The sequence below is a fragment of the Carassius carassius genome, chromosome 8, assembly GCF_963082965.1.
Source record: "Carassius carassius chromosome 8, fCarCar2.1, whole genome shotgun sequence".
NCBI classification, from domain to species: Eukaryota; Metazoa; Chordata; class Actinopteri; order Cypriniformes; family Cyprinidae; genus Carassius; species Carassius carassius.
In genome coordinates, this window is record NC_081762.1 from 11,439,954 (window position 1) to 11,557,760 (window position 117,807).

Below are 117,807 nucleotides of genomic sequence, written 5' to 3' on the forward strand. Positions count from 1 at the left end.
TACACAGTGTTCGTTTATGTTTGGACGGGCGTCTATGGGTGACCCAATTTCAGACGCTTTGTTCTGGGGAGCCGCCTGCATCAGTTTTGTACCTTAAAGGGACAGTTCACCCAAAAATGAAAATTCTGTCATCATTTACTCTCCTTCATGTCGTTCCAAACCTGCATGAGTTGCTTGTTTATGTTGAACATAAAAGAAGATATTTTAAAGATTGCTGGTAATCAAACAGTTGGTGGTTCCCATTGACTTCCATAGTAGGGAAATAAATAATCTTCAAAATATATTGTTATGTTCAACATAAGAAAGCAACTCATACAGGTTTGGAACAACATGAGGGTGAGAAAATGATGACAGAACTTAAATTTTTGGGTGAACTATCCATTTAATTCAAAGGGCACAGTTACATTTTTTTATTTTATTTTATTTATTTTTTTTACAATGAAACCATTTCTATGTCAATATTTTATATTTAAGTGTCTTAAGAGGCCGTAAATGTTAAATATTTACTCCTGAGCTGATTGACTTTTTTTAGTGGTTCTGTCACATATGACAGAAATTGTGTCTGTAAAGACGCGCATGCGCAGATGACTTAACATCAACCGTGAGTTTGGCTTATAAAAACTCCGCGCTGGCGGAGTCCGCTGGAATTAGCCTAATGTAGTCTGTGGCACCGACACTCTCCGCTTCCTCAGTGGACGCCTGATACTGGCTCTAATTACTAATGAGACGCATTTAACTGTCTTGGCATCTTGTTGGAGTTGGATAAGAGATGACGGGTCCACGCTGAAGGGTGGCCTGAATCTCAACCAACATCCGAAGTTGGCATGAAGCAGCGCGCTTCGTAACACATTCAGTCTAAGCAGATTTATGTCCAGGATTATTGATCGGATTCTCTCAAATTTCTTCCGTGTGACTATATCTTAAATAGAAGATCCACCTGGTTCATCTGAAGTGTTTTGGAAGACAGTTCGTGTCATGATGAGCTCCATGCGCACGTTGTTTCCAGCAGGCTGGGAGTCAGTGGTGTTGTCCAGCGTCCTGCTTCTTCACATCGCTCCATTGTGTGTTAATAGTGGTGAGTAATATTATACAATCTTTCTAAATGCCTGCCTTTCCTTCATTTAACAGACTTTAGTAGTAGTTCTTTCCCCACGTTTTTTTCTGTGACCTGTTGGAGCTTTTTAGGGTAGACTATAAATTGTGAAAATTTGATACAACAATGTATTAAAACTTTATAGATTCACTATCGGATCTAACGGTAAATAAGTGTTTACATGTGAATTAACTTCAAGTTATATTATAAATCGTTAGCATAGTTACTTGAGGAAGCTCGAGTCGTTTCAGTTTGAGACGTATTGAAGGTTTAAAAATGTACGTTACTGATAGAAAATGTCTTTGACTTTTTTTCTTCACCCTATTGTTTTATATATATATATATATATATATATATATATATATATATATATATATATATATATATATATATATATATATATATATATTAAAAATGTATGTAGTAATTCATGGCTGATCATGGACCAAATAATTTACTCGATTTTATACTTTGTATAAAACATGTATTATGTATTTTAGGCTAGATAATAGAAAACTTACTTTTGGCTTGCAAAAAATGTTCACGACTTTTTCAAGTGCATCTTTTAATCGCAGCTGTATTTGATGCTTCATTTTTAAATCTAAGTTTAAGTTTACCAGGTAATCCACATTTTTATGTGTCAGTGACATGCATCTTTCATCAACACAGGACGTTAAGCAAGCAGGCTCTGCTGAGAAAACTGACCCAAGCACTCATTAAAGGCAAACTCCACCCCAAAATGAAAATTTGTCATTAATCACTTACCCCCATGTCGTTCCAAACCCGTAAAAGTTTTGTTCGTCTTCAGAACACAATTAAAGATATTTTTGGAGAAAAGCGGTAGGCTTGTGTCTGTCCCAAATACTGCCAAGTAAGTTACACTGTCAAGGTCCAGAAAAGTGTGAAAAGCATAGATCGAATGATGATACAGACAGACACAGAGGAGACGAATCGTTGAATAAAGTCTTTATTTTAGTTTTATTCACGTACAAAAAGTATTCTCGTCGCTTCATAACATTACGGTTGAATCACTAATGGCAGATGGACTATTCTGATGATGTCTTTCATACTTTTCTTGACCTTGACACTGTAGCCTAACTTGGCAGTCACAAGCCTCCCAGTTTTCGTCCAAAATATGTTAAATTGTGTTCCAAAGATGAACAAAGCTTTTATGGGTTTGGAATGAGTTATTAATGATGAATGACAAAATTCTCATTTTGGTGAGGAGTATCCCTTTAACAGCCTTATAATAGCTTTTATTTAGCTTTTTAAAATAATTAACAATTAAAAAAATCCAGTGCTCTTGTTTTTTTTTTTGTGGAGTTGGGAACATAAATGGTGCAGTTGCTCTGACATGTTGCTGGAATTATTGATTAACACACTTTCTGGTAAATTATGATTGACAGTATTGATTAGTCATAGCCTGCAGAAGGTGGGCTTTAACTCTAGAAGACCCACATATAGAAAAAACCTGTGAAAAAATTATTTCATCTTTTAAATGTTGTTGTAGGAAGCTTCTAATACAGAATGTCCGTTTTTTGTGTAAATTGCAATGTTGGGCTCTTTGGGTAGCAGAATTTAAGTGATTTTACTTACTGTCTGAACAAATGTAGAGAACATCTGAAAGGTTTAAATGCTGGGTGAAATGCTCCTGTAACGCCATTACAAGAAAAGTGACGTGACATTCAGCCAAGTATGGTGACCCATACTCAGAATTCGTGCTCTGCATTTTAACCCATCCAAAGTGCACACACACAGCAGTGAACACACACACACACACACACACACACCGTGAGCAGCCATTTATGCTGCAGCGCCCGGGGAGCAGTTGGGGGTTCGGTGCCTTGCTCAAGGGCACTTCAGTCGTGGTATTGCCGGTCCGAGACTCGAACCCACAACCCTAGGAGTCAAACTCTCTAACCACTAGGCCACGACTCCCCAATAGTCTATATATGTATACCCACTAATAACAACACAATAATGATAAAATAATATTTTTATGAAGAAAAAACATTTATTATAAAAAATATATGTTCTGATTTTAATTATAAAACCTGATGAACTGAATGAAAGCTTTCAAATATTCTTCATGACTTGACTTTAAAAATCAAATCAAAGTCCATTTCAAAGTCACTGTTCTCATTTTGGACAGCATCAGTTATATATCATACACATATGATGAGACGGGTTTTCTTGGCTGGTAGCATTCTGAAATGGAAAAACACAATGATTATTTTCCAGGCTAAAAATATCAGTGCAAATTGATTCCAAGCATACAGTACTTACATTATAAAGAATTCACATATTCCACAGAATTCACACAATACTGTCTGATAGCTTATTGTGCCCTTTACTTATCATGCTAATAGCACTTACAGTACTGTATACCCCTCACATTCCAGAACATTATCACCTGTCCCTCATGCAGCAATCAGATATTTGGGCAAATTTTAACTTGCTTAAGTGTAGATCTGTTTATTTTACAGATTCATTTTTTTTTTCAACTTGATTCTGTAACCCTATTACAGTACTTCTCACAAATAAAGTATTTTAAACATTAATAAAAAATGTACTGTGTATTGTTGCCAGTTGCTATTATTCCCTCTTATACTTAACTTATAATTTTTGTTTCTTTTGTTGTTATGTTAAACTAAGGACAATCATTAGTATAATTGAACATGCGTTGCTGGTGCCTAGCTGAAATTTGTGGGCATGCTGTTACTCTTCTTTGTTGTTTTTGCCAAGACCTGGCACTCACATCCCCAACCTTAGGAGAGCGAGAGAGAGAAATAAAAAGCTACAAGCAGGATGCATTCACAAAAATGTGCACAGATTCTTTGAACCATGTCGGTCTTGATGTTTATTTTAAAACGTCTAAAACCAGCCTCAGATCATTTCTTTAGTGCCCTTTCTTGATCATTTCTTTAGTGCACTTTCTTGCTAAACTTGCTTAGATCCTTTCCATGCATGGCACAAGAGAGCCATCTGCCACTGCGATCTCATAACAGCAGAGACTGTCAATGAGCATTAGCATCAACGAGCTAGTGTTAGCGCTCGCCTAGCCTGCCCGTATGGAGCTCCCAGTGAGGGCCAACAGTATTTATCCTGCCAGACGCTGACACTTGAGCTGTCTACACTGTTGGAAACTTATGGAACTACACAACCTGTTGGATACTTGCTGGTTTTCAGCGTCTGTGCAGTAAAACATCACGGTTGAATTAATCATATTGCCGTTGATCCAGTTTTGTACTTGTTAAACTCAATGGCGTTTCTAGACACACTGACCCTGTGTACATGCACTAAAAAATATTTGCATCAATTGGAATTTGGACATTCTGATTATAAACCAGTAATGCAAAAGCATTAACCTGATTAAGACAAAATTATGATTTTGAGAAATCCACATATGACAGCTTGCATACACCAATATTAATCAGAATGTTTTTGTCTCTTCAAGCACTATTTGAAAATCGGTCATTAAAATGTGCATGTCCACATGAAAGTGATTCTATATTTGTTGAATATTTTACATGTAAAATATTTTATAATTTTATAGTTTAATAAAATGTAAAATGTTGTAAATTATAAATTATTTATTATGTTAATGTGAATAGCTAAAATTATTATATATTAAAAGCTATTTATTTATTAAGTGGTTCACTGATTAAACTACTTAATCAGTAAAGGTTGTGTAAAATGTGGGCTGCATATTATGTCATCTGATGCTTTAAATGCTCAAGCTTTAATGTCGGGTGGATTCTGACTAGCTCTGAAAGTGTTTTCAACGTTGTTTTCATTATAGTTGTGGTGTGGTGTGACTCATAGATTTAGAAAAATGAAAACTTTATAGTTCTAGTTATCATTCTTTAACTTTTGCATTCATTGAATAACATTAATAAAAAAAAGCCATGCTGTTTATGAATGGAGAAACAAACAATTGGTTTTCCCTCTTAAATCGAGATTAGAGTGAACTGGAATTGTTTTAACTGATCATCTGTAATCTGCTCAAACGCTCATTACTGGCTCATGCATGTTACCAAAGTAACATTTCATTTATCTTATACATTCTCAACACATTGAGTGCAATTTTTAGCCTGAATATTTAATTTAGGTGGCATAACTATTAATGGGTCATGCTGTACAACAGTAGCATGATTTGGGGTGGGGCAACTGAGTTGGCACTGTTAATCCATCAGGTCTGGCATCTCTATATGTCTGTTCGGCTTTGCACTGATACTGCTGTGAAGCTACACCCCATCCCTGATGCCAAGGATGTCCATGCCAGCTCCCCTGCCAAGCAGCATCACAGTACTATTTATAACTAAACACATGGGTGCCGTGTGGATTTTGTTCAGCAGAGCTTAGAATGACACTTGTCTTTAGGATACCAAGTCATCATATTTGAAATTAAGGTGAGGTGAGTTCAATGTTAAGTTGTCTGATGCATTGGCTGCATAGTAGAAGAAATTACCAGGCCTACATGGCATCTGCGCTCACAGAAATTGGAAATGCCCGTCATTCAAAAAGTTCTGCAGCCTCTGCCCCATGCATTTTAAAATTGCAGTGAAATGGAAAAAGTGACAGATCCTTTCTTCTGTATGGTGATGTACATCTACAATGGATTATCAAAAATATAGATCAGGATTTTTATCCATTGGTTTTTGATTAGATGGAGTCGGATCTGATTGCAAGCCTGCAGTCAACTGAAGAAAAGTTTCAAGGGATAGTTCACCCAAAAATGAAATTTCTGTTATTAATTCCTCATCCTCATGTCGTTCCAAACCTGTAAGACCTTCGTTCATCTTCAGAACACAAATTAAGATATTTTTAATGAAATCCGAAAGCTTTCTGACCATGCATAGACAGCAATGCAACTACCACCTTCAAGGCCAAGAAAGGTAGTAAGGACATCGTTAAGATAGTCCATGTGACATCAGTGGTTCAACCCTAATTTTATGAAGCTTAGACAATACTTTTGTTTACAAAGAAAACAAGAATAATGACTTAATTGAACAATTTCTTCTCTTCAGCTCTCAGATTTCATCAAAAGTATCTTTATTTGTGTTCTGAAGATGAACGAAGGTCTTATGGGTTTGTAACGACATGAGAGTGAGGAATTAATAACAGAATTTTCATTTTTGGGTGAACTCCCTTTAAGGAGGTTAAATGACTGGTCATTCCAGAAGTCTGGCGAAAATCGATTTAAGACATGAAAATTTATGAGGTAAAAAAATAACAGTAAATTGAAACTGTGATGGATGAATTGTTTACACAAAGATCAACAACATGCGTTTTGAAAATCAATGATTTGTCTTTTTGTGCTGACTTTAAATACTTTGGCTAATTTAATTACGGTTTTAACTACCAATAAGAATGCACTAAATCAGCTCTGTTTAACACATTTTGAAGATTGAGTGAAAAGGAGTTGTTCACCTAGAAATTTCCCGTTTTACACAAAATAATATATTTTAAAATTCCTTTAATGCACTCAAAGAAAGGCAATGGGATCCAGTGTTGTTTTGGACTTGTATTTTATAGACAAACATTCTTCTAAATATTTACTTTTGTTCTCTATACATAATTCCATATAACCCTTTCTGCCATTGTAATTCTATTGTTAATGCATTTTCCGTGTACATGGACATTGTGGAGCATCTTGACATGTAACCTCAAATACTCCCTCAGATTACAGGTCTGTTTGGGTCATCAGTGATCGAGGGAGAGAAGGATAGTACGAGGGATGAGAGAAGACGGGAAGAGTTGACATTTGCAATTTTCCATGCTCTGCAACAAGTCATGTTTTCTCCCCTCAAGAGTGTTACATAAGCAAATAATGTCAACCAGAGACAGATGAAGAGTGTGTGCTGTTTTTTTTAATGAAGGTGAAGACAGAATATTAAGATATTCAACAGTACAGTGTTGCTTTACAGTACTATAGCACTTAAGTTTGATGTTTAGATTGGTCTTCCTTGACCATCATTTATTTGTATTCTGATTAGATTCAGATTTTGTGTGGTATTGATTGTAAATAGAGGCCATGAGCACAGTGAGAGAATAAAGACGGCATACTTTCACACACTTACAAATTTAAATGTCTCACTGGTGAGATCATGAGAAAATACTTCTCTTCCCTATGTCTTTCTCACTCTCAATCATCTTACCCCCTTTTTTTTCTCACTATCCCCCTCTCTCTAGCAGTCTTGACTTGCTTACTAAATAGGTGACAGAAATCATTCTCAAAGGCTTTGGCACTGGTCTTCAAATAGGCGGAAGGAGAAACACACTCTCACTGTCACATTTTCTCATCTTCACTCCATTATAGCATGTGTTTTGTGTTATTTTTCTTTCAACAAGACTTTCCCCCAACCTCTCTTTTCTGTCAGCTGACCCCTTCGCAAGGAGTTATGCAAATCAAAACAACTATTTTCCTCTCGTAGCCTCTCTCTTGCTCTGTCTTGGAGGGGTGACTGTGTTTTATTCTCATCTTTTAGCTTTTAAAAATGTCAAAATAAACGTAAAAGGAGCCAACTGTTGGTTTGAAATTAAACTTTAGTTGGTGGAAAACTACATAAGAATGTAATAGAATACTTGAACATCACGTGAAGTATGTGAGAAATAATTTATGCACCCACTGCCAAACCCTCTCACGGGGGATTGTGTGAATAAATGAATGGGAGAAAGCGAGGAAGTGAATCAAGTGGCGAGGACAGAAGGGTCTCTGTTTTACATGGCTTTTGAGATGTTCCAAAATGGCAGCCCCTTTACATTGCTTCTTGGCAACTGTGTGCATGTGTGTGTGTGTGTGTGTGTGTGTGTGTGAGAGAGAGATGTGTGACTTGGAATTAATTTACAATAAAGAGGAATTAAACCAAGGATGAATGCCCATGGAAACAGATTTTTACACTCTCAGTCAAATACTTCAAGTAGATTGCTAAAAGCCAATCTGTAAAATTGACTGTAAATGTTCCTCATATTTTTGAGTTAGATTGCATTAGAATGGTTAACAGTATCAGTAAATGATAATCAGTTAGGTCAGTGAGATTTTACAGAGCTAAAGAGGAATTCTTCATTGTGTGTTTATCTTTGTGCATTAAAGCTTACCCATCCAGACTGACCAATGCAAGTCTCAACCTACAGCCCTTAATCCTAATCTGAATCCCAATCCTAGCCGGGCTCAGTGGGGTACATTAGTAAATCAGAGCTGCTAATCCAGCTACCACAAGCCGCTTTGGAAAGAAATCTGGGGCCTTGCGTACAGCAGTGTATAATTAAGCAGATTTGTCTGGGTGTGTGATACAGACATATTATGTCTTTTGTTCTCTCTCTGCATGAGTTGCTGAGTTTTCAGTATAGCAGAGAGTGCCTTTGAAGAGGTTCTTATACAAATAAGAAAATAAATAAATAAAAGAGTTTGTGACAAACTTTTATTATTATTTTTTTGTTTTCCAGGCAGTTCATTTATCTCCAATTCTACTGGCACTAATTCCTCAGACCTGTATGGGGTGGGGCTTAAGCCTGTACTTCCTGGTGAATCCACACCTATTGCCCAGGCCCAAGTTCACTCTCGAAAACCACGAGCTGGAGAAGAGTCAGGCAGCAGTGGGGAAACCTCAACCAGTACTGTTGATTCATCCGAAATGGAACGCCTCATTGATCTGACGATAGATGGCACAGCTGCCCGGCTGCCCACGCTGGCTGAACCCCGGACACGTGGCCTGTCCCAGCTGGATTTTAGCGAGGAGAGAATCAAGGACAGCGCCCCGCACTGGAAGAGTGAGAGACTACAAGCAGATGGGACGTTGTTAGATCCTGCCACGAGTCCTCCTCCTGAGTCCACCTCTTCCCAACCAGAAGAAGTTATCACAGTGAATTTTCACTATCCTTCTCACCAACAGCATGTTCTTGATCCTCCTGGTTGGGTTCAGGAACTCCAGGGTGGAGATCCAACTTCCTGGACCCTTTCTGATTTTTATGATTATCTTTCACCTGACTATTCACCCACAGAAGTTTACATAGAGGAAAGCCAACCAACGCCACCTGACATGGAAGATGAAAACATTCCTCTCATAGCCAGCGCAGTTCCCTCCAACACTAGAGTTATTACCTCTGATGATGGATCTGGAGAAGCTTCACCTGGAGCATCAGATGTGCTCAACTCTGGTTGTCTCTATGGATTTGTGCGTTATAATGGCACATGTATCTCGTCATGTGACATCTACCCCAGTTACTGCTTCAATGGAGGACAGTGCTATGTGGTTGACGGTATTGGAGCTTTTTGCCGGTAAGATGCACACAATGTGTAAGGAATGTGCAAAGCATCAGTGGCATCTGATCAAACGTTTATAATGAGTTTAAAGATGAAGCTCAATTCCTCTGTCATGTTCTTGCATCTGTTCATGGTGCGGGATTATGATTTACATCAAATGTTGAGATTGAAGAGGGATTGAGTCTTAAATTGAAGCCATCTCTTGGGAATAGTAGTGAACGGCCTACCCTCAATGATCTTGAAACTGGGCCAAGCTCATGCTAACCAGGTCACACACATAATTTTACACTGTGTGGCAGCTGCCATTGGCTTTATAGGAAAGCTTTTTGGCCTTTATTTAAATACCTAATGTAACAACACTCTTCCATAAATAAAACAAATAAGATATATAATATATAAATCATTGTATAAGTGGTCCCACTTTATATTAGGTGGTCTTAACTGCTATGTACTTACATAAAAAATAAGTACAATGTGCTAACTGTGTTCGTGTTATATTGCAAAACACTTGCTGCTATTGAGGTGGGACACGGGTACTGTTAGGGACAGGTTTGGTGGTATGGGTAGGTTTAAGGGGTTGGTTAAAGTGTAAGGGATGGGTCAACAGTTTAACAATAAATGTAATTACAGAAATTAATTACAGATGTAATTACATGCAGGTATTTTTACAAACAAAAGTACAATGTAAAAACATGTATGTACACAATTAGTGCATTGTAAATGATTAATTAAAATGTAAGTACATCGAAATTAAGGCCACCTAATATAAAGTGGGACCATGTAAGTCTTCAGCCATTATGTTAGTTGCTGCTAAAAGAACATGAAGACATCTTGCTTTAAGAAATGTTTGGTGACAAAACTATGCCAACAGTGCACTTACTAAATGTATTATTTTCCCTCCATCTGCTAGAAATATCAATGATCATTAGCTGTTGACTTCAATATGCTCGATCCAGTATGTGTTGTGCAGTTGGGTAGAACAGAACGAGCCCATTTTTTTTTGTCAGTGTCCTTCATTAACACTTGCCTGGCGCCTTCAAAAGCCTATTTCAAAAAGCAATTTCATAGCTACAAGGTTTTTAAAAAAAAAAAAAATGCCATAACTTAATAATATAAGGCAGAATTTTAAGTTCCTAATAGTTATCCAGCACGCAATGCCAGAACCATGAACAGTTTCTCACATTGTTTAAACGTTAAACTATTTGTGAAGCAGCTTTAGAATATAAAATGTAAGAAATATGAGGCACATATACTGTACATAAACCATTATTAAATACAAATGCTTTTACAAAACACCAAAGAACTGTAAATGCCTTTCACATTTGTAACTAATTTCAGTAATGGAGATTGACAAACACAATCAGGTTTTTTTTTTTTTTATATAGAAATGTATGAAGTTTTACACATGGTGATAATCAGAAGATTGCATCAGTAATATGATAAAGATGATGGACTGAATTCCTGTGTGCATATTAAGAATGTTTAGCATTTGTCTCACAAACAAGTGCTATAATTTCAGTTCCACACTTCAAGCCTGTCCTCATGGCTTGGCATCATATCACTACTAAACCAGCATCCACTACTGCTGCAGCTCTTCTCAGTCCAGTGCAGAACTTTATTAATCATTTGCTCAAAGGGATGTGGGTCAGTGGGTGCATTGTTTGATAGTGAATGTGTTTCTGTGTAGCGCAGCCAATGGTTTACACTAAATGGATGGGTAGTTAGTAATAGACCATAAAACTAAGTTTCAGATTGATCTTTTTAGGCTGTATATAGTAAACTTGGCCTACATACACACTGAGCAATGATTTCCTGCATGTGCACTATTGATTGGCCTTTCACTCACTACAGAATGAACCCATAGGGTGCAGAGTGTAAGTATAGATTTGTGGTTTGTGCTTGCCCAGCATCATATGGCATGTCTGTTAGATTAATGGTATTTGCTTTGGCTTCATTTGAAACTACTGTTTTTGCTCTGCCAACAAAAATGTAACTTGCAATATTTTGTCTAAAATATAAGTTACTCATTAGTAACTTCTTGTTTATTAAACTGTTGTATAAAAGCAATATCAGCACAGCTGTAATTTAACCAACCATATGGGCTGAAATACATTACATATAGAAAAATAACAGATCCAGCATCTTCAATAAGATATCGAGCACAGAGAATTTGTAAATCTATTTATAAGCTGTGAACTGTGCACAGTTCGGGTGCTTTATTCTCTCTGGGACCGGCACTAATAGAGGAGCACATGGACGTCCTTGACAGGGCCATCTGTCCAGTCATGCAGCTGTAAGCTCTGCTGTAACCTTGCAGTAGAATCATAGTAATGATAAATGGGTCAACAGGCCACACAACACACTTATACTGTACAACACACTGTAGTGTTTCTCACTTTCTTAAATATTTTTATTCCAAACTAATTCAAGTTTTTTTACTTAAGCCCAAGATTTTATGAACTTTGCTATATACACTTACACGACTTTTAATGACTAATAATAGTACTTATGTCTCCTGATCAATGAAAAAAATCAAGATTTGGATAATACTATTATCTAAACCAGTCTAGTTCCTAATCTATTGCATTTCCATTCAATTTATTTTAGAATTTGAAAGTTCTTTGGTTACTTCAGAAATATTTCCTTCTGTGTTCATATAGACTGCATTGTTCAAAATCCTGCTTATACAAAATTATTTTATACAACGAATGCTTATAGAATGAATTATTATATATTCTAGTTTGGAATGTTGCTCAACTGCCACTTTTCTAACGCCCCTCTCTTTGTTGTTTGTAGATGTAACATTCAGGAGTATATTTGGAACAAAGGCTCCAGGTGCGAGTCGGTCATTTCAGATTTCCAAGTGATGTGTATAGCAGTGGGCGGAGTTGCCATCATGTTGCTCCTTCTCTTCATGATTGTAGTCTTTTTCTCCAAGAGAATGCATGTGCTTAAGACTGAAAACAGACGACTTTCCAAGCACAGGTGACACTTGCATGTATACACACTTCTTAGTCTAAGATCTGATTGTTTAAATTTCAGTTGAATACACTGTTGCACATTCATGCTGGAGTACAATAAAATGTACAGTGTTAACATGAGCTTTGACCACAATGATGTCAACCTTCTTTGCTAAAAGTAGGCCAATCTGACAGTGCTACACGAGAGAGTGACCTATATACCGTGCAGCCAAAGGCATTTAAACACCAAGAGAGGGGTGTGATGGAGAGCAGAGGAGTGGAAGAGAAAGGAAAACATGAGGGGAGCATAGGGTGCCAATTTATATTAGGTGGCCTTAACTACTATGTACTTACATTAAAAATAAGTACAATTTACTTATAATGTTCATATTCAATTACAAAAGGTTTAGGTATAGGTCAGGTGGTATGGGTTGGTTTAAGGTTTAAGGGATGGGTCAACAGTGAAATTATAAATGTAATTACAGAAATTAATTACAGATGTGATTACATGCAGGTGTTTTAAAAAGTTCAATGTAAACATGTATGTACACAATAAATGCATTGTATCAAATTATTTATTTAAATGTAAGTACATAGACATTAAGGCCACCTAATATAAAGTGGGACCGAGCATAGTAATGAAGACAAGATGAAAAGTGATTAAGGTTTAGTTTTAACTGCCCATCAGGGCCATCTGCTGCAGGTAACATCTGTGTGCATGTGTTTACTTGTAGAAGAAACAACTTGAGCTTTTAATCCACTGCATCAAATAGAGTAATAATGTCCAAGCCACTTTCTAGTGCAATTCATATTGAAACAGTTTTGTCTAAATAATGTTCATTATTATGGACAAGAAAACAACATTTTTCAAATTCAGATTATGTTTTTTTTATTATTTTGTTTTATTTAAATGATTTTCTGTTGGTCTTTCTCTCTATCTTTCAGTAAGTCCCGCCCAAAGTCTGAGCAGCACACCGATAACTTCTCGCTGTCCACCGTTGCAGAGGGCTCTCAGGCAAATGTAAGGAAACTGTGTGACACCCCGACTAACCTCCCCCATCCCCGTGCTTTGGCTTACTATGATAACATTATGTGTCAGGTAACTTCTCTCCTCTCTTCCCCTCTGTTTTCCTGTGCATGAGTACTGAAGGTATAGAGTGCTCCCTCTCTCTTTTGGTTTAGGTGGCATGCTTATTGTCTTGGAATTCTCTCTTTTCCACTCTTTTTTTTATCATTAAGATGAGAAATAGAAACACCATCGTCTTCATCTCTCACTCTTTGCCTTAACGCCTGTCATTGACTCGCATGTGCCACCTAAGGTCATGTGAAGTACCACAGGCTGCATGAAGCACTGGAGAAACTGGATTATTTTATGCGTTTCCAAACATACTGATCATATTAGCAGTTGTGTAGAGCAGTTGGGCAGTCAATACACTCAGACCAAATTTTACAAGGTACAAAGAATATCAATGTCTGCTGAGGTGTCAATTAATTAAGAGGACATGATATAACGATGTACCAGAAGTGTGTCAGCAGAGTAATCCTCTCTCGCCACCCCACTCCTTAGAAAACCATGAGCAGATACACGTGGGAATATAAACCTAAAGAAGATCCCTGCAGCGAGGTAAGAGGACTCAATCTGACCTCCTTCCAGCGAGCTTTGATTAATCCTGTAGCTTGATTATTACTCACCTTAAAAGTCTGCTGTCATGGTTAAAACATATCTTGAGCATTTACTTCCTATGAAAGAACATAGACAAGCAATAATAGATTTAGCGGATTAAAACAGATGCTTCCTCGCCATAGTTGCTATTGTGACTTTTTACTGTGATTCATGCAATTTAACATTTATGCTAGTGAACACAGTGTGTCACTGTCAGCTCTCGCATCATTCAAAGCACTAACAACACAGTGACCTTGTAGAAATTTGTGTTTAACATATTCTATTCATAAATCTAAGATACATGAAATATCGATACTATATAATTTATTGGTGGTAGTATTTTTATTATTGAGTAATATATTATTTATTTGCATTGTCTGATATCAAATATCTTATTGTGCATCTCCTCGGTTACATTTAGATTAACTTTGCCATCATCTAAACACAGTTAATCTTAATAAAGTTAATCTTTAAAAACACAAATATTTTAATAATATGAATAGGTAAATATACTCTTTAAAAAGTCTCTAATCTGTAATATATACCTTTTTTATACTGTAAATTTTTAGATAAATATTCAAAATGATCATATGTATCATATGAGAGACTGATATATATATTATATATAAATTGAAATTATTAAATAAGTCCTGTGTGATGCCTGAATTCATTTGTAGTTTTTTTAAATGATTTATGTCTGTAGAAGGCTATTTAAAATGTTATTTAGAATAAATATTAAACTTTATATTAAAAAATATTAAAATATTAAAAATTTAAGGTCACTGTATTTTAAGGTCTAATTCTCGCTATTAACAAACCATTAACTATGACTTCTGCCTCAAACTCCTAATTTGCTGCTTATTAATAGTTAGTAAGGTAGTTGTTGAGTTTTGGGTAGGATTAGCGATGTAGATTATGGACATGCAGAATAAATAGATTGTAAGTACTAGTAAACAGCCAATATGTTATGACAGGCATGCTAATAAGCAACTAGTTAAAAGTGAGAATTGGTCCCTATACTTACGTGTTACCAAATGAATGTTAATCTTAATATTGAAGCATCCCTAATTAATCTCAATAGCGATTTACGAAAATAACTGCATTTTGATATCATGACATTGACAGTATATAAACAGATGGATGAAAAAAAGAGAGAGAAACATTTAAACTTTGTGTGAAAAAAAAGAGTTTCTCTGTGCTCCCATTTGGAGGTCATCTTTCAGAGTAGATTATCATGAATGAATGATCCATTCAGACAGACTCCAACCTATTCCTTCAGTTGTGCGTGTAACATTTGATCTTTCAAAGAGGACTAAACAGCGGTCTTACTGCTATTTTCACCTGTTACCTTGAACTTGTCAGATCCTGTTCTCCTGCACTTTGATTTAGGCCAGTTGTTTATTCTGAGGTGAAACTCAAACCTAGTTTCAACTCCGCCGGTCCATTCCCCCAGTGAGTTCATAGTGGAAGGGTCTCTTTTATGATTAAAAGAGTTTGACAGCTTGACTGAGATGAGGCAAGAAATGAGGGATGATTGATGACATAACATAGACGAAAGAGCTATGAAAATATCCCTAGGTGACTTTGTTTACTTGTGAGTGAGTTGTTTACTGGTCTTACTGCCTCCGGGGAGAATTTATTTGACATTTTTCATCTTCTCTCACTTGAGAATGAGTATTTACACATATCTGATTTCAGCAGCATGAATAGTCTTCTTTTTATTCTTCCCCATGGTGTGTCATTGCCTTTGTGGTTCCAAAAAAGGATATCACGGGTAGCAAGTTGTACAGTAAAAAAGCTTTGCTTTTAAGCAACTTGTTGTAATGACTTCTGAATAAGCATGGTTTACTGTTAGTTATGAGTCAAATTAGTCAAATGTGTCTACAGCCAAAACTGACATACTGTACTATCTCATAATTTGAATGTCAATTTTTACTTTTTTTTAATTGACAGTCAAAACTGAGATGGTCAATTATGACTTATCTCATAATTGGCTTGTTACAAAGTCATAATTACAAAATATGTCATCTTCAAGTCATAAGTTGAAACTGAACCACAGTTATCATAATTTTGAATTGTCATAATTGTCTTATTTTGACTTTTCTTAATTGATTATTATTATTATTTTTTTTAATGGACTTCCAAACAGACAATTTAAGTCACAGACTGGCATAATTGCACTAAAAACAGAGGCTCACCTAAATATTTAATCATTTATTCTCCCTCATCCAGTTCCATTCAGTCATTAGGGGGCTGTCAAGCTCCAAAATGAACCACAACTTTCAGAAATAATTCATATGACTGTTATGCAATGATAGCTTTATGTGTGTGATTGCAGTGGAAGTGGTCACCGGAGACACATTTGAGATGTTAATGCCAGGTATAAGGGTGGAGTGGAACATTTTGTTATTTTTTCCCCTCATTTTCATCTTGTGTGTATGTGTGTTCCTCTGCAGGATTGCACTTGCAAAGAAGATCCATGCAAATGTCACCCTAAAGAGGACGAGTCTTTGAACAACCAGAACTCGCTCACCCCAAAACTGGAAAATGATAAGGCTGCCACAGAAGATAATGCGGAGGAGGTAAACTCAATGCAGAACATGAACAACGTGTAGTAACACCCTTTTGCCACTAGCTGGCGCTATGACTATAGCAAGATACACATTTGACACCTTGAAATTGATAAAATATACCCTAATTAGTGGACTAAACATTGATATGGCACTCTTCCTTGCATTCACCTCAAGATGGCTCAATGTGGGCTTCAAAACACAAACAAAGCACTGAACTAGCATGCTAACTTATGTTTGTACTCTGTCATCACACGGTGGAGTTTCTACCGCAAGAGAACCTTACCAGCACTTTGGTGTTGCCACATTCACCTTGTCCTTGCTTGCTGTCCCTGCTGATGTCACGCTGCATCGTGTTATGTCAAGCTTTGTTATACTGTGTTCCGCTAAGACACGCTACGCTATGAAACACTTCACCCCACAACCCAAAGGTTTAGCCGCCAGGTTTTTAACCTTTGACCTTCAGTCTTCACCGCTGTCACCTTTTGAACTCCTGTCTGTCCTGCCTTACTCAAGTCAGCATGCATTGGTGTTCTTTAAAAAAAAAAAAAAAAACCGTCTGTGGGAAATAACGTAGCTATTTAGACTGTGTAAAAATAATTCTGAGATTTGTCAGTTTGTTTAATTATTCAGTGCATATGTCTGAATATATATACAAATACTGCTTGGATTAATATTTATATGCAGTATCACACAGTTTTAATGCTCATTGTGTCTTGAAACTAATTGATTTCTAATTATTTTGGTGTATTGAAATTTTTTTTTTTACTTTTTTTTTTTGAGAAAGCAAATGAAAGTAAATAAAGCCAGTTTGTTTGGAATAAAACATTTTACCAGTACCAAACTGAGTGCCAGTGTATTCCTGAACTCCAGCGCTCCTGTTTTGACTCCTTTTCACTTTCTCTGCTCCTCCTCACTCTTTTGCTTTGCATCTGTGCATGGCTTTAGCGTTCCTCAGGTACTGCTAACCACACTGGACATTTCACCTTCATGTCAATGCTTAATTGCAAGACTGTCTTTACATATTTGGGTTTGTATAAAAAAACGTGATTACTTTTCATATCATTTGCAATTTGCTGCCCAGTCTGGCTGTGAGTTAGCAAAGATTAAGCTATTACCAATTTTGAGCTATTACCTGAAGTTTAAAAAGCTGCTTTCCTCTGAAAGTTAGATCTAAGAATTGAATCACTGATACAACAATTAGACATTTAAATTTAATTTGGTGAATAATGCCAGATTTTTGTATAGCAATTATATGCACACTAAGTAGAAACAAGCACGCACCCAGTCATAGTATTCCAATTTGACAGTTGGAAATGAGCCACAAAATAAGGTATTACAAAAATTCTGAAAAGATTAAGCACCCCTCTGCTTACTACAGAGCCCTAGTGAAGTACAATCCTTTGTTTAATTCGGCTTGATAATACGAGATCAATTCCTGCAAGCTGATTACTTGTTCATGTCTACTTCATTCACCGCTTATAGTTAGTGCCAGGTTGGTGTCAACACTCAAATCACTCGATAATGCTCACAAAACAATGACCTAATAGTTTCCTCTATTCACTTTGACTTTTTGTGCTGGGAGGGAGTTATCAATTTATGCACTGTATTTGTTAAAATTCTTTATGCTTTTTCTTTATGTATGGGTTTACCATGTGTTTGTCTGTGTAACTGTGTTATATGTGATTTTTTTTTTCATTCCTGTTTGTGTTTTTATGCTTGTGTACTTGTACCTGTGCCTTTGTATGTGTGTATGTGTCCAGGGTGGTGTGACCATCGACTTAGAGTTGCTTCTTCCCAAAGAGGCAAAAATGCTCCCCGAGACAAGCCCCCCACTGCACTACAACGTCTTTCTCTACAAGCTCCCCAAATCGCCTAAAAAGTCCCCTGTGCTGCGCCGGCCTCCTGGCAGATCTGTACAGGGGAGGCCTCTGTCCCAGCTCTGCCCCAGACGCAGCTCTGAACCCAGCTACAGCCCCATTAGCACACGTTCCCTTCCGGGAGTGCTTTCCGGCTCATCCAGCCCTCATCTGGGAACGGCCTACACACCTTAACACCAGTGCAAGCTTCAACACTGACTGATGTACAACTAAACAAGTTTACACATGCGACTTGACAAATTTAAGAGAAACTGATTGGTAAAGAGTGAGAGTCTTGTGGATGAACAAGACATAAATTGGGAGGCAGGTTAAAGGCTTTTGCCTCGACAGAAACAAAAACACACAGCAGCACAGTAAAGGTTAGTAGATGATAAATGGTGAGATGAAGTAGATTTGTTGTGCAGGTGGAATATAAAGGGAAAACAAGTCAACAAACTGTTCATTTGATATTACAGACAAACATTGATGTCAGATGTGTTATGGTGCCAAGTTTTATGTTTTACATTTTGTCAAACAGTACATTCATATTCATGCACACACATTCACCGAAATGATGGAACCTGTCAACATTCAGGGCAAACAAACAGCTTGATAACTATTATTATTAACAAGGTGTTTTTTGTGTTTTTAATGTTAGATTAATACTTACACTAAGAATAATAAATTTAATTGTTTAGATCTGATATTGTTGTTATTGGTTCCTTGGACAAAATGGGGTTATTTTTGAAAAGGCAAAAAAAAAAAAAAAACACTTGAGGAAAAAAATGCAAACTGTGGTTGCTATCCTCCATGGAAGCCTAGAACCACATTGTAAAAGGAAATTCGGGGTGGAAAAAATGTCTAGAATTTTCCCTAAGTCTAAGCAATAATAAAAAAATTCACAGCGAGAGAACATTTCTATATTTCCTTTATATAGAAAAACATAGCCCTGACCTTCAACATGAAAAACAGTGTTAGTTCCTTGCTCGCCCTACATCCTAAGAATTTGTTCTTTCTCCCGACAAATGTTTTTCTCTCTCCCAAGGGATGTAAACCATTTTGCTGTCAAAAGGGATGTTTACATTGACCAACAATTAAAAAACAACAACAACATAATGCATATATGTAACCTGATTTAACAATTTGTAAAATCTTCTTGTATTATTCAAGAAGAAAGCAACAAATCAGTGTAGGCATTAGATTTTATGCTCATTAAATTAGTACCACTTGTGGCATGTTAAATGTTAGCTAGCCATCTTTTTATCCCCTCGTGTTTCATCTTTTAAAAAAAAAAGGGCAGAGACTTTTTTTGGCAAACAAAATAAATAAATAAATAAATAAATAAAAGCATTCGTTTTTGGGAGAGAAATATGCATTTGAAAAAAAAAATGATTTGGACTCAAGGATCAAACACGCATTTTGAAAACATGTCCAAAAATGTTGATGTTAACAAACTTGATCAGTTTAAGTTCAGAGTTGTATTGCTCGTGCAGGAGGCATGTGAAGACTGACGGATGTATTCTAATAATCTAAACTAATACCATGTTCTCTACAAAACACTTCAATGCCAAGAGTGTTGTTATGCTCAAGCCGGAACCACCTTACAAAGAAAAACTGGGTCAGCTGCTCTCCCAGCGTTCACTCCATCAAAGCAAGTCAAAAGCGATGGATGGCATGCACACTGCTTAAATAAAAGACCATTTTAGAGGAGTAAAGGGCTCTTGAGCTCACTACTAAGACAAAAAGATTTCTGACTAGCAACAAACATGTATTGTGTTATCCATTTTCATGTTTACATGCAACAAGATGCATCAATACTTTTCAATACTACATTCCAGTCACTACCCATTACACAGGGTGCACTTCCTGACCTCTTCTCCTAATCATCATCTCTCTGACCTGTTTGAGAGAGAGGAAAAATGTGTAACGACTTGAAGTCTCTCCAAAAGTCCTCACTCAGCATGAGCATCCGTTTTATTATTTGCAGACATTTACTGCAAGATGTGTAGTAATTCTGTGGTTCTTTGTGCCTGAAACAAATGAAGCATATAAGCATAAGCACACTCATATTAGACAACCCTCAAATAGAACACAACCAGACACTGCCATCATATGGCCATATTAGGGCAGTGGTGCTTTTAACGGCATGTTTATTGTATGATACACTATAATCTGTTATATTGGTTATATTTTGTATGCAATATTAATACGAATTCATAAGGCAAAACTTGCATAGGGAATCTGCTGGAGAGAACACTTAGACTCAGACTAGTAAAAATTTACTTATCATAGTAGGGACTTAAAAAAAAAGAACACTGATGTGACTTAGGGAAGAAACCCCAAGTACACTATATACCTGAATGTTCCCAGATATTCCATATACAGTTTGACCAAGCTTTATGTGAACAACTGCATATCCAGGTGTGTAGTGCTGATAACAAAACTCTTTATAAAGGTAGACATGTAAACACACTTTGAATTTTCAACTAGTTTAATTGGGAAATTTAAGCAGCTTTTTTATTATTAAAATTGTGTTACAGTGTATACAGCGTTAAAAGATGTAAGAACTAGAATAGCTTTTGTGTCATAATATTTCTGAAATAGTAGAAAATACATCCTAACAAAGAAACAACCATAGGCAACTCTTCCTCGTCATCATAATCATCATCGTTGTCACCATCATTCTCATTACAGTGCAAACTAAAGTGCTATTTAGGAATAGAAATTTAGAGTGAAAATAGACAATATAAGAGGATTGCATAGAATTACAGTGCAAAAGTAGTTTTCTATTTGCTTATGGTACATTTGCTAAGTCATAGGGTGTAATTACAGGTACAGAGAGTAAAGCACAATTTTGTGTTAGTACTGGCCATGTAGAAAAGGCAAGTATTAGTGTGTATTCAGGCATTAGATTTTGTGTTGTGACCATAAAGGATCCAAATCACCAAGATCATCATTTTTTGTCACCCCCTGTGGAAGGTCATCATTTTTGTTTGTAATCTGCATGGTATCCTGACTACCATTGACTGCATATGCACAGTTGTTTAACTTGTTTTCATGGGAATTAGTTTAGGACTGAATGCTGAGATTATCAACCTTGTTCTGGAGAGAACCCAGAATTGCAGTGGAGTCAGAACTTGGTGGTGCAGCATTTGATGTGGAAACCTGAACAGGTGATGGAGTTGGTATGAGGGTGCTGCCAAGGGAAGGTGGAACAGGAATGTCCATCACTGGGGCAACTGCCTGTCCTGATGATGAGTGAGCCACATTTTGAGGGCCAAGTATTTGGCTTTGACCAGGCATGCACATGGGCTGTCCCCCAGGTCTATTAAACATGGTGTTAAATTGAGATTGAATGGTCTGTTGGCCGGTAGGTTGGCCCATGTGTGTTTGTGCAAGTGAATACACATTACTTTGTGGAGGAATAGCTCCTGGTTGCATTTGGAGTTGACTGAGTGGACGGGGGACATTTTGGCTGAAGGGTGCCTGTGGTAAGACTTGAGACCCTGGATGTACTTGGTGGGGTGCAGGAATTTGTTGTGGTTGTGAAGATGGGAAAGATGTGGGAGCATAACCCATATAAGGCTGAGGCCTGTTTTGTGGAAGTTGTCCAGGGTGGAACTGATTGGAAAGAGTGGACTGAGGCTGAACTTGCCCTGGAATGAGGGCTCCCTGAGGATGGGACACTGTCAGTTGGCCTGGTGGACCAAGCTGGGGTTGGGTATGTGGAAGAAATGCTGGCCGGTAACCTGAGGGAAGGCCAGACTGTTGCTGTGCTTGGCCAGGCATTGGAGGCTGGACTTGACCTGGTGGAAAGGGTGGAAAGATTTGCCCAGGAAATGCACTTCTTGGTGTGGTTGAGGGGATGCTTTGTCTAGGCTGGGTGGTAAAGTTTTGGCATGGTGCTCCCTGTATGATCTGCTGGACAGAGGAAGACTGATGCATGCCAGTCGGCATCTGCTGCCCTAGAGAGTTTGGCAAGGATATTTGCGGTTGTCCTGGTAAACCAGGCCTAATGTTATTTTGGGGAATCTGTCCCATTTGTGGAGGCACAGAATAACCCCCTGTAACAGCAGTAGGCCCACCTTGCTGCCAGAGAGCTGGATTGTACCCATGAGCAGGGACCTGTGGGGTGGTCGACTGGTTAACCTGTGGATGGACAGGTGTGATGCCTCCAGCTGGTCTTACCTGGAACTGCTGTGGCGACCCAGGGATTTGCTGGGGTGCAGAGGGCTGGCCATAAGGAACCTGTGGGAGATGGTGGGCCAACTGTTGCATGAGCTTTGGATCTGTAGTAGGAAACTGCATGTTAGGAAACTGAGTTGGTGGAAAAGGGTTTGCCCCTTGTGGCCAGCTAACAGGAGTTGCACCATGAGGAATAGGATTGGAAACTACTGGAAATCGTGGCAAATTCTGATTTGGAGGGAGACTTCGTAATTCTTGTGGGAGATCTTTAAAAACAACAGAAGGACCTACAGACTCAAGACTGGAAGGGACAGATCTATGACCAACAAATTTCTGGCCGGCCACAGGCTTTTGGGCGGCAGGTCTAGGAGGCGGCCCTTTTCCAATCTCCCTGCAGATAGTACATCAGACAAGCATGTGGTGAGAAAAATGAATAGAAATCTGACATCAATACCTTGAGTATAGAGTTGTAATAGTCTACTAGTTAATGATTTGAGCTGATAAAAAGGTTACAGACTCAATACAAACAGAGACTACCTACAATGATGATTTACTCACATATTCGCATACAAAATTTATTCAAAATATTATATCCTTCCACCCGAGATAACTTACTTTTCCAGCAAGGCAACTCGCTCTCCCTCTCTGGTTTGGCAATAGGACTTTGTTTTGTCCAACAGGGCAGAGGTCTTCTTGTCCATATCCTGGTAAAAGTCTTTTCCCTCCTCAGCCTTCTTCATCAAGTCCTCATATGCCTCAAATGAGGCAATCAAGGCCTGCACAGTGCTGTTCCATCTTCAGGACAAAATGAGGATTAAATACAATGCCACAGAAACAGATACTAACATTTGAAATCCAATTCAGAGACAAAAACATACTGTTGCTCTGTGAGGGTGAGTGTCTTGCGGACAGGGGCGTACTGTACATTGGCTTCTGTTAGGGCTTTCAGGATGTTATCCTGGGCAACCAAGTTTTGTTCTATATATCCCTTCAACTGATCATATTTCTTCAACTGCTCCACAAACAAAGTCTGAAACAGGAGAAGGAAAGAGATTTATCAAACTTTTAAATTGTTGCATGTCATTTGTACTTCTTTTTATTTATCTCTTTGTGCTACTCTGCTTTCAAATCATTTTGAACTGTTTCAGTTGGACATTAACCTTGAACTCGGCACGATCTGTGGTTACAAGGACTCCAGTGATGTCATCTTTATGAATAAGGTCACGAAGCTGGCTCTCCAATGAGATCCTCTGTTTTCGCATTTCATCAACTTTGCCAAGAATACTCTTCATCTTTTGCAGGGATGACATTTCATCTTAGAGGAAAGTAAAGAATTTTTACAACTTTTGAATGAATTCAAACAGATAACTACTACAGATAACTATTTATCTTTCCTTCTTCAAAATGCATAAGTGCACATGTGCATAACACAGGAAACACTTCTACCTTGACTAAGTTCTGGATGGGGCAGGCTCTTTCTGAGTTCCTCGATAGATCCCTGTAACAGACGAAGGTTTGGTATGTGCTGGTTCATGGCTTTGTGGAGCTCGGTGTTAGTGTTGCTGGCTGTCTGATGAGCATCTTCATATTTCTTCAACTCTTTTTGAATATCCTGAAAGACTGTAGGCCTTGTCGGCAATCCCTTCTGCCCCACTACCTCCATCAAACTCTTCTCCCCAGCCTCATCTTCCTCAAGTGCACTACGGACCTCATCCAGAGATGAACCCACATCGGTGTATACATTAGATAGTGCTGCAACACACACATAATTGGATATGATCAAATCCATCAAAAATAAAATCAAACAACAATAGTAGATTATAGGAATTTGTTGGGTATTTGTTCAGATGTTGTTTTAATGTTGAACTGACTGATTAAAAAAAAGAAACATACTGCAAAATGTCAGAATGTACATTTATCACAAAATTCATGTGTTTGTACTAATTTTAAGTTTGCGTGCGTGTGTTCACTCTCACCTTGCATGGCCTGAACGAGGTTCTTGACAGTGTCTGGTCGTACACTGAGAAATGCACATTTTTCCAACAGAGCATCAGGCAGAGATTTGAATATGTCTATTTTATACACAGAGTCACTGCTTAGAGACTCCATAAATTTCCTGCACAGAGCACGATAGAAGAGAGGAAAACATTTCAGCTAGTGTACAAGCCAATAGATACACATGGTAGATTTGCTTAGGGGTTAGTTCACCAAAAATAGGAAATTCTATCATTATTTGCTTATCATTCCTGGAAACCTGAAAGACTTTGTTTTAAGGGTGAGTATTTGTTTTTGAGTAACTTACTCAAGGATTTGGTTTTTATCCTCTATTTTAGCCACAATGTCCCTAAGTAACCTTGCCTTCTCCTCACTAAGAGAGAGAAAAAGGGAAGAAAAAGACATAACAGTTATACACACTTTCCACATTGACTTTAAACATTTAAATAGCTTAAGTAAAGCATGTTACTGATGCACCAGCTGACCTGTACAGAGACGAAGCCTCATGAGTTGCCATGGGTACAAGTTTTGAGAAGAGGTCAGGACCAGTGACACTTTGATCAGTTAGGTTTATAGGCAGGGGTTTCACCAATGACGCACCTGCATGGCAGATGACATAAGAGTAACAAAACAGTGCAAAATAATGATTTTTATATTTATTATCATTTAGCCTAATAATAATTTGTTATAGTTTTAAAAGAAATATGAGAGCCGTTAGTATACCTTTTACTGCAGCCAATGTGTCCAGACCAGGCACAGACTCATGGTAAATAAAGTCATTGTCTTTCTTAGCTGAGTTATATCTGAAAAAGACAGAAAGTACAGTGAAAATGATCTCCAGATGAAAACACATAACAACAACAATAATATTACATTCAAAGTCTTACTTTCCACCAATCACATCCATTGTGAATTTCAAAGCTTCCTGTACGGATTCCGGTTGGCCCTGAAAAGTTCAATGAATAAACATGTAAACATGCTCAAACAAATGGGTTGTGTGTGTCCGTGTACACGTGTTTGAGAATCTTTACCTTACTCTGCTTAATTGCCTCATTAAGTTTGTCCAGGGATGACTGAAAGTAAGCGACCTATGGAGAAACAACAGGTGGCCTCACAATGTCATCAGAGAATATCACCCTAATATTTCTGCAGAGATGATGCTGAAGACCTCTTTTTAAAAGTACACCAAGTAATGATTGTATAAAGTCATATATCGCCCCAGTGAAACTATTACTTGGTGCACATTCAATTATGTCAAAAACAATGTATAAGTAAAACATGTTAACACACACAAGCATGTACTTACTGCTTCTCCATGTTTCTGCTGTTCCTCTGACTGCTTTCCCATATGTAACTAATGAAAATAAAATGATATATGGTTTATGAAAATAACCAACATGTTTATGAAAATGCTTTGATATATGGTGAGTGTAGAGGTCTCACATGTGTGATGGCACTGAAGTAGCTGATCTTCATGTTGACGAGCTTTCTCCACTCTTTCTGAATCCTTCCTGGCACACATTCAGAATTATCCAACACCCTCAGACAATCCTTATAATAATCACACACCTGCAGGCAGACATTACATTAGTGTTGAATGTTGATAGTGGCGAGTGAGTGACAAGAGCTCTATAAAGCAAAGACCTGCTGTTAAGTTTATGTAAAGAACTTCTTACCTGAGCACAAATCTTAGCTATTAAATGACTCTTTCTGTTGTCTAGTAAAGTTTTCTCCAGGAGACACTCTTGAGCTTGTGCCTTAAGAGAGAAGGATTTAAAGGTTAAAGAGGTTGTCCAAATCAAGTAAGTTGGAAATTAAAATGCTGAATTTGTGTGGAAGACTTTGCATTTACCAGCATGAGGCTGATGTTGACCGAGAGTGCCTGTTTGCTCATGTCAGAGCTGTAGCTGTGATTAAATTGGTCTCTGAGGTGAGTAAAAGCCCCAGCAGAACACTGGAAATGTGTACAGGACACTTTCATGCCCTATACAGAAGGAATAAAAGGTTAGATTGAGAAATATCTATTACGTATATTTAGTTTTTTCAATGTTTCCTAATTGTTGATTTATTGATCTGTCAATTATTTTATGACATATCAGCATTAAAAGTTTATATTAAAAGTTATATTCATGGCCAAATAATTTAATTATTAATATACAATACATTTGCAATATATATATATATTATATATATTTATATATATATATTTTTTTTATATATATATACACAAAGAAACAAAAAAGTAAATAAAGAAAAAACTATGTATAGATTTAGATTATATACAATCATTCAATTGATATTTGAGAACAATTCTAATATTTTCCCAGGAGAAACTTTTTAAAAGTAACCATTAATGTAATTCAAGTAAAAACATTTTATAGAATAATTTAAAGCAGGACATTCTAATAATATTTGTTTTACCATCAAGGGAGACTTAGTATAATCACAAAGGCAATGTTTCTCTTTTCAGTAAATATAACAAACCAATGTATAGATCTTACATTGTAATTGACTGAATTCATATAACTTGTTTTGGATACATTTATTCCACTCCATTCACCAATTTTGACAAAAATATAATTCAGTATTGGTTTAACATTAGATGCTGATATTTGAAATTTTGTAATTTTCAACTTAAGCGCTTTAGCAGCTCTATCTGCCTGTTCATTTTCTAATTGCAAATGTGGCAGTGTAAATGTGTATGTTCACCTCTTCAGATAGGCGGTTATCCACAGTTCCCAGCAGCGAGTGCAATGCACCTAAAAATGCAGTAGAGGGGATTGTTTATGAGATAATGTAAAAAAAAAAAAAAAGTACAGTAATGATTATCCGTGCTAATAATGCTTTGGTTGCATTTAACTCACCCAGGTTATAAAGAACACAAGCCTGTTCATAATTAATATCCTCATGTGTGACATTCCTCCCTGAAAAGCCATCAATCCTGCAAGCAGAATGAAAGCAGGAAAGCTATAATGACATGTCCACCAGAGATCTAGCATATTGACAGTACCAAGTATGGTCTCAATTCAAAACAAGCAACGTTTTACCATGTCACAGGCACGGCAGCCTCCTGGCCGTTAGCCATTGGAACACGACTCTGCAGAAAGTGCAGCTGACCGCAGTATTTTCTAAGAGTGTTGCAACCCTCAAAATCCCTCGGGATGTTTACCACGCTCTGAGAATGAGAGATATTTTCAAATCTTCAGCAACCTTTTTAAATTGCTTGGTAAATGCAATGATATGCCACAGTGTGCAACTACATTTCCCACAATCCAACTGAACACGCCACTAACAGACCTGCCTGAGCTGCTCCAGCCTCTTGAGTGCCTCACTGTAGTTCTCTGGGTTCTCACCATAGTTTATTTGAATGTACTGGGACAAAAGAGAGTGAAAAGTACGCTTAATATACAGTATAAAACATCAGTAACATCCTAGTGTTGGCTCAATGCAAATGTGTAAAAATAAGGCTAGCAAATGTGAGGGAGGTCATTTGGTTTTGGTTTTCAAATGACCAGGTTGCACAAGCCATAAGCTTACAAGCACAAATACCATCAGAAAAAAATATATCTATTTCGAAATAACTGTAACTGAAAGGTCCTTTAAGAAAAAATCCATTTGAAAGCACTTGTTAAAAATGTCAGCTATTTGCAAAAGACGTCACGACAGATCTGAGTCATTCTTGTTATGCAGTATTATACAGGAAAGATTAACTGACCTCTTTCAAGATAAATAATTTTAAACACTTAAAACGCGGACAGTTATTGCGCAATATTCCATAAGTTTCCTTATGTTTTACTTTAGTCAAGATATTTAAAACCAAACATATTTTTTTGAGAATTCTGTCTTAACTGCTAAACGTTTTAGATTTGTTGTTTTTAAATCTCTTTCCACCCTGTTCACCTTTTGTAAACTTGTACGTTACAGAAACACTTCATTAAATCACAACAAAGACAAACTACCAATGTTGAAGTTTTCAGAGCTCAAGGTGTAGTACATAACAGGAAGTGTAACATATATCAGTGTTGTGTAACAGGCTGGATCTCACCTGTCTGACAGTGGGACTGAACTGAAACTCTCCCGCTTCCTTCAGCTCCAGCCAAATCATTGGCATCCTGGGAACGGCCTCCATTTTGCCACCACGGAGTAAGTAAGTTAACGTTACTACTATTTCAACTTAACACACGTTTTCAATGTTTTCATACAAACTGTTTTTAAATCTCTGAAAAGGCGAAGCTATTTATGTCTCGATTTGCTCAGAAAACTTGATGTCCCGATATGCCTGACTCTACCTTTGACTCTTCCTCACAACAAATACGCAACCGGAAATACGTCACCATAGGTACGTCGTCATCATCATACGTAAGCGATTTAAAGATTAGCTTTATTACTTTGTTTGTTTCCAAATATGTTGATAACACTTGCTATATCACTACAGACTTTCGCCTCTTGGGCTTGTATACTCTTCAGTAGAGAGCGAACCGCGCCCCGCACACACTCCCGCAGAGAGTCAATCGCAAACACATATTTTTGTCTGCTGATATTTCGTATAAGAGGCTTGTGTTTAAATAAGGTACAATTTCCAATCTCTTCCTGAAGATCCCGAAGAAGTCCGTTGGCGCCTCAGTTCGCTCAGAGAAGCTGTCAATTTCAGCTGTCAATCATCATGACGTCATACTCAAGCATCACATGACTAAATAAAACCAAACTTACTTTAAAAACGAACACACTAACTTACATCAGCGTGATAGAATCTACATCAAATGATATAAACAATGTTTGAAAACAAAATATTTAAAGTGAAATTGAAATAGATAGTTTGTCTCGGGGTTTATGACCACTTGTGATTTGTGTCCACTAGGAGTCAGCAGTTCGTCAGTTTTCTTCAGGTTTGTTTGTTTGTTTATCTGTCGATTAACTGTACTCTTCCAAATACTGATCTTTCGATAAAAGCTGGTAGAAAGAGATTTAAAATTGTTAGCTTTAAAATGCTTTAAGTGTCAAATTTAAAAGGTAGACCATAGGAAATGTTCCTTTCCTTTCCTCTATAGGTCTCTCATAAGCAATATTTTCGTCTCTCCTGTAGATAAACACGTTGTGATCAGAGCTCCATAGCTCAAGATACACATACATAATGCAGCAGTACACAGAGAAAGCAAGGCCATAGGGAATCATGACTCTCTATTCAACACATACTTTTAATAGCTTCCTTACACATGGCTGGTCCTGGGCCTTTGTTGCTCAGATCTTTTGTCCTGAGTCTTTCCCCTTACAGCTGCTAAAAGACTTATTTTCAGAGCAGAGAATTGTCACATGTGGGTACATGTGAGTGTACCTTATATTTAAGCTTGTGTGACAGATGGTTTATATAGCAGATATACTTTACCACATGGGGACTTTATTGGGGATGTCAATGGTTAGGCAATAAAAGAAGAAGAGATATAACCTTAAAGCAAGTTGCACATATTTTTTATTTGTTTTTTAAACATACTTTTTAATTTTTATAAAATATCTTTCATTTATATTTCATTTTGTACATTTACTAAAATTATTTTCTTTATTTGTTTATTTGCTACTGGAGAATTTGGAGCTTGCAGTAATTGTTGACATGTTAAAAAACTGATCTTCTTTGAAGTTTACTGATGCTTGGAACTGAAAATGAATCGTGTAGCAAAGTCACACATGATGCATCTGGAAGATCTGGTTGGAGAACAACATGTCTCACTCTTCAAGTCCTTGTTTCTCCAGAGGTGTATAGAGCACTGGCACTCTGTATCGATTGTTTAACATCCCACAGTCTTTCCTGAGTGTGAAGTCTCCTTTCCTCCCTCTTCTGCGGGGTGGGGTGCTAATCTGTCTGCATGCGGCGCCATGACATTTACCCAGGAATTATGGGAACATAATAAACGCTTAATCAAAGAGGCAATGACATCTGCACAGAATGGAGAGGGATGCATCCGAGTGTAAGTAAATGTAAGAGAGATATATAACAAGTCAGAGCTGGTTAAATATACTTTCACTTTAGAGTGTAACTATTTGTGATACATTCATAATTACAGTAATTTACATCTCCTATCTATGAGTCATTACTAGTCCATCAGCACTTCTTTCTGTTCTACATTTATGATGATAAATTTATTTTATTTTGATTGCTTAGACTTTTTGTTCCAGCATTATTATCATTAAGTAAAACTAAAACTATTATTATTATTTATTTGTTACATATTTATTAAGACAGAAAGCTGAAATAACATCTAAATGTAAGATTAATATCTTAAGTTAGTTAACATTTCTACAATTACTAAATGGAAATAAAATAAAGAAAAAACAAAATCTGAAAAAGAAAAAAACTAAATAGTAATATTTAATAAACTAGATCTAATTAAAAAAATGACATTACTAAAATCTTACTAAAATTAAAACAAAGTATAAAAGACTAGTTCAAAATATTCATAAAAACTATAATAGTAAATATAATATTACTAATATAATATCTTGTTTCATGTCTACCTTGGGTTGTATTTTTAGTTTTTGTAAAGGCAAGAATGACATCCATTTGTAAAGCAAAACTAATATAAAGACAATTTAAATGATGCAAGCCTCTTGAATTCAGACTTTTAATACAAATGACAAGCGAAAAAAGATCACTTCACAAATAGAAATATCAAGGGATATTTAATGTAAAATATTCAGACGCTAAGAGGTGGCAGTCCAAAAAAAAGTGTATCTATTTTAATGAGTTGAAATCATTTGCCAATAATTAATAAGATGTTAATATTTTATATCTCATCACTCATAAATCCAGCTGGGTCCTGCCTCTGACTAACCAATGACTGACAGCCAGCAGTCTCTCTGCCGTAACCATGGTGACACCTGGTCTCTCATGGACTCAACACTTGGAGACTTTAATTGGAGTTTACTGAACTGAATCAGAGTTCGTAGAATTAGAGTGGCTTGTATGATAAATTTAAAGAGAGAATGAGAGAGGAAAATAAAAGATTTGAATGGGTTTACAAGGCGAGAAAGTTTGAGTGTGTTTAATGTCCACAGAAGAGGATAATGGAAAACCTTGGGTCATCAGTGTTGTCATGGCGATAATGATGGAGGGAAAATATCAAAAGATATCTGGCATGGTGGTGTGGCATTCTGCGCTCGTGATGATTGGTTGATTGTGCATTGTAATATCTGCTGGTTTGTCAAGGCAAACACATTCGTTAATATTAATAGATGATAATGTGCCAAAGCAGCGAGCAGTGCATGCTGGGTAACACAGAAAGCGTTGCCCACAGGGCTTCTCCTGGTTTGAGGTGGCAGGCAGCGCTGGATTAAACCCCCTCCATTCCTTCCAGACCTTTCTTTCCTTTTGTAAAGTGTTGTTTAGTTATATGTGGATTTTGGTTTGCTATGCAAATTGTACAGTGGCCCAGTAGTGCACAATGAAATCTCCACAACACAACAAAATCTTCACCACACAACGAAATTAGCACAACACAATGGAAACAAGTCACAACACAATGAAATTAGCACAACACAAAGGAAACAAGCCGCAACACATTAGCCACAAAACAATGGAAACAATCCACAACACAATGGAAAAAGAAACTGTGGCTATTCTGCTATGTTGTGGATTACTGGGCCACTGTAAAACCGTAGTTTATAATCTCATGTGTTTCTTGAATGGAACAGTAGAATTATGGGGTACTGAGTTATATGGGAGTAATGACCTTAATGTATGTGTGTGTGTGTGTGTGTGTGACAGCATGGTGCCAGGATGCTTCTGAGGAAGCACTCACACTAACCCACGACCAGGTCAGCTCCAGAGAAGCTGCTTGCAAAGGTCACCTTCTTCTTCACACAATGAACATACATCAGATGAGGTTGCCAGGTAACTTAATATGTTCATCATTAGGTAACACATTTACTGGATTTTATTAAAATATATAATTTAATATGAATGAATTACCTTGAGTTATTTAGATCCAGGGACCCCTAGGAGGTCACAAGAAACATTTAAGAGTAAAATAACAGAAAATGTATTTTATTAGTAAGAAATACAACTCAAAAGGACACTTGCTGGCTGCTTTTATTTCATCGTCTACTCCAAACCATCCATTATAAAAATAACTTCAAGAATTTAAACATAAATATTCTGATCATGTTCATGAGAATATACATTCACTTAAGTGTTTCTGTAAATTAGTACAAAAGTAGAATTAGTGAGAAGAGTGTAAATTAAGACAATTGTTTGGGGTCAGTACAATTTTTCTGTTTTTGAAAGAAGTCTCTTTATGTTTTACAATTTAAAATATCTGTTTTCTATTTCAATATATATACAAATCTTGAATTTTCAGAATCCATTACTCCTGTCTTCAGTGTCACATGATCCTTCGGAAATAATTCTGGAGGATTTGGTGCTCAATAAACATTTCTGATTATTATCATTGTGGAAACAGTTCAGAATTCTTTGATTTATAGAAATATGACATAACATTACATAAAATTTGTTTGAAAAAGAAATATTTTGCAAGATAAATGTCTTCACTGTCTCTTTTGATCAATTTAACGCTCACAAGCTAAAAAAAAAAAAAGCATTATTATAAGATTTATTTTACCTCCAAACACTTATAACAATAATAACACACAATAATAAAATGTTTGTTGTTTTTTTATACAATGAAAGTAAATAGGATCTGATGTTGTTTTGGACCCACTGACTTTTTATTATATGGACAAAAAACAGCTGAAAATGGCCTCAAAATTCAAAATTTCTTCCAGAGAAGAAATCAACTTTTTGGACAGGTTTGGAAGAACAGGAGGGTGAGTAATTGACAGGATTTTCATTTTGGGTGAACTATCCCTTTTTAATGTGCCATCATGTGCCAATGATGAGCTCCACAGCAATCTTACTGACACACATGGACACAAGTGTGCCTCCTTGGCTTGTATGTCTCTCCATCCACATTTGGCATGTGTGTGTGTGTGTGTGTGTTTGTAGACGAGGGGTGCTGTGCTAAGCAGGTGTGGTTACAGGAGGGGGTGTGACTGCTGTGAGGTTCAGTGGAGTGATCAAGAGCAACTTGGGGGCGGAAATCTGGAGGGACAGGATGTGTGTGTGTTCAGAGGTTTAGATTGGGAGATAGGCAAGACAACGCTTTCACTGGGGTACACACACACACATGCCGCTACACACTTTGCGAGGCCATAGATGTGCCATGGTTGGGGGGCAGAGCCAGAAAATCACTGGTTAAACAATGTATTTGGTTGCACACGTGTGTGTGTGTGAGTACAAGCGAGTGTCTCTTAAGTTTGATAAGACAGTTTTTAGTGCAGTGCTGACATCAGGGAGTTCACTCATGCGACGATGGTAGCCTACTGAGATTAAAAAAACTCTTTGCATTATGCATGTGTGCAGACAGCCCAAAAACATTACTAGGTCAGGCATCTGACACGTGTTTATGTGGGTTTGTGAGGATTTATATGGGTTAAATCTTGATCTACCGCTTTGTAAGAGCAGTTTGGCATCAAGACCCTCGAAATGGTGAAGCACATATAGTCTTTCTGACTGGTTGAACAAATCAGCGTTATTATGTGTTTCACATTTTATAAAACATAAAATGTTATGAATAGATAAGATGTGCATGTTGGCCATTTAGTTGTCTTAAGAAATCCATGCCGAAAGTTGTGAATTTTGATGGGGAAAACTAACAACAGAGCAAAAGGGAAGAAATTAGGACTAAAATGTAGGCTAATGCACAGTGTGCACGGTAATGTAGTGTCTGCAAACTGTAGTGCAAACTGGCAGCAGAAGAAGGTTTTCTAACTGAATAATACATGAACACAATATGTGACAGCTCTGTTATTATGCATGAGACTTGCATAGCTTGTTAACTTTAAAAAGCACAACTGTTGCCCTCAGACACTCCAGGGCTAATGATTGTGAAACGGTTGAAATGTTGTTAGAATTACAGTGAACTGGCAGCTGAGGTTTCCACTGTTTTATTTACCACGTGAAATGCAGTGGCTGTTTCATGCATCCATCCATCCATCATCTTCCGCTTATCCGGGGCCGGGTCGCGGGGGCAACAGTCTAAGCAGAGACGCCCAGACTTCCCTCTCCCTAGCCACTTCTTCCAGCTCTTCGGGGGGGACCCCGAGGCGTTCCCAGGCCAGCCGGGAGACATAGTACCTCCAGCGTGTCCTAGGTCTTCCCCGGGGCCTCCTCCCGGTGAGACGTGCCTGGAACACCTCCCTGGGAAGGCGTCCAGGAGGCATCCGAAATAGATGCCCGAGCCACCTCAGCTGGCTCCTCTCGATGTGGAGGAGCAACGGCTCTACTCTGAGCACCTCCCGAGTGACCGAGCTTCTCACCCTATCTCTAAGGGAGCGCCCAGCCACCCGACGGAGAAAGCTCATTTCGGCTGCCTGTATCCGGGATCTTGTCCTTTCGGTCATGACCCACAGCTCATGACCATAGGTGAGAGTAGGAACGTAGATTGACCGGTAAATCGAGAGCTTTGCCTTACAGCTCAGCTCCTTCTTCACCGCGACAGACCGGTACAACGACCGCATTACTGCAGAAGCATTACTGCGATCCGTCTGTCAATCTCACGTTCCATCCTTCCCTCACTCGTGAACAAGACCCCAAGATACCTGAACTCCTCCACTTGAGGCAGGAACTCTCCAACCTGAAGTGGGCAATCCACCCTTTTCCGACTGAGAACCATGGCCTCGGACTTGGAGTTGCTGATTCTCATCCCAGCCGCTTCACACTCGGCTGCAAACCGTCCCAGTGCACGCTGAAGGTCCTGGTCTGAGGAGGCCAACATGACAACATCATCTGCAAAAAGCAGCGACGAAATCGCATGGTCCCCAAACCGGACACTCTCCGGCCCTTGGCTGCGCCTAGAAATTCTGTCCATAAAAATTATGAACAGAACCGGTGACAAAGGGCAGCCCTGCCGGAGTCCAACATGCACCGGGAACAGGTCTGACTTACTGCCGGCAATGTGAACCAAGCTCTTGCTCCGGTCGTACAGGGACCGAACAGCCCTAAGCAGGGGGCCGCCGACCCCATACTCCCAGAGCACCCTCCACAGGATGTCGCGAGGAACACAGTCGAATGCCTTCTCCAAATCCACAAAACACATGTGGACTGGTTGGGCAAACTCCCATGAACCCTCCAGCACCCTGGAAAGGGTATAGAGCTGGTCCAGTGTTCCACGACCGGGACGAAAACCACACTGTTCCTCCTGAATCCGAGGTTCCACTATCGGCCGAATTCTCCTCTCCAGTACCCTGGCATAGACTTTCCCGGGGAGTCTGAGAAGTGTGATTCCCTCTATAGTTGGAACACACTCTCCGGTCCCCCTTCTTGAAAAGAGGGACCACCACCCCGGTCTGCCAGTCCAGAGGTACTGTCCCCAACCGCCATGCGATGTTGCAGAGGCGTGTCAGCCAAGACAGCCCCACAACATCCAGAGACTTGAGGTACTCGGGGCGGATCTCATCCACCCCCGGTGCCTTGCCACCGAGGAGCTTTTTAACTACCTCGATGACTTCAGCCCGGGTGATGGACGAGTCCTCCTCTGAGTCCCCAGCCACTGCTTCCTCAATGGAACACAAGTCGGTGGGATTGAGGAAATCCTCGAAGTGTTCCTTTCACCGCCCAACGATATCCCCAGTTGAGTTCAACAGGTGCCCATCTCCACTGTAAACAGTGTTGGTAGGGCACTGCTTCCCCCTCCTGAGGCGTCGAACAGTTTGCCAGAATCTCTTCGAGGCCAACCGATAGTCTTTCTCCATGGCCTCACCAAACTCCTCCCAGGCCCGATTTTTTGCCTCCACGACTACCCGGGCTGCAGTTCGCTTGGCCTGCCGGTACCTGTCAGCTGCCTCCGGAGTCCGGTGTCCACCACCGGGTTCGGGGATTGCCGCCTCGACAGGCACCGGAGACCTTACGGCCACAGCTCCGAGCAGCCACAGCGACAATGGAGGTGAAGAACATGGTCCACTCGGACTCAATATCTCCAGACTCCCTCGGGATCCGGTCGAAGCTCTGCCGGAGGTGGGAGTTGAAGATCTCTCTGACAGGGGGCTCGGCCAAAGTTCCCAACAGACCCTCACAGTACGCTTGGGTCTGCCAAGTCTGTCCAGCTTCCTCCCCCGCCATCGGATCCAACTCACCACCAGGTGGTAATCAGTTGACAGTTCCGCCCCTCTCTTCACCCGAGTGTCCAAGACATATGGCCGAAGGTCTGATGACATGACCACAAAGTCGATTATCGACCTCCGGCCTATGGTGTCCTGGTGCCACGCCTGATGGACACCCTTATGCTTGAACATGGTGTTTGTTATGGACAAACCGTGTTAGCACAGAAATCCAATAACAGAACACCGCTCGGGTTCAGGTCAGGGGGGCCGTTCCTCCCAATCACGCCCCTCCAGGTGTCACTGTCACTGCCCACGTGAGCATTGAAGTCCCCCAGTGGAACGACGGAGTCTCCAGTCGGAGCACTTTCCAGCACCCCTCCCAGAGACTCCAAGAGGGCCGGGTAGTCCGCACTGCCGTTCGGCCCGTAGGCACAAACGACAGTGAGAGACCTATCCTCGACCCGAAGGCGCAGGGAAGCGACCTTCTCGTTCACCGGGGTGAATTTCAACACATGGCGGCTGAGCTGGGGGGCTATAAGCAAACCCACTCCAGCCCTCCGCCTCTCACCATGGGCAACTCCAGAGTGGTAGAGAGTCCAGCCTCTCTCAAGAAGTCTGGCTCCAGAGCCCAAGCTGTGCATGGAGGTGAGCCCGACTATCTCTAGTCGGTACCTCTCGACCTCCCACACAAACTCAGGCTCCTTCCCCGCCAACGAGGTGACATTCCACGTCCCTAAAGCCAGATTCCGTGTCCAGAGATCGGGTTGTCGGGGGTCTCACCTTTGACTGTCGCCCGATCCTCTATGCACCGGCCCCTTACGCTCCCTCCTGCAGGTGGTGAGCCCACAGGAGGGTGGCCCCACGTCACTCCTTCGGGCTGAGCCCGGCCGGGCCTTCCCCCCCGCATTCGAGCCCCAACCCCGGGCCTGGCTCCAGGGTGGGGCGCCGGCTGCGCCATGCCAGGCGACGTCTCGGTCCTTGATGTAAATGTTAACATGAGGGGTTTGTGAACTGTTCTTAGTCTGGCCCGTCACCAAGGACCTGTTTGCCTTGGGAGACCCTACCAGGAGCATATAGCCCCAGACAACATAGCTCCCAGGATCATTTGGGTACTCAAACCTCTCCACCACGATAAGGTGACAGTTCGAGGATTACAAAATTATTGTTATCTGTTTCATGCATTACAGTAATTTTGTTGATCGTATATTTAATATTTTATAAAACTAAGGATGATAATAATTTACCATCCTACATATAGGGTCAGGTTTCAGGTAAACTAGGGTCAGGTTTCAGGTAAACTAGGGACCTTCATGAGATGTGGCCCAATTGACCTAAAATGACCCTGCATTTAAGCGATACTTGTAATCTAATGGAAAACACACTTCACTTCAGGGAAAATTGTTATTACTAGGCAAAAGATGAATAGGAAGGAGAGAAGACGCCATACAAAGTGTTTGTGACCTTTCTTCAGTGTGGTAAGGCTGTGTGTAGAAAACAGGGCTTGAGGGCTTTGGACTCTATAATGTAGCCACTCCATCCACACACACACACTCACGTTCTTCATCAGTCAGTGAGCTTTAACTCATGCAACATTAATGCCTTGATTTATTCCCCTCACTTAGAGAGGGAGAAATGTCAACCATTGTCAGCATCTATTCATCCTTCCGTCTCCACCTCCTCCTCGCGCTCTCTTCTCTAATGCACAGAGGTCAGCAAAGTGTGTCCCATCAGGGTATCTTTACAGAGTTTTGCTGTCAGCTTGATGTATTTGCAACTTTAAATCCATCAGGCAGGTTGTCAAATAAGTCCAGAAATGCTGACACCACTTAAAACATTCAAAAATAACTTAAACTAATGAGGTTTAGCAATAAGTTGAGCAGGTGAGTTTTAGAAAAATAATACCACGAGAGTGGATTTCTCACATTTATGTTTTGGGGTCATGTCTTTTCAAGATACATAATAAAAAATTACCCTTTATTTCTTTAATTCCAAACTCTGTGCCTCTAGTTATTTTATTATTAATATTTAAGGTCATTATTATTTCATGTTAAAATGAATATTTAAACAATAAACAATAAAATTGTTACATTATTTTATAAATGTCATTTGTATACATCAAATACAATTTATTTTATAAAATTAACAACATTGTATTCAGTAATTTCAGATCTATAGACAAAATATTATATAATAAATATGTATTACTTCTACATTTATCTTAATTATAGATTTAGTTTATATTAATTGTATATGTAACAAAGTAACTACTCTCCTAATGCTTCAATGCATTGTTTTATCGCTCCAGCATATGAAAATAAACACAGAAATTATATCAAACAGGTTTTATTGTTTAAATACACAAGCTTTTGAGACTTCAAAATGATTCAGTTGTAATACAAAAAGTATGACTTTAAGTATGACTTAAGTCTTTCAGCGCAGCAATGCTGAATCCACTAGATGAAAGACCCTGATCAAGGGTCACGTCAAGCCCAATGTCTTTTACTAGCGCAAGCAAGAATCGTGGGGTCACAAGCTCATTCATCCATGGGCTTCCCGAACTGGAACATGTCCTGATCGTAGAGGTCTTCAGGGATCTCTTCATCTCCATCAGCAAAGAATGTGGGGAACGGCGGGTTCTTGTTGTTCTCCAACCGAGTGGGCAGAATCGAGTCCCTGACCTGATCGAGCAAATGTAAGCACTACATTTAAACAACTGGAGAAAAATGCACTCAACTAGATAATAAAGTCATTATAAAGTCTGTTCTTGAATGAAGTCAGTCTTTGAGAGAGTTTAACTTTCGGTTGAGTGTGTAATGTAAATAGACTTTACGAGACGAAATGCTGACCACATATGATTGATTCACTGATGCACTTTAGAGACAAACTCTGCGCATTGATAAAGATGAATCAGTCAGCATGAGTGTGCCCTAGCGTGCCAAGGTCAGTGTTTGTGCTGGCATGGACAGTACAGTACGCAACTCTTTTTTTAGCTTAACACTGCTGAAAGTGAAGACAGATGCATAAAAGATAAAAGCAGTTCCTTCCCCTTCAAAAAGACATTCTACCTGAGGACAAGTGCATTTGATTTCGCACACTTGAGAGTTTGTGTGAGGCATTTTACCTTAACAATACAGTTGCGGTGACCCGGGACAGAACCGTTGACGTAGAGGATGTTAAACTTGGTGTTGACCCTCCATACCTGCCAGAGAAAAGACCTTAGTGAAACTACAAATACTCACAAAGGATTTTTCTCACTGGGTGACTTTACAGTAGGTGTCTCCTGAGACCTAGATATACAACCCGAATTCCGGAAAAGTTGGGATGTTTTTTAAATTTTAATAAAATGAAAACTAAAAGACTTTCAAATCACATGAGCCAATATTTTATTCACAATAGAACATAGATAACATAGCAAATGTTTAAACTGAGAAAGTTTACAATTTTATGCACAAAATGAGCTCATTTCAATTTTGATTTCTGCTACAGGTCTCAAAATAGTTGGGACGGGGCATGTTTACCATGGTGTAGCATCTCCTTTTCTTTTCAAAACAGTTTGAAGACGTCTGGGCATTGAGGCTATGAGTTGCTGGAGTTTTGCTGTTGGAATTTGGTCCCATTCTTGCCTTATATAGATTTCCAGCTGCTGAAGAGTTCGTGGTCGTCTTTGACGTATTTTTCGTTTAATGATGCGCCAAATGTTCTCTATAGGTGAAAGATCTGGACTGCAGGTAGGCCAGGTTAGCACCCGGACTCTTCTACGACGAAGCCATGCTGTTGTTATAGCTGCAGTATGTGGTTTTGCATTGTCCTGCATTGTCCTGCTGAAATAAACAAGGCCTTCCCTGAAATAGACGTTGTTTGGAGGGAAGCATATGTTGCTCTAAAACCTTTATTTACCTTTCAGCATTCACAGAGCCTTCCAAAACATGCAAGCTGCCCATACCATATGCACTTATGCACCCCCATACCATCAGAGATGCTGGCTTTTGAACTGAACGCTGATAACATGCTGGAAGGTCTCCCTCCTCTTTAGCCCGGAGGACACGGCGTCCGTGATTTCCAACAAGAATGTCAAATTTGGACTCGTCTGACCATAAAACACTATTCCACTTTGAAATAGTCCATTTTAAATGAGCCTTGGCCCACAGGACACGACGGCGCTTCTGGACCATGTTCACATATGGCTTCCTTTTTGCATGATAGAGCTTTAGTTGGCATCTGCTGATGGCACGGCGGATTGGGTTTACCGACAGTGGTTTCTGAAAGTATCCCTGGGCCCATTTAGTAATGTGATTGACACAATCATGCCGATGAGTGATGCAGTGTCGTCTGAGAGCCGAAGACCACGGGCATCCAATAAAGGTCTCCGGCCTTGTCCCTTACGCACAGAGATTTCTCCAGTTTCTCTGAATCTTTTGATGATGTTATGCACTGTAGATGATGAGATTTGCAAAGCCTTTGCAATTTGACGTTGAGGAACATTGTTTTTAAAGTTTTCCACAATTTTTTTACGCAGTCTTTCACAGATTGGAGAGCCTCTGCCCATCTTTACTTCTGAGAGACTCTGCTTCTCTAAGACAAAGCTTTTATAGCGAATCATGTTACAGACCTGATATCAATTAACTTAATTAATCACTAGATGTTCTCCCAGCTGAATCTTTTCAAAACTGCTTGCTTTTTTAGCCATTTGTTGCCCCCGTGCCAACTTTTTTGAGACCTGTAGCAGGCATTAAATTTTAAATGAGCTAATTTAGTGGATAAAAGTGTAATATTTCTCAGTTTAAACATTTGCTACGTTATCTATGTTCTATTGTGAATAAAATATTGGCTCATGTGATTTGAAATTCCTTTAGTTTTCATTTTATTAAAATTTAAAAAACGTCCCAACTTTTCCGGAATTCGGGTTGTATTATGGTAGAGCTGAGCTTTGAAATTGAGCTTACCGTGTATTTTGATGTGTAATAAATTAATTCAGTTTGTTTACTTGTCAAACTACACAAAATATACAACAAAAAAATGTTTATGCCACCCAATATCTGCAATGCAGCATCATGTAAACTGCACAGTGCAATGCAGAGCAGAAGCATCAGCAGAACATGTATATATGTAAAATATGTATATAAAATATTAATTTATATACAGGTTTCATAATGATTGTGCATTTTGGTAGGTGTACCTTCAAACCATGAGTGGTGTCGTAAATGTTTCCCATCCTGCCTGGCATCTTTTTTCCTTTAAAAACTTTTGCTGGGTCCTGAGAGCAAGGAGACAAGTTACTTTACTCATTCATTAACAATTCACAGAGGATGCTGAGGTCACGCTAAACTCTCCTGACAGTCCCAGCTACCCAGAATGACTGACGTGAAACCTCTCAGAGAGGAAAGTGCTTCGATATCTGAAAATATACAGTGTGGGGAAATTCCTGTGTTCCTGAGAAGAAATGCAATCAGTTCCTAGCATCTCTGTGACAGAATTTTAAATCTGGATCGAACAGGAAATGACTACGCTACTATTCAAAAGTTTATAATCGTTTTTTTGTTTTTAAAAACTCAATTTTTAAATCAAAACAAAAACAATAATATTATAAAAACTGTGAAATATTATTACAGTTTAAAATGTTTAGTCTAGGATTTCAAATATGGACGGTCTTTAGTGACACTTGATCCATCAGAAATCATTCTAATATTCTGATAGGAGCTGTTTATATATGAACAAACATGTATCAGGCATCTCTGGAAAAAACCCACAGGAATCACACTGCAAAGCCCACTAGCATGAAGTGATACTCTATAAGTATAGAAATGACAACACTCACCCCTCCGGGCCCCAGAGAGCCTGGCCTCCTGTGTGTTTTAGTTTGTCCATGGGAAGCTGGCTGACCTTTGAACCCCCAGCGCTTCATCACTCCCTGAAAACCTTTGCCAATTCTACAATAAAAAGATCAACAGCTTTAATACAGTAAAGATGTAAACAGAACATTTAGTAATCATACACTGTGTAACAACATAAGAGTTGGATGAAGCTGCAGAAAGGCAGGATCTCGGGCATGAAACAGGGCTGATATGACTCTATGAAGTTCTATGAAGCAAGGTTCTTTTCATTAAAGGAGATGGGTCTCATTTCTTTCAATGTTAAAATACTTTCTCTTATCACCGTTTAATATGCAGAGACAAATAGTCATTTGTAAATTCACCCAAAATACTGTGTCGCCATCAAATCATTGCTCTGTTTGTTTGATACTGGATCAACCAGCGGTCTGAGTTTGACGTGGGGCAATCCATGTGTCTGACCAATTGTAGGCATTCAGCAAACCTGTTTGAAAACAATCATTATTTTTGCAATTCAATTTGGTGACACTAGTGGCACATTTATTGAAAATGCACAGATGCACACACATATTTTAGAATATGATTCCTTTTCTATTATTCTAATAGGAAAATTCCAAGGACTCACTCCATTAGATTCTAGTAGTCTAGAATCTAGTAGTCTAGTAGTAAAATCTACTAGATTTTAGTAGTCTTTGCATATTAAGCTGGAATATAAGAATTTAACATGGAGAAAAGTACAGTAATAATTTTTTTAATTATAAATTTGGATTAATTTAAAATAATTTTTTATATTTTCACTTTAAAACATGTACTTGACTCACGTTTTCGCTGTGACATCCACATATTGTCCTGGACGAAAATGAGCTGCATAGAGAGAAGTGCCTAGACAAAAAAATTACATTAAAAAAATAAAATAATAATAATACAAAAACAGAAAGAAAGCACATAAAAGAACAAAATAGAAAAAAGTAAAAAAAAAAAAGTAAAAAAAAATAAATAAATACAAATAAAAACAGGAAAAAAAAAACAATAAATTACAATAAAAAACAAAAACAGAAAAAAATAACACACACACACACACACATCAAAAAGGTTTTATTTACTGAAACATGTAATTTAAGGGATACAGCTGAAATGACTTCATTCTTTTTCTGGCGATAAGCAGAGAGTTCTGACAGTAACCTGGTTTGATGATAGCGTTGTCTGACACACAAAATGTGGTGAGTTTCTGTTTGGGAGGAACTCCTGCATTCCTGAAAACCTCTAAATATCCCTCTGGCCTCTGTAAGAAAGACAGATTTACTTTCAGTTACTTCAAGTGATTTTAATAACTTCTATAATCCTACAAAAGGAGAAAAGGAGAATACATTAAAGCCAAACTGCTCTACTGTGTTTTGGGAGTTGATTGACTGGCTCTGGAGAGACTGAAGGCTCAGACTGAAGGTCAGTACAATTGACAATTATACTTCAAGCAGCACTTTGTGGCAGCTGTTAAATATAGACCGATGACACACAAATATACGCACCAAGCTTACTGCCAAAAAGGGAAAAAAATGGGACACTGACCAAAGTTTTTTTTCACTACAAACTCAATAAAACAATTTAATTCAGCTGTTTTAAAAAAAAATCCTCCCTTCTATCATTCTCACATCTATCATTAGTCTTTTTTTCCTAGCACATATAGAGAAAGACAAGTGAGAGAGAGGAGCAAGAGAAAAATACAATGAGAAAAGTTCAAAAGTACAAAGGACAAAAATCCTGGTTTCCAAACATGTGCGCGCACACACACACACACACACACACACACACACACACACAAGTGACCTCTACATCTACTGAGTGCTCAGTAATTTCTCTCTAGGAGCTCTTCAGGTCTTATTATACTCCCTTTCCAAAGAAGCAGTAAAGCTGTAGTCTATTATCCTGTTCTACCTCAGAGAGGTCAATGACTGCCAGAAAGGTGAAGAAACAAGGGTTCGTTATGAGGGGGAAAACGTGCATTAACAAGAACAAGCCTTAATGTGAAAAAAATTAAAGCCTCACATGAAATGGAGAGACGTTTTTTCCACCCACAATCAGAGCCGCTGTGCGCCCATCATACTCTTCCCTGGAGAGATGTTTCACGACATGACAGTCCTGCACCTGAGAGAGATTTGGGTGTGTTAATGCCATATTTGACTGAGATGCCATGGGAAGACCAGCTTCCTTGAACAAGCTTGGAAAAAGTATCATGCTCAGGGACTCAATGAAGGCTGATTCTGGTGTTTCTACTCGTCTTTAACTATGTTTATCCATGTTTCCATACCTCAGCAGCACAATATAACAGACCAGATTAAATGTATTTATCACTAATGCATCAATTCAGTACAATCTGGAGACAGCGGTGAGATGTAGAGTTGTCCCAACATGTTAAACATACCCTACTGGACAATGTCATTTAAAGAATCACAATATTGTTCTTAAATTATTATTAATATTATGTGGCATTCGAAGTGACTATCAATTTATTAATTAAAATGTAAATATATAAATCACTCTGTGTGTGTGTGTGTGTGTGTGTGTGTGTATAGAGAGAAAGAGTTTTTTTTATTAATGTTTTAAAATACAGTTCAATATTAGTGATATACATCAATATTAGCATCAAATATTTTACCAAAATTAAAACTAAAATGAAATTTATTAATTACAATAAACCGAAATGTGATTATTTAATGACCAATTAATTACTCAATCAAATGTCTTAAAGGAGCATTGCGTAGGTTCTGAAATTTCTAACCGTTACTGACACCAGTGGCCGTTAGAGGAACTGCAGCCAGTCTCATGCTCGTTGTCAGTGCGCATGCTTTTTTTTTTTTTAACTTACGAGGAGTGTCCGTGGGTGTCTGAATTGTGCTGGAGGCTGGTCGCTTCTTTCCATCCGCAGAGTCCATTTGAAAACACTATTGCCGCTGCTTACTATAATGGCTGGCGTGCCGTACGGTTGTAAGCCCAAGTAGATGAGAACGCGCATGACGTCACATTTTGTGAATTTTCGCGCCAATTCGGGCCCGACTCCTCCACACACAATTGAGCCTACAGGCTGATAGAGGCAACCGTGGTGGACAGTCGATGTGTCATTCTTTTTTTTACATCATGGTTGGCTCATACATGTACAAATGAAAACTCTATCTTAAAGATTTTCTTTAAGTAAAAACCTCCACATAGCTCCTTTAATCAACACTCCAATTTTCAATTTATCACTCTTTAACAAAATAATAATAAAATCTAAAATAAAAATCTACATTTATATCTAAAAAATCTAAAAATAAACAAAAAAAATCTAAATTAAAAAATTATTTTAAATGCACTTTTTCCATTTACCAATCAAATTAAATAAAATGAAATTTGACTATTAACCTATATATATATATATATATATATATATATATATATATATATATATATATATATATCTTAAATGAAAGGGCTGTCATCTCCACCTCTGTACTAAAGTGATGATCTTATATCCTCTTTACCTGCAGCATGGTCACTACGTGTCTCTCTCCAGATTTGGTCCACACAGGCATCATTCCGAGTTTAACAGCCACAAGACCGACTCTCCGGCTCCCTGAGCAGATGCAGATTACAAATCAGTACAACCATTAAAACTGAAGTAGTTATCATGAGCACAAGCACGCTGCCTCTTGTAGATCTGGAGTGGAATGTGATGGTATGACCCACCTTCCACCCACTCGTGTCTGGGCCAGGGCTCATCCTTGAGTGGGCTGAGTTTGTCTGTGATCTGTTGTTTATATTCCTCTGTAATGGCCTTCTTCAGAAAGGAAGCATTATCTTCAGTGAGGTGCTCATCCCACCATGTGTTCGTCCGATGCTTTCTTATACACTGAATGACAGGAGCTCTGCTGAAACAGAGGAATGATAGGAACTGCCATGCTTTTTACATAAATATCACGTATAAAGAAAAAAAGTTGATAATGTGACACTACATAAAGTTGTTATACGTAACGCTACTGAATAATTCGCCTAAATAATAAGATTGGCTGTATTTATGTTAGATTTACATGATCTTGAATTAAAGATTACATTATTTTATGACGTTAATATTCCGTTTTTAACAGCAAATACCTCTGCAGCGCTGCTCCGGCTCGACAAACGGTTATTGGCGCTACTCTAAGCAAATCATCAGTAAGTTTAATGAACCTACACGCCAGTGCTGTCATCTTTGTTATTTACAATTATCATAAAACACAACTTTAGCCCGATCGCATCAATGTAACGTTACCAGACATGACAGTCTTGTATTTGTCCTGCTGTAGAATGACATTCCTTCCACTTCCGGTGTTACACGGAATACGGTCGCTGGTGTCTGTCGCTTCAATTATCAAAATAGTGTTCCTTTAAATTATTAAGCATCTCTAAGCATTTTATAGTGTGTTATAAACTATTAGCTACCTAAGAACTCAGTAATGTGTTGTTATTTTTGCTGAGTGCAAAATATTTGTCCGGGTTATCGTTGGAGACAAAATAATAAACACTAAAATAAACTGCTTCTCACAACGAAAAGTCAGTTGATATTGTTTTAAATTTTACCACTATGGAAATAAATAAATAACGTTTTTGTATAAAAAAAATCTAAATATTAACCTGTTCAGATTAATATTTTATTGAGCAGTTTTACATAGCGATTTGCACAGGTTTCTTTGTCTGGTTAACTATTTCCAAGCACTCTCAAAACTAATTATTATGTTACCCTGTGACATGTTGCAACATGTTCCTAACAAAACAATATAATCAAAATATGTTCTTTGCGGATATTCAATCTTCATGTGTGATAATATGTAGAACGCATTTGGTGAAATCTCCTCGTTTGTTTGCCAGACACTCGCAGTGCAGCAAGAACGGGTTTTCTCTCATTTAACCAGCATTATTTCTGTATAAGTCTGTCAGAATTGACAACCTCATGCACTTCAAATGATAAACCGAGATGCAGAAAAGACAGTGGAGGTGGAGGAGATGAACCGATCAGGAGGGTGAGGGATTTGAGGAGGACCTCAATTGATGCTCTGGTCTTCCATGGGTTTTCATTGAAGACCTCAGAACCGCTGCAGATTGAGCCCTAAACCCCAATTCAGCTGCTACCCTGGTCCTGCCAGCTACTACCTCCATCATGCTGCCAGCTATTTCAACCCTGCCAGCTGCTTTTTCCTGCAACCTGCCAGTTACGTTTTCCTTTGACCTGCCAGATTCCTTACTCTTCCAGCTATCTGCCTCATCCAATCTCACATGTTGTCCAGCCCGCTGCCAATGATGTCCACACTCAGGGGTCTGAGGAGCATTACATATGTACATATTTTAGCAGCAGGTGATGATCCCTTCCGGACACCAGGATAAACTGACCACACAGATTTTAGACATTTGTAAGGCTGGATGAATTTGAATCTGAGTGATGTAGTGGTACACAGCCTCAAAACAGCCTGAAAACTGAACATGCACAACACGCACACAAATGAAAATGGAGATTTAATGGGAGTCCCATAGCGATACTGCATGCTTGTGAAAGACATCCAACTTCAGATTTCATTCCACTAACAATAAATAATCTGCTGAATCTTTGACTAATGGACCTGTTGGATATAATAAAGCACATGATCTCTCTTTCTCCCGTTAACCCCTAATCTTGTCCTGGTGATTTGAGTGTTTAATTATACATGATGGAGCTAATTAAAAGGCTGTGTGCATGTGTGGAGAGAAATGTGTGCATGTTTGTGTGTTTAGACTTCAAAGATTCCTCTGACTCAAAGGTCTTCTGATGTCTGTTAAAGAGTTTTTACACTCAAGCTTGCCTCTAAATTTTTTAATTTAGTGAATTACAGTATTGTAGCGTTAAAGAACCTCTGGATCAGTATTACTGGGTGGAAGAGACCTGTGAGTGTTCAGTGCAAGTGCATCCAGTGAACAAGAGTATAAAAAAAAGAAACAAAAGTGGGAAAAAACTTTTTTATTGGCAACATGCAAAATACAGTCCTGGTTTTGGCAGTAAGCAAGCATACATACACACACACTCCAAACAGAAGGGAAGAAAGTAAAAAAGAAATGTGTAAAAAGAAATGAGAAATGTGTCTAAGACAGCAGCAGAAATACACATCTACTATTTCCAAGTATATATTTCCAAATAATCTGAAATGACTTTTAGGTTAAGATTAGGTTAAGAAATTCTGCAAAACAAATATCAAGAAACCTGCAGAAAAGAACAAAAGCAAACAATTCCTAAATACTGTAAGTACTGTATACACAGAATCCATTCCACATGCTTTTAAATAAATATGCATTTGTTTATAGAGATATATACAATACACTTAATTGTATGTAACAATTTTAAGTCATAAAGGGCTCACATTAAAAATAAGTTTTAAAATAAATACACTCCCGTTCAAAAGTTTGGGGGTGGGAAATTCTTACCAACCACAAACTTTTTGCAGGTCAATGAAATTAATAAAATGGTTGCACTTCGGATTATAAAAAACTAACAGTGTTTACTAACTGAGCATTGGTCATGCACTGGCCAATATCTGATAATCACTTGCCTCCTAAACTATTATGCATTGGAATATTATACTGTATTGGACTATATAGCCCTTTTAAAGCAGGTCCACCAAAAATAAAAGTAAATAATGTCAACAAAACAAAAAGTTAAAAAAGCCAACACTTACGAACAAATGCAACTTGGAATCAGTCTGGCATCTGAATCTAAAGGAAGAAAGTCCAGTTGAAGGTTTTATTCTTTCGGCTTTCCTTCTATTTACACAGAGTAGGTGACAGCAGTTGAAAAGGTGCTGGCAAATTGGTTTGGTTACAATGAAAGGAAACTAATGCCCTTGTTAACATAACTAATGTTATGTTAAAGGTGCATTCAGTGATTTCAACCACATTTTACATATAATTATTTATACAATGTTTAAAATCACCTGGGTCACGGCACCAACATAACCCCTCTGGTTCTACTCTCCTTGTTCTCGCTCCGAGCGAGATTCAAACCAGTGTTTTCAGCATGGGTGGTGGGCCTTCTAACGAAGACGCTAAAGGAGACTTTAAGTCCAAGACAATATTAGCCATATTAGCCAGGGAATGCAAAGCAAAAAATGACTGAGTGAACCTTTAATAAAACTAACAACTGTGTAAAAAATATGGACAGCTAAGGACATTTCTGCCCAATGCTATTGGAAACCTGAGTGAAAAAAACAACAACAAGGATGAACCTGCTTGTCGATTCTGATACTGATACAGCAAGCTCTGAAATGATCAGTGAAGTTATATTGATGTTGAGATGATTATGGCTGTGCGTAGTTCAGGGACTTATCCCTCTGGAAGACTCAAAGTTCGACAGGCATTTGGGCTTGATGCCTTTTCCATTGTAGTAATCCACCACTTGATTGGGAACCTCAGCCAGCACACTTTTAGCCAGCGCTGCAGGAGAGGCCTGAGTGGAAGAAAAGACAAGGGGAAAGATGAGAGAATGGAATATAGATGAAATCTCACACTCTCTTGTGCTTGAGTAGGTGATACAGGAAAGGTGTCACTCCTATTTCACTCCGTCTGCAAAACAGGTGGAGGCAGACCAGAGAAAACCCAGCAGGACAGAGCTAAAAATAAACACGTACACACACATACACACGCTCGGTTTCTCGCCAAAGCATTCGTATCGGACAGCCAACTTCACACCTTCAGAGCTGCGCTCTATTTATGAATTGTGTGATATTGCAGAAGTTGACCTGAGGTAGCAGGTTTCCTTACAGCCTTCTTCCAGACTGTGAAGAAAAAAGCAAAACAAAGCCTTTCTCTGGAGTTTATTGGACAAGAAACCTTGGACAAAAGGTTCAATGAATCAAATGAAAAAACTTAAATAAGCATAACTACATCAGCAGTTACATAACAACTGAGAAAAATCAAACATAACCATGAAAGAATCTGAAGAAAAGAATGCAGAGATTTGGCCAAGAAGAAATAATAATAATTATTTTAAAATGATCACAAAAATAAAACCAATAATTATTTTGTGAAAAATTTTTGCATTGTGCATTTTTTATATTTTTGCATTGTGAAAAACTAATTATTTACTCTGTATATATGTCCGGGCCATAAAAAATTATGCACTGTTAGCTGAGCTGCAATCTATTTGTTCCTACTGTATATTGAAATTAATTATGAATCATGTCTCTCCCATGTCTTACTGCCAATATGTTCTACTTTCTTCTCACTGCTGCCATTTTTACATTCACATTAAATGATTAAGAAATGACAAATTCATATATATGAAAAATACTTAATCATTAATAATATTAATAATAATAATACACCTGGGGGGTATTCCAGAAAGCAGGTTATGTGACTTACCCGGGTAAGTTTAGGAGTAAGTAAGCGGATAACCTCTGCTTTCGGTTCCAAAAACAGAGGTAACTTTCGGGTTATGTAAGTAACCATAGCAACTGAATCTCTGAGGATAACCTGCTCCGGAGCAGGTTATGTTGCAGGGTTAGTTTTTTCAGAGAGGTTTCCGAGCATGACGTGCCCTCTTGATGAGGATCCTGTGGACGTAGAGGCACAGATTATACGGGGTTTTTTTTGCCGTGAGAGGGTGATAAGACCAAGTATCGATGTATTTTCTTATTCTAACGAATATTTGCAGGAACGCTATTGTTTTTCTAGGGAGTCATTAATTTAACAAACCTACTAAAACCACACATCTCAAAACGACAAACCGCGGGTCAGCGCGGGGAGTTTTCTCTACAATGTGGCCGATGCAGTGTGTAGAGAAGCTCGTACAGTATGCATGCCACTGAAACGGTTTCTACACACTTTTGTACAGTTCCCTGGCCATAAACCTGTGCACTTTATTAAAGAAGAATTCCACAGGGTGACAGGTTTGCTCTCAGAAATTCTGGCATCTACTTCAATTAAATAACATTTAATACGTTTATTTTGACTGCACACACACGTAAAGGGTACACCGACTTCTTAAACCTGTAATTAATCTTAATTTCAGGGTTCCCAAACCTAATTGGGTGCATTGATGGCACCCACATTTCTATTAAAGCTCCATTTATCAATGAGAGAGACTGTTAATAGGAAGTCTATCATCAATGTGCAGGTAATAGCTTTATTTTGGCTCCTTAATATTGGTGTTACAAATAATAAACGTATTGCTCTCCACCGGTAATATGTGATGCAACCCACCTCATCACTAATGTTGAGGTAAAATGGACTGGGTCTGTACATGATGCCAGAATATTAAGAGAGTCATCTCTGTGCAACAAATTTCAACAGGGTACGTTTTGTTAGACAAATGGTTGTAGTCTTTATTACATTTACAAAACACCTCAAACATTACATGACACTTCTATGGTTACTTGCTGAGGGACAGAGGATACCCTTGCACCCCCTATATGATGACACCCTACCCTGATCCTGAGCCCGGACCACAGACATGCTTCAACCTGTCTCACAGCAGAACACAGGCCAAGGTGGAGAGGACAATAGGCCTTCAGAAGCAGAGTGTCTGCGTGGGCTCAGGGTCACTCCAAATAGGGCATGTGACATCACAGTTGCTTGTGTGGTACTTCACAACATTATCACAATAAGAGGAGAGGCATCCCCCTGTCCTGATGAAGATGACCTAGAACACCCATTGAATCTAGCAGACCACAGAGACCGCAGACCACAGAGATTGACCACAGAATGCTTAGAGACATAATTTGTCAAAATCACTTTAATGTGTTCCATTTATTCAAATCCTGAAATAAAAGAGACATGAAAGATTTGCATTTATTGCTTTATACACACACACACACACACACACACACAAAAAGGATTCATGTTCACATATGATTTTCACCTTAAAGGAGCATTTCACCCGTGGGAACATTGATCTTCATTGAAAGTGGGTCATATATGTAGTCGAAATCTATTAAAACTTTCGAATTTGGTGCCTTTTTGACCGAGTTATTACAGAAAGTAACTTTAGGGCTCATTTGTATGTAAAACCACAACTCCCAAAATGCAACACATTTGCACAGCTCCACAAGCCACTCCCACTAATCCAGAACACCGCTGTTAGGCTGTTAGGTGATATTGTCTACAAGACATTGAGGACACAGTTAGCGATGTATGGTATTTACGTGCCACAGTAGTAAACAATGCCACAGTAAGCTTTTTGTGCATTAAAAAAGGTACTGCACAAACAGTTTACAGTTGACGTTACGTAACTTATTAACCGGGAATCATTTTGTGATAATAATGCTTGAAGAAATTGTGTACATTTCACGAAATGAATAATAAATAAAATTGAAACACTTATTTTACAGTTAGACGTCCATTTGTGCAGGCTTCGGCTGGCGTTTCCAGTTTACCTTCGGAATTCTGAAGTATGTCTCCAGGACGCCTCTGTCCATATGCGGGGCGAAACTAGGATGGTTCACAACGCAAACATCCGTGTCCTTGTCTGCCTCAGACATTTCTTCGAGGAGAAATTGGCATCTTTCAAATTCTTGCAGCAGACGGACTCGAGCTCTGTGTCCGTAGGCGCACAACGAGAGCACAGGCACCACCAGTCCGCACCAGCTCGAGCACGCCCGGGCTCCTCGGACGCGACAGGCAGGTCTCCGGCCTCGGCTGCAGCCGCCGCCTCCTGTTCCTCCATCAGCCTCAGCTGCTCTGCGCTATATTGTGGCTCGTATAGATAGCCACGAACATCTGTTTCGAGCAACAGAAAATCCTCTTCTTCCGTATCATGAGTTGTTCCTCCAGCCATTCTCGTAAATCTGACTCCATAAGCGCTTGTTAGCTTAGCTACATAGCTTCCAAACAAGATGGCGGATTTTCATTTTCGTTTCTGTAAGTTTAGTCCCACCCACTGATCTGTAATAGGCCTGTAGGGTGAGTGGGTCCCACCCCCTGGAATAATAATAAGCTAGGCTCTGTAGTCTCTACACTTTTCAATGAATTTTGACTTCCTGCTTATTATGACGCAAAATGACGATTTTTACGTCATAATAAGCAGGAAGTAAAACACTTAAATCCTTATTTCTCCCATCTCAGGGAAAAATAAAGGGAAAATCCATGATCATTATAATATATGACTGGGTTTCTAACAATACAAAGCTAAATGCAAATGGGTGAAGTGTCCCTTTAAGGCGATGCTCCAGTAGTTCCATTTCAAGTTTGGCCTTTTTAATGGATAGCCTTTTCTCCTCTATAGATAAGATACTCAATGTGTAAATTACTAAAGTATGACAGACTCTGAATAAAGGCATTAGGAACATGCAAGAATAAAAAATAAAAAAAAGATTGAAACAATGAACAAGTGAAACAATGACTGCATTTGGGAAGCATTTAGCCTTCTTCCTAATGACAAGAGTTAATGAACGTTTTGTCCAAACGTATGACTAAATAATCATACTAATATGGTATACCTACATTGTGCCAAGTCACTTGAGTTGTTGTGGGAGGTAGCGAAGTCTGACGAAGTGCCCTCTGGAATACCATCAACCACAGGGCGACTTTTATTAAGTGATAGAGCCAACTCCTCAGATGGGGTGAGAGGAGGTGGAGGTGGACCCCCGCCAGTTAGACGGGCCTCAGCCTTCTTTCTATTAGCTATATAGGAAGAATACTGTAAAATAAACTTAAGACATTGATCTTACAACAGTTAAAATAAAATATTACCTTTTGGAGAATGTTTTTGTGTTTCATTTTGACTTGGGAAAGAGTCCTTTTGGCTCCAAAAGGATTACACCTTATAAAACAAGATGCTTAATATTTCTAGTCGATTTACACATTGCACTGTATTCTTAAGAAACTGATGTAGAGAAACGTAAATGCTTGTCGAGTCATGCCACATACTCAAAAAGGCAATTGTTCAACTTTGCAAATTGACAAAAGAAAGGCAAGCATATTTAAAATGTAATAAAATAAATGTAAAAAAAAAACGTACGCATTTACACTGTCAGTTATTTTTTTCCAAGCCAATTGTCTTTCCTCGCATATGCAGCAGTATTTTTTTTTTAGCCAACATTAAAACTTCTAACTCCGCTTCGGAGAAGTACGCGGCACGTGACTTTTCACCCTTAGTTTCCATGGTGACTCCTGAATTCGGCGTTCCATTGAATTCCATTGCGCGCACATTAACTCGAGGTTATTAGCGGTAGGTTGATTAAACTAACTCGACACTGGTGTTTTGGAACCGACATACCCTGAGTAAGCAGGTTTTGGGTTAATCAACCCAGAGTTCAGGGTTAATCAGATGATAAGTTAACCCAGCTTTCTGGAATACACCCCAGGCATTGTTTCATGAGATTATAAAAAACAAAAACAAAGGCAATTTTGTCTAATTTTAACTAAAAATGGAATAAAAACCTGAACTTTACATGAACTCAGCTTCATAGGCAGGAATATTGCCAGGTTAAAGCAGGCCAAAACATCTCTTAAAAAATGCTTTCATAATGAAGACTGTTCTACATGAATGATTTCACACTCCTCAATTAAACTAAACACAGGCCTGTAAAATCTAAGAGCTTTGATGTTTTCCTTCCCTCTGTTCCAGCACAGCGATGCTTGTTATTGGAGCTCAGAGAGACGCACTGACCTGAGAGAGGAGAGAGATGAAAAGAAACCCGGATGCCTTCAGATGTACGGCATCCTCTTGTAGTTTTGTTTCGTGAATATGTCTTGACCAGAGTTACCATACAGTTTCTTAAATCACTAAACCTGGCATGAAGCATTTCTCCTCATTAGACACATCTGTTCATTAAGCTTCAGCTTGTTAGTAATTCAGGTTTTGCTTACTTCAGATCCTGACAGGAGTCTTTTCAAATGAATTCAAATGTGAATAAAAAGAGTTGTGTCGAAACTTTTTGTTACCATTTACGTCAAGATGCTGTTTTTAACTCACATGTTTGAAGTTGCGGAAGGGCACAAATTGCACGATGTCCCTCAGGACGGGTTCTCCTTTAGGAGAGCGGAGGATTCCATCATCACCGTCCAGCATCTGCATGTCACTGAAATCTGCGCTGCCTATGCCCACAATGATGACTGACATGGGCAGGTGAGAGGCGTGGACGATGGCCTCCCGTGTATCTGCCATATCTGTGATCACTCCATCCGTCAGGATTAGCAGTATGAAGTATTCCTAATGAATGAGGAAAATTGAGGAAAGAGATGAATAAAATGTGAGAGAACATTTCAAAATCGAGACTCAAAGCCCTGCTATAAACAACAAATGGTTTCTTGCTTTATTTTCAGCATACACCACACTATATTGGCCAATGGGGTAAAAAAATAAAATTAGATTAATATTTTCAAAGTTATTGAAAGAAGTCTACTATGCTCACTAAGGTTGTACTTTATTTGGTAAAACATGCAGTAAAGTTGTAATATTAGAGAATATTATTACAATTTAAAATAACCATTTTTATTTGAATACTGTATATATTTTGAAGTGTTTTTTTTTAGTTCTGTAACAGAATTAATACTATATTCTCAACTAATAATAATGTATTTTATTATAATCAATGTTACTTAATATTTTTGTGGAAACTTGTGGATCATTGTTTTAGGTTTCTTTAATGAATTGAAAGTTTATTGAACAGTATTTAATTTAAATAGAATTATTTAAGCCTTAATATTATGAAATAGTCTGTCACTTTTCAACAAATACATTGTTGTTGAATAAAATACTATTTATTTCTTTTTTTATATTTATATATTTTTTCATTATATATAAATATATATATATATATATATATATATATATATATATATGTTTTTTTATTGATAAACATCAATAATATATTGATAAAAATAAGAAATGCTTATTTAGCACCAAAAACATATTAGACACCGAAGACTAGTTATGGCTGCTGAAAATTCAGACTTTGCATTTAAAAATAAGCTTTTTAAAATATATATAAAAATAAAAAAAAAAGTTACTTAGCAGTACATTTTTATATATTTTACAATATCACTTTTTATTGATCAAAATAGTAAATACTTTTTTTTTTTAGAACAAACTTTGATAGTAGCTTTGAAGTAAATTTGATTTACCAAATTGTTTTAAAGGTAAGCGGTTGCAATCAATTTTTTTATCTACATTTAAATAAACAAATTTATCTGACTAACTTTCTGCTGTTTTTTTTTTAATGTAGCCAAAATAAATTGTTGCAGTTTGAGTTTTCAAGTACATTCATATAGTTAAAATGATTTTTTAATATTAAATGAGAAAATGAGACAAAAATCCTGATTAAGTGATAATTTTGCTGTGCTCTTCCACAGCGAGTTTTATACACATCAGCAACTTGGGTTGTTTTTATAAAAAGGCAACAGCAGTAAAGCAGGTGGAGTCATCGTGTGGTGCTGTGCAGAAACTGAGCTCCTCAGTCTAATTAAAGGTGCTCTCTCTGTCTCTCCCTCTGACTAACCATGGCCTCTTTGGTGTGCATCTCCTCGGAGGCAGAGTCGGCAACTTTCTGGATGATGGGAGCAATATTAGTGGGACCGTACAACTGGATTTTCGGGAGGCAGTTCTGATAAGCCTCAACAACACCTTGTATACCTGCAAAACACACACAGCCGCTCAGGTCAATACACACATTTGTTTTTTAAACATCTTTAAGTTCATTTTTAACCTCAATGAATTTTTTTATTAATTTAGTTTAAAACAAAATTTGTCAATGTGGTATGATTTTGTTTTATTTTTACGTATTATCTGAAAACAAGTCTTAAAATGGTTTTATTTTATGCATTGACCACTTATCTGTTTTTATAATGTGACATTGAATGGACATCCTATTAAAAATTTATTTTCAATGGTGGTCATTTACATGTAGTGACCTGAAAATGTCAGATTAAAACATGACCTTTGACCTCAGAGATCAATAGAGGTTATATAGAGGGCTTGGTTATTCATGTATTTGTTCTTTAAAAGTAAAGCACAGGCTCTTTTAAATGCATGAGCATTCGTTAAATAGTGCATAGTTCATGCTTTGAAAACCTAACATCTTCTGTTTGCGATTGAGTGTGTGCGGGAGATGTTTGACTCATATGGTAGGAATGCATTGGATTCCATTGAACTTCCTTTAGGAAAAGGAAAAAAAAACATTTTTTTGTAAAGGCATGAAGTAATGTAGAGTCTGATGACTCACCAGCACATTCAGGGTTGTCCTCATCAAAATTGACAGCAAAATCATGAGAAACCTGTATTGAGGAGGAAAAGATCTGAAGAACTGAAAGATCAGTGGCAGCGATGGCAGTCCACCGCTTTTAGAAACAAACTTCTGTTTCAAATGGCACAGATAAACAACTCTATTGATTTAAACTTTGAACTCTGATGATATTAGATTATGATATTAAGGTTCATATAATGTACTGGAAGAACTAAAACATTTAATTTATTTATTTTATTCATAAGTTCTTATGGTTCATTTATATTCAGAGATATTGATGCCAAAATCATGCATAAAACATGGAGCTTCCCTGTGGCTCGGACTGCGGTCAACTAAAATGCATTCTAAGAGTCACATCCAATCACACTGCGGACGTGGCCTCTGATTGTAACATGGCAACCAATCAGATGACCTGATTTTCAGTGATTGGCATAGATTAGCAGGAATGATGAGGTGATTATTTTAAAAGGGCATCAACAGTTCATTAATTATTCAGAAATCTCCTGTCAGGTAACTTTGAGAGATTCAGAAAGATTCAAGAGCTGGTTTCCAATGGCAATTTATTGTACTTTATGGGAAACGTCTTGTGGTCTTAAAATCAAGCTACAAATTAATTCTGTTAAATCATAGCTAAGTCAATTAAATCAATCAATAAAAAATAAAAATTTAATTAAATTATTTTTAAAAACTTAGTGTTCTTTAAAAAAGAACATTATAGGAGATTATTTAAATATTTGATCTTAAATGTAAATTTAATTTAAAGTGATTTCAACTTTTAAGTATGCAATAGATAACAGTCAAATGAAAACTACAATCACATAAAAAAAGAAGTCATTTTCATTACTTCGACTAATTTTCATTTTTTTTAATGACTACTTTTCTTTCTCACTGCAAAATTCCATATAAATACATATAAAAAAGTATAACTAAAAACGTAAAAATAATGAACTTACTTTGAAGTCTGGTGGGATTTGGGCTCCAAAGCCAAAAGCGGGAAACATTTTGTCGCTGGAAAATGATCAGAAGCAGAAAGGATTAATGAGCGCGCACTGAGCCCCAGAGATGAGCAATGAGGTGAGCAGGGATGTGACATTGTGAGGGGTCAAATATAATTGACTTTGAGCTTAAGTGACGTCTTGGGTGAGAGAGTGATTGAAGTGTAGAAAGACAATCCTTGACATGACAGCTCTGCATCCTACAGGCCCTGGCAGTCATAAGACTGAAACCCTGATTAATTGATGCAATGTATAATTGACTGATTAATTGGTTTGAATGTTTGGTTAATGGCCTGTACTGAGAAAATATCTGGTGTAAACATTTTGTGATGGAGTAGCTCTGTTAGTAAGCCCATTCAATTTCATTTGGCAAAATTAAAGGATTGACTGTTTGCTTGACTAGGTGCATGATTGATTAACTGATTTATTGGTTGACTGGCTGACTGATTGAGAGATTGATTGGTGGGTCACCTATCATAGTCCTGGCAGATCTCCCCAACAGCGATCAGTGCTTTGAGGTACTCGTTGGGCTGGTAAGGGTGGATGTAGTGGAGGGAGCAGCTGTTTCGAGGGTCGCCGTTTGAGGCGGTGAAATCAATCGCCACCTGTTAAACGGATAGTTCACCCAAAAATTGAAATATGCCATTATTTTCTAACCCTCATTTAGTTCCAAACCTGTATAACCTTTTTAACTCTCATGGAAGACATAAGGCAAAATTTGAAAAAATTGCAATTACTAGAACTAGAAAGCTTCAGAAAGGATGTAAAAACACTGTAAAATTGTATATGTATATACAACATTTATACACCATATTTAAAGTTATATGAAAGCTTAATTTAAGACTTACATTTAAGTTATTATTCTTATAAACCTATAAACATACTGTATGGACCACTGCAACCAGATTAGTGATTGGAATTTGAACGATCCTGATTCATTCAGAATGGTTTTGTGAACTGAATAAAATGATTCATTAAAAACCCAATGATTCATTGAACCCAAATTAATAAATAATTCATGAATAGGACATTGCTACAAACTTGAAAGGGATAGTTCACCAAAAAAAATTTAATTAATCTGTCATTAATTACTCACCCTCATGTCGTTCCAAACCCCAAAGACCTTTGTTCATCTTCAGAACATAAACAAAGATATTTTTGATGAAATTCGAGAGCTTTGTGACCCTCCGTAGACAGCAACGCAACTGACACGTTCAAGGCCCAAAAAGGTAGGACATCTTTAAAATAGTCCATGTAACATCAGTGGTTCAACTTCAGTTGTGCGAAGCAATGAGAATATTTTTGGTACACATAGAAAACTAAAATAATGACTTTATTCAACAAATTATTTTCTACCGTGTCTTGGATGCACACTCATGACAGTACTGCGATATCTGCAGCATCACACACATGCATTTTTTGTACTTTCGTGAACACTCAGTTAAGACTGATGTGAAAGAGATGAAATTGTTGAATAAAGTCGTTATTTTTGCTTTCTTAAGGTTGAACCACTGATGTCACGTGGACTATTTTATCGATGTCCTTGTTACCTTTCTGGGCCTTGAACATTGCTGTTACGGGTTTGAAACGACATGAGTTGAGTAATTAATGGCAGAATTTAAATTTTTGGGTTAAGTATCCCTTTAAAGTTACAGTTAATTGTAAGTTCATGGAAAAGAACAAGCAATACTACTCTTCAAAATGTCACTTTAGTGTTCAACACAAGAAAGAAAGTCATAGGAATATGGAATAAAATGAAAATGAGTAAATCATTACAGAAATTTAATTCAAATAATACATGATGTAGAAACATTAAAGACATGCAGCAAGAAACTAAACCACCAGAACACAATTTACAAGATCAAGGCTAGATTGACTCTTGTTATCAGTGGAGTTTGGTTTATCTTATAGATTAAGATAAAAAAGCGGGGAGATGTCTTCCAAAACTACTTACTGTGAACTGAATCTGACATCCTCCCATGATGTAATCCAAGAAAGAGTGCATCTTAATGATCTGAAACAGAGATAAAATAACACTTATTAAACGGATAGTTTTGGTCCTGGATACTGACTGGTTAACAGATCATTTCAGGTGTACAAAAATACAGTAATCATCATACAACATACCTGTTCACCTACAGTAGCTACTGTAAATATCACTCCACAGCACCCATAAAAGTCAATTATGACACTTTGTTTGCATGACAGAAAGTGACCTTATCCAACCCATTTAATAGATCAGATATAGTACTAGAAAAAAACACACACACACACACATTAGACATAAAGTGTCAGGAGTCCTCACCTTGCACAGAGTAAGAATAACCATTCCAGAATTTCTGTAATTCTTCTTCTTCACTTGGTACTTAGGATTAATACACTCCCACTGGATCTGTAGGAAACATGTTAAACGTACAACGGTAAGACAACAGCTCAGCACTACGCCATTCATTCAGCTCTTTACTGAACTCCATTGAGCCACAAGATGAATTGCTTGGGCTTGCAGACTTGCAGGTATTTCATCTGAGGTTGACTTGCGATGTATGTGTATGAGAGGAAGATGCCCACAGGCTGAGAGGTACAATGACAGACAGATGTCTAAAAGACTCAGTATAACATAGTGGCTGCAGTTGAGCCTTTCAGAAAATGTGAGAGTGATTGGCTGTAAGCTGGCAGTGCAGGCGAGACTTTCACAAGCATGTCACTGTTGATAAGTCACCTTTTGGCCAAGATCAGTTTGTATTTTCTCCTGTCAGGACAAAAAAAGATATGTCTATCCAAGCCAAACAGTTCTTTATTCATTTTACAGTTCTAGTGTGAATACAATAGCTTAGTGATGCCAACAATCCAATTATCTGCCTCATATTCGTGATTTACAATGTACAGTATGCACAATTATCTCAGCTTGTTCTAAAGATCAAAAATCAGGTCTTGAAGAGCATGCAAGAAGTTTTCTTCCACCACTAGAGACTGAAAGCATCCGAGTTTCCCGCTGAAAATGAAACACCTGTTGTGAACCCCGCTATCAGTGCAATCAGCGGGAGCTGACAGACGAGGTATTCCAAATGCAATGAGAAGCGAATGTTGAAGCCTTTGCTCCTCTGAGCATTCAAGTGTTAGGTGATTGAAGGATGGTGATTATGAAGTTAATGGAATTTAAAGTAACACAATGACTACTTATCCACCCAGCCAGTAATAGATTTCAAACAAGAGAAGCGACAGAACAGAGAGAACTCCTTCAGATGCTATAGACTGATGCATAAGAGTGTATCATGCCCAGTAACATTGTGTGTGTGTGAGTGGGTGTGTATACTCAATATGGCCATGTTGAAGTATGTGGACACCTAAAAGAAACCCACTAGATGGATGTAGAAATTTGCTTCTACTGAGACAAAATGTAACTGAATTGTTTAAAATAAATGATTTACCAATTGTGTCCTTTTTGAATCTGTATAATAATTCTACAACTCTGCGATATGTAATGCTTGACTCTGCTAGTCTTACTGGTTTTGTGTGAACACACACACACACATATATGTGTGTGTGTGTGTGTGTGTGTATGTGTTTGTATGAATTAATTATTTTATTAGCAAGGATGCATTCAATTGATCAAAAGTGACATTAAAGACTTTTACTACAGTATATAATCAAATATTTTTTTACTTAAAATAAATGCAGTTCTTTTAAACCTTCTATTCACCTGAGAATGTCAAAAATATATAATTTTCACAAACATATTAAGTAGTACAAGTGGCACAAAACCATGTAGGTTTCAACAATGATTAATTATTTTATTTAATTATTTTATAAAATGATTAAATTTTAATATTAAAATAATTTCTGAAGAATCACACTGAAGACAAAATAAATTATCATTTTAAATTACAGTTTAAAATATATATATAAAAAAACTGCAATAATATTTCACAATATTATCTTTTATTGTATTTTTGAGCAAATAAATGCAGCCTTGATGGCATAAGACAATTTTACCGACCCTAACCTGTGAACAGTAGTGTATATGAGAGCATAGAAGAGTTTACTTAAAAGAAGACATCACGGTTGGTGCCTCAGTCACCCAGTTCATCACTACAGAGCCCTAAACTGTGTAGCAGAAATGACTCGGACCAGACAAATTAAAGAGTCGATCAGGGCTGTGGCTGGAACATGAGCCAAATTCCTCAGTAAGGCAACAGGAAGTCATAAAACATTCTGTGCCACAAGTCCCAAGCAAGATGACCAACCAACCCTTTCACTGAACAGCTTTCAACATTAACACCACTAGAACAATTATTGACAATTTTAATTCGCAGAAGAGATTGTCAAATTTGTTGTTTGTAAGTGAGATGCAACGTCGGACATCACATGTAAACCCATGAGAGTTAAACACTTCCTTAAACACTTCCCCCACCCAGCAGAACCAGACTGAAATTCCTAAGGGGGAAGGGGCTTTGAACCTCTGGTCTCCACAGAAGTCTTTGTCAAGAGAATGGCTAAGAAACTGTTTTTTCTACATATATATGGACCAAAATGAACTCAAAAGGACTTATAAATGAATATCAGTCCATCGCTTCACTCCATATTCATTTATGTGTAACCCACACATTTGACTATCATGTTATAATCACTTATTGTGTATGTCTTTTAATAACTATGGGATAGCTTAAGGATAAATATTCATGTCTAGTATCTAATCGAATCTGCTTGCTTGAAATAGTCCTGACCATCAGTTATCTGTCAAATGTATCATATTCTTGTTATAGGAATCATGTCCAAAATTATACCCTGCAAGAGTGGGAAAATTCGGACCACATGCTTGGTAAGATAACATATGATTTATGATACGCCCGAGCCAAGACAATATCTGATTGGTCAAGACAACATTTGAGGTGTGGCCAACAGGCCAGTTTAAATACTCAGGACACCATAAAATCTTGCTTTTTAGTTGTTAGCTTTGCTTCTGCTACTAGTCATGTTTGCTTTTAGTTTTAGCTATGCTTCTGCTATTAGTCATGCCTGCTTTTAGTTTTGCTTCTTAGCTTTAGCTTTTAGCCATGCTGTTTGTCATCACTGTTCTTTGAGCGCGGTTCCGGCGTGCTTCAGCCTGCACGCCTGCTGCTACTTAGCCACAATGAGAAGAAACACCACCTAGTCTCGTCAAACTTTACTTCTTTTCTTTTCCGTTTGAGAGTTTCGTGTTCTGAGTTAAGTTTTGTAACGCCGTGTCGGACCTCGACTGCCCGTTCAACTTCAACCAGCCCACACAACTCTGCATCTTTAGCCAACGCCCAACCACGGGCTTCCCAAGACGTCACTTCAGCGACTACTGAACTTCCAGCCAATCAGCGACATCGGGAAAAACCCTAGTGATGGGAAGTTCGGATCATTTTACCGACTCGGACTTTTGAGTCTCGTTCAGCAAAATGAACGAATCTTTTTTCGAGTCATTTCGTTCATTTTAGCAAAATGTAATGAAAATGTTATGTGTTACTTCCCCAACACATCTAGTACTTACGCAAACGTTGATCACACTAAAAAACAATTCAAAACTAAAATGCTATAAGATACAGAAAAAAAAATCATTCTTTACCTGGGTCTACCTCCAGTCTGTGATTAGCTCACCTCACCTCTCATCTGACAAGAAGTCCTCGGGTTTAAGTCATTCCTTAATCACGTGACAGCCCCATACGCAAAACTAACGCAGTCTTGAGCCGGAAAGAGAATTGATTAGTTTATCTCATGAGTCTTTCGGGTCTCGGGTCGAGTTTGACTCGTTCCTTAATCACGTGACAGCCCCATACGCATAACTAACGCAGTCTTGAGCCGGAAAGAGAATTGATTAGTTCATCTCATGAGTCTTTCGGGTCTCGGGTCGAGTTTGACTCGTTCCTTAATCACGTGACAGCCACATACGCAAAACTAACGCAGTCTTGAGTCGGAAAGAGAATTGATTAGTTCATCTCATGAGTCTTTGGGGTCTCGAGGCGAGTTTGACTCGTTCCTTAATCACGTGACAGCCCAATACGCAAAACTAACGCAGTCTTGAGCCGGAAAGAGAATTGATTAGTTCATCTCATGAGTCTTTCGGGTCTCGGGTCGAGTTTGACTCGTTCCTTAATCACGTGACAGCCCCATACGCTATTTCTGACATTTTCTGTCACTGTGTTTTTGTTACTGTTTGTTGAGGATCTGTGGTTTGTTATTATTTTATAAATAAATAAAACCCTGTTATAAATAAAATATTGATTAATTTTTCTTTTTGACTGTCTATCAGTAAATAAACACTAGGCTATATAATAAAATAATAATTCAAGTTTACAATAAAAAGTATTTATACTAGTTTGTTCATTTTTACTTCAATTTTGAGTTTGCTGGTATAATAATTGCTTTTCCTAGGCAGACTTGACATATTGGTGTAATATATGTATAAGAAGATTGCTCAAAAAAGGATATAATGACATATTAAAAGCAAATAAAATTTTGAATTTGAATTATTAATGTTAGTTTAAAACATTAAGGTTATGATAACTTCAGCTTTAACAGTTTTAACCCAGCTCAGAGTGAGGAGGATACTTCAGATCCTGGTGCGACTGCCAGTGCAGGGGCCATGTTTGGGAAGACTTTGACGAGAGGGTAGCAAACTTGAGGCCTTCTGCTACCTCTTCTAAGACCTCAGATGCTATAAAGGTGCAGGCCTACCTTGCAGAGCCACTCTTACCCCGCACATCAGACCCTCTGGCCTGGTGGAGGAGATGTTCACCAGTATACAAAAGCCTTTCTGAAGTCACAAAGACAAGACTTTGCATTGTGGCCACATCTGTGCCATCTGAAAGATTTTTTTCTAAAACTGGGCAGATTATCTCAGATAGAAGAAACAGACTCAGCCCATCCAAGGTCAGGGAGCTTGTTTTTTTTTTTTAATGCAAACATGCCTTAAAGCAAGTCCTAAAAATATAGCCACAGTGTGTTATTTATTTTAAAGCTTATTTATTTTTATTTATTTAGAAAAAGACTAGCTTGTTGTGCAATATTTCTGTTGTTGTTGTGATTTTAAAGGTAATTTGTTATTGTTATAAGGCTCCGTAGCTTTAGTATCTCTTAATTTTCATTTATTTTTATTTAAATGGTTTAAAATTATTTGGGGAAAAGTTATCCTCTTTGATATAAAGTTTTTATTTTGGCACAAAAGTGTTATTTATTTTAAAATGTATTCATTTTAAATTATTATATAAAAAAAGCAAAGCTTGTTGTGCAATATTTAGTTTTTCTTTTTTTTTCTTTTTTTTATATTGTACTTTTTAAAGTTCATTTGTTAAGGTTATTAGACCCTGTGGCTTTATTATCTTTTAATTTTAATTTTATTTTTAATTATTTACTTTGTTATTATTTTGATTTATTTTGGAATAGTTGTCCTCTTTGTTACAAAGCTTTAATGGCACAAAAATCAACAATTCAAAAGTATGTACACAGTGTTTTTTAATGTTTATAAAGTGTCATATGTTACAAAAGTATGGTTTATCTGATTTAATAATTACTCTAGCCAGTGTTGTCACATCACGGGACAAAAGAACGAACAACTCGAAGAACCGAAAGATGAACTAATCAATTCTCTCTCGGCTCAATACTGCATTCTTTTACTGTCTATGGTTTTAGCGTATGGGGCTGTCACGTGATTAAGGAATGACTCGACCCGACCCGAAGACTCATGAGATGAACTAATCAATTCTCTTTCCGGCTCATATTGCATTGGTTTTAGCGTATGTGGCTGTCACGTGATTAAGGAACGAGTCAAAAACCCGATAGACCCGAACTATGAACTAATCAATTCTCTTTCCGGCTCAGACTGCATTGGGTAAGCGTATGGGGCTGTCACGTGATTAAGGAACGAGTCAAAAACCCGATAGACCCGAACTATCAACTAATCAATTCTCTTTCCGGCTCAAGACTGCATTGACTGACAGGTGAATCACTACTACTAGAACAGAACCTATAGAATAATGCGCATGCGCGACTGAACGAATCACTCCCCGAGACGACTCGTTCTTCCCGAGTCACATTAAAGATTCGTTCAAAATGAACGAATCGTTCAAGAACGACACATCACTAAAAAACCCCCCTTTCAACGACAACTTAACACAGGAGACGCAAGTACTACCTTCAGACATTTGTACCGGTGTATCTAATATAATTCTAACCTCATTGAGGAACTCAATGCGAGGGTTAATTAAGTGATTGATGGTTGTTCATGTCTATGCAATTTAACGTATTGCTGTAAACTTGGGATTTCACATTTTCATTCTCTTAAACTCATCCTTCCCTAACTTTCGATCTTTCTGCAACTTGTGTGAATGTATGAGTGCGTGCGTTTATGTGTTAGATTAGTTTATACGTCTTAGATTTATCTAATAAAGCCTTATTCATATTGAAAGAGAAGTTTCTTGTGTTTTGTGCTTACAAGTTAATGTCTTAAACTGCCGATCTTGTTACTGTGCTAATTGATAGTGTTTATACTATACTTTGGATATTAATATCCAGCGCAGATTTGATGTTAAACGGCTCGTTCAGTGAATCACAGGGCGTCTCAGTGATCAGCCGTGAAACAGTGATTCTGTTCAAATTCCCTTTAAAATTTTAAATGATTCCCTTTGAGCTAAATTGACCTGTTTCCCTTACAACTGTCAAAACACGCCACTGCAGTCATCCATCTGACACAGCACAAATACACATCACTCTCTTTCTCACATATGCTCTCTAGTTTCTGCTTTTTCTTTCTTCTTTCTACTTTCTTCTTAGTTTATCCCTTGCTGTATCCGTTCACTCTGGCTCCGTACAGTAACACTTATTATTCTCTCTGTCTCCCTGCAGGTAATATTGTCTCCATGGTGACAATAGATCAGAATTCTCTATAAGATCAAGGATAAAAAGAAGCTCAAAAGAAACACAGAGAGAGATTCAGACAGAAAGATGACGTGATCAATTCAGTGTCTGTTATGACACAGGCAGGATGAGTAGAGAATAGTAGATGAAAACTGAGAAAGTGAGACATATAAAGATAAAAAATTAAGTGTTAGGCTTGTTTCACATCTGTATGAGCTTCACACTGACTGAGCTTCCGCTGCATAACAGACATGAGGCTCTCCACAGAAAATAAAGAGATTCATGGAGTCTACAGGAGGAGCTGGAAGGTAGAAAATATAATTGCTAAGGTATTCTGAGTGGACCACAGTGCTGCTTTGTGTAAGTCTGTATCACAGAACTGAATCATTATCTAAAATCCCTTGAAGACCCATCAGGTTGGATAGGATGTGAAAAAGGCTTCACGTGCTAAGAAATAAGACTCAAAGGTAAAATTTTGGCCTCATAAGACCACAGAATCTTCTTTGAATTTCCACAGCAGTTCATGTGCCCCAGTTGAGATGTGATATGAGTTTTTATTAATGAAGGCATTCTTCTTTGCACATATCCATAAGCTGGAGTTATGAAGTATGTATGCTATTTCTCTTACTCAGCTCCATGTGCTTCAGGGTATATTTAGCACTTCAAAAATGTTATACTGTATGTCTTTGCCCTTTTTAGATAGTATTGCTTCTTGCTAATGCAATGGGTGAACAATTACAAATGTGAACCATTGAATTTTATTAAACTGATTTATTTTTTCATTTTGACAAGAGTGCTTTGTTGGAAATCTTCATTTTGGAAGCAGACTGTGTGTGTGTGTTCACCTGCTTCCCATCCATGGCCGCCTTCATCTCCTTGAAAGTGGTTTGAAATTCTCCTATGAAGTCATGTTTGCCATTTGAATCCCAGTCCCATACTGTACACTACAACAAGAAAAAAGACATTAGAACATTATATGTTTATGATACAGCCCAATAAATGAAAACATAATAATTGCCTTTTGACACACTAAACCATCATTATCCTACATCTCTAGTATGCTGAGCCACATGCTTAATGCAGTAAATAAATCTGTGAAGTTGTTTTCTGTAGCAGTACTAAAGGTCATGTTGTCTTATACACACACACACACACACGCACACAAATACACTTTCTTACCATTTTATTTCTTACCACATTAACATTCTTGTTTTAATTTAAAATTAGTAAGACTGATACAATGAAAAATACTATTTTGGCAATATTTTGGCAATAGCATCAAAGTCTTGCTATTATTATTTATTTGATATTTATTTATTAGAAAAATATTTGTGTAGTATTGACTCATCCTCATGTCCTTCAAAACCTGTATGAATTCCTGTATTGACTTCAAAAGAAGATATTTTGAAGAATCTGGGTAACCAAACAGTTGATGGTATTCACTGCTTTCCATACCGTGGAAAAAAATACAATGGAAGTCAGTGGCTACTGTCAACTGTTTAGTTACCCACATTTTTCAGAATATCAGAAGAAACAGAAGAAATAAATGTATACCGGTTTGGAAAGACACAAGGGTGAGTAAATGCTGACAAAATTTTCATTTTTGAGTGAACTATTCCTTTAACCTCCACAACTCATACTCAAACATTTGTTTTAATCTTAGAGTTGCTTTTAAAAACAAAAGCAGTGTCTCAGAAATGACAGATTGCTCATACAGTAAAAATACACAAAGTAACCAGTGTGTCCAAAAACCAAGCACTGAAATCATTAATAACGCCACAAGAGCAGGCAAAATGAAAACGGCATCAGCTTTTTTTGCTACAGTGAGACTGAGTTCATTTAGAAGATCTTTTATCAAGTCACTGATGGATCTGGAAAAAGCTGAGGAGTCAAACATTTCAAGACGCGATAAAGGATCATGAAGGCATTATACAAATGTATAATCCAAATGTAAAGACAAACTGCAGCAGGTCATCTTGTTATCATAACACATCTTCGATTTTAATACCTAGTGTCATGTTGTTGATTTAAAGATTTAACACTCTAGTCGGTATGCTGAAGCACGTGTGTATATGTGTCACTGAGAAAGTGGGTGTGTGGCAGGAAGACAGCACACTGTAGCATTGCTGTTAATGAATCATTGATGCCGAGACATAAGCGGGTGGTAATCAAAATTTGAAGGCCATTTAAAATATTAATACAGTGATGCTGAGGTTGAGCTGTAGAAGCTGGAACCAGCAATAACTCAACATGCAAAACTCACACCTGCTTCTCTGCTCTGTATAAAGTTGGGAACATCCCCAAAAAATGGATGTGTGTATATATATATATATATATATATATACACATACACATATATTATCATTAACTGACATAAATAACAGGGCTATTTTGTGAATGTGAAGATATGATCTTTAATTATATGAACAATGAGTAAGTCATGGTCAATGTTTCCCAGTTTATTTTGTGCGGATGCACTCAAAGTTTTCCAAACTAGATTTAAAATTATAATTGCATAGTTTTTGTTGCTTTTGGGCCAGTTCCATCAATATTTGTCAAAGATCTCATATTGTGCTAACATGATAAACATCTCATATCAACATCTGCATAAACACATTGTTTACCGCTATGAGAAATAAAACATAACTTACTTAGTATAAGTTGACTCACAAATGAACGTTCCATAACTCTTTTCTATCCGTCTAGAAAAATATTATGACATAATTTGGATAAATGGGTTTATGCAATTGTATCATGCTATACAACAGATGGGGCTCAAATATGGATGAAAAAAAAAACTGAGAAATTTACCCCAACAAAACAGAAATTGTGAGCTCGCAACATAACACAAAGGTTTAACTGCCTTGTCTTATACAACTACACCTCACAACACGAACAAAACTGCATTGGCTCCATAACTTTGTGAATCTGAATTCAGTGTGCGTTTTCCTTGCAGAGACATTGCTGTCCGTGGTGCACTGAGTGTAAAGAAGTCATGAATATTAAACAAACCAGTTCATGTTTATTCAGAGACATGTCCCCCAAAATAACTGTTTTCCCATCTGTCCGACTATAGATGTCCTTGACTGTCCAACATCACCAACAAATATTTGGACTAATATTTTGAGTATTTTACATTGAAAATGTCTTTTAACCCGCTTTAAATGAACATGTTTCTCATTCAACCACTTAGTATAATTGCCAAAGTTTTATTCAAAGTGGCTTGTTTCCAAGAATTTAAAGCATTAGTTAATTTGCTGTAAGTGGTGGTTATTTTCAAGTGGAACTGAGAGCAGCAAAGTAAAGTGCCAACATGGAGCTGATCAAGCGATTAAGCTCTCAACTAAACATATTCAGACATCAGCTCTTCATCTTTTGCTCTCTTTGTCTCTTTCTTGGCCCGTATCTTTCACTTTCTCTAAAATGTCACCCGCACAGTATGTGAATGTTTTAGAAAAGGCTTTACTTCCGCACAGAATCTTAGGGTGGTGTGAATACTGAATCTCATCTTAACACTGTGCCCTTATGAGAATACAAAGAGAATAATCTTTAAAGACAGATTATTATGATACAGCTCTCCTATCCCCTCTTCTGACAATCTTGCACCTGCAGTGCTGAGATGTGAATATGTGTGTGTGTGTGTGTGTGTGTGTGTGTGTGTGTGTGTGAGAGAGTGTGTGTGTGTGTGTGTGTGTGAGAGTGTGTGTGTGTGTGTGTGTGTGTGTGTGTGTGTGTGTGTGTGAGAGAGAGAGAGACAGAGAGAAAGAATGAAAGAAAGGAGAAGGAAAGTAATACAATCTTAGGAGTGAATAAGCAAACACACACAAACATTTTGTATAAATTGAAGGAATCTTTCAATGCTGCACAGTTGCATTGAACAACTGCAATGCATCAACACCCTTTCATAAGTAATAAAGACAGGGTTTGAAAAATTGGAGTTATTTGGAAATAAAAAAGGTTTTAAAAGTGTATTAATGTAAGTCTGCTTTCAGTATGGTAATTTGTTGTTTGTTTGCTTGTTTTTATCGCCATACCAGCATATATTTCTATTTTTGTGGTAATATCAATGTATTTTAACAGAAATAAAAAGTATTAACATAGAGTAGCATTGAAAAACAGCATCTGACAACCAGCTCACATCATTATAATAAATATTATATAAGATTTTTCTTTTCTATCTTTGATAAGAATGGAAGATTGTTCCTGGTAAAATGTTTTTGAACAATTGCTCAGAATAGTTTGTGTTTTCATTTCAATAAATATACTTTGTTAAATAACTGCATTTTAACAATTGAATTTTAATATTTAATCTCACAATTATAATATTAATAATTTAAATATATTTTTAAATGAAATGTATTCCTGAGATGGCAAAAAAGCCATTATTCTTTATAATATGCCATGAAGCATTTCCTATTATTATTAATATATTAATATTGTTGTGGAAACTGTGATTCATTATTTTTAGGATTCTTTGATGAATAGAAAGTTTTGAAAGAGTAGTATTTATTTGTAATACACTATTTGTAACAATGTAAAAAAAAATGTAAATGTGATGTGTGATTAATTCAATGAATGTTTCCTTAATATAATTAATATATTGATTTCTTTCCGGAAAAAAAAAATTACTGACCCCAAACTTTGAACAGTAGTGTACATATCAACAAAAAATATTGTTGAAATATTAAGAAATATTACTATTATTTTAGACAAGATGTCCATGAATAGTTTTTTATCACCATAATCATCTAGATTTTAGGTTAGAAATAATATAAATCTATACTTTAAAGGAAATTAAAAGGCCTGTAACTTTAATCATTAGTTCATTTTATTAAGTCAAGTTAGTTAATAAAATACTGAATGCTAAATAATTCTAAAAGAACATACAGACGTATTTCATATCAACTACACAAATAACCTTGTTAAAAAGGATTCGAATGCCACAGCACATACCGTCTAATCTAATTTTCTGATCCCAAATCTGTCATGTCTTTGAAAATAACAGGATGTCTTTCTCTCTGTAAAGCTCTATAGTGTTTTCTTTTTTACAACTAGACCCAAATACAGAAAGTTCTCAAACCCACGATGACTTTGTGGGCTTGAATGCACTAAAAAGCAGTAACATCAATTTCTGTCGTTGGTTCCACCGTGTCTGTTCCTCTCAGGAAACTGTCAGGACCTTCCAAACAGCCAGGCTCCATTTACCCGCTCAGTAATTAGCTCACTATGAAAGATGTCAGGTGCAATGGTGAGGCAGAATGGATAGGACTGCCATTACATAAATCTGCCAAGATGATTCTAATCTAATGTGACCAAATGGTCACGCTGAGACCAGAATAAAGAGCAAAAAAAACCCATGCTGACATAAAAGCCTCATATGGAGCAGTATATCTTTCAAAGAGATGTTTCCTTGCTTTATGACAGAAATAACTCTCTATTTATCATAGAAGCATGCAAATGGTTAGGTTTCTGGTTCATGATCAATTTATAGCGGATATACTCAAAATATCTGTCTTACCTTTAACTCCCGCTCATTGTCTCCACTGCAGAGTGTGTTTAAAGAAACTTTGAATGATTTCCAGACAGGACTGAGATTGTTCATAATGGTCTGTAAGCAGAAAAATACCAGTTACCACATTTTTTTTCCCAAATATGTATTTCATATGCATTTGTGTGCAAATACCAATCTCACCTCTGTCCTGTGCACCAGTGATGCTGTGCCATCATCATTCACTCTGAAGATTTCCAGAAATGGATCCGACTTGCTAAAAAAGTCCTAAACAAAGAAAGCATCACACTTATTCTTTTTTGTAATGTAAATACGGCATCTATAAACATAAGTGTTCTGGAAGCTCTTGGGCCAATCAAAATCATTATTTTTGCGATTGCATTTGGTGGGGCTGGCAGTGCAGAAATGACATAGTTGAGCTTTAATACATTTTTGATTAATTCATACATTACTCCCAGGCACATTTATTGCGTAATAAATGGCCTGTCTCTCATTTACAGACTATAACTGAATGCACATAGTTTCTTGTTTTTCTAAATAATCCACCGTGTATTTAGTCTCAAAGCTGTCCTCATTTAGTAATGAAAAATTAAAAAATAGCAGTATATTTTTAATAAAATAGTAGATGATGCATTGCTCCAATCAAATTTTGGCTACTCGTAAAACAGTACTGTTATCAGATAAAAACAACTGTTATCATTTTTCTCAATATTGTTGCAAAGTGCCTGTTGAGCAATTATCGAGATGTCACACCTTGTCATCCAGTTTCTTGGCACTGAAGGCGAGCTCCACGTAATCATCATTCCCAGACAGCTCTTCAGCTGTGACCTGTGATTTCAAAGAAGTCATTGCTCAGATTATGACTAAAGAGCACACATTTGCAGTGTGAATTAATTGGGGGTGAGATGCCTGTTCTTACTGTGATAGATGATTTTCCAGCTGTGTTTCCTTGCTTCAGTAAAGCTTTGGAGAGTTTTCTCTGTGATACAATCTATGAAAAAAGAGGAGTGAACATGAAGCAAACTGATACATGTATACAGACTGCAAACCACACTTGTAAACCATAACAAACCTTAATATGAAAGACTTCTTATTGATTTTAATGTTTTATCTGTATTTTAAATTACACACTGTGTTGTGTTTGAAATTAATTTAATTAATTTAATTAAATTTAAAATTTAATTTGTATTATTTAGCATTTTTTATGAAGGAATCTTTAATGTTTTGAGGTAGTCAAAAATGGTTTTAAAGTATTAATGCCAACAAAAGATGAAAAAAAGTTAAAATAAATTATAATAATAATAATTTGGCAGCAGCAAGATATACATTGCCACAAGAAAGAAGACATATTAGAAATTATATTAAAATTTCTTCTACTTCATGAAGAGGGTGAGGGTGAGGGTGAGGGTGACGGTGGGGTGAGGGTGGGGTGGTGGTGGTGTTGGTGCAGTGGATAAGACACATGCCTGTGGTGTGAGAGACCCGGGTTCGAATCCACTGTGAGACACCAATGTGTCCCTGAGCAAGACACTTAACCCCTAGTTGCTCCAGAGGCGTGCGACCTCTGACATATATAGCAATTGTAAGTCGCTTTGGATAAAAGCGTCAGCTAAATGAGTAAAAAAATGAAGAGCATGGATAATCCAAAAGCCAGAAGGTTTTTCCACAAAGATAGATAACTTCATCGTCAGACAGACCTACATATCTCAAAAACCATGTATTAAATATGACACGTTTACAGCATCAAAATATTTTTTTCTGTTATCTCAAGTGAGTAAATAAGCTTAGCCAAAGCTAAATGTAGAAGGTAAACCACATTCACCGACAAGGCTATTTACACATCCACATATTTTAAAGGGTTTAATTCCTATTTTGACCAATTAAAGAAGAGGAAAAAAAATGATGGAAACAAAATCCTTCCAAAATGTACTTATCTAGCATTTTCAACTCACAAAAACCAACTCACAAACCACATAATATCCAATACTTGCCAAATGTAAGTGGTGAAAACTAACTACACAAATTGTTCTACAGCTTCTACTGGCTGTAGTTAGTTCTCACCACTGTCTACTTATCAGTTTAACAGCCTGAAACAAAATAAGTGTCTGTTATTAGCATCCAAATTCTCACCCTCACATGAACTCTCCTTTCCTCAAGTCCTCTTTACTCTCTTATGTTCCTTTATATACAGCTGGCTGTAGTCTTGTTTTATTATAGACTAGATAAAAAGAGTTTGGAGTAATAGTCCCTCTGCCCACCAGGCACCTTTCTGCTCCAGTGAGCTCTCTGCTACCCTTTTGAATCCACACAATCCCTCTCATGTACTCATCCTCTCTCTCACGCACTCGTTCCATTCACTAGCTTTCATCTTCCCTACTGCGCTTCCTTAAGTGTGCATTCACCTGTCCGAGTGTGCACTCCATGGCGCCAAGGAAGTCAGCCTCTTTGAGTCCATTATGGTTGCCACTGATTTCATGCAGTTCAAAACGAAGGCGCTGTACTTCCTCAAAATAGTAGTCCACGGTGAAGACTTTGGAGAAAACCGGGCTAATGCTGCTGCGAATCACCTCTGTCCGGTCCACCTGGAACCAATCAGAACACAGCAACTGTCACACGCCAGCACTGCTGTTTTGATTTTATACACATTTCAAGATTTCTTCACAAATATTCTCCCCTGAGATCAATGACATCATATCCTGTCGTATTACAGGCAGATTGTTGGAATGATGACAAGGATTTTCTCTAATCCAGTTCATATCCTACATCAATTCGGTTCACATTCAGACTCATTTCAAATCAATGAGCCTAAGCTGAACAGAGCTACAGAACAATGGGGTCATTGTACTTATAGTGCAAACTGAATTTGTGACAGGTTTTTAGTTGCATTACAACAATAGCAAACCTTTTAAAATTGTATTATACTCAATCCCAAGTATGTGGCACCAGTAATTTAGTAAATCTGATGAAGCCTGTGGAAAATACACAAAATGTGGAGTCAGTAAGATTTTTACATTAATACTTTTATTCAGCAAGAACATATTGTTTAAAAGTGATAGTAACAACTTTTAAAAAACTTTTAACTGCTATAAAAGTATTTCAAAGAAATGCTTTTCTTTTGAACTTTCTATGACAGAATCAAGCAGTACAACTGTTTTCAACACTACTACTAATAAGAATGTTTCTTAAGCACCAAATCCAAATAAGCATATTAAAATGATTTCTGAAGAATCATGCGACACTCAAGACTGAAGTAATGGCTGTTAAAAATCCTGAAAAGGCTGAAATTTGTGTATTTTTCCGAATTCTTCAGAATATATATATGATGTGATATCATATATGTGTATGCCCAAGGGATATATAATTTTGAATTGTAAAAAAATCTACATTTTGCATAAAGGCATCAAGCCTAAGATTTTTTCTAAATTATTTTCAGAATAATTAAGCACATTTATATTTCAGTTCTCTTATTACAGTAATGCACTACTCCCATGATATATAGTAAATTTTATTGTATAGCGGTAAAATAGTATTTTTATTTTAATAAAATAAGTAAATATATTAAAATCTAATAGTATCAGTAAAATAATCACATTTGGTAAAACGATCAAATTGTAGTATATCAATTTCAAGGGATAGTTTTGAATAATGTTTGTAGCAATTTTGTTTACTGTTGACATCCATTGTACTTACAAAAATGCACACAAAAAAAATCAATATTTAAAAAGAAATCTTTTATGATCCACAGAAGGAAGAAATTCATACAGGTTAGGAACAACATGACAAATTTGTCATTTCTTTGAGTGTAGTATCCCTTCTAAAAAAAATTGTTTTTTTGACATGACTAACAGAAATAGGAAAATGAGACTTTCGGTCACTTTACAATAGTCGAGGAAATACAGCAAGAACATGCTTAATTGTCTTGAGAAATCTTAATGGTTCTTAAAAACCTAAAAGTCTTCTATATATATATATATATATATATATATATATATATGTATCCTATTTAAGTGAAGTTTGAGCAGGACATTTTCTTGACAGGTTTTGTGAGATTTTCCATACTGCTGGCCTTTAACCAATTTATACGGTTTCAAACACATCACTTTGTTTTTAACTTCAGTGCTCACAGCTGGAGTTCAAATGGCACTGCCTTATTAATTATGAATCGTACCCTTAACGGTGCCAAGCAAAACCCGGGTTTGCCAGAAACACCTGCAACTGAAACCTTTCACAGATACCTAGCAAAAACAAACAGGCCACTTCACTTGAGTTTTTGCAGCAGTGCACGTTTGTCTTTGGTTTTAGTAGCGAGGCACAAGACAGTGTGACAGAGCGCTTTCTGTGATCTAACATGCTGTTTTATATTGCTTTCACATCACCACATAGATTACAGTCTCAGAACACCTACAGACATACACACAAGCATAAAAACACAGTCAAATAAAGAGAGCCAGTTCTCATGCACTATTCAAGTAGCTTCTGTTCAGTCCAGATTAGCATTTGTGAAATGATTATTATTGAAGTACAGTATGCTTGGAAACTTACAAGAACACCAGAAGTTTTCACAAAAAAAAAATCACTACATGCGTAGCATTTTTAAAGTGAGGAAAGGGAGTTTATGATCGGAGGAGATATCTAAGGGTATGACACACAAACAGTTGTTTCTTTGAAATGATGTATGAAAACATCCATTGTAAACTGTTATAAAAAGTACACGTGATAGATTCTGTTTTTGCATAGGTGAAAATAAGATGCTCCTTCATGAAAACCATCATTCTGTTTGTGCTAGACAAAACAAAACCTGAACATAAACACACCTCAAACCACTGTCCATGGGACTGCACCTTGAGGACAACACAGGGGTCAGGTTTGGACAGAGCATCTCTGTCAGATATTCCTTTGCAGGCCACACGGAGCTCCACTTTTGTCAGACATGGGCTGTTGAAGAGGCCCAGCGTGGTGGCAGCAGACTCGTAGATGTTACTCATTTTGAGTTCCCGTGTTCAAGCTGTGAAAAAAAAATATGTTTAGTTAAAACGTTAAAGCATGACATAGAACAGATATGAGATACACTACCATTCAAAAGTTCAAAATGGGTCAGAAGGATATATTTTTTTAAAGAAACTAATACTTCTAATTAGCAAGGATGCATAACATTGATCAAAAGTGACAGTAGAAACATTTACATTACTTTTACATTGCAAAAAAAATGCAGTTTCATTAAATAAATGTATCATGTTTTGCACCAAAATCAGCAGCGCAACAAAAAAATGTTTCCTGAGCACCAAAGCAATAACATTTTTGAATATCACTGTTTTACTGTATTTATATTTATATCTATAAAAAATCTGTTCATCAAAGAATCATGAAAAATAATCCATGATGGTTTCCACAAAAATCTAAATCCAGCATTAATAACATGCATTTTCCAGCAATAACACAGACCTAACTTGACAAGATCCTAACTTTTATCACTTTCAAAGACAAAATGCAATATAACAATGTTCTGTAGTTCTACATTGCAGCAAAAATACTTGCTAAACTTGCAAACAGTCCAAAAAAGTGAACTGCAGTGCTTAAATTGCACGTACAACCAGCAAACATGAATTGCATTAAACGTTATTTTAATACCTAATTATTTAAAATATTTAATATATTCTTATTTTATTTTATTTATGTTTATTTGAATATGGCATCACAAAAACCTAAAGGCTGAGACCAAGAGCGTGCTTTTTTTTTAGTCTAACAGTCATCTCCAGTCTAACAAAACTGCCCCACTTTTTGTTCGTTCACTCAACGGTTACCTTACGAAGAGGTTCCTACCTCATATGACCCTTAAAAAATGCTTTCACTAGTGCAGTCTCATGGTAGATTCAGTTATATTAAATAACACTTTTGAACTTCACCAGTTATGTTCAGATGAAGCCCGTTTTATAGGTTAGCTGACAAAACATTTTTACACTGTAGTCTCTAGAGGACGGCAGTCCTTGAAATAATTTGAATTAATTATGTTACACCTTTGAATAGACAAGTTGGAGCATGATAAGTGTGTTGATTAAACAGAAGACGGTGACTTGTTAAGTCAGGGACACCGATAACGTTGGTTTATAATGAATTTGCTCTTCAGTCAGGCACCATGTGGAATGAGCTCAGCGTCGTCCCCCGTGGGAGAGATTCCCTGGAACACGGAGCGAAGCGCTGACCCCAATACTCTAAGACCATACCACAGAGAACGTGTATCTCTGTGTGTTACTCAATTATTCATGCCCTCTGTCTCCTTTGACTGCCACGTTTTTGTTATCATTATTGTTATTTTTAGATAAAAGAGGCTGACGTGCCGTTACTGCCGGCTGAAACCCTTCAGAGCCTTCTAGCCCTGCAAGATGGACAAAACTATTGCTTGCAACCCCTAGGAGTTCTTACAGTAAGCAATCCTAAGCATCCCAATTTGGTGCAGCATTTTAATGCACCTGTCCAGATTAACTGAGGTGACTGCATGTGAAAATACTGTACATGTACTGTTGTGCTCCCATGTATTTGCATTGCATGTCCTGAAACAATCCGGGAAAGCATGGAGTTTTCTGCAGTATGATGAATAATCAAGTGCTCATGTGCAGCGCGTTGCTGGACAGCCTCATGTGGACCCATGGCCTAGTTTTCATGATGTTTATTTAAGGTATATTGTAAGTACATGGAAATAAGATGCAGATCTACCTATATTATGTTAATAAATATATATTACATCAAAACCTTTAAAAGGTCTCACCTCTTCACAGAAAATTCATTCTAGGCCACCAGAGCTAAATGAGTCCAATGAAGTAATCATCAATAATCATCAAAAGCAGTGAATCAATAGTGTATTGCCGAGGGCTGACCAAAACTTCTGACTATACTTAGAAAAAGTAAGCAAAGTGTAAAAATAAACAAAGTGTCCAATCTGTGACAAAAAAAGAAAAGAAAAAAATAAAACAGACAAAAGGTTAGAAATTATAAAGTAAACAAACATCTAGTAATTTAGTATTTATTATATATATATATATATATATATTTTTTTTTTTTTTGGTGTGGGGGTCATGAATATTCAGGATGTTTCCTTAGGGTTGCTCTCATACACATACCTAATTTAAGCATAGTGATGTCACATGATAACAAAATGCTTCCTGGACATTGGCAACAAGTTTTAAATATATTAATGATATTTTAAAACAAAATATACTTGTTTTAATGCAGGCTATATTGCTGTAAACTAGGGGATAGCGGGGTCGAAAGTAACGTGGGACGAAAGTAACAAAGCGATTTTCTCCGAGCCTCTTTCTGCATTTGCATTCCCAGCTATGACAGCATATTCAGCATGCAAACCTTGATGGAGCTGAGAAATATCACATGATTTCCTCATCGTTTCCCAAAGTTAGGTCCGTAAAACTGTTTTCGATTACAAAAAGTAAATTATTGAAGCGGTAATTTTTTTCAATTAGTCGTGTTGTTTTTCTTGTTTCATGTGTCACAGTAATGATCAATCTACAGGTTATTTAGTGCTTTAACACATCCTAAAGTTTGCATTTTCAGATTTTTTTGAGTTTAAATGTCAGGAGTTCCTGTCAGGACGAAAGTAACAATTGTTACTTTTGTCCCGCTACAGTGACAAAAAGTATTTATTTTGTTCCAGTGCATGCTATATTGTGACTTTCTGCATCTTGCATCATTTCTTACAAATGTTTAGGTCATATTATACCAAAAAAACATGTCTGAGTGAGGGTCAGAAAGACAGACAGAGGTCTGGTTTTATCCAAATGTTTTTGAGAGGGAGTTTCTGGACATAGAGGAACATCACTCTCTGGGCAGCTGCTACATCACATTTATATTTAGGTTTTAGCCATAGCTTAGCCTTTACACCTCCACCTATGAATTTGGAGTGTTTCCAGATGTTTTAATGCACATTTTCAATTTATGCATAAAAACAACTGGATGGAAACATAAATAGGCCTACTGTTACATTATGTTTAGAGTTTTTTTTATTATGCTAATGTAATAAAAATGTTATATTGTACATTCTATTGAAATTTGTTTTTTAATAAAAATACATTGAAATTGACAATAAACAAAATACAGTCAGGTTTTGAGACAATTTGATGAAACTTAAATTTAAAATGAAAATATGAAGATGTAATTTAATATTTTTTCTGCAAAGGTAAAAGACAAAATATGTTTGCAGTTACACATTAACAAGGTCACAATCGGGTATACTGAAGAAAAATAAGAGTAACAGCAAAAAATCTAGCTTATATTGTTGTGTTACTTTCGTCCAAACCGATGGGGTCGAAAGTAACAATGTGCAACTTATGTTCAAAGTGAAATTATACTGAAGTCTTTCTGCATTTCTACAAAATACCACCTGGTATTGATAGACCACACTTCTGAGTTACTGGCCACAGCAGAAATATATCTCTGTCTACAACATTATCTTTTAAAATGATGTTTTTCTGAAAAATGGTACTTTCGCCCCTGCTCTCCCCTACTTGCCATCAATTCCTTATTCAAGAATTTTTGTCATTTAGTACGGCTTCTCTTCAATGTTTTGTTTGTTTGTTTTGACACTTTTTAGCTTCATATAAAATATCAGAGTGGCTTTAATGTAGAAACTGAAGTCAATCACTGATAAGATTCATTCAGATGTTTGTACGGAACGCATTTTTGACTTTTTTATTTTAATAAGCCACACCAATTCAAATTATTAATTTTAGATTAACTATTTACGATCTTGTAATCGATTGTGTAGTAGCCTAGGCAGATAATATTAGAGTAACGTTTACCCTGCGCACAATCAGCGTATGGTACCCATAATGGAATTCAAACAATACACTTCCGATTTTTTTCTTATTTTTTCAAAAACACTGCTGACAGAGTAAAATTTCTTCTGTAGACATACAATTCAAATGAATCCATAAATGTACTTTTTTGGCCTCGTATGCACTAAACTGTGAGGTAAAACTGTTATTACATAAACGCGTAAAACATCAAATTTAGCGTGTTATAATATTTTCCTATTAAAGGGATTAAAACTTACCCACAGTTTAAGTATAAGAACAAATCACAGGCGACGCCAGAAAAAAAAGTTCCTCAGTGTTAAGATCGTGCTGAGTGCAGTTTATGCACTGGACTCATTTTCCATCTGATTCCATGGCCAAATAGTCTACTACGGTGATATAAGCAGCTCCATCGGGTTTAGCGTTAAAGGTGCTGATAGTCCGACCCGCAGTCTCCTCTCTCAACAGTAGAGCAGGGCAGGCGCGCGCACTCCACTTAACTCCACTGTTTAATCCTCTGCTGTGAGAACTGGAGAGGAAGGACAGGGTGCGAACACAGTCTAACCCTGCACTCTGGCGGTTGATTCGGTAAATTACAATTGGTGTGAGATCTGGTGAGCAGTGACTTGGTGGATGCGAGCATGGTATTATTTTGGGGTAAAGGGTTGGAATGATTCCTGGGGCCCAAGTTGATTCCAGTGGGACTTAAGAATGATTAATGATTAAATGTGCACTTTTCTATTTTGCTGACTAGTCTGGCAGTCTTGCAAAAGTTTGCAGAAGTATTCAGTGCAGATGCTACTGTAGAAATAATCGAATTCTCAGTCAGCCATTAGTCATTAATTCCGTGAGCAAAAGAACTCAATAACACGTATTACCTAAAACAGCTGCTACTGATATAACAAGCATCTTCAGCTTGAGGGCACATTATTTCATTAAACTTCTTAATGAGGCTTTTAATTCTATTCTATTCTATTCTATTCTATTCTATTCTAATGTGTTCTTTCTTTCTTTCGAATTTCGAGTGTCACAGATCCTTGCACAAAACACTTCTCTGTCTATCAAATTGAATACAGTGATTTTTTTCTGAGTTTGCTCATATTTATCTAATTGATTATATGAAATTGAATGGAGAGGCTTCTATTCTATTTTATTATGACCTTTTTATATTTAACTGTTTTCTATTCTTCTTTATTCTAATCTATAACTCTATTCTATTCTATTCTATTCTATTCTGATATCCCAAGCTTTGATTGAGTGTTTCAGTCTGGCTTTTTTATTTGTATTCATGGATGGTAATAGAGGTGTATAATTATATTTTATTATATTAATAATAACTTGATTATATTTGTATTTGCTTTTTTATATCAAAGGTGCCAATAAATACATTTTAAAGTTGGTTCTATTCTATTCTAGTCTAGTCTAGTCTAGTCTGTTCTGTTCTGTTCTGTTCCATTCTAATCTATTCTATTCTAGAAAAATAAAGGTTCTAAAGGGTTCTTGCAGTGATGCCAGAATAGTTGTAAGTTCTTCAAATAATTTTCAATGAAAAAAGAAAAAACAATTTCTCAGTGTGAAGAAAGTTTTAATGATCTAAAGAATATTTTATTTTTCCTCTATAAATACCTTTTGTTAATTATAAAGATTTAACGGCCGCAATAATGGAACCATAGATGCTAATAAATAGCCTTTTCATGATTCTGTTTTGTTCTATTCTATTAAAATAAATAAATAAAGGTTCTAAATGGTTCTTGCAGTGATGCCAGAATAATTATGGGTTCTTCAAATAATTTTTAATACAAAAAAAAAAATAAAAATCATTTTAATGATCTAAAGAATATTTTTCCTCTATAAATACCTTTTGTACAATATAAATATTTCATGGATGTAGTAATGGAACCATAGATGTTAATAAAAAGCCTTTTTCATGATTCTATTCTATTCTATTCTATTCTATTCTATTCTATTCTATTCTATTCTATTAACCTGAGCATCGGCAGTGATTGCGGTTCGCAGTGGTCCACGCCCAGCAGAAAAGCAACGCTCGGCTCTGTGTGACACATCCGGGGCTCATTCAGGGGTGTCACTCAAGCCTGCGAAAATGGCGACGACGAGCAGAAACACACTCCTATCGGTTAGCACAAATGTAAATAACAGCACTTCCGAAAGCCAAAACCCTGAGGAGGATGACGGACAGAATTTATGGTAGGCCTAGCCTGTTCTTGTATCCCCTGTTCAATCTCGGCTGTATGTGCAGAACGCGGCTTTAGGTGGCTCAGAGCCGCATGTGACATTTCTTAGCCGCTAACTTGCAAATTGCCTCAGTGATGCATACTCTATAAAGCGTTGCGATTTAACAGCTAATGCCACCCTGTGTTCCTCTGCGTTCAGGTCATCGATATTGAGTGAGGTGTCGACGCGCTCCCGATCAAAATTGCCGTCTGGAAAGAATGTGGTGGTTATGGGTGGGTGTTATTTTTCTTTTTGTCACACAAAATTGCTGTTTCATGTCTGCTCTGTTTCAGCTTATTGATCTGCATCAGATTTTTCATTATTAATAAATAACACACAATGCTGACTGAATGCAAGGGTTTGAACGTACTCTTTATGTGCACCGATGTGATTGTAAGTGTGCTGTTATTGTTACTGGGTGCACGTCATTGTCTCCAGTCGTCGCCGTCAGACACCGCGCGCGCATAACACATTTGTGCCAGTCTCGTGAATTTTCCTCTGTATTTTTATAAATGGTCATTTTTTTCGTTTTAACGATTTGCATATGGTACAGACTGAAGGGTTTGGTGAATAGAGATAATCCGTTCTCTCAGACAGGGGCCGTGTCCTAAAGTCTATCGTACCCCCTACTTAGACAGCATCATAGGCGTGTTCCAAATAGTGTTGTCACGGTACCAAAATTTCAGTATTCGGTACCGATACCAGTGAAAATCAACGGTTCTCGGTACCAATTTCGGTACCAAAGCAAAACACAAAAATATTCTAATAAAATTTTTTTTAAAAGAATGTTATCACTAAAAATAAAACCAATACCATTCTTTATACTTATTTACAATTATGCTTAAAGTTTACAAGTAATATAATTATGAAAAACAGTAAACAAGTTTCACCCAAATTTAATTTGGCTTTTAATTAATGAAATGTAAACATTTAAATTTTAAACATGGACATTTTTTTTTAGATTTATTTCTTTAAAAAATAAAGTTTTATTAATTTTTTCCACAGTAGTAGCAGTATCACATACATTCTACTAAATAATAGTAATATCTAGCACAATGCCTTTATGTAAAAATGAACTTTTATTTTGACTGGCTACTTTTATTTTGACACTGGTTTTACTCAAATGAAATGGTAAAATGCTTGTGAAGTGACTCAGAAAAGTTCTGGTTATGTAGTTTATGTATTTATATCCTCATTGAGACGGCAAATGCTAAAATTACTGCAAGCATCACGCGCTTCAGTCTGTGTAGTAAACTAACCATTCATTCATTCACATAGAGATGCACAGAACATGCAGGATTCATATTTCAACCAACTTTTGCGGCTTAACATTTAAAGATAATGGTCCATACGGAGATTTAATTTGATTAATTTATGCTAACTTTGACACATTCCGTGATTGTCCATATTAAAATGTAAGTTTAATTTTCATGACTGGATTTTGAGATTCCGTCCGCGTTTTCTGCTTCGCGGAAATCACAGCGCTGTATGCGTCAAGAAACGGGTTGACCGGGTCCTCGGTACCACCGGTACTTAAAGAAACCAGGTACCGTCACATTTTCATTTTTTTAGTACCAACTTGGTACCAAAGTACCGGGTCTTTTGACAACACTAATTCCAAAGAACAAAATGCTGCATTTGAACTATCGTTATTTTACATACTGAAAAGGCTGTATATGTGCCGGTGATGCCTAGAAAGTGCTGTCTAGCAGTCTATATGCTGACTTAAATGCTATCTAGGTAGGCAGCTCACTAGTTTTTAAGACGCAGCCAGTGATTGGCTCATGTTTGCTGCTCAATGAGTGCGCTTTACTCATAGGGCATCAGACATGATAGATAAAAGGCCATGCAAACTCTGTTGAAAGAATATCTATCTATCTATCTATCTATCTATCTATCTATCTATCTATCTATCTATCTATCTATATATATATATCTTTATTAATAATTATTTTCATGGCTGTTTTTAACTGTTTTGCCCATGTTGTTTTCCTTACCATATTAAGAAAATATTGTCTTAATAATAAACATTCTGGAGCTGTAATTTCAGTGTGCAGACATCTCGTTTTATTGTTACTCTAAAATATATCACACTGTTGTCTTTGTCAAATATATGATTTCACATTAATTCCATAAATTCTCAATTTTAACAGAAGACAAATATATTAAGGCAGAAGTTTATCAGACACTACAAAAAAAAGAAAAAAAGGAAATCACTGCATTTTGAGTTCAAATGATAAATTGTTTTATCATTTCAGCAGATTTTTTTTCCGTTTCTGGTTAATTCTTGACCCTTGTTTTTTTTTTAATCATTAGAAATCCAGAGATCTATGCTCTTCCAGCTTTATATTGCACATCAATGCATCCTTTATACAAAACCTTACATTTTTGATAGACTATTTATATTTTTGGAGATTATTTATATGCTTTTACTAATTTATATGCTTTAAAAAACTGCCACCAGTTCTCAGTTCGCTTGTTTTAATAATTGTATAAAAAATTTCCGTAAAAAAAAGAATTAAGAATTAAGAGAAATGCAGCATGATTATATACTATGTGTTTACTTTTATTTACAATCATATTCAATCTAATAAAAAACAAACAAACATATAATCATAATTAAATATGCATTATATATGTTGTTTTCAGGATCCAAATGCACCTACGTTTCTAAGTTTATTTTTTAATTATTATTATTATTTGTTGGTGTGTTAATCTGACTTGTTTTACAGGTGAGGTGGGGTCTGGTAAGACCACCCTGGTGGCCAGACTACAAGGTGTAGAAGAGTACATGAAGGGTCGAGGCTTAGAGTACCTGTATTTCAATGTTCATGATGATGATATTGATGGTAAATATTAAATCGTTGTCTAGAGTTTGATACTGGCAATATATAAATCAGTTTTAGATGTTTAACCTTAAATGACACTGAATTAGCAAATCTGGTTGTGATCCACTATAATCAGTCAATACGTTAAGCTATTTTAACTGCAGTATTTTGAAGCAATTTTTTAGTAGATTGGTATGTCCTTTATTAAAATGGAAAAGTGTAGTATGTAAATAAGAAAATATGCCAGAACTCGCTCTTTATGTAGTGTAATTTGCAATTTATTCATGATTAAGCATGTTTAAGTCAACTTGAAGCATAAATACGGTTAATGTTTTCAAAATATTTGTTTTGCCAACCCAAGCAGTCAAGTGTAATTATCAGTGACGTTTGTCATACTTAGTATAGAGGCAGCCTAATGAGCAACAGTGGGTAATTCTATACAGACATGCTAAATCTAATCAAACTCTTTTTGTCAGATCATGCACAGTGTAATGCATGGGTGCTGGATGGAGACCTGTACCACAAAAGCCTGCAGAAATTCGCCGTATCAACAGAGAACCTTGAGGACTCGCTGGTTCTATTTGTGGTTGATCTGTCCCGGCCCTGGCTGGCCCTCGATTCGCTGCAGAAATGGGGCAGCGTTGTGAGGAATTTTGTGGACAAGCTCAGAGTTCCCCCTGAAACCATGAGAGAGCTGGAGCACAGATGTGAGTTGTGTCTTTGTGTGTGTGTGTGTGTGTGTGTGTGTGTGTGTTTGCATGCTAAGTAAGCTGTAGGAATGATCTAGTGTGGTGATGCATTTTGATCTGCGATAGTCCTTTATATTGCTGCAGGCTTTGTGCTAACAGTTCTTATACTTGCATGAATGAGTTTGCAGTTAGGACAGTAAATATCTCTGAATGTAACTGTGTTTGTATGCAGTGATGAAGCAGTTTCAGGAATACGTGGAACCAGGAAGTGAACTGGAAGCTGTGCCCCAGAGAAGAAATCCTGAGTCCGAGGAAGAGAGCGTCCTGTTGCCGCTGGGAGACAATACACTCACACACAACCTGGGCCTGCCTATAGTGGTGGTCTGCACTAAGGTACACCTGCTCAAACTTTCTGGGACTTGCATTTAAAAGAGCTGCTACAATTAGAAAAGCAGCACGATATTATCAGACCAATATCGGAATCAGTCAATAATGGCTTTAAATGTAAATATCGCCCCGATATGTATTGCCGATAAGAGGAATAGGTTAACTCACATGTGCTCAGGGTGTGCTAGCAATTAGATCATGTTAGTGTAGTGGATCATTCTTGAAGCAAAGTGTTTCCTGGATGGTAATTGGATTCACTGTTTTGTATTGGTGCATTTAAACTGAGAATGCATGTATGAATGACACTCCCCCAGGTCCTAATGCCCGTTCAGCAAGGAGTTTTAATTCTGTAGGGGGCGCTACTAAAAAAAAAATAAAAGCAAGATACACAAATAATACTTAGACTGGTTCTGATTAAATAAAGCAGTAATTGATGCCATAAAATCATGAGTATGTTTTGATTTAAAGGTCAGAAGCTATAGCTTACATGAAGAAGAAGAAAAAAAAACACAAACATGACTCTTAAATTAAATAATTATATATATACTGCTTTATTCATTAATGTGTAATGTTATATTTTTTAAAATTATGAGCTCTTGAATATTTTCTGAATTTTTATAACTTTTGCTTTAGACCATTTACAAATGTTAAATCATAAAATAAAATGTCAAACTTCACACCTCATATTGCTGATTAAAAAAAATGCAGTGATTTAATATATATTTTATTTATAGTTATTTTCAAATCTTCAATGCACTGTCATTATAAAATAACTTTTATTATTGTTTAATTCCAACAAATAAGTTCTTGTTAAAAACTAACCAAAATGAAAAATAATTATATATTGGTATCAGCCAAAATGAGTTGAAAATGATCGGCATATCTGATATTGGCAAAAATCCAATATTGTTCATCCTTAGCTACAATGGTGGATGCATTAACACACTACCATTCAACAGTGTGGGTTCAATAAGATTTTTTAAAAATGTTTTGAATAAAGTCATATGCTAATGAAGGCTGCATTTATTTGACAAAAAATACAGTAATATATAACCTACTTTAATATAGTGAAAAATTATTACAGTTTTAATTAGTTTTATATTTCTATATAATTTAAAAATGTAATTTATTGCTCTGATGGCAAAGCTTTTTTTTATAGCCTTTACTCCAGTCTTCAGTGACATGTGATTATTCATTATTATTAGAAATCTTTCTAATATGCTGATTTGCTGCTCAATCATTGTTTAAAATTTTATTATCAGTGTTATAAATGGTAGCGCATGTATAATGTTTGTGGAAAATAAAATAACTTTTTCAGAATTCTTCGAATAGAAAATGTGAAAAAGCAACATTTGTGTGAAATACAGATCTTTATTAATGATAAATTGAATTAAACTGTAAACATTATAAACATTTTACTGTCATTTCAAATCACTTTAATGCTTGCTTGGATTAATTTTGTAGGGGAAAAAAATCTAACTGACTCCAACATTTTGAACGGTTCTGTATTTATATTAGCATAACAGTCGAACGTTAACATCCAATCACCATCTTTTGTGCAATGAAGTTCACAAGCCACAAATTTGACTGGCAAAGTAGAAATGATGTTGAATTCTATATATTTTCTATACTTTTCAAAGCAGTTTATTTGTAGATTTAAGCTTGATTTTGAATCTCAGTTTTTGTTGATGTCGTCTCAGATGAAGATCAATGAATATGATAAACAATGACCAGAAATGGCAAGTTTACCACGTTGGTTCTGCTTTTGCTTTCACCCAAATATATCAAGTTACAAAGTAAGGATGTAGTAGTATGTTAATGGAGTCTCCTTTTCATAATTCTCTCTCTGTGTAGTGTGATGCCATCAGCACTTTGGAGAAGGAGCACGATTATAAAGACGAGCACTTAGACTTCATCCAGTCTCACATTCGACGCTTCTGCTTGCAGTGTATCCTTACACATCAGCATGTCATGATGAATATAATTCACCCTGCACATTTAAGTCATCTGGATGCTAGGTTTTTCATGTTCAGTTTTATCTTTAAATGTCAAAAGTGTCATTTGTTTTTGTGCATCTGATTAAAACAACAGAGGCTGCACAGGTAGATGTATTGAATCTTCTTTGCTTAACAGTGGAATGTGGTAACATTATCTGCCGACCTGCCATAATGGCTGCTTTCCAAAAATCGCTGAAGTGAAGAGCTTTAAATGTAACCTTCCTTCACACGTGACCTTCCAGATGGAGCAGCACTACTTTACACATCCATGAAGGAGAACAAAAATCTAGACTTGTTATATAAATACCTCGTTCACAGGTTATACGGCTTTCCCTTCAACATCCCAGCTCAGGTGGTGGAGAAAGACTCTGTGTTTATGTAAGTGACTAACACATGAATTACAGTCAACATGACTTTTATTACAAGCTAATTAAATACAAATGGGTAATGTAGTAAAAGGGGTTTACTGCATCAAATGTTTCTTTAATGGTACACGTGTTCATATAATCTGTGTTGCATTTTCAGTCCATCAGGATGGGACAATGAAAAAAAGATCGCCATCCTGCATGAAAATTTCCAGACAGTAAAAGCAGAGGACAACTTTGAAGATGTAATAATGAAACCTCCAATTAGAAAGGTAAGAGTTCACGCCTGATTCGATCTTTGCCACTGGATATACAGTTAGCTGAATTCAGCCATAATATTTATTGCCATGAAAACAGCCACAGAAGCTGGAATGGTGTTGAACACAAAAAAATCTCTGATCTACTGATTGCTCATTTGTGATATCTTTCCAGTTTGTACATGAGAAGGAAGTTCAAGCTGAAGATGACCAAGTGTTTCTACTAAAGTTGCAGGTAATTGCATAATATTGTATAACATGATTGACAAAAATGATCATTTCTTGATTTGTCAGCAGCCATTACTCATTATTAGACTTGAGTGTCACATGATCCTTCAGAAATCATTATAATATGCTGATTTGGTAAACATTTATTAGCTATTTATTAGTTGTTCTACTTTACAGTCCCTCCAGGATTTTGTGATTTTTGTGATCGCTGAATTTATCGCAAAATCAAACTCCGCAATTTTAGCAAAAAAACGGAAATTTTCGGAATTGTCACAAATTTTCTGCATAATTTGGGTTTAGAAGCGTCCCGTGACCTCATCGCAATGCACATTCAGTCAAAGAAAGACCTTGCGTTCTCATCAGGACCAATTTACAAGAGCTACATTGGATAAACAAACTGAAAGTAGAACGTGGAAAGCAGAAAGAACAAACTGCGCAGACTGTTTATCTGCTCGAGCCGGAGCCGCGGGCTGATCTCGATCATGCAACACCGTACACAGCGCTGGGAGATACAGTGAAGAAAGCAGTCGAATTCACCACAGAATCAATAATCTCTGAAATCTTGTGAGAAGCATTCAAACTCTGCGAATAATTCTGTTAAAGCTGATATCAGAACAAACGCAACTGATGTGGAAACCAGGAAAAACATTGTTCAAAAAACACAAAATCTCCACCATTGACCATGGATTTAACAGTAAACTACAGGGACAACTTGTGGCAGAAATGGTCTAATGTTTTCGAGTGATTTTAAATACTTCACACAACTTTTCCCAGCACTTCAATACTTTAAGTATAACTAAATTGGAAAGTTATTTTTAATGTGACAATATTTGTTTATTCTTAATAGGTTTCCCCCATGTATAAAACTAAAAGTTTTATAATGTAGGAAAACAAACACTTATTAAAAAAAAAAAAAAAAAAAAAAGATATTAAATGACCACTAGAAGAGGGCTGCAGAGAAGTACTTATATGCCATGTCCACTCCCTCATAAAGCCTATACATTTTTGTATTAATTAAATTATATTTAGACATTGTGAATGACAGTAATAAAATTACATTTTATCAGATGTAATATATTTATTAAACCGAAGGCTTGAATCAAGGGCAAACATCGCAAATGACGCCGTTACGTTGAGCGCAAAAGAACCAGTGAACCATTTTCTTCTACCGGTTTATTGAATCGAACTGTCCGAAAGAACTACTGGTGATCCGAAAACCGATGCAATCGGTTCTTGACACATGAACGAGTCGTTATCAGGCTCGGCTCGGTGTTCATCTCTCTCTTCACAGCAGTTCAGTCAGTGTACTGTTTGAGTACATGAATTACTCCGGGATATTGGTTTGTTTGAACTCAGAGGGAGTGTCAGCCACATTAAAAAAGTTAACAGCTTAAGTCATTTGTGGATTAATGCGTATTAGAGATGCGAACCGTTTCAAACGATTCAGTTCGATTTGGTGAACTGAATGATTCGTTCGCGAACCGGATATCCAGACTGCTTTGATTTGAACTCTCTCTCACAACAGACACGGAAGAGAAGACAATGCTGAATAAAGTCGTCGTTTTTGCTACTTTTGGACCAAAATGTATTTTCGATGCTTCAAAAAATTCTAACTGACCCTCTGATGTCACATGGACTACTTTGATGATGTTTTTCTTACCTTTCTGGACATGGACAGTATACCGTTCACACAGCTTCAATGGAGGGACTGAGAGCTCTCGGACTAAATCTAAAATATCTTAAACTGTGTTCTGAAGATAAACGGAGGTCTTACGGGTTTAAAACAACATGAGGGTGAGTTATTAATTTCATAATTTTGCTATCTGGGTGAACGAACCCTTTAATGGCACTGGTGCCGGTGTCGTTGAACATTAGTCTGGAGACCTACAGTGGTTCTCAAAGTCAGAAAAGCCATAAGTGTTTTTGGAAAATGTTGTTTGTGGTATATTTTCACTGCAATACAATAAGAAATGTCATTTTGATCTTAAAAATCACAAAAAAATTGTGAAATCCTGGAGAGACTGACTTTAAATATAAAATTGATCATAAGCATCATTGGCTTGGCATAAATGTGCCGTTTTCATTTATTGCAAACTGCTCTGAAACTGAGCTTTTAGAATGTGTGACCGCACCATTTAAATGTGCAGCACTCATATTTATTGAATAAAATCGTAGCCTTTTGAAGTTTAATAGTAACAGGTTGTTTCGTTTTTCCTGCTTGTCTTTGCCCAAATGTAATAGCTTTTAAATTAAGATGTTTGTTATACAATTTAAGATTAAATTTCATACAACATAATGCTTCTCATAAATATATTTTGTGGTTCACATACAAATATTTTTAGTCTCAAATGTGACTGACATGCTCTTGTTGTCAAGCCCTGTATTTGTAAGTCTAGTAACCGGAGAGGTTTTTTTTAATAATCCATGAAATTTTTTGATAAATAAATCATTGTCAGAATATTTAAGAAATAAACACTGAATTATTTCTGTTCTGTCTTTGCCCTGCTCTCAGACTCTGTTATCTAAACAGCCTCCAGTCACTGCAGGAAGACCAGTGGTGAGTGTTTTACATGCGCTCCATTTACATTTCAGCCCACAGCCTTTCCTGCTACAAGACATTTGACTCTTTTACCCAGGCCAATTTATTTATTTGAATTTTTTACATTCTGCTTTGGTCTTGTTAGTCGTCCTCTCACTCTATACATTTTTTGTTTGTTATTTTCTTACATTTTATAATCCTAAAACATATTTTTATGTGTCTGTAACAGGACCCAACAAACAGAGCTCCCACCGGCTCACCAAGGACCACCAACCGTTCGGCGGCTAATGTGGCAAACGTCATGCCCATGCAATCAGGTACCAAGAAGATTGATCCCAACATGAAAGGTGTGTAAGAGTGGGCCATATTTAGGATGCATGCCTCTGATTCCTTTCCATCTTTCTTGGTCTCTTACCTTCTACATTCCGTCCTGTAGTTTCTCTCCTTTCTCTCAGCTTCTGGAGTCACGCCTTTCTAGCTCTTGGGAATTTATTTATCCGGTCTCTGGATCTGGTTTCATGATTTCACCACCCTGTCTTCTTGGAAAGATTGTGACTTTCAACATGAGATGCCATCCTCAAAGCTTGTGTCTAGAATCATATTGTTTGTTTTGGGCAGCAGTGATCGTGATCCTCTTTTAGTGTCTCCAGAGACTGTTTCAGGATGCAGATATAAGAAGGGCTTTACTCTTAATTGCAAATCATAGGAAAATTGCTGCCATGTTTGGAGGAGATTAGGAGAGCATTTTCTTTGCTGAACTTCTTTCAGACTTTCTCTTTTACACACATTTTTAATTCCATCTTAGGGCTCAGTAGATGTTACCATTTTGTAGCATCCTGAATCTAGTTAGTCTCTGTTAGAGTTTCAGCTTGTATGGTTGTGCTAATTAATATTGTCATTTCTTGTGGCAGGAGGTCAGACCAGTGAGGGTGTGCTGGCCAACTTCTTTAACAGTCTGTTGACTAAGAAAGCAGGCTCACCCGGCCCGGGCGGCCAACCTACAGGAGGAGGGAGCAACACACCAGGAACAGTCCGCAAGTCAGGTGAGGGATCCTCTGTGACCGAATCACTCCTTCATTCATATCTGTGTCCACTATCATGGTGAATTTGAAGTGTTTTGACTTGGAGAGCTTTGTATTTCAATAACTGAAAATGTATATAAAACCTGTTTTACATGGTATGAGGTGGCAGATGTTGACTTATATCAGTACCACCGTAGAGGAGTAAAAACATCACAACATCATTGACCAGTAAGAAGGGATTTTTTTTAAATGTTTTTAAAAGAAATTTAAAGGGATAGTTCACCCAACAATGAAAATTCTGTCATCAATTATTCACCCTCATCTGCGGAACACAAATAAATTAAGAAATGTTTGATCAAATCCGAGAGCTTTCTGACCCTCCATAGAAAGAAACGCAACTACCACATTCAAGGCCCAGAAAAGTAGTAAAGACATCATTAAAATTGTCCATGTGACATTAGTTGTTAACCATAATGTCATGAAACTACAAGAATATTTTTGTACGCAAAAAAAAAAAAAAAAAACTTCTCTTCAATGTCAGTCTCGACTGCCATTAACAAGAGTACCGGACCTCAGTCTGATCACATACTATGTAAAATGACCTTTACAACTATTGAATCTGATGAAAATCACTTTAATATACAGATTGAACTCTGGTATGTTTTTGAGGCTGTCCACCATTTTTCAACATCAATTTCATAAAAGCAGTAGACCACATCAGCATATGAAAACACTGTTTCTGTGGGCCTTGGAGTTTTTTTTTTGTTTTTTTTTGGTCATGTCTTCAAAATTAATAATTCGCAGCCCTCAGAAATAGTTGTGTTGGCACAGTAGATGATAGAGGCTTGATGTTGCAAATGATGGAGCAGGTCTGTGTAATTATTATCTTCAAATCTTGTCTTATTCATGTTGTACACATGTGAGGTCACTAAAGTTTGTCCCGTTCTCCTTTATGTTGTCCTCATCACCCTCCTCTCCTGCACCTTTATCCTCCCATCCCAGATCTTTGACATCAGCGATGGTAAAATGAATGTATTTGATTATCTCCTCTGCATGTGCAGCTAAAAACCCCACTAATTATTCAAGCTGACATGCTGTCACCCTCACCATTCACACTGCATCATCAGATTACTGAGTAATAACCCAGTAATCATGCACAAAAACTCAACCGAGCAAATTAGCTTACACAACATTTATCTGTATTCACTCACCCTTGTGTTTTTCCAAACCTGTATGACTTACCTTCTTCTGTGGAACACAAAAGATACTTTATAATGTCTGAAGTGTTTTTGTCTATATAATGAAGGACAGAGGGGTTCATTTTTGTTTTGGACCCCACTGACTTCCCTTATATGGACAAAAACAGTTGAATACTCGTTCAAAATATCTTATTGTGTGTCTGACAGAAGAAAGTAAGTCATACAGGTTTCGAATGACTTCAGTAAATGATAAAACATTTTCTTTTTTAACATTTTTAAATGAACTATCCCTTTAAATTTTAAAATGGTGAAAGAATGAAAAAAGTGTTTGGCAGTAACTACGTTTGTTAAGGGTTTCTACAGATTTAACATTCACCTTAAAACTAACAGCAAGTGCAGTGGTTTAATGGCCCACTGTCTTGTGTCCCTCCATATGCTTTTGCATCTTGATTTGTTTTTGAACCCATAATGCAGCTTGATTTTATGGGAGTGTATTAAAGGTAAAGTACCTCATTGGCCACAGTGACCTCTTCCAGTCATAATTTTTGTGCCCTTATTTTCTTACTGTAACCATGGTACAATGTATGAGTATAATTTATTTTTTCTTTTTGACCCTTTTTTTCTCCTGTACTTTGAATGAGTGTGCAACTACATTCGTGTGGACTTTGCTCATCAGTCATTATATTTAACCCCTCTGAACAGGGAATGTTGGCCACGCTAAGGTGTGTGTTCAGGCGACTGTCCCTCACTTGCATCCTTTTACTTTAACCACTGCTGCATCCTGCCTTTTTTTAATATCCGCTAAAAATGTCTTTCAGCCTTTTTACACACCTATGCATGTATTTCTTTGGTCTGTGTTATATGTCACTGTCATTTTCATTTCGGGTCCCCATCATGCTCCTCTGTGATTGACACTGTCTGTCTCGTGCTGAGTTTTAAATTTCATAGTTTAAGGCCGCCTAATAATCACTCCATGAAGCTTCATTACATCCATAGGGTATCTTAAATTACCTATTTCTTTGATTTCCTAGTTCTGTCCAGTTCACATACACATTTTCTGCTATAAATACTACATTCAGTGTCTAATTGAAAAGTAAATGACATGCAGTTACACTTACACATTCAAACGTTTCTGGTCAGATTTGTATTTTTTTTCTGCGCTCTCAAAGGTTTCGCGATTAATCACATCCAAAATAAAAGTTTTTGTTTACGTAATTTATTTATGTGTACTGTGTTTATTATGTATATATAAATACACACACGTTCAGTTTATATTTTGAAAATATTTACATGTGTATATACATTTATATTATTATTTTATATATAACATAATTCTTCTTAAATATATATATGCATGTGTTTGTATTTATAGACATTAATAAATATACACCGTACTCGTATATTATGTAAATAAAAACTTTTATTTTGGATGCAATTAATCGTTTGACAGCACTATTTATTTATTTATTTATTTTTACAGAAGTCTCTTATGGCCACCAAGTCTACATTTATTTGATCAAAAATACATTAAAAACTTATTGCGAAATATTATTACAATTTAAAGTAACTGTTTTCTATTTTAATATATTTAAAAATGTTTATTTATTCCTCTGATAACAGCTGAATGTTCAGCATCTTTAGTGTCATATGATTCTTTTGAAATCATGTTAATATGCTGATTTGGTGCTCAAGAAACATTTCTTATTAGTATTGATGTTGAAAACCGCTGTGCTGCTTGCATATGTGGAAATGGTGATACATGGTTTTTAGGATTCTTTCATTTTTCTAAATCTTTTGTTATAAATGTTGATTGATTCAGACGTCATCATAGATTGGTTCAGAAGGTTACAAAGACTAGTGTGAATGCACCTCTTCTAAGTTGCTTTCTACTGGAGCAGGAAACTGCTGGTGAATGCATGAATTGATTATTTATATATATATATATATATATATATATATATATATATATATGTGTGTGTGTGTGTGTGTGTGTGTGTGTGTGTGAAATGCAAAGTAAGTTGGTTTGGATAAGTGTCTGCCAATAATTCAGTGAAGTGTTTGTTTGGTGCCTGCACTGTAAAGGCAAAGAATCATGTCAAAACCAAGGCAATTAATTTGCTAACTAATTCAGGTTACAATCCACAATCGCTGCAGGGCAAATTGTTAGCACATAATTAGTGGAAATAAGACATAATAAGCCTTTCAACAATTATTACATTTCCATCAGATCAAAGCCTTTTGTTTGGTTTAAAGCATAATTTCTGAATTAACTTTGTCTTATTGTGAATTGTACCTTTTGAAGCACTAAATACGCAGATGGTTAGTTCGTAACGTTTTTAGTATATGCTTAATGTTATTGTGTTGGCTGGATTTTCCTTATATTAAAAAAAAAAAGGTCTGTGTGAAGGTTCATTAACAACCCTTCATCTCCATTCATTCCATCGCTATGTATTTTCTTTTCTCCTTCAAGTTCAAAAAGTTCTTATTTCTGATCTTTCTGCTTAACATTGATATAGGAAAAGCAAAGGCTCTTTCTTACTTGGGCTTCACACTTGCTCTTGTGCTAAATAGTTCACTCACAGACTCACAAACACTGACATGCTAAGGTTTTAAGTGTATTCTCATCCCTTCTCACCAATGTAGGAATATTCTAGGTTTAAACCAAGTGAATCCTGATCGACAAACACAATGTTTACGAACACAATTTCTTTTTCGTCTTGTCCCTTCTTTTCTTTTAAAAAAGCTGGTGACACTTAAAAATAAGGAACACTATTCCCTCAGTGAATTCCTAATTTGCTGCTTATTAATAGTTAGTAAAGTAGTTAAGTTTAGCTATTAGGTAGGATGAGGGATGTAGAATAAGGTCATTTAGAGCTAATATTCTAGTAATATGCTACTAATAAGCAACTAGTTAAGAGACCCTAAAATAGTGTTACCAAAAAGCTCAAATCTGGGTTACATTAAGGCACTTGCCTCATAATGTGAACAATATGCATGTTAATATAAAGCCATGTACTCTAAAATCTCTCATTTAAATTTTATGTGTAAAGTTATATGCAGTTTAAAAATGGCAACATAATGCACAAAATCCTACAACAACCGCAAAAATGATTTTAACAGAAAAATGTAAGTGTTTTTATAGGTTTTATTTATGACTTTAAAATTTCCCAAGAACTGGTCCCATTTTCCTCCTTTCACTTGTATAACCCTATTTATTTATTTTTTAGTAAGGAATTAAATTATTAAAGTCAAAATAATTTGTGAATTTTGGCTAGCGTACTCATACCAATTCAATTTGATCATATCTTGTTTATTCTCAGGCTCCAAGTTGGGGTTGACAGACGTCCAGGCTGAACTGGACCGGATCGCCAACAAATCCGACCTGGACTCCTCAGCCCCTAACGCCACCACACCCCCTGCCGAAAACGACGAATCCTGAATGAGAGGCGGGGATTATTCACTGGCAAGCTCCCCCCCTTCTCACTGTTCTCTCCGCCCCGAACCTGCCTCCCTTCTGCCACCTCTCCTCCCTTCATCTCCCTCACTCTTCCTCTTGATCTTGTTCAGAAGGGCGATTTATTCCTGTTTATTCCTTGAACGGCCAGTGACTTGAAGCTGCATGTCGGGCAAATTGCGATTGCTATGTCTGTCTCCACACACACGCACAGTGGACGGGTCCGTAAAAAATGTCATAGAGACAGGGTTGTCATAGAAATGAAGGACACTAGATCAGCGTTGGACTCTAAAAGAGAGGATTAGAAAGGAAATGAGGATGTAGGGAGAAATCCGAATTAGAAAGTGAAAGGGGTTTGTTAACTTAAGTTATCTGTATGCAAGTAAGATTTTTTTTTTTTTTGGCTCTCAGTAGTGAATTAACTTATATGAAGGATCCTGTTCGACTAAAGCAAAAGTCGCTTGGCTTCTGATAAACAAACGCACATTTTTACTGATCTAAACATCTTACTAAGCCTCATGAACAAAACAAATTAAATCAGAATAAAGGGAAACATCAAATTTCAGTCGGAGAGTGATTCGGTCAAACGATTCATTAGATGTGGTCACCTTGTGTTGGTTTTTATTAAGTGGCTATCTTCAGGGCTCTCCATACCTGGCATATACTTAAGTGTATCGATCACAGGACCAAAACAAATATACTGACATGATTTCAATGCTTTGTAATATCCATAACCCCTTTTTTGCTGCTGTTAAACTGTCAACAGAGTCACAAAGTCAGATTGATGTGACCTGTTGCGTACAATTAAAAGTATCAAAATATTGCACTATTACACAACAGTAGGCAATGACACTGAAAAGGATCTCTTACAAAGCAGACTGTAGCAGATTAGTACATTTAACTGGAGAGAGAGTTTTTAGCTTAGACATCGTTTATTAAGTCGTCTGTGTAACTGCTGATCAAGACTATTGATGGGACTGACAACTATGTCCAGTTAAAAAAAAAAATAACGTTGTTTGTTTTTCTAGGTTTATAAGAGCTTGAAAATTGGATGTTTCTGTGTATGTGTGTTCTCATCTTTCAACTACAGCCGGTTATGGCATTGTTTATTAATGGATGCACTAGAGATCATGCAAACACGATCAGTATTACTGTCTTTTCATTGGTGTGTGTCTGAGTGTGTGCGCGGGAGTTTGAGCAAAATGAGTAAATTCAGCAGGAGATTTGTCTGTTTAGAGCTAGAAATTAGTACCAGGATGGGAAGGGAGGGGGGAGAGGCAGAGGTGGCAGGGCAGGTGAGATCTCAGATCACCCTCACCTGCATGTACAGTCATCAACCGAAACTTCTTACGAGAGGGAGGAGGAAGTAAACATACGCTAATATGGTCCTGTAATTTCACAAGATGTAGTGATGTTTCTCTGGATCAGGTCTGTAATCATTCTATTAAAGTTGTATTTATTGGGAATGGCTGCCGCCTCTGACGTTGTTTTGTGTGGGTGGAGAGTATTATGACACAGGAAGTCTTTAATCTCAGCAAAACCGAAGTTCCAGACAGTTCAGCATTTTACAAAACCGTATCAACATTCAGTTTTCTTTCATAAAGCATTAGATGAACACGTTTGGCCACAAAACCAACATTACAAGATTGCTCAGGGAAATATTTTTTTTAATAATACATTTTGTAAAAACTTATTAACAAAACAAAGTTGAGACATTTTAGCAGTAAATCGAAAATAAAGACAATTTGTTAAAATGTATGCACCAGTAAATTAACAGGGTATTATAATATTAAATATTATATCATAATTATAGTATTAAAACCATCTGACTGCAGAAAAAGCGATGCATGTAATGAGTAATGATATTCTAATCCATGTAAATGTACTAAAACAACCATGCCCTAATCAATTCCCCATCCATGCTCTCCTGTTGTTGAGGGCAGTATAAGACAATATTTTTATATCGTTGGATCTGGAACAGAAAAACATTATTTCAGCTACTCAGAAAATGTATTACAGTTCCAGCTATGTTCAGTTTATCTAAATATGCTGAAATACACACTGAAATCGCGCTCGGATCCTAACTTACCCTCAGGTTGTGAGCTGCGAGCAGCAACAAATGAGAGTATCACACTTACAACTGAGAGATATGAGGCCAGAAGACCACACACCTGAAAAACAAACACCAGAAAGCTTACGATATCATCAGCATGGCACAATTACAAGCAGCCACACAAATGGTATGCCACCTTAACGCCACCTTAAAACCAGTCTTTGACGTACATTTTAGTTTCATTTTCTTTTTACCGAAATCCTTTTTTACAAGTTTGATCGACTGTAATAAAACTTGGCTAAGCTGATAACCATTTACTGTGATGAATCCCTTACTGAGGCGGCAACCAGAATGGGGATGTCGTAAGTCTTCACAGCAGCTACAATGGAACCAGTGGAGATGAAGATGAATCCCAGTGTATCAAGCACAAACTCCTTGAAAAACAAACAGAATGATAGAATAATCATATACAGTTAATACTAAATCATGATTATAATGTGGGTAGCAGTTGACCTGTGGTAACAAATATGGGAAGGTGCCATGTCTGGCTGTTTGACATGCTATATTCCACATAAATCATTTTTAAACATAACTTTGACAATTATCATGTATGCAGGTTTTATCAGATGTTAATTACAAAAAAAAAAAGATTATTTGAAGTTTGCCACACCATACTACTATGTTGTTTACCAATTTACCATTTTTCCTGTATATGCACCGAACTAAAACCTTTATTTACCTGGGTGGAAAATACAGCTGGTAACTAATTTTGGACAGACTTGCTGGTTAACTAGCTGTTCCAAAAACAACTTAACATATTTGCTTGTTTGTCGGGACGTGTATAAAAACCACTTGAGCTTTGTCTGGGTTTGATGGATCAAAAGTCAAAGGACGTTAACCGTCAACGACTGATCATTTCCTTGTGAGCTTTAATAGGAATAATGATCTGAAATGAGGCAGCAATTATTAGATGTAACAATACTCACGGCTATCTTCCAGTTTACAAACGATGTCCTTTTCGGAACCCCAAATACAGTCAGGATTAGAAAAACGGCGACCGTGATGGAGTAACCGAGCGTGACCCCTTCAAAGAAACCGTAGGCGTAGAGACTGTTGTACCACGTGGAGCGAACACAAGCGAACGCTACAAGAAGAATCACCTGCACACACAAACACACAATGCTGTTTCTGTGCAAGTATTATACTACCTGTTACGATTCAAAATGACGAATAAAGGACATAATAGTTGACAAAAATGAAACGCGGAAAGGCGTGTTCTGTTGCCTGGTATTGTCATGTGACATAGGTGTAGATAAGAAAGACTTACGAGCTGAGCGAGCTTCAGAATTCCTTGTTTTGATCGCAAGTATTCCAGAAATAAAATCCCCATCATCGTTCAGTGGATGGACTATAACAATATACCGCAAACGACGCGACGTCACGCAAGAGCGCTAAACAGTGCGATGTGATGTGTGATGTGGTCAGGAAACTGCATCTGACGAAATTTACTGCCGTTGCTCAATTCCACAACATGATTAACAAGTCATACTGTATCTTAATACCTGAGAGCATGAATCACAATTCGTTAGAACACATTATGATGTAATAGATGATAAATTCCGCATATATCTCAGTCTATGATCTCATAACATTCCTGTACAGACAATCACATTTTGGGAGATGGGGGGCATGCATGCACTTGTGAACTTCCCCTTCTAGTTTCTATGATTGTGCAATTTAGAGTCTATATACCAAATCTGAGACACTTGATTTTGTGCAGCCAACCATATATGAGTTTGGCATTTAAAAACATAAGAAGTAAATCAGATCTGCTTTCAAAGGACACAACAGCCTAATAATGACAGTTTTAAATTGACAGTTACACTTAAGCCCATCCTTTGTGAAATACAACAAGGCTTTCATAATAAGTCAGTCAGGTAAATCCAAACATCATGATTATTTTCAACATAATTTTATATTATCAAACATGAACCAACATTAAAAGGCACATTCAAAGGCAGCACACGTGAAACATTGCTGCATTCAATAAAGCTAAAGTAATGTAAGCTTTGAATGTCCATATAAATATATATACAAATATATTTTGTGCATTAGACAGATCTGTGTAGATGGTTGCAAATACATACAGAGCAAAACGTATAGGCTACATTTGTTTATTTTAAACATACAATTAAAAACTGCATTCCAGTGCATTTTATTAATCTCCTCTGTGCCAGGATTTGTAGCTGAAGAACACACTACCAGTCAGAGATACGTGGAATGCAAAAAAAAAAAAAAAGAAAAAGAAAAGAGAAAAAGAGGCAAGAGTAAAAAAAAAAAAAAAAAAAGTAAATGGAAAAAAAATAAAATAAAATAAAGTATTTAACTTGGAAATGAAATTTCACTTTGGAAAATGTAACCACATATTCTGGGCACGGGAGAGCAATTATAATAATCATCCCTTGACCACAGATATATATTACCCTCAAAGTTATGTTTTATGCAATTATGTACAATAAACTGATTATTATATAAAAATGAGAAGGATTTCAGAGACGGAACTACAATTAGGCTATTTAAGACAATTAACACAACAATATGGTCCTTGACATTTAGCCACATTGTTTTTTTAAAGTGACTAAGGTAATTTGGGTATGTTTAGAACCATCTTTCTTAATCAAAATGCAGAACTATTTGTGCATATCATCACTGTATCCTTTTACAGCTATCCTTTCACAGTTTCTACATCTTTGAAGAGACTATAGAAATGTACAGAAGTACACCTACCACTGTAGTCCAGGGAACATGTCAGATTTGTCCATTGGCCAGTTTGATGATGAGGAGGAAGAGGGTGAGAAGCCAATAGAAGACAGTCACAAACATCACCCATCCAAATGGGGAAAATTGGAAATATTCTGTTTGCAACCAGTGCCCATACCAGCAGGCCCCAAATCTGAAGAATAAAAGAATTACTGTTGCTTTCAAATATTTAATCCTCTGGAAAACCTAAATAGAAATGTTGGAGGAGTGGTTCTCAGCGGTTCTTTTTAACCCCTCACTGTCCACAAATATTTTCAAAAGAGTCCATGATTTTTCCAGTCATTTGTGATTTACAGGATAATGATTAAGGGTACATTTTTAAGGGTACAGGTAATTTTTTTTTTTTTGAATTAAAAATGTATACCGAAAAATTGATAAATTGACAATGACAAAAATTTATATTCATAAGAAAAATGGCCATGAAGCTATAAGTTTTTTTTTTTTCAATTTAGATGTCTTTTTGCACTTTTACAATGATAATTCAATAATTTTCTAGACAGTAAGAACATGAATATGATGCTGCTAAAAAGAACATTATTTTGTTTATTTGGTGTAATGAAATGTGTTTGTGCGTTTTAAGGGGGAAAAAAATACATTATTTTCCACATACTGTACATTATTGTTTCTCCTATATGCCCCACCTTCTGAAACGTGTAGATTTTTACAAGGCTCATCGGTCTGAAAAGCGAGGTGTGCTTTGATTGGCAAGCTATCCAGTGCATTGTGATTGGCCGAATGCCTCAAGCGTGTGACGGAAATGTTACACCCCTCTCCATACTGTGATGCCGTCTCCTGGCACGACGAGACAAAACCAATAAAACCCATTATAAACGAAGCATACAGTGGGGACATAATTACTGATTATAATGACTTACACTGTCTTTTTACGCATTGCATTGCATCGCATCGCGACACGTAAACATAAAACCATGTCTGCATTTATGATTGGAAAAATGACAAACAACAAGCGCTACTCTACACTGTTAAAACTTGTTTGAATTATCAGTAGCAAATTCTTTAAATATAAAAAACATACTTATAGAACAGCCGGCAGCTGCACATATAAATATTTGGGTTGAACTGTTTTGGAACAGTGTTGAAATACAACTTAACCACTGATTTCCAGTTGTGTCCTCTTTTGGAAGGACAAATAAAGCTTCATACAGCAGGTTTGAGTGAGCAGAGGCCGGCTTGAGAACGGTGCGGATTTGACAACGAGATTTACAGATTTTCTTTATGCACCAAGAGCTTGTAATACTCCAAAGAGAAAGGAAAAATTTTAATCGCATCATATGACCCCTTTATTTTAGTGCTTGTTTTGTCCCCCGTCCCCCTGTTTGAGAACCACTTTTTGTGTTCATTCACGTATTTTACCATCCCTGTCCAAAGAAGTTTTATTTTTCAGTTTACTTGTTAGAAATTGAATTCTGATTTCTGAATTGAATGTTATGTCATTACATTAGTAAAGTCATTAATAAAAAAGGTGTATTGGAAACATATTTTGATGGGCTGTGGCAAACCTGTATTGAATTTAAACTATAAGAGCAGCGTCCTCTTCTTCAAAACTGGGTTATTGTGTCGTTTGGATTAAACCTGCCATAGCTCTATTACAATCTCACTTCCTCTGCTACTCATTGACCTTATCTTCCCTGCACCAAAAATGAGTTTCACTGCCAGGTTCAAGCTAGAATCAACGAAAAAGGGGGAAGTCGGTTCTTGCAGTTACACAGAAATTAATGAGAGGTTAGGCTTCTCATTAATGATCCTGTACACAAATAACATGAATTCTCCATATGATACAAGTTTGTGATGGGGACTTTGCAGCTCACATAATGAGGGCTATACATACAAATGAGGTGTCCATATCTGTAAAAACAATTACAAAGCCTTAATATGCATGCAGTGTAGACTAGAAGCCCTCCAGTCATTACTACTTCCTCCTGAATGCATTGGTTAGCGTTTTTACAGCTGCAAATAAATCCGCTCCAAAATCTTATTGCTCCACTCCTAAGCTATTATTATATTAACCTGTTGTTATTATGTTATTATTATTGTTGTTATATGTAACCTATTTATTTATCCCCATTAGCAGGTGCAGTGGATGGCAATTCCATACTTTTCGTAAATTCTAGCTCCACTACAAACTATATATATACTAATGTAAAAAAAAGTTTATTTGCATACTGAGGTTGACTCCGCCCACAGACCACCCCCATCCTCTACCACAGTTTACTTCCTCCAGAATACACCTGATCAGGTTAGATGCTGCATTTCCAAAACAGTAAACATTTTAATTAAAGTATCTATTTAAAAAGGAAGGGGGGAAAAGGTTGCTGGTGGCATTAGAAATAAAATATTTGCAGTGAGTCGTGATGGATGTGTGCTAAAGTGCTGAAGTGTCCACTGAGGGTCAGGGTTTATTCGTGCGTCATCACTGCAGTTGGCGCGCTCTCAGTTCTCCAGTAGATGGAGCCACAATCAAATAAAAGTCTAGACACAGTTTCACTGCAAAGTGAAAACAAAATAGAAATGGACATACAGAAAATAAACGCTTTTAGACCGCCTAATGATTGATGGTGCAATTTTTAGAAATGGTTTTTAAGGACAATATATATGTGATATAAAAATATGCTATTCAAAAATGTTGGGGTCTGTAAGACTCAGTAAATTGATCAAAAGTAACAGAAAAGACATAATTTTACAAAGTTTTATTTCAAATAAATTCTGTTCTTTTGATCTTTCTTTAAATAAAAAAATTCTGTAAACTGTGTTATGGTTTCCACAATTTGGAATATTAAGCAGCATTCAAGATTCAAGATTTTCTATTCGTCACATACACGATTATACAGAGAATATATAACCAGCAGTTAAATGTGAGTCAGGTCCGCTCCATAGAAAGTGCAATCATTAAAGAATACAACACAGAGATAAAATATATATATATATGAAAAAATTAAAAGTAAACAATAAAATAGAAAATAAAATGTGCATGAAAGTATACTGTAGTCTTAAATATTAAGATACACAGGAATGTATAAGAAGCAAATGTGCAAACATGTTGTGACTGTCAATATATCAATATAAGGTAGAGAATGATGAATATCTTACTGATTAAGTAAATATTAAGTGGAGACATGTAGATGTTAAGAGGCTGGTTTTGAGTATAGGAGCCTGATGGCCTGGGGTCAGAAACTCTTCCTAAGTCTCTCAGAATTTCCATCAGGCTACGCAAGCACTTACCAGATGGCAGCAAAGTGAAAAGACAGTTACTAGGCTGGTTGGATTCCTTGATGATTTTAATAGCTCTGCTGTAGCATAGTTGCTTTTAACATTTATCAAAATTAGAAATGTTTTCTGAACAGCAAATCAGCATATTAGAATAATTTCTGAAGGATCATGTGACCCTGGAGGCTGCAGTAATGGCTGCTGAATATTCAGCCTTGCCATCACAGGAATAAGCAACATTTAAAAAAATATTTAATAGAAATATATTTCAGTGTTATTTTTGTAGCTATTTGATCAAGTAAATGCAGACTTAGTGAGCATACAAGACTTCTTAAAAATAAATGATTAGATAGATAGATAGATAGATAGATATATAGATAGATAGATAGATAGATAGATAGATAGATATAGATAGATAGATAGATAGATAGATAGATAGATAGATAGATATTGTATTGAGTCCAAACTTTTAAATGGTAGTGAATGTACTATAGTAGACAGTGCAATAATAATAATAATATTAATAATGTTTAGTGATTTTATAAGGTTGCTCTTAGTCTGGTGTGTCTCTAAAAAATTATATTAAAAAAATGTAAAAAACCTAGCAAAAATTAGCTCAATTTGTGTTGTTTGGATTCTTATGAACTTCCTCACCTAAACTACTGCTTCTGCACACTGTTAATAAATAAATCAGTTCTACTATCTTAAAAGCTTCATTTAAACACTATATTCTCTGTGCATGTGTGCCGTTTTAATGATTGACATAATTTACAGAAAGAAATTATTCTCTACTGTCACATATAAATGATTAATCCATTAATGTTCAGATTCATAACCCATATTATTCTGACACACATTCATTACTCAGTCAAATACTCTGTGCATGTGACATTTGTTGTATCAAATTTAATATTCCTCTTTGCGCTCTCTTCGCTGCCTTGAAGGCAGATTAATGAGAAGAAGTCTAATTGGCTGAAATTGGATTGATAAGTGGCTGCTGCAAATTTGCATAGAGAAAGTTATGAATTTTAATCTGTCCCCCCCCCTTTAAGTGTAAGATGAAGCTGCTGCTGAATGCTCACTTAATAAAAAAAAAACATTTCTGCAGATAGGCGCCAGAACGGGAATGAAACAGAGAAAGAGGAGTAGGCCTAGAAGAAAGATCTGACGAAAGTTTTGAAGCCATCCTTCTGGTTTGGAGGCGTCTGTAACAAAACTTTCACAGATGAAATCAATTTATACAAAGCGAGTGGGAACATTGGATGACAGCAAGGACAGCGTTGATATTTTTTTTCACCTCAAAGGGCACGAAGAGCTCTATACGCTCTATACGTCAAGAAAACACCAAAGGATGAGGTCGAACAACAAAACCTTATTTGCCGTGCACAGTATGTCTGTGTTTGTGTGAGGTTACCCACATAAAACACACAGTCATGTCCTTACAGGCCCCTCTCCCACCTGTGCTGAGACAACAAAGAAAAAAGGATTTAAAGGAAAAAAGATTTAGAGTCTTTGGATCTGAGAGTATGAAAATTTGTCTTTCACTGAGATTTAAAATAGAGAAAAAGAATCCAAGGCTGAAACATGTCTAAACAATCTCTAGGTGTCCAAACACATTGCACAGAAGGGCCTTAATAAAAGAACAAATACGTCAGAACTGGTCTATAGTGTCGTATTCAAAGCTGAAGAAAGAATGAAAGCCGGTCTGATTATTGTTGTATTACTCATTATTACATTAAGGTCATACTCTGACTAAATTATGAATCCTTAAGTGGCCTTAATAAAATGATTCAGATTTAGAACAAATATGGCACGACACGTCTTGAAATCGACACTAAATTTAGGGGAAGAATTAGTGCTAGAAACATTTTTTTCTGGTCCCAAAATATGAGGATTTTATTAATTGAAAATGGATGGAAAGTTATAATTAGCGGAAAATAAAAAGGTTTTGATTTGAAGTTTGTTTTGATTAAAAACATATAAAAAGTCAGCTAAAAGATGAATTGTGTTAAAGGCCCCTGTGTCACAAAAATAATATGTGTAGCTATTAACTGTTTCCCCATCTGCAGTTATCTCCTGATATAATAACATTCAACTATTTAATCAACATATGTCAAGCTTCAGTGATTTTATTAGCTTCAAACTCAAAACATCTTAATCTAAGAGCAAAGTAAAAGAAGCATAAGTAGGCCTATGTATTGAAGATGGACATGTCTTGAGCAGACAATGACAAAGATCAATGAAGAAAAAAGTGATAGTTGTCTTCTGTTGATAAATGAGCAGTGAGTGATTGTTTTACAAGGCGGCAAATAAACAAAATATATATTAATATTACTGCACCAAAACATTATGTCATTAATCCTTGGAAGGAATATTTGATAACACTATTCATATGCAAATAGGGTTAATCCATATTTAATCTGTGTCGGAGTTGAATGTGGATGAATGTTTGACTGGGGTTGCTCTTCATCAATCAAATCACTGTATCGTTGCTGTCATTCCTGTTTACCACTGACTGACAAATTCAGAGGAGAAGGATGTCGCAGACACTTACACATACACCTGCACATACAAAATCAGTTTATACTTATATAATGCAGTCTTTTATGAAGAGTAGGATGTAACTGGAGGTTTGGATTCATGATAAAATCTTTCATTAAAGCTGCCAATATTTACAACATTTATACTATATTAAGCAGTAAAGGCAAAATAAATTAACTGCCGTAATGGCTAATACTCATGCTTCCATACAATGAACCACCGTGCTCAAGTGGAAACAAGAGGTTCAAGTCAAGCCTGTAATGCCCCAATGCTCTTTCCTTAATATTTTAATGTCTTTCTAAATTTACCAAGTGCTAAATCACCCCCTGAAATGAGGTTTATATAATATGTAATCCATAATAGATGTATTTACAGTACCCTAAAAGTATTTACACATTTAAGTATGGATACATTATTGAGATGCAACTTATGATGTGTTAAAAAAATTAAAATAACAAGTAAATAAATAATTAAATAAATAAAAAACCAATCCCCTGGATTACTTAAATTAAGATTTATTTTTAATTTTTAATCCATAATGGATGTATTATGGCAATATATATATAATAATATATATATATAGTAATTTGTAAAAATATATATAATTAATTCATACAAACAAACTCCCAGAAACTGAAGGTCACTGATACTCAGACACACATATTCATAAACTGTCCTGTCTTTTTAAAAATCTTCTTGTAGTGTGTGTGTGTGTGTGTGTGTGTGTGTGTGTGTGTGTGCGCACTTTATGGCCTCTAGAAGTCAACGACATTGAGTCCAGTGGCAAACTTTATTAGCACTGTCTAGTGTGTGGGAGAGAGAGAGATTAGAGTCTCTTGGGGAACCAGAGATCCCAACGGCCCTCATTATCCGCCTATTTGGTGTCACTTGTGGTCAAGCATAAATATGTATTGAAAGATCAATGTTTGTGAGGGTGTGGGTGCGGGTGTGTGTTTGCTCAGTCCCAACATCACTGCTGGGCCTTTATGCTCATTGAGACACAGGCCAGACTCTGTTTACTTCAAAGAGACCCTTGTTCACAGCCAAGAATTATGTCCATTAGTGTCATATTCATTTACAAAAAGCCATTACAGTCTAAACACTCTCTTAGGCACACACAACAAGAACCACAGACCCATACTACAAATCATGTTATTCCTTAGTGCACAAATCGGATTAAGGTGCATATGTTTTTACTCAGGATCAAAGACATTTCTTTCATATGGGTGCACGCTTTCAAAAATTATACATTTATTAAACCCCTCAGTTCATTTCAGCGTTAGTTGCATGTCTTTCACTCTGTAAATGGCTGCATTTTGGCTTTTTGCTTAAAATAACTTGCTCAATTGAGAGCCTAACCAACCATATTTCCCTTGGGAGAGATGGAGAAGGCAGAAAGAAAGAAAAAGAGGAGAAAATGGTGAGGAGGCAGTGGACTGTTTTCCTTGGGCCCCTTGCAAAATCTTCTGGGAGTTGGAGGGAGTGTCTGGTCATCAAAAAGGGGCGTGGTTGCATCAAACCATCAAAAAGGTCTCCAATCCCCTGGGCCGAGGCCTCCTGTCCAGTTCATTCGGAGGAGCTGTCAGTCAAATGAATCGCCTCACTTTCAGACACTGAAGTGCAGCAGTTCTGTTCCCAATTAAATGATGGACCCTCTCCTCAAGTACAACATATACATAAATGCAGCTGGTCCACAAAAGGGTCATTCATTAGTCTCCTCTTCCCGCCCCTCTGGGATTTTAGATTTGTCGAACTTCATAGCCCTGGGCCATATTCGATGAGGTGATCGAATTTGAGGTTTTTATTTTATTTTATTTTTTTTATCCACTGGTAGTGCAATACATCTGGAGAGAAAAACAGAAGCAACCTAGAAAAGAACAAAATCTATCGAGATGGAAAATTTGAAAATTAATTTGATTAAGTTTTTATGGTTAATTGATTAAAAAGTACCTGCTCCATAATAAGTCTCAGATCGCCCGAAAGTTGTGCCAGAATTTGTTTAGGGGCAGTTAGTGCAGTACGTGACGATATGTGACTTTTTTTATACATTGTTTTAACTAATTAATGATTCATTCACTGAGCTGATATGTTCAAAATACTGATAAATTCGGATATAAAATAATTATCTTAAAATAAATAAATATAAAGAGAGTCTTTGAATCTTTCACTCAACCAATTTATGCAAAAACACACATAAATTCAGGAATGAATAATGAATAAATCAATGAATCGTTTAATCAACTGATTTGTTTGATTGTTGACTGATTCATTCGGGAATGACTTTATGAATGCGTCACTGATTCAATAAACTGATTTGTTAAAAACGACTGATTAAATTAGGAATGAAAAAAGTGACAATATATGAGTGCATCATTAAATCATTTAATCAACTAATTTGTCCCAAAACATTGAGCCACTAAAGAACAAAGCAACTTTATGAGTGATTCACTGAATCATTCATGGAGTGATTCACTGAATCATTAAATCAATTGTTTTATTTAAAAAAATATTAATTATTTCAGGAACATAATAAGTTTCGGTATATAAGAGTGTATCACTGAATCATTCAATCAACCGATTTATTCAAAGACACTGATTCAATGAGGAGTCAATCAAGCATCTTTATGAGTGATTCACTGAATCATTCAATCAACTGATTTATTCAAAGACACTGATTCAATGAGGAGTCAATCAAGCATCTTTATGAGTGATTCACTGAATCATTCAATCAACTGATTTGTTCAAAAACACTGGTTCATTCAAAATCGATACATAACTACTAGGTGTTGCTCTGAAAGATCAAAGGTATGGTTAGTCATTTAGAATCATTTTCATTGGCAGAGCAAAAATAAACAAAGACCTGGCAATATTTTGCCCAAGAGTTTAAGTTACTCAACATCAACCCCTTGTATTAAAGTGCTGTGTTATTGAAGCAATATCAAACTCGCTATCTGATTTGGGATAGGTTCTTTTAACTTGAGCCAGTATGTAATATCCTAGCAATCTTCCAGAACATCCTAGCAACTACATGGATATGTATATGTAGTAAAATGACTCCGAACACTTTATATGCAGTAGGACTTTTTGTCTGATTTATACGTGTCAAACACAAAGCTCAAGACAGACATGAAATGTTTCACGTATGTTACTCATGCGGATTACTTTGTGCAGGCTCGTAAATTGAGCTTTCATTAGCAGTAGAGATTTCACTGGAGACTGAAGGATTGTCAATCACAATGATCTCTGCTGTGAGAAGCACACATTGTCTTTGCTCTCTCTCAAAGACAAGCACACATAACCGAGTGGCTTATTAGAGCAGATAGGGGAGTCTGGGAGGTCGTCGGGTCAAGAGATCACAGGTCACCTTGTCTGATTTCCCTGTGCACTGTCATGGGTTGGAGGGGGTGTGGTTTGTGATAAACCTGCCTCTGGCTCTAAGACTGGCTCTCTCTCCTAGCAAAGCATGATTGACACCCCTGCTGCCTCCAGCCTAGCGCGAGGGTTGTGAAGGTCACGTATACAGTATGTTTCAGAGAATCAATGTACACACACACACACACACACACACACACTGCTCAAGGCCTGTCAATTGTGCTGGAGGTGAAGATGCATTGGAAATATAAATATGAATATCATTACATTATAAAGAATTTACATATCTGTATGAATGATTAAGACTTCATATATGAGATATGATCTAGGAAAAATCCTCTTTGTGCTACTTTGCAAAGGCAGGTGATATTCTAGTCTCACTTCTCTGAGGACCCCTTCAGCTGTCTAACTGCAAACTGCCCCCATTTTCTTTTCCTTCATTTCAGTGCAACAAAGAATCTACTTAACAGATAATTACAGCCCTAGGCTCGGAGAGATTAAGAGACACTGGGAGAAAGAAAGAGAGAATATCAACTGAAACTGAGTTTTCAGATTTTTTTGCCAGATATAATTTTTTGATCAAGGCTTATTCTTCTACTTCTACTCATCATTATTTTTTTATTTCCATTATACTATTAATCTGGGGCATTATTATTATTGTTGTTGTTATATTATTAACCTGGGGACATTATGGAGTATGAAAGGGAATGAATTTGTGCAATACTTTGGGAATTATTATTATTATTATTATTATTATTATTATTATTATTATTATTAATCTTTGTGTGGTTACTTTTTATTTTTTCTAACAACAATAAAAATCATTATTATGTAATTAATTAATTAATTCATAATAATAATAATTATTATTATTATTATTAATAATAATTATTATTTTTTATTAAATCATTATTATTAAATTATTATTATTTGTAGTAGTAGTAGTAGTAGAACAGATAGTAATAATAATAATAATAAATGATTATTAAATTAGTATTATTAGTAGTAGTGGTGATAGTAATAATAATAATAATAATAATATTTTTTAAATAAACAAGATCATTTTGTCTTTCATTTGTTGAGAAATATATTTTTAAATCAAAATCTCTGACCTTTGATAGACTTTGGTTTTGTGACAAACGTTTGAGACATTGGTGAGATCTCTTTTGGAGCTCTAGAGGTACATTTTTACTCAAATCAAGTCTTCTTATGTTTGCAACTCCATTTAATCTCATTGGTGTCTAAGAAAAACAGCTGCGATATTACAGAGATCTCATGTGATTTTTCTTTCCGGTGGGTTGCTACTGGAGCGCTGACATCATTACAAACGACATCATACTGCCTCATCCGATCTCTCAAGCTCTCTTAGCACAGATAATTAAGCTTCTCTCCTCTCATTCTTAACTAAAGCACTTGTACATTAGCAGAAAACTCTGCGTCTCGGGGTTTATCTCTTAGTTCATCTCTTTTATCTGAGTAAAAAGCAGGCTTTCATCTCCCTGTTTCTAGTGTGCGTCTGTCCCCACCCAGCCTCTCTGCTCAACCAACAGACACCTGCACGGATGTGCACGGATGTGCGTGAGCACCAGAGTGCCTGTAAGTGCCTCTCCTGCCATAAAACCCCCTGGTTGCCAGGCAACAGTCCCCTTGCTCTTGTCAGAGAGGCTGAATAAGCATGTCTATGCGTGTGTGTGTTTATGGGGCTTCCCAACCTTTTATACATTGCAAGCAAATACTTAAACTGCAAACAAATGATGAATCAGCCAGTGCTAGGATTGTAGTGTCAGCTAATCACTCATGGGAGCCAGGCAGTATATTGATGATTGTTAGAAAAATACTTTTTGATGGTAGTTTGAATTGGTGTAGTAGAGTTTCTTTATGAGAGCTAGCACTGAATTAAATGACATTTAATGATGATAAAGAGAGTGATATTGATGGTGCAAAACTGGCAGGTTCCAGGGTATTACTGTGTGGTCGCTATGGTGTTCTGGGAGGTTGCTAGGTGGTTGGTAATTGGAACAAGCTAAAAATGACTCCAAATCTCTATTATCATGATATCCTTTCATCAAAGTCTATAGGTTTTAAAAAAAATTGGTCAGTGATTTTAAACCTTTTTACTACTGACAAAACATTACGAGTTACCATGTTTCCATTTAATGAATGAGACATTTATCTGACAAACTGCAGAATTTAATCAGATGAAAATCTTACAAACCTACACATTACAGTAGCCATTGCTATTGTTGTGAAAAATAGGCAAAGATGGTCTTATTATCAGGAGGGGAGATACCAACCTCTTGGCTCAACAATTGGAGAAAGCATAATGGTCAACTTGGATGATGTGTACCTTGATAACCAATCACATTATAGACTTCACAGAGAATACTCTCTATTCCTGATTACAATTCTGACAAAATTCACACACACACATCTATGACACCAATACCATTTAGTCTAACAGCTTAGCTTATACGGTACAAATTTGCACTACCTTATGTATTCACAACACGCCGTTGAGCTTCAGGCGTCCCGAGTTCGAATCGAGACTTTTCCCGATTCTGTCCAGCTCTTTCTCTTCCACTTCACTTCTTGTCATCTCTGCGCTGTCCTATCAAATTAAAGGCGAAAACACCAAAAATAAATCTTTACAAAATGTGTGATGTAACATTATTAATTTATGTCATTAATGTTATATTATAATATAATATATTGACATTTTTATTTTGTACGGTGGCCGAGAAAGCTCAACATGCTGAAACTTCAGAAAACACATGCAAATAGAAAAAACACCAGCAAGTTAATGCTGCAAATACTCGCAACACAACCAAATACAAAACATGCTGAAAAACCTCGCAACACAAATATGCTGAAGAAACTACAGAAACGTGCAAAACAAAAACAAAATTACCTCAACAAAATTAAAATTACCAATGGTAAATATTTGGGGTTGGGGATCATATTTGACAGAGAGGGAATCGTAACCGTGCACAATTCGCTGATCGAGTTCAATAATTCACACCAATAACTCATGAGTCACGAGCGAGGCTGTGTGGTGAATCTTTTTGACTGACTCATCACCCACCGATTCATTTTTCGCGAAGCTTTAATGCAGAAGAGCAGCATTGTTTAAATAACTCAAACAGTAGGCCTGTTCTGATGATATCTGATGATAAATCGCACACACAAAGGTTTCCCGTATTTTCCTGCTGACCTTTGCAAACATTGCTAATAAAGAAAAACATTCGCGTTACAGTTCACGTTTGTGTTGTATCTCCTCACACACCTCATATGGCTCCAGAGAAAGAAACATGAACTGCAGTGAACTATTGTCTAGCTTGACACTTGCCGTCTTCACAGCACAGGGGGTGACAGACACTAGATCATGATCCGTCTGTGAGCTTTGATCTCGCGAGCCGATATCTCTCTCTCAAACACACAGGTGTGTCGCCTCGAGGTAAGGGAGGATGTGGGCGGGAAGGGCAGAGAGTTCTTGGCTGTCTGTAGGCGATCTCTCTTCAGGGCAGCCAAAATCTGCCGTAGTCTGTCTTACCTTTTCTTTTTAGTATCTGACGATGTGACTCCTAAGAAAGCGTTACAGTTGCGTAACTTTTTATTCGTTTCTGTGAGCGTCTGGCCGATGGGTTTTGCCCTGTGTCTATTAAAACACACGTTTAACACTTTTATTTGATCGGCTTAACAGCGGACATACACGAATCACAAGGGAATTCTGTCATGTATCCTTGTTTTTCTGGAATAAAGGTAGCATTCTTTTGCTCTGAATAAAAAGTTTTATTAGACATGACACAATATAAAAAATATTTGGTTCTCAAGTGATATTTAAACTACCGATTAAAAGTCTGTGGTCTGTAGTTTATTTGAAAGACATTAATAGGCTACTTTTATTCAGACATTTATAATGTTACAAAAGCTTTCTATTTCAAATAAATCTATTAAAATAGAAAACAGCTATTTTAAATTGTACAGTTTTATGATAAAATTACGGTTTTTAGGCTACTGTATTTTTAATCAAATAAATGCAGCATTGGTGGACATAAGAGACTTTTTGAATGTGTTTATTCATTTCCTTCACAAATCATGTCTCATATTTTATCTCAATTTATTAACACTGTTGTCACCCACAAGTACACTAAAACAACTTTAGTAGGGGTAAAAAATGCTGGATGCATTAGAAAATGACACCACAACTGAGAAAAGTTGATAATATTTTCATGCAAAAAAAGTAAGAAAAAAGTTTCTAAGACATTTTTAATGTGATGATTATTAAACCATATGAAAAAAAAACATTTAAATTATTTTTAATAAAAAAAATGACCAGTTTGATTGAAGTTGAAGAAACACCTAGTCATTGGGTCCTGTACTTTCCGAAGCTCATATAAGTCCATTGTATAGACATGTTGCCCTGCCCCCTGTCCAAACTGGGCAACTCCACCCCCCTCTCTTTTTCTATCTGAAGAGGGGGATGAGTGTTTTTTTGTGGAGGCGGTGAGGGCTGCTCAGCACAAAGAGCTCTGGCAACACTTCAAACTACAGCCACCGTTTGGCAAGGCCTCAGTGAAATTCCTCTCCCAAAAAAAAAACAAAAAAAAAAAAGTGGTGGAGGCAGATAATGGAGACATTT

The 117,807-nt window shown here is 36.7% G+C and overlaps 6 protein-coding genes across 14 annotated transcripts; 2 read left to right on the forward strand and 4 right to left on the reverse strand.

Moving 5' to 3' along the window:
- The first annotated feature begins 8,521 nt into the window (after positions 1 to 8,521).
- On the forward strand, positions 8,522 to 18,928 carry LOC132145268 (chondroitin sulfate proteoglycan 5-like). Of its 4 annotated transcripts, none has more exons than XM_059556145.1 (6): positions 8,522 to 9,374; positions 12,156 to 12,344; positions 13,265 to 13,418; positions 13,887 to 13,943; positions 16,439 to 16,564; positions 18,316 to 18,928. In XM_059556145.1, exons 1-6 carry the CDS (start codon positions 8,731 to 8,733, stop codon positions 18,604 to 18,606), a joined length of 1,461 nt encoding a protein of 486 aa, XP_059412128.1. In that variant the 5' UTR covers positions 8,522 to 8,730; the 3' UTR covers positions 18,607 to 18,928. The 4 variants fall into 4 exon arrangements, with proteins under 4 accessions (XP_059412128.1, XP_059412126.1, XP_059412125.1 ...); XM_059556143.1 differs by having other exon boundaries at positions 8,584 to 9,374; positions 13,265 to 13,340; XM_059556142.1 differs by lacking the exon at positions 13,887 to 13,943 and having other exon boundaries at positions 8,584 to 9,374.
- A 1,956-nt stretch (positions 18,929 to 20,884) lies between these two features.
- On the reverse strand, positions 20,885 to 28,902 carry ptpn23b (protein tyrosine phosphatase, non-receptor type 23, b). Its single transcript, XM_059556146.1, has 20 exons — positions 28,637 to 28,902; positions 27,889 to 27,963; positions 27,639 to 27,766; positions 27,456 to 27,532; positions 27,301 to 27,350; positions 26,444 to 26,575; positions 26,268 to 26,348; positions 26,035 to 26,160; positions 25,898 to 25,945; positions 25,623 to 25,679; positions 25,479 to 25,537; positions 25,315 to 25,394; positions 25,077 to 25,191; positions 24,899 to 24,964; positions 24,573 to 24,712; positions 24,043 to 24,348; positions 23,757 to 23,911; positions 23,475 to 23,626; positions 23,212 to 23,391; positions 20,885 to 22,987 (listed from the first exon to the last, which is right to left on the reverse strand). Exons 1-20 carry the CDS (start codon positions 28,718 to 28,720, stop codon positions 21,481 to 21,483), a joined length of 3,618 nt encoding a protein of 1,205 aa, XP_059412129.1. The 5' UTR covers positions 28,721 to 28,902; the 3' UTR covers positions 20,885 to 21,480.
- A 10,242-nt stretch (positions 28,903 to 39,144) lies between these two features.
- On the reverse strand, positions 39,145 to 46,919 carry LOC132145270 (large ribosomal subunit protein uL3m-like). Of its 2 annotated transcripts, none has more exons than XM_059556148.1 (10): positions 46,692 to 46,919; positions 46,287 to 46,465; positions 46,082 to 46,173; positions 44,610 to 44,708; positions 43,749 to 43,848; positions 43,388 to 43,448; positions 42,554 to 42,665; positions 41,915 to 41,992; positions 39,860 to 39,937; positions 39,145 to 39,416 (listed from the first exon to the last, which is right to left on the reverse strand). In XM_059556148.1, the coding sequence occupies exons 1-10, from the start codon at positions 46,784 to 46,786 to the stop codon at positions 39,273 to 39,275; spliced, it is 1,038 nt and encodes a 345-aa protein (XP_059412131.1). In that variant the 5' UTR covers positions 46,787 to 46,919; the 3' UTR covers positions 39,145 to 39,272. The 2 variants fall into 2 exon arrangements, with proteins under 2 accessions (XP_059412131.1, XP_059412130.1); XM_059556147.1 differs by having other exon boundaries at positions 46,287 to 46,468; positions 46,692 to 46,918.
- A 1,851-nt stretch (positions 46,920 to 48,770) lies between these two features.
- On the reverse strand, positions 48,771 to 82,586 carry LOC132145271 (copine-4). 2 transcript variants are annotated; one of them, XM_059556150.1, is made up of 16 exons: positions 82,225 to 82,586; positions 77,974 to 78,164; positions 75,562 to 75,741; positions 74,079 to 74,150; positions 73,913 to 73,987; positions 73,343 to 73,426; positions 73,169 to 73,258; positions 68,496 to 68,594; positions 61,079 to 61,165; positions 60,728 to 60,787; positions 59,245 to 59,378; positions 58,732 to 58,786; positions 57,758 to 57,809; positions 57,035 to 57,168; positions 55,510 to 55,746; positions 48,771 to 50,043 (listed from the first exon to the last, which is right to left on the reverse strand). In XM_059556150.1, exons 2-16 carry the CDS (start codon positions 78,142 to 78,144, stop codon positions 49,912 to 49,914), a joined length of 1,662 nt encoding a protein of 553 aa, XP_059412133.1. In that variant the 5' UTR covers positions 78,145 to 78,164; positions 82,225 to 82,586; the 3' UTR covers positions 48,771 to 49,911. The 2 variants fall into 2 exon arrangements, with proteins under 2 accessions (XP_059412133.1, XP_059412132.1); XM_059556149.1 differs by having other exon boundaries at positions 82,221 to 82,586.
- Positions 82,587 to 83,990: 1,404 nt separating this feature from the next.
- LOC132145273 (cytoplasmic dynein 1 light intermediate chain 1-like) lies at positions 83,991 to 100,623 on the forward strand. Of its 3 annotated transcripts, XM_059556153.1 has the most exons (14): positions 83,991 to 84,165; positions 84,352 to 84,425; positions 86,925 to 87,041; positions 87,497 to 87,727; positions 87,942 to 88,102; positions 89,951 to 90,044; positions 90,336 to 90,471; positions 90,619 to 90,730; positions 90,891 to 90,950; positions 93,456 to 93,500; positions 93,712 to 93,829; positions 94,394 to 94,525; positions 95,507 to 95,525; positions 99,024 to 100,623. In XM_059556153.1, the coding sequence occupies exons 1-13, from the start codon at positions 84,062 to 84,064 to the stop codon at positions 95,512 to 95,514; spliced, it is 1,392 nt and encodes a 463-aa protein (XP_059412136.1). In that variant the 5' UTR covers positions 83,991 to 84,061; the 3' UTR covers positions 95,515 to 95,525; positions 99,024 to 100,623. The 3 variants fall into 3 exon arrangements, with proteins under 3 accessions (XP_059412136.1, XP_059412134.1, XP_059412135.1); XM_059556151.1 differs by lacking the exon at positions 95,507 to 95,525 and having other exon boundaries at positions 83,994 to 84,165; XM_059556152.1 differs by lacking the exon at positions 95,507 to 95,525 and having other exon boundaries at positions 83,996 to 84,165; positions 93,712 to 93,799.
- A 265-nt stretch (positions 100,624 to 100,888) lies between these two features.
- LOC132145274 (CKLF-like MARVEL transmembrane domain-containing protein 7) lies at positions 100,889 to 102,861 on the reverse strand. Of its 2 annotated transcripts, XM_059556156.1 has the most exons (5): positions 102,538 to 102,861; positions 102,197 to 102,370; positions 101,546 to 101,644; positions 101,247 to 101,328; positions 100,889 to 101,129 (listed from the first exon to the last, which is right to left on the reverse strand). In XM_059556156.1, the coding sequence occupies exons 1-5, from the start codon at positions 102,601 to 102,603 to the stop codon at positions 101,116 to 101,118; spliced, it is 435 nt and encodes a 144-aa protein (XP_059412139.1). In that variant the 5' UTR covers positions 102,604 to 102,861; the 3' UTR covers positions 100,889 to 101,115. The 2 variants fall into 2 exon arrangements, with proteins under 2 accessions (XP_059412139.1, XP_059412138.1); XM_059556155.1 differs by having other exon boundaries at positions 100,889 to 101,328.
- Between the last annotated feature and the right edge of the window lie 14,946 nt (positions 102,862 to 117,807).

Bases quoted from the DNA above. Each gene is read 5' to 3' on its own strand.
- LOC132145268 (XM_059556145.1), top strand. From the start codon at position 8,731: ATGGAACGCCTCATTGATCTGACGATAGATGGCACAGCTGCCCGGCTG. The intron at 9,375-12,155 runs GTAAGATGCACA...TGTTGTTTGTAG, and splicing joins GGTATTGGAGCTTTTTGCCG to ATGTAACATTCAGGAGTATA. The intron at 13,944-16,438 runs GTAAGAGGACTC...GTTCCTCTGCAG, and splicing joins AAGAAGATCCCTGCAGCGAG to GATTGCACTTGCAAAGAAGA.
- ptpn23b (XM_059556146.1), bottom strand. From the start codon at position 28,720: ATGGAGGCCGTTCCCAGGATGCCAATGATTTGGCTGGAGCTGAAGGAA. The intron at 25,538-25,622 runs GTAAAGATTCTC...TGAACTTTTCAG, and splicing joins AGGCAATTAAGCAGAGTAAG to GGCCAACCGGAATCCGTACA. The intron at 24,713-24,898 runs GTAAGTTACTCA...TGCTCTGTGCAG, and splicing joins GATAAAAACCAAATCCTTGA to GAAATTTATGGAGTCTCTAA.
- LOC132145270 (XM_059556147.1), bottom strand. From the start codon at position 46,786: ATGACAGCACTGGCGTGTAGGTTCATTAAACTTACTGATGATTTGCTT. The intron at 41,993-42,553 runs GTGAGTGTTGTC...CCTTGCTCTCAG, and splicing joins GCTCTCTGGGGCCCGGAGGG to GACCCAGCAAAAGTTTTTAA. The intron at 39,938-41,914 runs GTACACCTACCA...TTTCTCTGGCAG, and splicing joins ACACCACTCATGGTTTGAAG to GTATGGAGGGTCAACACCAA.
- LOC132145271 (XM_059556150.1), bottom strand. From the start codon at position 78,144: ATGAGTAACATCTACGAGTCTGCTGCCACCACGCTGGGCCTCTTCAAC. The intron at 57,810-58,731 runs GTAAGTTCATTA...TCCTCAATACAG, and splicing joins AAATCCCACCAGACTTCAAA to GTTTCTCATGATTTTGCTGT. The intron at 55,747-57,034 runs GTTAGTCAGAGG...CTCATTCATTAG, and splicing joins TGCACACCAAAGAGGCCATG to GAATACTTCATACTGCTAAT.
- LOC132145273 (XM_059556151.1), top strand. From the start codon at position 84,062: ATGGCGACGACGAGCAGAAACACACTCCTATCGGTTAGCACAAATGTA. The intron at 93,501-93,711 runs GTGAGTGTTTTA...TGTCTGTAACAG, and splicing joins TCACTGCAGGAAGACCAGTG to GACCCAACAAACAGAGCTCC. The intron at 94,526-99,023 runs GTGAGGGATCCT...GTTTATTCTCAG, and splicing joins AGGAACAGTCCGCAAGTCAG to GCTCCAAGTTGGGGTTGACA.
- LOC132145274 (XM_059556155.1), bottom strand. From the start codon at position 102,603: ATGATGGGGATTTTATTTCTGGAATACTTGCGATCAAAACAAGGAATT. The intron at 101,645-102,196 runs GTGAGTATTGTT...TTGTTTTTCAAG, and splicing joins TTGTAAACTGGAAGATAGCC to GAGTTTGTGCTTGATACACT. The intron at 101,329-101,545 runs GTAAGGGATTCA...TTTGTTTTTCAG, and splicing joins CCATTCTGGTTGCCGCCTCA to GTGTGTGGTCTTCTGGCCTC.